This window comes from Sceloporus occidentalis, unplaced genomic scaffold, assembly GCF_023333645.1.
Source record: "Sceloporus occidentalis isolate IW3139 unplaced genomic scaffold, rSceOcc1.0.p SCAF_4, whole genome shotgun sequence".
Lineage (NCBI taxonomy): Eukaryota > Metazoa > Chordata > Lepidosauria > Squamata > Phrynosomatidae > Sceloporus > Sceloporus occidentalis.
This window is the reverse complement of record NW_028316984.1, coordinates 22,185,206-22,328,601: the sequence shown is the minus strand read 5'-3', so window position 1 is coordinate 22,328,601 and position 143,396 is coordinate 22,185,206. Positions and strand designations below refer to the sequence as shown.

Here is a 143,396-nt window from a genome sequence, read left to right as displayed (position 1 = left end):
ATGTTGTGCAGGCCTGATATAGACATCCGATTTGCCACAACTGCACTGATGGGTCTAATGAACTATTACTGCTGATATACCAAATTTTTAATTTTTATAAGCGCAGTCATTCATCGCCAAAAACACATGGATATTAACATCAGTGAAAACTTTTAAAGGACATGTTTATTTACTAATTTTCGTCTTTGTTTACCACCCTTTCTGTTACAGAAACAGACTGGTCTGTTAAAATGGAGTTCCAGTTGTTGTTGTTGTTATTATTATTATTATTAGGGGGGCTTCCCTTACGTGGGGGATCTGTTCCGGACCCCTGAGTAAGAGAAAAAGTGTGTGTGCTGAAGCCCCATTGAAAATAATGGGGCGTGAGCTCACGGTGTGGTGCGGTGCACATGCCATGAGCACGCATGCCATCGCTTTCCCCCACGCGGTGCTGTATAGGCCTATCCCTGGTTTTCCACTCCATCAAATACATCCAAAGGAAAGCCTGGGAAAGCTCATGCTGCCAACTGCTTTCTTTCAGTCAGTCTCAAACGGTGCCACAAGATCTCCATCCATATGACTCACAGGGGTAGTAAATTCAAACAATCCACCAAACAGTGGTGTATGTTCAGGTCCGTTTGCATCACTTATTCACACTAATGATGATGTGGAGCTTTAGAAAAAAACCTCAGAGGGAAACCCAATATTGATTATCTGGATAAAGTGGGGTTTTTGGTAGCCCCAGCCCAACTTAATCTAGTGTGTTCAGGATGCGAGTGAACAATGGAGATTCAACTCAGATTCCTCCTGGATTATTTTCACAGTGTGAATAACCCCCGAGTTTTTTTTTTAAAAAGATCCGCATCATCGGTAATGTGAATAATCTTTTTTTCTAACAGCCTTGTTAACCAGAGGTTGGATGGCCATCAGTCGGGAGTGCTTTGTTCATGTCTTCCTGCATGGCAGGGGGTTGGACTAGATGTAATATTGGCCCTTGCGGTCTCTTCCAGCTCTATGCTTCTATGAGATTTGTTCAGAATAGGTTTGCCATGGCCCTTCCCCGAGGCTGAGAGAGTGTGACTTGTCCAAGGTCACCCATTGAATCCAAGGCCAAGGGGGGAACTGAACCCTGGTCTCCAGAGTCATAGGCCAACACTCAAACCACTCTGGCACTCTAAAAGCATGTAGAGAAAGCAGGGCTGACTTCCCACTCTGCAGGCGTGCTTGCCTTCAACTGGCTGGGACTGGCATCGAAGTATTAGGATGGTGCGGCTCAGCTGCAAGCTTAGGTTTACTTCTCCTGGGAACAGGCACCTGGAGAGTTCAGAAATAGTGGTTTCTACACACATGTCTACCGAAATAATTATTTTATTTATGTGTCACCTTGTTTGTTATTGTTGTCGTGTAGTGATTGGAGAAACCCATGTTTTTCTTCTCGTTCATTGAGAACTTGATGAGATTTTTTTTTAAAAAATATTCGTTCCACAAATCCCCCTTTCAAAAGGTGATTTCTTCTCTCCCTTTCAGCAGCTAGCGAAATATTTTTCACAGATTTCTCGAATGAGGTATAATCCATATGTTGCCCTACAACTGCGTTCGCTGGCTCCCTCCCCGTTTCCGACCCCAGGACTCGGCGTATGTGCATTTGTTTTTGCTTTGTGCCCCAGGACTTGGTTTGTGTTATCGGCCCTGAGGAGCACCGAGGTGGGGCTAAGTGGGTTGGTGTATGTGATTGGATAAGTTTGCGATAGCTTGAGGAATGTCCTTAATACAGGTTCTCCTCCAGCTATTAATTGTGTCACACACTGGTTATGGGATTGGTGGGGAGGTGGGGTGTATTGTGAATTTTGATCGTGTCGACGGAGCTCAAATTGAAGTAGTGTGGGGCAAGGGGAGATATAGCGGTAGGAGGGTGGAATCACAATATAAGGGAAGACAGGATCGATACTTAATACCTATCCTGCCCTCCATCCGCCCTGCTAACCCAATAGAACCGAGGGTCAGTCCAATCGTACCACAGACGCTGTCTCTGCTCCTGTGCAATGCCAGGTCAATCAAGAATAAGATCCACATTATTCACGACCTTTTGGAGGATAGGAACTGTGACCTGGCTTGCATTACTGAGACCTGGCTGGGGGCCGAGAGTACTGCAGTGTGGGCACAGGCTCTCCCAGCCGGGTATGTTGTTAAGGAGCACACCAGGTTATGTGGGCGGGGGTGGGGGTGGAGGTGTTGTCTTCGTCCATAAAAACACTCTTACCCTAACCAGGAACCCTGTCCGGAAGATGGACTTCATCGAGTGTATGGTTCCAAAAAGCCTTAGAGGGGCTTATGGTTGGATCTGACGGCGACTCTGTTGATGCCCTGACTGACATCTGGAATAATGACCTTTCCAGGGCTATATACAGTATCGCTCCTAAGCGTCCTTTCCGGCCCGCTTCTAATAAGAAACCCTGGTACACGGAAGATCTCAGGGAAATGAAGAGGGCTGCGCAACGACTAGAAAGCAGCTGGCGGAGACACCACCGTTTGTCCGATAAGACACTCCATCAGGCTCTTTTGAAGTCTTATGGAGTGGCAATAGGTGCAGCAAAACATTCTTTCTATGCTGCACGTATTGCGTCTGCAGAGTCGCATCCAGCAAAGCTGTTCAGGGTGGTTAGGGAGCTAACTCAGCTCACTCCCGCCCTGAACACTATCTTAGAACCAACTAAGGCCTGCTGTGACAACTTTGACAACTTCTTCGCAGATAAAATCTCTCGGATAAGGGCTGATCTCGACGCTGGCATTTTATCAGAGACAATAGTAGAGGTGTCCAGAACTTCCCCTGATAAGAAACAACTATAGGCCAGTTTCACTATTGCCATTTTTAGGTAAGGTGACCGAGAGAGCGGTTGCCTTCCAACTCCAAGCTGTCTTGGATGAAACCGATTATCTGGACCCATTTCAAACTGGCTTCAGAGAGGGTTATGGAATTGAGACTGCCACGGTCGCTTTAGTCGATGATCTCCGTCTGGGTATCGACAGGGGAAGTGTGACCTTGTTGGTGCTCTTGGACATCTCAGCGGCTTTCGATACAATTGGCCATGGTATCCTTCTGGAATGCCTGAGGGAGTTGGGCATCGAGGGCACCGTGCTCCAGTGGTTCCGATCCTACCTCTCGGGCAGATTGCAGATGGTGCAGTTGGGGGACACTTGCTCCTCTAAGAGGGAACTCACGTTTGGTGTCCCTCAGGGAGCTATTTTGTCCCCCACTTTGTTTAACATTTACACGAAACCGCAATTGAAAATTGGTTGGAAAAATGCTTAGAAGTAATTGAGATGGATACAATGACTATGAAACTAAAAGAAGAAATATCGGAAGAGGAAAATCAAATATGGGTAAGAGTAAGAGAATTATATGAGACGGAAAAGACAAAATAAGAAAAGAATAGAAAAGGAGGAAGGCTGTATCGATACGGATAGATGTACAGTGGAGCCTTGTTATACGATGGGGTTTGGTTCCAAGATCCCCCGTGTATAACAAAATCCGTGTATGCTCAAGTCCCGTTGAATATAATGACATAGCAAAATGGTGTCCCTTATAAAAAATGGAAAATCAAGGTTTGATAATTGAAATTTATACTTTGTTTGAACATTTTCAAACTGTGTATGCTTGAATCCGTGTATAAAAAATCCGTGTATACGAAGGACCGACTGTACATTCTTAGCGTATAAGCCAAAGAGGAATGCAGGAAGGTGAGATAAAGGTGAAGGGAAATATATTTTTGAGGAATGTGGGTCGCATAGCTAAAATAGAAGTAGCACTCAAAAAATAGGTAGAAGAAAGGAAAGGGAGGATGGGGCTGGGTTAAAGAGAGTGGAATATGGAATATATAAAGTATAGAGAATTGTACCCCTTTTTTATTCTGTAAATATTAAATAAAGATTATTAAAAAAAAACATTTACATGAAACCGCTGGGAGAGATAATCTGGAGACACAGGGCACAGTGTTTTCAGTATGCTGATGACACCCAAATATGCTTCTCTGTGCCCCCGACTGATTCAGTGACCAAGGATGGGATCTCTCCTCTGAACACCTGCCTGGAGTCGGTAAAGGGCTGGATGAGGGAAAACAAACTCAGTTTGAATCCAGAGAAAACGGAAGTACTGGTGATAGGTTCCCCAGGCCCAGGGAAGGAAGTTTATCTACCTGTCCTGAATGGGGTCACACTTCCCCTGAAGGACGAAGTTCGCAGTCTAGGAGTCAAACTGCATTCATTTCCACAGTGTAGATACAGCCCACGTTTCCAGTGCAGGTTTAACTTTGGGTGCGTCTGCACTGTAGAAATAATGCAGCTTGACAGTGCCGTGGCTCCATCTGATAGAAATCCTGGGATGTGCAGTAGTTTGCTGTGGCACCATAACTCTCTGAGAGAGAAGGCTAAAATATCATACAAAACTGCAAATCCCAGGATTCCATAGGACGGAGGCTCAGCTGGTATGAAACTGATCTAATAATGGGATGTCGTGTGATGTAGACACAGCGTTAAAGAGTGCTCTGCTTTACAGTCTGGAGGAAGGATGCTTTTGCTAATTCTGCAAATCCCAATAAATGGCAAGGGGCTCCCATCTTGTGGACACAAAGAAAGAGAGTTTAACATGTTCTATGCCTCGGATCAGCCCCTCCTAACCAACAGCCTGACCCAGGAGAAAAGCAGGCTAGAAATACCGTAAACACATAAAAATAAAAATAACTTGGTTTGTTTTGGAGAATCCATGGAGAAGGAGGGGCAACTGATTTTATCAATGCAATAAAACAGATGTTACGGTCTTATCCTATAAGACCAGATATCCACATCGTGGTCATAGTGGCCTCATGCAATTGGACTTTAGGAAAGTTCCTCCTGCCAAATTCACTCTTTCAGTCTCGAAGGTGCTGCGAGACACTGATTTTACAGAGTAACAAGGGCATATATCTTTGAGTCAATCATGACAGCTTAGCAGAACCCTGAGGTCATCTGAACTCACAATGGCTGAAAAGGTTCCAGAATGCATCCACTTGGGCAGATGGGCTTTGAGAAGCCAACACGGCTGGATCCAGTCAGCTTTCTCTCCTGGTTCTGCCGTTGTTCGTCTTCTGCCTGAGAGGTCAAGAAGACCCCACTGTAGAAGAAGAAGACCAGCAGCCAAGCCAGAAGCAAGCCTTCCCTCTTCCACCAACTCCACCAGGGGCACAGAAGGCAGCAGAGGCCAGGCAGCAGCAGGAGGGCATGTCAGGAGTGGGAAGCTTCAAAAGCCACTCCTGCAGCCCTAAAGAAGACCAGCAGCCAAGCCAGAAGCAAGCCTTCCCTTTCCCCCCAACTCCACCAGGGGCACAGAAGGCAGCAGAGGCCAGGCAGCAGCAGAAGGGCAAGGTAGATGAGGGAAGCTTCAACAGCCACTCCTGCAGCCCTCAGGAAGACCAGCACCCAAGCCAGAAAGGAGCCTTCCCTCTTCCCCCAACTCCACCAGGGGCACAGAAGACAGCAGAGGCCAGGCAGAAGCAGGAGGTCATGGCACGAGTGGTAAGCTTTAAAGGCCATTCCTCCAGGCCTCAGGAAGACCAGCAGCCAAGCCAGAAGCAAGCCTTCCCTCTTCCGGCAAACCCACCAGGGGCATAGAAGGCAGCAGTGGCCAGGAAGAAGCTGGAGGGCATGGCAGGAATGGTAAGCTTCAAAAGCCACTCCTGAAGCCCTCAAGAAGACCAGCAGCCAAGCCAGAAGCAAGCCTTCCCTCTACCCTCAATTCCACCAGGGGCACAGAAGGCAGCAGAGGCCAGGCAGCAGCAGGAGTGCGTTGCAGGAGTAGGAAGCATCAAAACTCCTCCATCCCTCAGGAAGACCAGCAGCCAATCGAGAGGCAAGCCTTCAATTTTCCCCAACTTCACCAGGGTCACAGAGGGCAGCAGAAGCCAGGCAGCCTCAGGAGGGTGTGACAAGAGTGGTAAGCTTCAAAAGCCACTCCTCCAGCCCTCAGGAAGACCAGCAGCCAAGCCAGAAGCAAGCCTTCCCTCTTCCCCCAACTCCACCAGGGGCACAGAAGGCAGCAGTCGCCAGGAGCAGGAGGGCATGGCAAGAGTGGTAAGCTTCCAAAGCCACTCCTGCAGCCCTCAGGAAGACCAGCAGCCAAGCCAGAAGCAAGCCTTCCCTCTTCCCCCAACTCCACCAGGGGCAAAGAATGCAGCTGAGGGCAGGCAGCAACAGGAGGGCATGGCAGTAATTGTAAGCGTCAAAAGCCACTCCTTCAGCCCTCAGGAAGACCAGCAGCCAAGCCAGAAGCAAGCCTTCCCTCTTCCCCCAACTCCACCAGGGGCAAAGAATGCAGCAGAGGGCAGGCAGCAACAGGAGGGCATGGCAGTAATTGTAAGCGTCAAAAGCCACTCCTTCAGCCCTCAGGAAGACCAGCAGCCAAGCCAGAAGCAAGCCTTCCCTCTTCCCCCAACTCCACCAGGGGCAAAGAATGCAGCAGAGGGCAGGCAGCAACAGGAGGGCATGGCAGTAATTGTAAGCGTCAAAAGCCACTCCTTCAGCCCTCAGGAAGACCAGCAGCCAAGCCAGGAGCAAGCCTTCCCGCTTCCCCCAACTTCAACAGGGGCACAGAAGGCAGCAGAGGCCAGGCAGCAGCAGGACGCATGGCAGAATTGGTAAGCTTTAAAGGCCACTCCTCCAGCCCTCAGGAAGACCAGCAGCCAAGCCAGAAGCAAGCCTTCCCTCTTCCCCCAACTCCACCAGGGGCAAAGAATGCAGCAGAGGGCAGGCAGCCGCAGGAGGGCGTGGCAGGAGAAGGATGCCATCATGCCTTTCCAAGCTGTGCCACTCGGACGCTGGGTGTGGACATTTCTCCATTTGGGGCAAGACAATCCCACCGGTTCCACCCAGGCTTAAACTCTCCCATCCAGGTCGAGCTGCCTTTGTCGGGTTCAAGGGACCGGATGCAGTTCTGCAGCAATGGGGAAGACGAGGGGAGCACTAGGGTCTGGATTGAACTCTGGGGCTCCAAATCTCAGAGTCCAGCCGGGTGCTTTGAGCGCTGGCTGGATTCAAACCTCGGCTTAACCAAAGAAGGAAGTAACGAAGAGGAGGAAGGGGTGGAAGGAAGGAAGGACGAGAGAACTATATCTCCCAGCAGCTCCTGCCCACTATGCCCTTCCGTCCTGCCACTGCTGGTCAGTTGGCTGGCGCTTAGGAGAGCCCAGCCAACTGACCAGCAGTGGCAGGATGGAAGGGCATGGTGGGCAGGGGCTGCTGGGAGATATAGTTCTCTCTTCTTTCCTTCCTTCCTTCCACCCCTTCCTCCTCTTTCCTCTCCCTCTTTCCTCTCCCTCTTTCCTCTCCCTCCTTCCTCTCCCTCCTTCCTCTCCCTCTTTCCTTTTCCTCTTTCCTCTCCCTCTTTCCTTCCCTTCATCTCCTTCCTCCTCTTTCCTCTATTTTATCTTCTTTTCTCTCCTTCCTCCTCCTTCCTCTTCTTCCTCCTCTTGTTTTCCTTCCTCCTATTTCCTCTTCTCCTTCATCATCTTCTTCCTTCCTTTCTTTTTAAAAAATATATTCGTTATTAAATTTTAAAAAAGAAATAATATATAAAATTTAAAAACGCACATACATTTTCTTTCATAACAAACCACAGAGAAATCTAATTGTATGTCTAAACCATATCAACTCTTCCTTCTTTTTACTTGAGATCTCCTGCCTTCTAGTATTAAATGAGGTCTCCAGACATTATTAACAATGAAACATATTCCTTAACATCTAAAAGTAAACATACTCCATTTTCAAGAAGTATCTACAATCGCATACATGATTGTAAAGTCCATCTATTTGGGGTTGCTTTAAAGTACAGTAACTATTTTACAAATATTTTTATCACTCCAGTCCAAAAGTAAAGTCTTCTCCTCATTCTGTTTTTTAAACATTTATCAAAGGCTCCCATTGCTTTTCAGACGTATTCATCGAATTCTTCTTTAATAAATGTCTTAATTCATCAGTTTTTATAACATCATACAATTTTATCAACCAGTCCTTTCCATTAGGTATTGTCTTCATTTTCCATTTCTGAGTGTAAACCATTCTGCCAGCTGAAATCATATGAAATAGTAGTTTCCCATATTTTTGTTCTAATTTATCATCTGAGATAATATTAAGTAAATACATTTTGGGGTCTTTTTCTATCTTTTCTTCTAATATAATTTGTATTGACTTATGCATTTCAATCCAGTATTTTTTTGTTTCAGCACATTCCCAGGACATATGAAATAGCCTACCGTGTTTTTTTCTCACGTTTCCAACAAATTTTCTTTGTGCTTTTCAACATTTTTGCCTTTTTCAAGGGGCTATACCAACGTAAATATATCTTACAATCATTTTCTTTGTAATTAACACTTAAAGTATACTTTAATCTCTTCACTCCTGTTTTCTCCCACTGATCAAAATCTATATTTGGTCCCAAATTTTGCGCCCATTTCACCATCTGGGTTTTGACTTGTTCGTTCTCTAATTCAATTTTTAATAACATTTTATAAAAAATGTTGATTCTGTCATTATCTTCTTCTTGAACATTTTTTTCCTATTCCATATCTGCTTCGCCAATTGCTAAAGTCTTAACATCCATTATTCCTTCTTTCTTTATTTCCTTCTTCCTTTCTTTTCATTCCCTCCTTCGATTTTTCTTTCTTTCATCCATTCCCTCTGTCCTTCCTTCCTTCTTCCCTCTTTTTTCTTTCCTTCCTTTCCTACATCCCCTTTCCTTCCTTCCTTCCTTCCTTCCTTGCCTCCTTCCCACTTCCCCTCCTTCCTTCACTCCTTCCCCCTTCCCTGCTTTCCTTCCTTTCTTCCCCTTACCCTCCTTCCTTCCGTTCTTCCCCTTCCCCTCTCCCTCCCTCCCTTCCCATGAAAGAGGAGGGCTCCCAATAATCCAGAAGGCAAGAGAGGGCAGGCAGCAGCAGGAGGGCATGGCAGGAGTGGGAAGATTCAAAAGCCACTCCTGCAGCCTTCAGGAAGAACAGCAGCCAAGCCAGAAGCAAGCCTTCCCTCTACCCCCAACTCCACCAAGGGCACAGAAGACAGCAGAGGCCAGGCAACAGCAGGAGGGCATGGCAGGAGAGGGAAGCTTCAAAACTCCTCCATCCCTCAGGAAGACCAGCAGCCAATCGAGAGGCAAGCCTTCAATTTCCCCCCCAACTTCACCAGGGGCACAGAGGGCAGCAGAAGCCAGGCAGCAGCAGGAGGGTGTGGCAGGAGTGGTAAGCTTCAAAACCCACTCCTCCAGCCCTCAGGAAGTCCAGCAGCCAAGCCAGAAGCAAGCCTTCCCAGCTCCCCCAACTCCACCAGGGGCACAGTAGGCAGTAGAGGCCAGGCAGGAGCAAGAGCGCATGGCAGGCGTGGTAAGCTTCAAAAGCCACTCCTGCAGCCCTCAGGAAGACCAGCAGCCAAGCCAGAAGCAAGCCTTCCCTCTTCCCCCAACTCCACCAGGGGCAAAGAAAGCAGCAGAGGGCAGGCAGCAACAGGAGGGCATGGTAGTAATTGTAAGCGTCAAAAGCCACTCCTTCAGCCCTCAGGAAGACCAGCAGCCAAGCCAGGAGCAAGCCTTCCCTCTTCCCCCAACTCCACCAGGGGCAAAGAATGCAGCAGAGGGCAGGCAGCAACAGCAGGGCATGGCAGTAATTGTAAGCGTCAAAAGCCACTCCTTCAGCCCTCAGGAAGACCAGCAGCCAAGCCAGGAGCAAGCCTTCCCGCTTCCCCCAACTTCAACAGGGGCACAGAAGGCAGCAGAGGCCAGGCAGCAGCAGGACGCATGGCAGAATTGGTAAGCTTTAAAGGCCACTCCTCCAGCCCTCAGGAAGACCAGCAGCCAAGCCAGAAGCAAGCCTTCCCTCTTCCCCCAACTCCACCAGGGGCAAAGAATGCAGCAGAGGGCAGGCAGCCGCAGGAGGGCGTGGCAGGAGAAGGATGCCATCATGCCTTTCCAAGCTGTGCCACTCGGACGCTGGGTGTGGACATTTCTCCATTTGGGGCAAGACAATCCCACCGGTTCCACCCAGGCTTAAACTCTCCCATCCAGGTTGAGCTGCCTTTGTCGGGTTCAAGGGACCGGATGCAGTTCTGCAGCAATGGGGAAGACGAGGGGAGCACTAGGGTCTGGATTGAACTCTGGGGCTCCAAATCTCAGAGTCCAGCCGGGTGCTTTGAGCGCTGGCTGGATTCAAACCTCGGCTTAACCAAAGAAGGAAGTAACGAAGAGGAGGAAGCGGTGGAAGGAAGGAAGGACGAGAGAACTATATCTCCCAGCAGCTCCTGCCCACTATGCCCTTCCGTCCTGCCACTGCTGGTCAGTTGGCTGGCGCTTAGGAGAGCCCAGCCAACTGACCAGCAGTGGCAGGATGGAAGGGCATGGTGGGCAGGGGCTGCTGGGAGATATAGTTCTCTCTTCTTTCCTTCCTTCCTTTCACCCCTTCCTCCTCTTTCCTCTCCCTCTTTCCTCTCCCTCTTTCCTCTCCCTCCTTCCTCTCCCTCCTTCCTCTCCCTCTTTCCTTTTCCTCTTTCCTCTCCCTCTTTCCTTCCCTTCATCTCCTTCCTCCTCTTTCCTCTATTTTATCTTCTTTTCTCTCCTTCCTCCTCCTTCCTCTTCTTCCTCCTCTTGTTTTCCTTCCTCCTCTTTCCTCTTCTCCTTCATCATCTTCTTCCTTCCTTTCTTTTTAAAAAATATATTCGTTATTAAATTTTAAAAAAGAAATAATATATAAAATTTAAAAACGCACATACATTTTCTTTCATAACAAACCACAGAGAAATCTAATTGTATGTCTAAACCATATCAACTCTTCCTTCTTTTTACTTGAGATCTCCTGCCTTCTAGTATTAAATGAGGTCTCCAGACATTATTAACAATGAAACATATTCCTTAACATCTAAAAGTAAACATACTCCATTTTCAAGAAGTATCTACAATCGCATACATGATTGTAAAGTCCATCTATTTGGGGTTGCTTTAAAGTACAGTAACTATTTTACAAATATTTTTATCACTCCAGTCCAAAAGTAAAGTCTTCTCCTCATTCTGTTTTTTAAACATTTATCAAAGGCTCCCATTGCTTTTCAGACGTATTCATTGAGTTCTTCTTTAATAAATGTCTTAATTCATCAGTTTCTATAACATCATACAATTTTATCAACCAGTCCTTTCCATTAGGTATTGTCTTCATTTTCCATTTCTGAGTGTAAACCATTCTGCCAGCTGAAATCATATAAAATAGTAGTTTCCCATACTTTTGTTCTAATTTATCATCTGAGATAATATTAAGTAAATACATTTTGGGGTCTTTTTCTATCTTTTCTTCTAATATAATTTGTATTGACTTATGCATTTCAATCCAGTATTTTTTTGTTTCAGCACATTCCCAGAACATATGAAATAGCCTACCGTGTTTTTTTCTCACATTTCCAACAAATTTTCTTTGTGCTTTTCAACATTTTTGCCTTTTTCAAGGGGCTATACCAACGTAAATATATCTTACAATCATTTTCTTTGTAATTAACACTTAAAGTATACTTTAATCTCTGCACTCCTGTTTTCTCCCACTGATCAAAATCTATATTTGGTCCCAAATTTTGTGCCCATTTCACCATCTGGGTTTTGACTTGTTCGTTCTCTAATTCAATTTTTAATAACATTTTATAAAAAATGTTGATTCTGTCATTATCTTCTTCTTGAACATTTTTTTCCTATTCCATATCTGCTTCGCCAATTGCTAAAGTCTTAACATCCATTATTCCTTCTTTCTTTATTTTCTTCTTCCTTTCTTTTCATTCCCTCCTTCGATTTTTCTTTCTTTCATCCATTCCCTCTGTCCTTCCTTCCTTCTTCCCTCTTTTTTCTTTCCTTCCTTTCCTACATCCCTTTTCCTTCCTTCCTTCCTTCCTTGCCTCCTTCCCACTTCCCCTCCTTCCTTCACTCCTTCCCCCTTCCCTGCTTTCCTTCCTTTCTTCCCCTTACCCTCCTTCCTTCCGTTCTTCCCCTTCCCCTCTCCCTCCCTCCCTTGCCATGAAAGAGGAGGGCTCCCAATAATCCAGAAGGCAAGAGAGGGCAGGCAGCAGCAGGAGGGCATGGCAGGAGTGGGAAGATTCAAAAGCCACTCCTGCAGCCTTCAGGAAGAACAGCAGCCAAGCCAGAAGCAAGCCTTCCCTCTACCCCCAACTCCACCAAGGGCACAGAAGACAGCAGAGGCCAGGCAACAGCAGGAGGGCATGGCAGGAGAGGGAAGCTTCAAAACTCCTCCATCCCTCAGGAAGACCAGCAGCCAATCGAGAGGCAAGCCTTTAATTTTCCCCCCAACTTCACCAGGGGCACAGAGGGCAGCAGAAGCCAGGCAGCAGCAGGAGGGTGTGGCAGGAGTGGTAAGCTTCAAAACCCACTCCTCCAGCCCTCAGGAAGACCAGCAGCCAAGCCAGAAGCAAGCCTTCCCAGCTCCCCCAACTCCACCAGGGGCACAGTAGGCAGTAGAGGCCAGGCAGGAGCAAGAGCGCATGGCAGGCGTGGAAAGCTTCAAAAGCCACTCCTGCAGCCCTCAGGAAGACCAGCAGCCAAGCCAGAAGCAAGCCTTCCCTCTTCCCCCAACTCCACCAGGGGCAAAGAATGCAGCAGAGGGCAGGCAGCAACAGGAGGGCATGGCAGTAATTGTAAGCGTCAAAAGCCACTCCTTCAGCCCTCAGGAAGACCAGCAGCCAAGCCAGGAGCAAGCCTTCCCGCTTCCCCCAACTCCACCAGGGGCAAAGAATGCAGCAGAGGGCAGGCAGCAGCAGGACGCATGGCAGAATTGGTAAGCTTTAAAGGCCACTCCTCCAGCCCTCAGGAAGACCAGCAGCCAAGCCAGAAGCAAGCCTTCCCTCTTCCCCCAACTCCACCAGGGGCAAAGAATGCAGCAGAGGGCAGGCAGCCGCAGGAGGGCGTGGCAGGAGAAGGATGCCATCATGCCTTTCCAAGCTGTGCCACTCGGACGCTGGGTGTGGACATTTCTCCATTTGGGGCAAGACAATCCCACCGGTTCCACCCAGGCTTAAACTCTCCCATCCAGGTCGAGCTGCCTTTGTCGGGTTCAAGGGACCGGATGCAGTTCTGCAGCAATGGGGAAGATGACGGGAACACTAGGGCACTAGGGTCTGGATTGAACTCTGGGGCTCCAAATCTCAGAGTCCAGCCGGGTGCTTTGAGCGCTGGCTGGATTCAATCCTCGGCTTAACCAAAGAAGGAAGTAACGAAGAGGAGGAAGGGGTGGAAGGAAGGAAGGACGAGAGAACTATATCTCCCAGCAGCTCCTGCCCACTATGCCCTTCCGTCCTGCCACTGCTGGTCAGTTGGCTGGCGCTTAGGAGAGCCCAGCCAACTGACCAGCAGTGGCAGGATGGAAGGGCATGGTGGGCAGGGGCTGCTGGGAGATATAGTTCTCTCTTCTTTCCTTCCTTCCTTCCACCCCTTCCTCTTCTTTCCTCTCCCTCTTTCCTCTCCCTCTTTCCTCTCCCTCTTTCCTCTCCCTCCTTCCTCTCCCTCTTTCCTCTCCCTCTTTCCTCCACCTCTTTCCTTTTCCTCTTTCCTCTCCCTCTTCCCTTCATCTCCTTCCTCCTCTTTCCTCTATTTTATCTTCTTTTCTCTCCTTCCTCCTCCTTTCTCTTCTTCCTCCTCTTGTTTTCCTTCCTCCTCTTTCCTCTTCTCCTTCATCATCTTCTTCCTTCCTTTCTTTTTTAAAAATATATTCGTTATTAAATTTTAAAAAAGAAATAATATATAAAATTTAAAAACGCACATACATTTTCTTTCATAACAAACCACAGAGAAATCTAATTGTATGTCTAAACCATATCAACTCTTCCTTCTTTTTACTTGAGATCTCCTGCCTTCTAGTATTAAATGAGGTCTCCAGACATTATTAACAATGAAACATATTCCTTAACATCTAAAAGTAAACATACTCCGTTTTCAAGAAGTATCTACAATCGCATACATGATTGTAAAGTCCATCTATTTGGGGTTGCTTTAAAGTACAGTAACTATTTTACAAATATTTTTATCACTCCAATTCAAAAGTAAAGTCTTCTCCTCATTCTGTTTTTTAAACATTTATCAAAGGCTCCCATTGCTTTTCAGACGTATTCATTGAGTTCTTCTTTAATAAATGTCTTAATTCATCAGTTTCTATAACATCATACAATTTTATCAACCAGTCCTTTCCATTAGGTATTGTCTTCATTTTCCATTTCTGAGTGTAAACCATTCTGCCAGCTGAAATCATATGAAATAGTAGTTTCCCATATTTTTGTTCTAATTTATCATCTGAGATAATATTAAGTAAATACATTTTGGGGTCTTTTTCTATCTTTTCTTCTAATATAATTTGTATTGACTTATGCATTTCAATCCAGTATTTTTTTGTTTCAGCACATTCCCAGGACATATGAAATAGCCTACCGTGTTTTTTTCTCACGTTTCCAACAAATTTTCTTTGTGCTTTTCAACATTTTTGCCTTTTTCAAGGGGCTATACCAACGTAAATATATCTTACAATCATTTTCTTTGTAATTAACACTTAAAGTATACTTTAATCTCTGCACTCCTGTTTTCTCCCACTGATCAAAATCTATATTTGGTCCCAAATTTTGCACCCATTTCAACATCTGGGTTTTGACTTGTTCGTTCTCTAATTCAATTTTTAATAACATTTTATAAAAAAATGTTGATTCTATCATTATCTTCTTATTGAACATTTTTTTCCCTATTCCATATCCGCTTCGCCAATTGCTAAAGTCTTAACATTCATTATAAACCTTTCCCTAATCTGTCCATAAGTAAACCAGGTACAGCTAAGACCTTCTGATATCAATTGCTCTGTGACTTTATTTGTATGCCTTTTGCCTTTTTGATCAATCAGATCTTCATACCTTACCCATTTTTCTTGGCTTAGCTGGACCCAGTTACAAAACGCTTCCTTTACGGATGCCCATTTCAGAAGAACTGGGCTATGTTTCGGTTTAATATTCAACCAATACTCTTAATTGCTTCTTAGAATTTAATTTAGTATAAAATAGATATCCATACCATCCAAAAAGAAGTTCTACTCCCTTCCTTCCTTCCTTCTTTGTTTCCTCCCACCCTTTCTTCCTCTCTTCTTTCCTGCCCCTTCCCTTCCCTTTCTTTCTACCTCCTTCCCTCTTTCTTTCTTTTCTTTTTTCTACTTCCTCTCTTTCTGCTCCCTCCTTCTTTCCCTCCCTCACTTCCTTTTGTCCTTCCTTCCTTCCTTCCTTCCTTCCTTGCTTCCTTCCCCTCCTTCCTTCCCTCCTTTCCCCTTCCCCTCCTTCCTTCACTCCTTCCCCCATACCTCCTTCCTTCCCTACTTCCCCTTCCCCTCCTTCCTTCCCTTCTTCCCCTTCCCCTCTCCCTCCTTCCCTTCCCATGAAAGAGGAGGGCTCCCAATAATCCAGAACTAGACTCTGGGAGCCAGGGGCAGAGGATGATGATGGGTCTCTGCTGGTGCCTGAGACTGGCATGGCCCTTCTGCTGCTGCCATCCTCCTCTCTGTCCAGGAGGCAGCTCCAGTCTCAGAGGGAAATCTCCTTTTCCCCTTCCTTCTGCCTGCCATCTGCAGCAGAGAATGGGAGGATGATGATGAACCAGCCCCCTGTTGATGAGCCCAGCAGCAGGCCAAAGAGGCAAAACCAGCAGCAGAGAGTCCAAAAAGGCTGGCGAAAGACAGTTCTAGTATGGTTATTTTATAATAAAAAATGGTTATGTTAAATAGTGATTTGTGTGTTCATGCACTTTGCTGTGTTTTTTCTTCAGACCTTCTGACCTCCCAATTTCTCAGCTGCTTTTAATAATGTGCCAGTTTCTCTTTCCCTTTTCCCCTGCATCCTCAGCTTCCTTCCATTGCAAACTCCCCAATTATCCCAATTAATCCTTTCTCTTCCCACTGTCTTGAATTATCTGTATTCCTGCATGGCCGAAGAGGGTTGGCTTATATCACCCTTAGTAGTAACTTCCAGCTCTAGGATCCTATGTATTCCTGCACGGCCTAAGAGGATCAGCCTATATGCCCCTTAGTAGTAACTTCCAGGTCTAGGATCCTATGTATACCTGCACAGCTGAAGAGGGTCGCCCTATATGGCCCTTAGTAGTAACTTCCAGTTCTCGGACCCTATGTATTCCTACACAGCCAAAGAGGGATGGCCTATATAACCCTCAGTAGTAACTTCCAGCTCTAGGATCCTATGTATTCCTGCACAGCCAAAGAGGGTTGGCCTACATGCCTCTTAGTAGTAACTTCCAGCTCTAGGATCCTATGTATTCCTGCACGGCCAAAGAGGGTTGGCCTACATGCCTCTTAGTAGTAACTTCCAGCTCTAGGATCCTATGTATTCCTGCACGGCCGAAGAGAGTCGGCCTATATGGCCCTTAGTAGTAACTTTCAGCTCTAGGATCCTATGTATTCCTGCACGGCCGAAGAGGGTTGGCCTATATCACCCTTAGTAGTAACTTTCAGCTCTAGGATCCTATGTATTCCTGCACGGCCTAAGAGGATCAGCCTATATGCCCCTTAGTAGTAACTTTCAGGTCTAGGTTCCTATGTATACCTGCACAGCTGAAGAGGGTCGCCCTATATGGCCTTTAGTAGTAACTTCCAGTTCTCGGACCCTATGTATTCCTACACAGCCAAAGAGGGATGGCCTATATAACCCTCAGTAGTAACTTCCAGCTCTCGGATCCTATGTATTCCTGTACGACCGAAGAGGGTTGGTCTATATGACCCTTAGTAGTAACTTCCAGCTCTCAGATCCTATGGATTCCTGCATGGCCAAAAAGGGCCGGCCTATAGGACCCTTAGGGGCCGTATGTTGTGCAGGCCTGATATAGACATCCGATTTGCCACAACTGCACTGATGGGTCTAATGAACTATTACTGCTGATATACCAAATTTTTAATTTTTATAAGCGCAGTCATTCATCACGAAAAACACATGGATATTAACATCAGTGAAAACTTTTAAAGGACATGTGTATTTACTAATTTTCGTCTTTGTTTACCACCCTTTCTGTTACAGAAACAGACTGGTCTGTTAAAATGGAGTTCCCGTTGTTGTTGTTGTTGTTATTATTATTATTAGGGGGGCTTCCCTTACGTGGGGGATCTGTTCCGGACCCCTGAGTAAGAGAAAAAGTGTGTGTGCTGAAGCCCCATTGAAAATAATGGGGCGTGAGCTCACGGTGTGGTGCGGTGCACATGCCATGAGCACGCATGCCATCGCTTTCCCCCACGCGGTGCTGTATAGGCCTATCCCTGGTTTTCCACTCCATCAAATACATCCAAAGGAAAGCCTGGGAAAGCTCATGCTGCCAACTGCTTTCTTTCAGTCAGTCTCAAACGGTGCCACAAGATCTCCATCCATATGACTCACAGGGGTAGTAAATTCAAACAATCCACCAAACAGTGATGTGTGTTCAGGTCCGTTTGCATCACTTATTCACACTAATGATGATGTGGAGCTTTAGAAAAAAACCTCAGAGGGAAACCCAATATTGATTATCTGGATAAAGTGGGGTTTTTGGTAGCCCCAGCCCAACTTAATCTAGTGTGTTCAGGATGCGAGTGAACAATGGAGATTCAACTCAGATTCCTCCTGGATTATTTTCACAGTGTGAATAACCCCCGAGTTTTTTTTTTAAAAAAGATCCGCATCATCGGTAATGTGAATAATCTTTTTTTCTAACAGCCTTGTTAACCAGAGGTTGGATGGCCATCAGTCGGGAGTGCTTTGTTCATGTCTTCCTGCATGGCAGGGGGTTGGACTAGATGTAATATTGGCCCTTGCGGTCTCTTCCAGCTCTATGCTTCTATGAGATTTGTTCAGAATAGGTTTGCCATGGCCCTTCCCCGAGGCTGAGAGAGTGTGACTTGTCCAAGGTCACCCATTGAATCCAAGGCCAAGGGGGGAACTGAACCCTGGTCTCCAGAGTCATAGGCCAACACTCAAACCACTCTGGCACTCTAAAAGCATGTAGAGAAAGCAGGGCTGACTTCCCACTCTGCAGGCGTGCTTGCCTTCAACTGGCTGGGACTGGCATCGAAGTATTAGGATGGTGCGGCTCAGCTGCAAGCTTAGGTTTACTTCTCCTGGGAACAGGCACCTGGAGAGTTCAGAAATAGTGGTTTCTACACACATGTCTACCGAAATAATTATTTTATTTATGTGTCACCTTGTTTGTTATTGTTGTCGTGTAGTGATTGGAGAAACCCATGTTTTTCTTCTCGTTCATTGAGAACTTGATGAGATTTTTTTTAAAAAAATATTCGTTCCACAAATCCCCCTTTCAAAAGGTGATTTCTTCTCTCCCTTTCAGCAGCTAGCGAAATATTTTTCACAGATTTCTCGAATGAGGTATAATCCATATGTTGCCCTACAACTGCGTTCGCTGGCTCCCTCCCCGTTTCCGACCCCAGGACTCGGCGTATGTGCATTTGTTTTTGCTTTGTGCCCCAGGACTTGGTTTGTGTTATCGGCCCTGAGGAGCACCGAGGTGGGGCTAAGTGGGTTGGTGTATGTGATTGGATAAGTTTGCGATAGCTTGAGGAATGTCCTTAATACAGGTTCTCCTCCAGCTATTAATTGTGTCACACACTGGTTATGGGATTGGTGGGGAGGTGGGGTGTATTGTGAATTTTGATCGTGTCGACGGAGCTCAAATTGAAGTAGTGTGGGGCAAGGGGAGATATAGCGGTAGGAGGGTGGAATCACAATATAAGGGAAGACAGGATCGATACTTAATACCTATCCTGCCCTCCATCCGCCCTGCTAACCCAATAGAACCGAGGGTCAGTCCAATCGTACCACAGACGCTGTCTCTGCTCCTGTGCAATGCCAGGTCAATCAAGAATAAGATCCACATTATTCACGACCTTTTGGAGGATAGGAACTGTGACCTGGCTTGCATTACTGAGACCTGGCTGGGGGCCGAGAGTACTGCAGTGTGGGCACAGGCTCTCCCAGCCGGGTATGTTGTTAAGGAGCACACCAGGTTATGTGGGCGGGGGTGGGGGTGGAGGTGTTGTCTTCGTCCATAAAAACACTCTTACCCTAACCAGGAACCCTGTCCGGAAGATGGACTTCATCGAGTGTATGGTTCCAAAAAGCCTTAGAGGGGCTTATGGTTGGATCTGACGGCGACTCTGTTGATGCCCTGACTGACATCTGGAATAATGACCTTTCCAGGGCTATATACAGTATCGCTCCTAAGCGTCCTTTCCGGCCCGCTTCTAATAAGAAACCCTGGTACACGGAAGATCTCAGGGAAATGAAGAGGGCTGCGCAACGACTAGAAAGCAGCTGGCGGAGACACCACCGTTTGTCCGATAAGACACTCCATCAGGCTCTTTTGAAGTCTTATGGAGTGGCAATAGGTGCAGCAAAACATTGTTTCTATGCTGCACGTATTGCGTCTGCAGAGTCGCATCCAGCAAAGCTGTTCAGGGTGGTTAGGGAGCTAACTCAGCTCACTCCCGCCCTGAACACTATCTTAGAACCAACTAAGGCCTGCTGTGACAACTTTGACAACTTCTTCGCAGATAAAATCTCTCGGATAAGGGCTGATCTCGACGCTGGCATTTTATCAGAGACAATAGTAGAGGTGTCCAGAACTTCCCCTGATAAGAAACAACTATAGGCCGGTTTCACTATTGCCATTTTTAGGTAAGGTGATCGAGAGAGCGGTTGCCTTCCAACTCCAAGCTGTCTTGGATGAAACCGATTATCTGGACCCATTTCAAACTGGCTTCAGAGAGGGTTATGGAATTGAGACTGCCACGGTCGCTTTAGTCGATGATCTCCGTCTGGGTATCGACAGGGGAAGTGTGACCTTGTTGGTGCTCTTGGACATCTCAGCGGCTTTCGATACAATTGGCCATGGTATCCTTCTGGAATGCCTGAGGGAGTTGGGCATCGAGGGCACCGTGCTCCAGTGGTTCCGATCCTACCTCTCGGGCAGATTGCAGATGGTGCAGTTGGGGGACACTTGCTCCTCTAAGAGGGAACTCACGTTTGGTGTCCCTCAGGGAGCTATTTTGTCCCCCACTTTGTTTAACATTTACACGAAACCGCAATTGAAAATTGGTTGGAAAAATGCTTAGAAGTAATTGAGATGGATACAATGACTATGAAACTAAAAGAAGAAATATCGGAAGAGGAAAATCAAATATGGGTAAGAGTAAGAGAATTATATGAGACGGAAAAGACAAAATAAGAAAAGAATAGAAAAGGAGGAAGGCTGTATCGATACGGATAGATGTACAGTGGAGCCTTGTTATACGATGGGGTTTGGTTCCAAGATCCCCCGTGTATAACAAAATCCGTGTATGCTCAAGTCCCGTTGAATATAATGACATAGCAAAATGGTGTCCCTTATAAAAAATGGAAAATCAAGGTTTGATAATTGAAATTTATACTTTGTTTGAACATTTTCAAACTGTGTATGCTTGAATCCGTGTATAAAAAATCCGTGTATACGAAGGACCGACTGTACATTCTTAGCGTATAAGCCAAAGAGGAATGCAGGAAGGTGAGATAAAGGTGAAGGGAAATATATTTTTGAGGAATGTGGGTCGCATAGCTAAAATAGAAGTAGCACTCAAAAAATAGGTAGAAGAAAGGAAAGGGAGGATGGGGCTGGGTTAAAGAGAGTGGAATATGGAATATATAAAGTATAGAGAATTGTACCCCTTTTTTATTCTGTAAATATTCAATAAAGATTATTAAAAAAAACATTTACATGAAACCGCTGGGAGAGATAATCTGGAGACACGGGGCACAGTGTTTTCAGTATGCTGATGACACCCAAATATGCTTCTCTGTGCCCCCGACTGATTCAGTGACCAAGGATGGGATCTCTCCTCTGAACACCTGCCTGGAGTCGGTAAAGGGCTGGATGAGGGAAAACAAACTCAGTTTGAATCCAGAGAAAACGGAGGTACTGGTGATAGGTTCCCCAGGCCCAGGGAAGGAAGTTTATCTACCTGTCCTGAATGGGGTCACACTTCCCCTGAAGGACGAAGTTTGCAGTCTAGGAGTCAAACTGCATTCATTTCCACAGTGTAGATACAGCCCACGTTTCCAGTGCAGGTTTAACTTTGGGTGCGTCTGCACTGTAGAAATAATGCAGCTTGACAGTGCCGTGGCTCCATCTGATAGAAATCCTGGGATGTGCAGTAGTTTGCTGTGGCACCATAACTCTCTGAGAGAGAAGGCTAAAATATCATACAAAACTGCAAATCCCAGGATTCCATAGGACGGAGGCTCAGCTGGTATGAAACTGATCTAATAATGGGATGTCGTGTGATGTAGACACAGCGTTAAAGAGTGCTCTGCTTTACAGTCTGGAGGAAGGATGCTTTTGCTAATTCTGCAAATCCCAATAAATGGCAAGGGGCTCCCATCTTGTGGACACAAAGAAAGAGAGTTTAACATGTTCTATGCCTCGGATCAGCCCCTCCTAACCAACAGCCTGACCCAGGAGAAAAGCAGGCTAGAAATACCGTAAACACATAAAAATAAAAATAACTTGGTTTGTTTTGGAGAATCCATGGAGAAGGAGGGGCAACTGATTTTATCAATGCAATAAAACAGATGTTACGGTCTTATCCTATAAGACCAGATATCCACATCGTGGTCATAGTGGCCTCATGCAATTGGACTTTAGGAAAGTTCCTCCTGCCAAATTCACTCTTTCAGTCTCGAAGGTGCTGCGAGACACTGATTTTACAGAGTAACAAGGGCATATATCTTTGAGTCAATCATGACAGCTCAGCAGAACCCTGAGGTCATCTGAACTCACAATGGCTGAAAAGGTTCCAGAATGCATCCACTTGGGCAGATGGGCTTTGAGAAGCCAACACGGCTGGATTCAGTCAGCTTTCTCTCCTGGTTCTGCCGTTGTTCGTCTTCTGCCTGAGAGGTCAAGAAGACCCCACTGTAGAAGAAGAAGACCAGCAGCCAAGCCAGAAGCAAGCCTTCCCTCTTCCACCAACTCCACCAGGGGCACAGAAGGCAGCAGAGGCCAGGCAGCAGCAGGAGGGCATGTCAGGAGTGGGAAGCTTCAAAAGCCACTCCTGCAGCCCTAAAGAAGACCAGCAGCCAAGCCAGAAGCAAGCCTTCCCTTTCCCCCCAACTCCACCAGGGGCACAGAAGGCAGCAGAGGCCAGGCAGCAGCAGAAGGGCAAGGTAGATGAGGGAAGCTTCAACAGCCACTCCTGCAGCCCTCAGGAAGACCAGCAGCCAAGCCAGAAGGGAGCCTTCCCTCTTCCCCCAACTCCACCAGGGGCACAGAAGACAGCAGAGGCCAGGCAGAAGCAGGAGGGCATGGCACGAGTGGTAAGCTTTAAAGGCCATTCCTCCAGGCCTCAGGAAGACCAGCAGCCAAGCCAGAAGCAAGCCTTCCCTCTTCCGGCAAACCCACCAGGGGCATAGAAGGCAGCAGTGGCCAGGAAGAAGCTGGAGGGCATGGCAGGAATGGTAAGCTTCAAAAGCCACTCCTGCAGCCCTCAAGAAGACCAGCAGCCAAGCCAGAAGCAAGCCTTCCCTCTACCCTCAATTCCACCAGGGGCACAGAAGGCAGCAGAGGCCAGGCAGCAGCAGGAGGGCGTTGCAGGAGTAGGAAGCATCAAAACTCCTCCATCCCTCAGGAAGACCAGCAGCCAATCGAGAGGCAAGCCTTCAATTTTCCCCAACTTCACCAGGGTCACAGAGGGCAGCAGAAGCCAGGCAGCCTCAGGAGGGTGTGACAAGAGTGGTAAGCTTCAAAAGCCACTCCTCCAGCCCTCAGGAAGACCAGCAGCCAAGCCAGAAGCAAGCCTTCCCTCTTCCCCCAACTCCACCAGGGGCACAGAAGGCAGCAGTCGCCAGGAGCAGGAGGGCATGGCAAGAGTGGTAAGCTTCCAAAGCCACTCCTGCAGCCCTCAGGAAGACCAGCAGCCAAGCCAGAAGCAAGCCTTCCCTCTTCCCCCAACTCCACCAGGGGCAAAGAATGCAGCTGAGGGCAGGCAGCAACAGGAGGGCATGGCAGTAATTGTAAGCGTCAAAAGCCACTCCTTCAGCCCTCAGGAACACCAGCAGCCAAGCCAGAAGCAAGCCTTCCCTCTTCCCCCAACTCCACCAGGGGCAAAGAATGCAGCTGAGGGCAAGCAGCAACAGGAGGGCATGGCAGTAATTGTAAGCGTCAAAAGCCACTCCTCCAGCCCTCAGGAAGACCAGCAGCCAAGCCAGAAGCAAGTCTTCCCTCTTCCCCCAACTCCACCAGGGGCAAAGAATGCAGCAGAGGGCAGGCAGCAACAGGAGGGCATGGCAGTAATTGTAAGCGTCAAAAGCCACTCCTTCAGCCCTCAGGAAGACCAGCAGCCAAGCCAGGAGCAAGCCTTCCCGCTTCCCCCAACTTCAACAGGGGCACAGAAGGCAGCAGAGGCCAGGCAGCAGCAGGACGCATGGCAGAATTGGTAAGCTTTAAAGGCCACTCCTCCAGCCCTCAGGAAGACCAGCAGCCAAGCCAGAAGCAAGCCTTCCCTCTTCCCCCAACTCCACCAGGGGCAAAGAATGCAGCAGAGGGCAGGCAGCCGCAGGAGGGCGTGGCAGGAGAAGGATGCCATCATGCCTTTCCAAGCTGTGCCACTCGGACGCTGGGTGTGGACATTTCTCCATTTGGGGCAAGACAATCCCACCGGTTCCACCCAGGCTTAAACTCTCCCATCCAGGTCGAGCTGCCTTTGTCGGGTTCAAGGGACCGGATGCAGTTCTGCAGCAATGGGGAAGACGAGGGGAGCACTAGGGTCTGGATTGAACTCTGGGGCTCCAAATCTCAGAGTCCAGCCGGGTGCTTTGAGCGCTGGCTGGATTCAAACCTCGGCTTAACCAAAGAAGGAAGTAACGAAGAGGAGGAAGGGGTGGAAGGAAGGAAGGACGAGAGAACTATATCTCCCAGCAGCTCCTGCCCACTATGCCCTTCCGTCCTGCCACTGCTGGTCAGTTGGCTGGCGCTTAGGAGAGCCCAGCCAACTGACCAGCAGTGGCAGGATGGAAGGGCATGGTGGGCAGGGGCTGCTGGGAGATATAGTTCTCTCTTCTTTCCTTCCTTCCTTCCACCCCTTCCTCCTCTTTCCTCTCCCTCTTTCCTCTCCCTCTTTCCTCTCCCTCCTTCCTCTCCCTCCTTCCTCTCCCTCTTTCCTTTTCCTCTTTCCTCTCCCTCTTTCCTTCCCTTCATCTCCTTCCTCCTCTTTCCTCTATTTTATCTTCTTTTCTCTCCTTCCTCCTCCTTCCTCTTCTTCCTCCTCTTGTTTTCCTTCCTCCTATTTCCTCTTCTCCTTCATCATCTTCTTCCTTCCTTTCTTTTTAAAAAATATATTCGTTATTAAATTTTAAAAAAGAAATAATATATAAAATTTAAAAACGCACATACATTTTCTTTCATAACAAACCACAGAGAAATCTAATTGTATGTCTAAACCATATCAACTCGTCCTTCTTTTTACTTGAGATCTCCTGCCTTCTAGTATTAAATGAGGTCTCCAGACATTATTAACAATGAAACATATTCCTTAACATCTAAAAGTAAACATACTCCATTTTCAAGAAGTATCTACAATCGCATACATGATTGTAAAGTCCATCTATTTGGGGTTGCTTTAAAGTACAGTAACTATTTTACAAATATTTTTATCACTCCAGTCCAAAAGTAAAGTCTTCTCCTCATTCTGTTTTTTAAACATTTATCAAAGGCTCCCATTGCTTTTCAGACGTATTCATCGAATTCTTCTTTAATAAATGTCTTAATTCATCAGTTTTTATAACATCATACAATTTTATCAACCAGTCCTTTCCATTAGGTATTGTCTTCATTTTCCATTTCTGAGTGTAAACCATTCTGCCAGCTGAAATCATATGAAATAGTAGTTTCCCATATTTTTGTTCTAATTTATCATCTGAGATAATATTAAGTAAATACATTTTGGGGTCTTTTTCTATCTTTTCTTCTAATATAATTTGTATTGACTTATGCATTTCAATCCAGTATTTTTTTGTTTCAGCACATTCCCAGGACATATGAAATAGCCTACCGTGTTTTTTTCTCACGTTTCCAACAAATTTTCTTTGTGTTTTTCAACATTTTTGCCTTTTTAAAGGGCTATACCAACGTAAATATATCTTACAATCATTTTCTTTGTAATTAACACTTAAAGTATACTTTAATCTCTGCACTCCTGTTTTCTCCCACTGATCAAAATCTATATTTGGTCCCAAATTTTGCGCCCATTTCACCATCTGGGTTTTGACTTGTTCGTTCTCTAATTCAATTTTTAATAACATTTTATAAAAAATGTTGATTCTGTCATTATCTTCTTCTTGAACATTTTTTTCCTATTCCATATCTGCTTCGCCAATTGCTAAAGTCTTAACATCCATTATTCCTTCTTTCTTTATTTCCTTCTTCCTTTCTTTTCATTCCCTCCTTCGATTTTTCTTTCTTTCATCCATTCCCTCTGTCCTTCCTTCCTTCTTCCCTCTTTTTTCTTTCCTTCCTTTCCTACATCCCTTTTCCTTCCTTCCTTCCTTCCTTGCCTCCTTCCCACTTCCCCTCCTTCCTTCACTCCTTCCCCTTCCCTGCTTTCCTTCCTTTCTTCCCCTTACCCTCCTTCCTTCCGTTCTTCCCCTTCCCCTCTCCCTCCCTCCCTTGCCATGAAAGAGGAGGGCTCCCAATAATCCAGAAGGCAAGAGAGGGCAGGCAGCAGCAGGAGGGCATGGCAGGAGTGGGAAGATTCAAAAGCCACTCCTGCAGCCTTCAGGAAGAACAGCAGCCAAGCCAGAAGCAAGCCTTCCCTCTACCCCCAACTCCACCAAGGGCACAGAAGACAGCAGAGGCCAGGCAACAGCAGGAGGGCATGGCAGGAGAGGGAAGCTTCAAAACTCCTCCATCCCTCAGGAAGACCAGCAGCCAATCGAGAGGCAAGCCTTCAATTTCCCCCCCAACTTCACCAGGGGCACAGAGGGCAGCAGAAGCCAGGCAGCAGCAGGAGGGTGTGGCAGGAGTGGTAAGCTTCAAAACCCACTCCTCCAGCCCTCAGGAAGTCCAGCAGCCAAGCCAGAAGCAAGCCTTCCCAGCTCCCCCAACTCCACCAGGGGCACAGTAGGCAGTAGAGGCCAGGCAGGAGCAAGAGCGCATGGCAGGCGTGGTAAGCTTCAAAAGCCACTCCTGCAGCCCTCAGGAAGACCAGCAGCCAAGCCAGAAGCAAGCCTTCCCTCTTCCCCCAACTCCACCAGGGGCAAAGAAAGCAGCAGAGGGCAGGCAGCAACAGGAGGGCATGGCAGTAATTGTAAGCGTCAAAAGCCACTCCTTCAGCCCTCAGGAAGACCAGCAGCCAAGCCAGGAGCAAGCCTTCCCTCTTCCCCCAACTCCACCAGGGGCAAAGAATGCAGCAGAGGGCAGGCAGCAACAGCAGGGCATGGCAGTAATTGTAAGCGTCAAAAGCCACTCCTTCAGCCCTCAGGAAGACCAGCAGCCAAGCCAGGAGCAAGCCTTCCCGCTTCCCCCAACTTCAACAGGGGCACAGAAGGCAGCAGAGGCCAGGCAGCAGCAGGACGCATGGCAGAATTGGTAAGCTTTAAAGGCCACTCCTCCAGCCCTCAGGAAGACCAGCAGCCAAGCCAGAAGCAAGCCTTCCCTCTTCCCCCAACTCCACCAGGGGCAAAGAATGCAGCAGAGGGCAGGCAGCCGCAGGAGGGCGTGGCAGGAGAAGGATGCCATCATGCCTTTCCAAGCTGTGCCACTCGGACGCTGGGTGTGGACATTTCTCCATTTGGGGCAAGACAATCCCACCGGTTCCACCCAGGCTTAAACTCTCCCATCCAGGTTGAGCTGCCTTTGTCGGGTTCAAGGGACCGGATGCAGTTCTGCAGCAATGGGGAAGACGAGGGGAGCACTAGGGTCTGGATTGAACTCTGGGGCTCCAAATCTCAGAGTCCAGCCGGGTGCTTTGAGCGCTGGCTGGATTCAAACCTCGGCTTAACCAAAGAAGGAAGTAACGAAGAGGAGGAAGCGGTGGAAGGAAGGAAGGACGAGAGAACTATATCTCCCAGCAGCTCCTGCCCACTATGCCCTTCCGTCCTGCCACTGCTGGTCAGTTGGCTGGCGCTTAGGAGAGCCCAGCCAACTGACCAGCAGTGGCAGGATGGAAGGGCATGGTGGGCAGGGGCTGCTGGGAGATATAGTTCTCTCTTCTTTCCTTCCTTCCTTTCACCCCTTCCTCCTCTTTCCTCTCCCTCTTTCCTCTCCCTCTTTCCTCTCCCTCCTTCCTCTCCCTCCTTCCTCTCCCTCTTTCCTTTTCCTCTTTCCTCTCCCTCTTTCCTTCCCTTCATCTCCTTCCTCCTCTTTCCTCTATTTTATCTTCTTTTCTCTCCTTCCTCCTCCTTCCTCTTCTTCCTCCTCTTGTTTTCCTTCCTCCTCTTTCCTCTTCTCCTTCATCATCTTCTTCCTTCCTTTCTTTTTAAAAAGTATATTCGTTATTAAATTTTAAAAAAGAAATAATATATAAAATTTAAAAACGCACATACATTTTCTTTCATAACAAACCACAGAGAAATCTAATTGTATGTCTAAACCATATCAACTCTTCCTTCTTTTTACTTGAGATCTCCTGCCTTCTAGTATTAAATGAGGTCTCCAGACATTATTAACAATGAAACATATTCCTTAACATCTAAAAGTAAACATACTCCGTTTTCAAGAAGTATCTACAATCGCATACATGATTGTAAAGTCCATCTATTTGGGGTTGCTTTAAAGTACAGTAACTATTTTACAAATATTTTTATCACTCCAGTCCAAAAGTAAAGTCTTCTCCTCATTCTGTTTTTTAAACATTTATCAAAGGCTCCCATTGCTTTTCAGACGTATTCATTGAGTTCTTCTTTAATAAATGTCTTAATTCATCAGTTTCTATAACATCATACAATTTTATCAACCAGTCCTTTCCATTAGGTATTGTCTTCATTTTCCATTTCTGAGTGTAAACCATTTTGCCAGCTGAAATCATATGAAATAGTAGTTTCCCATATTTTTGTTCTAATTTATCATCTGAGATAATATTAAGTAAATACATTTTGGGGTCTTTTTCTATCTTTTCTTCTAATATAATTTGTATTGACTTATGCATTTCAATCCAGTATTTTTTTGTTTCAGCACATTCCCAGGACATATGAAATAGCCTACCGTGGTTTTTTCTCACGTTTCCAACAAATTTTCTTTGTGCTTTTCAACATTTTTGCCTTTTTCAAGGGGCTATACCAACGTAAATATATCTTACAATCATTTTCTTTGTAATTAACACTTAAAGTATACTTTAATCTCTTCACTCCTGTTTTCTCCCACTGATCAAAATCTATATTTGGTCCCAAATTTTGCGCCCATTTCAACATCTGGGTTTTGACTTGTTCGTTCTCTAATTCAATTTTTAATAACATTTTATAAAAAAATGTTGATTCTATCATTATCTTCTTATTGAACATTTTTTTCCCTATTCCATATCCGCTTCGCCAATTGCTAAAGTCTTAACATTCATTATAAACCTTTCCCTAATCTGTCCATAAGTAAACCAGGTACAGCTAAGACCTTCTGATATCAATTGCTCTGTGACTTTATTTGTATGCCTTTTGCCTTTTTGATCAATCAGATCTTCATACCTTACCCATTTTTCTTGGCTTAGCTGGACCCAGTTACAAAACGCTTCCTTTACGGATGCCCATTTCGGAAGAACTGGGCTACGTTTCGGTTTAATATTCAACCAATACTCTTAATTGCTTCTTAGAATTTAATTTAGTATAAAATAGATATCCATACCATCCAAAAAGAAGTTCTACTCCCTTCCTTCCTTCCTTCTTTGTTTCCTCCCACCCTTTCTTCCTCTCTTCTTTCCTGCCCCTTCCCTTCCCTTTCTTTCTACCTCCTTCCCTCTTTCTTTCTTTTCTTATTTCTACTTCCTCTCTTTCTGCTCCCTCCTTCTTTCCCTCCCTCACTTCCTTTTGTCCTTCCTTCCTTCCTTCCTTCCTTCCTTGCTTCCTTCCCCTCCTTCCTTCCCTCCTTTCCCCTTCCCCTCCTTCCTTCACTCCTTCCCCCATACCTCCTTCCTTCCCTACTTCCCCTTCCCCTCCTTCCTTCCCTTCTTCCCCTTCCCCTCTCCCTCCTTCCCTTCCCATGAAAGAGGAGGGCTCCCAATAATCCAGAACTAGACTCTGGGAGCCAGGGGCAGAGGATGATGATGGGTCTCTGCTGGTGCCTGAGACTGGCATGGCCCTTCTGCTGCTGCCATCCTCCTCTCTGTCCAGGAGGCAGCTCCAGTCTCAGGGGGAAATCTCCTTTTCCCCTTCCTTCTGCCTGCCATCTGCAGCAGAGAATGGGAGGATGATGATGAACCAGCCCCCTGTTGATGAGCCCAGCAGCAGGCCAAAGAGGCAAAACCAGCAGCAGAGAGTCCAAAAAGGCTGGCGAAAGACAGTTCTAGTATGGTTATTTTATAATAAAAAATGGTTATGTTAAATAGTGATTTGTGTGTTCATGCACTTTGCTGTGTTTTTTCTTCAGACCTTCTGACCTCCCAATTTCTCAGCTGCTTTTAATAATGTGCCAGTTTCTCTTTCCCTTTTCCCCTGCATCCTCAGCTTCCTTCCATTGCAAACTCCCCAATTATCCCAATTAATCCTTTCCCTTCCCACTGTCTTGAATTATCTGTATTCCTGCATGGCCGAAGAGGGTTGGCTTATATCACCCTTAGTAGTAACTTCCAGCTCTAGGATCCTATGTATTCCTGCACGGCCAAAGAGGGTTGGCCTACATGCCTCTTAGTAGTAACTTCCAGCTCTAGGATCCTATGTATTCCTGCTCGGCCGAAGAGAGTCGGCCTATATGGCCCTTAGTAGTAACTTTCAGCTCTAGGATCCTATGTATTCCTGCACGGCCGAAGAGGGTTGGCCTATATCACCCTTAGTAGTAACTTCCAGCTCTAGGATCCTATGTATTCCTGCACGGCCAAAGAGGGTTGGCCTACATGCCTCTTAGTACAGTGGTACCCCGGGTTACGAAATTAATTCGTTCCGCCGCCGCTTTCGTAACCCGGAAACTTTCGCTAGCCGAAAAGCTCATAGGCTTTAATAGCGAAAGCCGCGATTTCGTGCGAAATCGCGCCGAAAAGCACCAAAAAATTTTTCGTAACCCGGAATACCCTTCGTAACCCGGAAACATTTAATTACATTGATTTTTTTCATAACCTGGAAATTTCGTAAGGCGGTGCATTCGTATCCCGGGGTACCACTGTAGTAACTTCCAGCTCTAGGATTAGGCTTGCCATATCCCGCCTGGGGGCGGGACTTTCCCAGTTTGGGGCCGGGCCACACAGTCCCGCCCCGGTTTGGCCCCTCCCCCAGGACCTCCCCCCCCCCCCCCAGCAAGGCCCTGGAGGCAGCTCCATCCCTCCCCATGGCTGTGTGCCACCCTCCCCGCCTCCCTGCCTGGCTTAGCCTAGAGAGCAGGTCTTAAAGACATCTTCCACTCAGAGCTATTGCCAGCCCACTTGGTATATATACCCTGCAAAAGGCATTACTTTCAGGTTACAGTGAGCAAAGAAAAAAAGGCCATCAATCGTTCCTGTTTCCCTGGGAGTCTAAATGCCTCCTCATCTTTTAAATGTCTAGCACTCAGTATTGTTGTAATTCTTTATCACAGGGTCGTTTTTGAGGCCCTAAACACCTTTCCTTGTAATATGCAAATTTCTCTCGAAGCTGACCAATGGGAAAGAAGCAATCAGCCCCCCTCCCCTTGGGTTGGTTTTCAAGGGCTTGGAAGGAAGAGATTTTGCCTCGCAAGTTGCTGGTAAATAATAGAAGGCTTTGGGGTAGCAAAGGCTGCAGAAATAGTTTGACCCCCCCCCTTAAACATCCATGGCTCAGTGCTATGGGATTCTGGGAATTGTAGTTTCTTGTGGCACCAGAGCTCTTTTGACAAAAGGAGACTGAATGGAGGCGTTGCCTGGCTGGGGGCAGAGCCTCTTGCCAGCAGTGAGAAGGCTGCGATGATGAGGAAAAGCAGGGGCTCCTCTGGTGGTCCTGGCCACTTCCCTTGCCTCCCTCCCTCCTCCTCCTCCTCCTTCTCCTCCTCCTCTCAGAGCTCATTCACACTCCCTGGCTTTTCTCTCCCCCCCCCCCCCCTCTGCACTTTGAGACCCCTTTAACTGCCAAAGCTCAATGCTCTGGAATTCTGGGGTCTGTGAGGCATTTGGCCTTCTCTGTCAGAGAGCTCTGGTGCCACAATAAACTACAATTCCCAGGATTCCATAGCACTGAGCCCTGGCAGTCCAAGCAGTGTGTTTTGGACACAGAGATCCTCCAAATGAATCCAGTCCCTAGCTTTTATATCTCTCACACACACTGCAGGAATAATAACCCACTTTGAGACTGCTTTAACTCAGTGCTAGGGAATCCTGGGAATGCGAGTGTTTGGGAGACATTGAGACTTCTCTGTCAGTCATGGCTCTGAGGCCACAATAGACTACAATTCCCAGGATTCCCCAGCACTGAGCAGTCTCAAACTGGACCATTTCCTCAGTGTGGATGCACCTGGGGAGGAATTCTGGGCACTGCAGTTCAACTACGTTTGGAGGGTTATGGGACTCCCTGTCAGAGATAGCTCTGGGGCCACAATGTACTACAATTCCCAGCATTCCCCAGCACTAACCCAGGACAGTTAAGTCACTCTCGAACTGGATTATTTCCTCAATGTGGATGCAGCTTTGGTGAGGACCTCTGGGCATTTCAGTCCAGCATTGTTTTATTTCTGCAGTGTATTTTGGACCAGAGACAAGGTGACCAGGCATCCTCCTCCTTTTCCAGGACATGTTCTCCATTTGGATCATGGCTAAGAAGCATGGATTTATAATTACATGGGTGTTTTTAGCTTTTATTTTTGGCCATGTCCTACATTTTTCTGCTTGGGTGCCCTACATTTTGGGGTGAGGGCATTGGTCACCTTGGTCAGAGAGCTTTCCAGGGGTTAACTGCCATTCTGCTGTGGTGCTGGAACAAACCACCATTCCCAGAATTCCATAGCATTCAGCCAAAACAGTTAATGTGGTCTCAAACCAGATGATTTCTCCAGTGTAGATGCAGCCCAAGCCTTTTGCCTCTCTTATGCCTGAGATTTCAAAGCCCAGCCTTGGCACCACAACAAACTACAAATCCCAGGATTCCATAGGATGGAGTGATGAGAGTGAAAGCAGTGTGGCAGCAGCCTAAGTGTGCTTAATGCAGTTCTTAACATGGTGCACCTCTTGCCTACAGAGTCTCACAAGACTTTTTTGTTGAACAACTTGTACCCATTAACTCCATTTCATGTCTCCTTTATTTAGTGGGGAGGAATACAGACAAAACAAGCCAAAATGAAGAAAAACCAAAGTCCCTTGACCAAAGGGTTTGGTTGTGGAATAAGCCTCTGAAATATGCAAGAGGCAATGTTAAAATAAAGCCATGTTCAATGCTCAAATGTGCTGTTTGGAATGGGGAGAGGGGGGTGGCCAGAAAAGGAAGTCCATTTCCGTGATCTGTCTACGAATAATGTCAAAATGTCCTCCATTTTGATCATGCCTAAGAAACATGGATTTATATTAACATTTCTAAAAAAGCCTCATTTTTTTTTGCGTGTCCTCCATTTTTAAAAAAATGTGTCCTACATTTGAAAATGTTGTCCTGCATTTGTCCTACATTTGTCCCAGTTTGGAGGTCCTCACTTATGGCAACCCTACTCTGGCTCCTCCATTACAGGTTCAGGTCCCAGGGGCTCTAGCTCATCCTCTGAGTCCTCCAAGCCGTCCTCCAGGCTGGGCATGACATTTGGTTTCTTTTCATTTTCTCTCTTTTATACCAGAAAGGGAACCAAGTGGCTCACAGAAAAAACTGTTTTTAAAAATTACAATAAAGACTTTAAAACAATTAAAATAATCTATCATTTTAAAAAAGCTAATAGTGCACACACCCCATACAAAAGCCTCCCTGACATGCTTATATCTTAAAAGCCCACTTGACTAGAGATGTCTTTGCCTGGCTGTGAAAGGGAAGCAGGGAGGGGACCAGCCTGGCCTCCTGTGGAAGGCAGTTCCAGACGCTGGGAGCAGCCCTTCAGAAGGCTCTCTTGTGTCCTCATCAAATGGGCCTGTGATGTTGGCAGGACCAAGAGAAAGGCTTCCTCTATAGCTCTGAAGACTCTTGCAGGCTCATATGGGGAGAGGCAGTCTTAGATAGTCTGGATCTAAGCTGTATATGTCATGACCAGCACTTTGAATGCCCAGAAATGCACCTGTAGCCAGGGGAGCTGTTTCAACAAGGCAGTTAGATACTCCTTATAAGTGGCTCCAGTCAGCATTTTGGCTACTGCACTTTGAACCTGCTGAAGTTTCCAAAAAATTTACAAAATCAGGCCCAGTGTGTTACAGTTGTCCAAAGTAAGGCATGTGTCCCTGTGGCCAGATCTGACATCTCAAGGAACAGATGCAGCTGGCACACTAGTTTCAGCTGTGCAAATTCATTCCTGGCCACTACTGAAACCTGGGCATCCAGGCTCAGAGTTGAGTCCAGGAGAATACCCCAGCTGTGTAACTCCATCCAGCACAGGCAAAGTCCCTATTCCCTGATCTGCCTTATTTTCTTGTCTGGATTAAGTTTCAATTTCTTTGTCTTCATCCAGTCCATTACTGACAGCAGACATTGGTTCAGTACAGAGACAGCTTCCTTGGATTCAGATGGAAAGGAGAGATAGATCTGCATATTCAAGGCACAACATCCCATACTCTGGATGACCTCTCTCAGCAGTCGCATGTAGATGTTAAATAACACGGGGGACAAAACAGAACACTATGGGACTCTCCTGGCCAATGGCCATGAAGTAATTGAACAAAAGCCTCCCAACACCACCATCTGAGTTCACCACTCCAAGAAAGACCAGAACCACAGCATAACAGTGCCCCCGAGTTTCATGTCAGATGGGTGGCCCAGAGGGATAGTATGGTCAATGATATCAAAGCCACCAAGTGGTTCAGCAGGACCAAAAGGGACACAATTCCCTGTCCAGTTCCCTGCAAAAGTGATCTACCAAGGTAACCAGAGCTGGTTCTGACCCACAGCCAGGCTTGAAGCCAGATTGAAATGGCTATGGATCTAGATGGTGTATTGTATGGCTGTATGTTAAAAAGAGGGTAATGATGTTTTTCTGTATGTACAACCATAGTTGTGGTTGGAGAGTTGGACTATGACTCTGGAGATCAAGGACTGAATCCTTCTTGGCCATGGAAACCCACTGGATGACCTTGGTCAAGTCACACACTCTCAGCCCCAGAAAAGTCTGGGATAGGTTTGACTTAGAGTCATTATACATCATAAACAACTTGAAGGCACGCAACAACAACAACCACAACCACAACAACATAAACATTGAAAGAAAGGCACACAATAAGAACCATTGGAGGTCGCTAATATGTTTTTTTTATCTTTTTTTCTTCTGTTCTTAATGTCTGTCGTTTTAATAAAAGCATTTTAAAAAACACTCAAAAAGGGACTTGTCACATGTAAGTTGCACATACACATGTATAAATCAGTATCAGACTGTTGATCCATTTGTCTGTACTGTGCATACATTCAAGCCAGCAGATGTGGACTTCAGATCTAGGAGACCACTTTGTGGAATGGTTGCCAAAGAATGGACTGACTCCTAGAATTAAACATGCAGTCATGATATTGTGCTCAAAACCGCCAAAGTACTTGATAAATTTAACTCATGTTCTCGGTTACATTTCAAGATACTCCATAGTCAACCATGAAGTTAAGAGATTTTCCAAATAAATGGGATCTTTGTGATGTTAATTACTGTCCAGGAAATAAATCGTGTACATTAAAGAAGTAGATGTTGTACAGTTACATAGCAACTGTATGAGTCCAGTGGCAAGACATATTTGCAGTCCTGATCCAGAGTGGAATACAAACAACACAACATTCTCCTTAATAGTTCTCATGGAAAATAAGTATACTCATCCCTCCAAATTTGTGGCTTTGATATTTGCAGATTTGATTATTCACGGATTTGATTAAAATGTTCTCTCTAGGAATCTCTAGGTCTTCCAGTGCAACTCTATGGTCAACTTTAACTAAAAGTTGCACTGAAAGACCTAGAGATTCCTAGAGAGAAGACTGCACCAGGCATTTGTAGCTCCTCCAGCGCAGTTCTTTGGTCAGTGTCTGTCGGACGTTGACCACAGAGTTGCACTGGAGGACCTAGAGATTCCTAGAGAGGTGTCTTCTCAGGTAAAAACATGTTCTTTTTGTTATTTGTGGGTTTCCCATATTCACAGGGGTCTTGTGCCCCTAACCCTAGCGAATATGGAGGGACAAGTGTAAACATATTTTCTGAATTATTGGACTGTCGATAACAAAATTCATCTTTCCTTCTAGGATACATGGTAGACCTTAGGAGCTACCATGATTGTATGAAAGAGCAGGTGGAATTGGAGGCAATGATGCTGAGGTAAAAGAACTATCCAATGAATGTATTGTCATTTTTGCAGGTTGGGTGGGGAAAACATATTAAAATGGCAAGTCTCAATTGTTTGACTTCCACAGGCACCCTGTTACTTAATTTTGCATAATGTCAGCAGAGAAAAAAGACTATGATTGATGAGTGGTTCTTGTATTTCCTATACTCATTGAGTCTGAACTTAAAATGACACAGCTAGAAGAAAGTTTATTTTCGGGAGGTGTTTAAAAACCTTATGTGAAGACCAATGGAGCCTCCCGACTTATCGGCCAGCTCTGTTGCTGCGAGAGAGGGAGCCAAGTTTGGAGCCTCTGCTGCCTGGTGGACCCCAACATGCCTTGCGGGGCTTGGCTGGGCAGCCTTGCGGGGCTTCGGGGGCACGGGGTGGTGCTTCCACTCCCCTGGTGCTGGGACTATATCTCCCAGCATCCCTCAGGGAGCGGAGACACCTCCTGATTGGCTGTGCTGCAATGGGCGACACAGCCAATTGGTTGGGAGCCAAGGGGGGGGAGGTACCTCCTTTCCGCATTGGCTCAGGATTGGATCCCAGCCCTATTTAAGGGCCATGTGGCTCTGTGCTCCGTGCCATTCTTGCTTGGCTCTGAGCAGAGCCAAGCGGAGCCAAGTGGAGCGGGGGACTCTCCTGGGTAGGGTTGCCATAAGGCAAGACCTCCAAACCGGGACAAATGTAGGACAAATGTAGGGCCACATTTTCAAATGTAGGACACGTTTTTTTTTTTTTAAATGGAGGACACATGAAAAAATTGATAATTTTTTTTAAATGTGAATATAAATGCATGTTTCTTAGGCATGCTCAAAATGGAGGACATTTTGGCATTATTCCTAGACAGAAGGCTGAAATGTACTTCTCGTTCTGGCCAAACACCCCCCCCCCCCCCAAATTCTACAAGAACATTTCCCACTTCCAAGCTAGCATTTGCAAGATCACAGGCAGTCCCTTGTGCCACTGAAAACTACATTTCCCACTTCCAAGCCTTCTTAGGAATTCCCCCCTTCCTCCTTTTCCTTGCCCCCTCCAACCCCCCCAAACCCCTCGCCCCCTCTTTTTCCCAGGTATGTCTCAACTTAGGAGGGATTTATGGGACAGATCCAAAGCCTTTTTTCTTTTCTAATGGGGGCAAAGCCTTGAGAAGCCCTGGACCCCTGAGAAGAAGAGGAGGGGGGCTTAGAGAGAGGAAGAAAGAGAAAAAGAAGATGCGGAGGGGGAAGAAAGGAAGAAAAAGGAGAGGAGGAAGAGGAGGGGAAGAGGAGGAGGAGAAAAAAAACGGAGTAACAAGAAGAAGAGAAGGAGGGGAAAGAGAAAGGGGGAAGCAGCTTGCCTGAGTGCAAATTCCTCCCTGCTTGGATGTTGCCCAAATAAGGAAGCAGAGGGCTGGCCAATAGAGGCAGGGCAGTGCAGCAGACCCCGCCCCTGCTGGGTTCAGTCCTCCTGCTGCTGCTCCAGGCATGCTTCACAGGCAGCACTCTATAGAAGGCAGGCAGCAGCCCTGGGAGCCCAGAGTTGGGCAGCCACCCGGGAATGGGGGCGGGGCGGGACTGGGCACGCCCCCAGGGGGCGGGAAAGTCCCGCCCACCACCGTGAAATGGCAACCCTACATGTGTGCAGGAGAGCCAGTTTGGCTGCAGTTTGCGTATAGGCCTAGGACTCTGGAGACCAGGGTTTGAGTCCTAACTTGGCCATAATCCCACTGGGTGACCTTGGGCAAGTCACACTCTCTCAGCCTCAGAGGATGGCCATGGCAAACATCCTCTGAAGAAACCTTGCCAAGAAAACCCCATGATAGGTTGGCCTTAGGGCCACCATAAGTCGGAAAGGAGTTGAAGGCACCCAGCAACAACAAAAGTGAATGAATCCACACACTGTTTTCTGGAAAGACAAACGACGAGGTCACAAAATCTGACACAGTTTTATATTTAATTATTGTCCTACATATTTTGTAATATAAATATTGTGTAGCGATGGAGCTTAATATGTGTATTATGTATTAGTGGAAGTGGGGATACTGAAGACACCATACACTATATGCTACATTATAGGATATGTAAAACCCCAAGAGATAGGTTTCTGAAGAGAAATTTAGATCTTGCAGCTAACCAAAATGACCTGGAGAAAATCACTCTTGCTAATACAGCTAAATCTGTTATGTTTAACACTGCCAGATTTGCTGTGAAAGCAGCTAAACGTAGATTAGACTTTGAGGATAAAAGCCTGCATGGGAACCTGCAATAAACAGAATATACTAATTTGAATGGATTATAGAAATTTATTTAGTATGAAACAATTTTGTAATTCCAGTGTAAACATATTGCTTTATATGTTATAAAGTTAACTGACTGTAACTGTTTTAAAAGGTTTTATTTATGTATGTATGCAATTTGATAACTATAACCTGTAGTTGGTGTGTGTGTGTCTGTTCTATGCAATGATTGTGTTTTAACTATGTTGTAACTCGCCTCAAACCGTGAGGTTAAGAAATAAAATTATTATTACGATTATTATGATTATTTTGGGGGAGTCACCTCTTGCATTGGTTGTAAATGCGGTGGTGGTGATGGGTTTACTTTAATGTTGCTTGTTGGTTGTTTTGTCCTGTTTTTCTTTTTTGGTGTTTTTAAAATGTGTCTTTTTATATTTGCAATAAAGATATTTAAAAATAAAATAAAAACACCCATTAGAATTTGGACTATTTGGGGGGGGGATCACTCTCCCACTTTATTTAGGTCTGTACCAAAACACAACTGTTGCCATTTGAACCACCGCCACCCCTTCGCTGGCGCTGACTGGACTGATCCGCTGATAAAGAAACAGCATGCTGGGCGCGCCCATTTAGGGAAAGAGGGGGGTGAGAATGGCTCGTTCTTGGCATTGGCTCCAATCACGCCTCAGCCACAAAATGGCGGCGCCAGGCGGGGGAGGGAGGGGGAAGAGCGATGCGGATCGGTCCATTTTGGCACTGAAGGGGGGAGGGAAGAGAAGGAGAGAAGAAAAGCAGATTTTACATTTTTAAAAATGGAACCTGGAACCTTCAATGAAATAATAATAATATATGATATGTTAAATTATATATGCTATTATATTTTATATATAATAATATATTATCATTAATATTTATTATTAAAATATCTCTGGAATATCATATAGTATTATATTATATATAATATATTATGATTATTGTGTGTCCTATTTACTCCCGCTCTTTTAGCTCTCTCTCTCTCTCCCCCCCTTCTTCCCTCTAATGGTTTATTCCTAGCGTCGAGGCAGGGCTTTTTCCTTTCTTTTGGAGTGTGTGTTATCGCGAGATTTCCGTCAACGAGGAGAAGAAGAGGAGAGGGAGGAGCCTGGGGACTCTTTTTTTTACGACCGCCTTCTCTCTCTCTTCCTCCTCCTTCCTCCTCCTCCTCGCGCCGCTGGTAAACGCTCGTGCTCTGCTTTGGACGTTCCTTTTTCCTGCCTTAAAAGTCGGTGAGGCGATGGCGCGAGAGGGGTGGTCACGTGACGGCGGGGGGGACGGGGAGGAGGAGGAGGAGGAGGAGGCAAGCTCTCTTTAACGGCCGCGCTGGCAGCAGGCAGCAGCAGGGCCTCACTCCCACGCGGCCAGGCCTAGCAGCGGGTAACAAAGCGGTGACGCCGCTGAGGAGGGGAGCGCAGGGAGGGAGGGAGGGAGGGAGACGGCGGCGGCGGCTGAGGAGGCCGGGAGGGCGGCCAGCGCGGGACTCGGGCCCTAGTCGAGGCGGCGCTCGAGGGAGGCTTCCCCGCTTCCGTCTTTCCTGCCCTTCCTTCCTTCCTCCTCGTCCTCCTCCACCAGGCTCCCTGAAGCGGCCGCCTCCGCCCGGAGGGCACGGTGGGTTGGGGATGGGAGCCCGGTGGTTTCCGCCCTGGACTCTGGAGACCAGGCTTCGAAGGGAGGACAGGCATCCAGCCGTGTTTGAGGCCCTCCTGATTCCCGGAGTGGATGGATAGGCCCTCTCTGGGGATCCATCTCTATGGCCAAGTGTAGAGACCTAGAGGTCCCTAGAGAGAAGGCCATTCCAGGCCTTTGTAGCTCCTCCCTCTCGGCCTCTGTGGCCCTGGCCAGGGCCTGGCAGACCTTGCACGGAGAGACCATCCACCTGGGTTCCCCTCCTCCTCCTCCTCCTCCGGTGCATCTCTATGGCCAACTTTAGAGGCCCAGAGGTCCCTAGAGAGACTCCTGCTCCAGGAGGCCCTTGTGGCTCCTCCAGCGCGGTCCTGTGGTCAGTGTCTGTCGGACGTTGGCCAGAGTTGCCCTGGAGGGCCCAGAGATTCCCAGAGAGCTCAAAAACACCGTGCTTTTGTGATTTGCGCTTTCTCCATATTGCTGGGGGCCCTGTGTCCCTAAGCCCCGCAAATGTGGAGGAGGGACACGTGTGACAATCATAATAACAACCATAACTAATGCAGGAGGGAGGATGGGTGCCAGCCTGAAGGGAAAACAGCCCTCCCCGTTCGTTCCCTGCAGGCTCCTCCTGGCTGAGTCTGCAGTTGTGGCTGCTCCAGGGCAGTTCTGTGGTCAGTCTCTATCGGAGTTTGAGGTTACCATGCCTGGGATGCCTTGAGTGACTCACAATGGCAAATGTACTCCCAATGTAAAGGGTAGATTTGAATTGGAATTTTACTTATCTCAGGAGTTGAAAAGCATAGTGCTGAAATGTGCTGAGAGCCAAGTTTGCTATTTCAGGTCATGTCAAATCCTTGACTTTGGAATGCAATGGCCCTGAATTTGGTTCCTGCTTGAGGTTGTTATCCAAAACAAAAGGATGTGATACAGGACATCCAGGACTGTTCTGTAACAGCCTGAAGAAACCTTGCTGAGAAAACCCCATGTTAGGTTCACCTTAGGCTCAGAAATGGCCCAACAACAAATGTCCCTAGGGAGCCAGGGTGATGCTTTGAGTGTTGGATTGTGACTCTGGAGACCAGGGCTTGAGTTCAGCCATGAAACCCACTTGGGCAAGAAGGCACGCTCTCAGCCTTTCAGGCCCTGAACAGATCTTGCCAAGAACACCCCATGAAAGGTTTGCCTTAGGGTTGCCATAAGTGGAGAATAACTTGAAGGCACACAACAAACCAAACACACACACACACAAATGGGGATGCTGGGCCCAGCCAAAGAGTGATGCAGGAAGAGCCTTCTGTGGGAGGCCTTTCATGTGTCTGTGTTGTGAGTGCTGTTGTTATTTGGGCCTTGCCAAGTGGAAACTCATAGCGGAAACTCCATTTTCCTCCTCCTCCTCCTTCCAGGGGAAGGAAGGAAGGAAGGGGTGGGCCTCCACCTGGAGGACTCCTTGGTTCTTTGGTGCTGAGGGCTTCCCCACAGATGAGGAGGAGCCTGCTGGGAACAGGGTAGTGTGTTTATTTTAAAAACAAGCCCCCCTTTTCCTTCAGGCTGGCTTTAGTCAGTGTATGGTGCCTATCCTTTTCCCTGTATTATTTCGAAACAGATTCATCAGGCCTCTGTTGGCTGCATCTAAGGGAAGCAGAGGCCCAAAACACACTGCAGAAATTATCCAGCTTGAGACTGCTTTAACTGCCCTGGCTTAATGCTAGGGAGTCCTGGGAACTGTCAGAGCTCTGGGGCCACAATAAACTACCATTCCCAGGATTCCCTGATAGCACTGAGCCAGGGCAGTTAAAACAGCATCAAACTGGATTGTTTTTGCTGTGTGTTTTGGACCAGTAAGGAATGTATTTGGGGGGAAGGAGTTGTAAGGATGTTAGAGCAAAGGTGCAGAATCATCCAGTTGAGAGCATCTTTTCTTTTTACTACCTTTTTTCTCCAATGGTTGAATTCAAAGACATAGCCACATGAGTCTGGAAAATCAGTATGAAAAGGGATCTTGTAACACCTTTATTTATTTATTTATTTATATCCCACCTATTCTCCAAAATTGGGACTCAAAGTGGCTTACCATCTAAAAACGGTACAATTAAAAATTTACCAAGTGCACAATTAAAATGGAAGTAAACTATTACAGTATTGAAACAGATCATTTAAAACACAATTACATACAAATAGAATAACATAGAAGTAGAATACAACTAAAAAATATAAAAAGCAGTTAAAAACTATACACTTTAATGTAATACAGTACGTTTGAGCCTAATTGAAAGAAGGAAGCTGGGAGCATGAGCTTCCATAGACTTTGAGCATGGAGGCTCAGGAAAGCTCATGCTGCCACCACCCTTTCATTTCTTTTCCCCAGTGCAACTGAGAGAAAGGTAGACCATGAAATAGCATTGTGCTGAAGCACCCCTCACCTGACTTTTGTGCTCCCATTTACAGGCTGCAAAAGAGGGAGACTTGTTATTTTTGTATTCTCTGCTGCATTACTAGCTGACCTTTTCCGTTCCCAAGAATGCTCTGACCTGAAGTCCATGGTGTAGCAGAAGCCCCAAAGGGCAATTGAGGGGGAGAAATGGCTGCCATTATCCAAGGAGCACAGTTGAGCTTTGCCCCTCTCAGAATCTGTTCTCTGTGGCCAAAAACCTGAAGAGTATGCACTCTCAGTCTCCACCCCCATTAGCTCATAAGGTTTTTTGAACCTAAAATGTCAGATCACACCCTGAGATGTGGAAGCCCTGGTGGGGAGCTATTTTACTCCTTCCTGTGTTTTAGACCATGTACAATTAGTCTTCAGGATATTCATTTCCACAATTTACTTAGTTTTCTCCCCATTGCCATACATTGTGAAAAACTACACGGTAGGAGAAAACCTCAAGGGAGTAGGGTAGGAGCGGGCAAGCCTTCTCACTGGCCTTCCTACAACATGGAAGAATCTCTTTCCCTTAGCCTGAAATCCTTGATGTGGTGGTAATAATAATGAACCAGTTTGTGTATTTATAGAGATTATTAGCTACTCACTTCAGACATCACAAAATTTCTAAACTGAGGCTGGATGGCCATTTGTCAGTATTCCTGCATGGCAGAGAGTTGGACTGGATAGCCCTTGTGGTCCCCTAGCAACTCTATGGTTTTCAAATGGTGGCTATAGATAATTGGTCCACTTAAGCTATTAGAATAATCTGTGGTTAGAATCAGCCAGGAAAGGGAGATAAATATCCTCATGCAAAGGTGGAGGGAGGAGGATAGTATAACTTGTTCTTGATTTTCACATCATGATATGGAAATTGGCTCAGTTCAGATGTCAAAGGGTGTGAAGTGTTTTGACACTTGCTCTGTATAAGCAATAACATTTGCAGCTAAATTATGTGGACTGGTGTTTCTTCCATGCTGTTAATGGCCATCATGAGATTTAAAAATTGACATGTCTAGTCAATCCTGGATAAAGAGGACTGAGAGAACTCCCCAAGGGAGAATGAATTTGGAAGTTACTACTATAACATACTTAGTACAAGTAATGTTATTTGAGTAAAGATCTAAATGCTTCATATTCCCAGTCTTACAATGAAAAAGACAGGCATGCTGACTTTCTCTAGCTTTGCTATAGTGAATCGTTAAATAGGAAGTGAAGCCAATTCTGAAGAATAACTTAAAGGTCTTCACCCCTAGCTTAAAAATACTGTATGTCAAAAGAATACAAATAAATTGGAACTCTGCCTGTTTGTGTTGGATGTTCCATGCAAAATAAACATGTGGCTTCTTTTCCAGCTCAAATACAGAGAAAATCTCCAAATTTCTCTTGTATTCTAACATGAAGTCTTTACTCAACGGATTCTTAGATAATGGCAGTTACTATTTCATGAAGCCTGCCACCACCCTGGTAACTACATATTATATTAATTAATAATTAGATAGTTCCAGGAGTAATGGTTTGTAGTCACAGGCAAGTCTTAATATTTACTGTCCTTGTGAAAGTATGATCGTGTAACATATATGATATTTGTTTTTAATCATATCAGTTTTCATGTCAAAATATGGAAAACACATTTGAATTAGAAACAAAACCCGCAAGCATGTTGTTCTTGTGTTTTAAACAGTGTGATATGTTTGTGTGGTGTTGCCAGTAGCTGGTAGATAATATAACTGAAGTCTTTCCAGACTATTAATGTTTGTCTGCTTAACTGAATTACCTTGAATATTTGTTTCTACAGGGTGTCTTTTATGAATAATCAAAAGCAGCAAAAACCAACGCTATCAGGCCAGCGTTTTAAAACTAGGAAAAGAGGTAATCATAATTATGTTCTTATTTAAATTGTTTTTATCTAGTACAGATGGACACCAGAGAGTGTTTATGAAAATTTGGATAGTGATGTGTATCCTGTTTGCATGTACACACACTTGATGCCAGATGAGGAAAGCTTCATTTGCTCGACTCAGGCTTGCATCCTTCCGAGGTCGCTAAAATGAGTACCCAGACTGTTGGGGCAAATTAGCTTACTTGCTGTTCACCGCTATGATCTTTGGAATAGCGGTATATAAATAAAACAAATTATTATTATTATTTTGTCAAGAGAATTACAATAACAAAAGTTAATAGAAACAATTTTTGAGGAAGTGACTCTCAGACCCCCCCCTCCACTCCTTTAAATCCTTCCTCTTCAGTGACTTAGCTTTTAGAAGAGAGAATTTGGCTATGGACTTCCCATCTTAAATAAACTGGCAAAACTGAAAGAAGGAAAGGCCAGTATTTGCTATTATTTTGGCATTGTTTAATAAATGGTAGTGAAGCTCACTGGATTTTTCTCCAGGACAAAACACCATCAACTGGGGTGAAGACATCCAGTTAGATATGAAAGTAGAGTGGAATTTGAACACTGGAAGATTGGGGCCAGCTATAGAGAAACCCAAATTATACAGAATTTACAGGACATAGAAGTAATCTCATTATATCTTATATCAGCAGCCATTGATATAAATTTGATGGGGCATCAACAGTTGACAAAGGAATTTAGGTACCAGAAATTTATTTTTTTAAAAAAGTGGGTACCATTTTGGCATTCATTCCTCTTTGCCAAACTGTCCAACTGTTAGCTTTCATACATGGGAAATAAAGGCAAGGATTTGCAGCCTATATTAAAGACAAACAAACAAAAAACAAACAGCTTCATTTATATACCACTTCATACTGAACTAACAGTGTCAAATCAGTTTACAACTGTAAGCTAATTGCCCTCAACAATCTGGGTACTCATTTTAGCAACCTTGGAAGGATGCAAGCCAGAGTCAAGCTTGAGCCCTTTTGCTGGTATTGAACTCGCAATCTTATAGCTCTGAGTGAGTGGCTGCAGTACAGGCATTGAACCACTGCACCACCAGGGCTCTATCTTAATATAGATTTCACCATGGTATATAATTTTTTGCTTTTATGATCTAGAAATCGTCATGCCAACTGGCTGCGTGGTGTGCTGAAATGTTTGGGAACATAAATTTGTAGGTAGTGACTATGTTCAATGTTTTGGCAGTTCTAGCATCATGTTTGAATTCTGGCTTACTGAGAAGCAAGCAAGCCTCCTGGCTAATGCTACTAATAGCTGCTTCTTGGCTCCTCCAGGCAGAAGTGGAAGGCATGTGTTCCGGCTTGTCCCTCAAACAAGCCAGAATCTCCAGTTCAGACATCATGACAAGCAAACAGATGATGAAGTCTTTTTGATCTTCCTGCCTGAATTTGAATCTTAAGTCAGATGAAAGGGTAGATTTTAAGTGCTGTCATGTTGCTTTAAAGCTCGGTGAGCATTTTGAGTGCACACATCATAATGCAGTGTTATTGCAGGGAGTGCTTTGTGTATTCCTCCATGGCAGGGGTTTGGATTGGGAGGCCCTTGTATCTTCTAGCTCTATGATTCGGTGAGTTCTTTTAGTCCCTGGATAAGAAATACTTCTCTTTATGGGACAAAGGACAGTTTATACCAGAATTTTAAAAAATATATATTTAGAAGCAAGTCTTGATTCATTTCAGTAGATTTTACTTTCACATAATGTGTTCAGAACTGCAGTAGCAAAGGACTGTAAACTTCCTAGTAATTCCTGTGAGTATTGTTTAAAATGTGATTGTAAATAACTTTTCAGTAGTTCTGATCATTCAGAAAGAGAGATCTCACCTTAACTAACATCCCAACAATTGTTGCCAGTTGTTCTTTGCCTATGGCCTCAAGTGATAGAATCAGCACATATTCTGTCAGTGATGACTATGCTAGCCCTAAAATCCAATCTCACATTGGCAGAGCACAAGTCTTTGCTGGCTTACTTAGAGGAAGTAGCCAACACTGCTGCCTCTGCCCAGTTGCTTCCCCGGTTTGCAGCAACAGTTTGCGGGGGCTGCCACGTGCATCTCTATCTCGGTCACTGATAGGCTGTATGGGTGCATGTAGGCTTGTTCTGGCTTCTTTTGAGCATGGAAGGAAGAAGTGCAGCTTCCACTCCCAGTGGAAGGCTGCTCCTTCTTCCCTTGGTCCTTAAGAGGAACTGGAAGATGCCAGGGCAAACCAGTCAGTGGCTGGAGAGATGGAGATGTACCAGCACAGTCCCTCCCAGCTGTTATTGTGCCAGGATAGGGGGGATATTTGTAAAAAGAGCCACTGAATACCTCTTTCTGCAAGGTCTGAAAAGGTACGCGGTGCAGGCAGAATCCCTAGTTACTCCTGCATATTTGACCAACTTGGTGCTGCCTGTGTCCCTAACTATTTTCTCTAAGTTTGTGCCTGTTTTGTCCTATTTGGGCTGAAAGTTTTATGTTCTGGTAGAGCATGAAAGTGATCTGTTTGAATTTCAAACGCAGGTTGTTCAAAGCTCTTCTGGGAGAATGAACACAGTGTTTGAGAGTGCAGGTGAAGTTAGTGAGGTGTCTTCCTTACTTATGGGTTGAAAGATAAAAAAAGTCTGTGGCATCCTTGTGTTTTTGAGTGGTAATTAGAATATAACTCAAAAAAATTGAGAAAAATCTGGAACATCTAGTGAAAGCTGGCTAAGTGATTAAACTGCTGGTATAAGAATTTTTGCTTGAACTGAAAAGAAAGGGAGGAAGAATCTGTCAGCATATTAAAAGACTAATTTATATTTTAGTAGGTTTAATTATGCTTGAAAATCTGTGGCTTTCATATAACTCCATCAGTCTATGTGAGGAAGTCAGATTCATATCCTTGAAGGCACAAGCTAAAATATAAATTAGTCATGAATGTGCTGCGAGATTCAGTTTTTCCCCCTCCCCCCCTTATAGTACAACAGGAATACAGTTCCAGCAAACATAAGAATCTAAATACCTGAAATGTACTAGATCCTATCTGATCTTGGAAGATAAGTTGGGTTGGTACTTGGATGGGAGACTGCCAATGAGTATGAGGTGCTCTAGGGATTGTTGCAGAAGAAGAAACTGGTAAAACCACTTTTGGGGATTCCTTGTCTAAGAAAATCCTATAAAATTAATGGGGCCCTTTTTAGTCAATAGGCAGCTAAAAGGCACATACACATAACAAATATAGCTATTTAAAAACAATGGTTCAATATTTGTGAGCTGCAGAGTTCACGAATGATGTTTCAAAGGAAACAAAGACTTCTTATCTGGACCTTCTGGTCATCTTACCCTTCATTTTGTCATTTCTTCATTACTGAGTAGCTAGGCTGCATGATTTTCTATTCAAAAACCATTTATATTGCTTCTTATTTATTACAGATGAAAAAGAGAGGTTTGACCCCACTCAGTTTCAGGACTGTATTATTCAAGGCTTAAATGAAACTGGCAGTGACTTGGAAGCAGTAGCAAAATTTCTTGATGCTTCTGGAGCAAAACTTGATTATCGCCGCTATGCAGAGACACTCTTTGACATTCTGGTGGCTGGTGGAATGCTGGGTAAGTGTCCTTAGCTTGATTCTTCAGTTTAAAGCCAACCCTTAGATGTTACAGATCAGTGACAGAGCATGTGCTTTGCATACAGAAGGTCCCAGGCATCATCATATGTGGTTGGGAGAGATTCCTGTCTGAAATCTTGGGGAGCAGCTACCGGTTAACACAAACAACAGTCAGGCAGAGGGAGCAGTGGTCTGACATTATTTAAGGGAGCTTCCTGCTTTTTTGGTAATCTTAACTACTCCCAACCTATTGGCATTTTCATCTCAATTGCTACTGCTTATACAATCTTTAGACTCCAAAGATAATACCATGTTTTTTAAAAGTGCAAGCAATATTTGGAAGAAATTGTGACATGCCAGTAAAATAAAAATCACAAAGTGGCTACCCTGCTCTGAATAGAGGGGTGCAGAGAGTAGCTAGACCATTGCTTGGATACACCCCTGTAGTTGATCACCTTCTTCACAACCCTAAAAACATACCATTGTTATAGTAGAGGGTTATGCCAGTGTAAGCCAGCCCAATTTGTGCTGTAGCTTGAGGAGCTGTTAACAGTTATGCACAGATTTGACCTAAGCAAAGCAGCCAGTTGACATTTATTGTTCCTCTGAAGGACTGGCCAAATTAATTTTCATTTTTGTACGTTTTTAATTTTACTGTGTTTTTAGACACTAAGCCACTTTGAGTCCCAATTTTACGGGGAAAGTCGGGTAATAATGATAATAATAGCCTACCTCAACAAGAACAGTGGGAAGATTTTTATCTTGGTTAACAGCAGTCTAAAAAAAAGAAAAGAACTGAGTCTTGGGTGACAGCTTGACTGACAAATCTAAATGTCAATTTCTTAATAGCCCCAGGTGGTACATTGGCAGATGACATGATGCACACAGATGTCTGTGTGTTTGCTGCACAAGAAGACCTAGAAACAATGCAAGCATTTGCGCAGGTTAGTTTTTCTTAATTGCCTTTCTTGAGTCACCCTCTGCCCCTGATGGTTATGAAGAGTTGTTCTGGCTTGTATTTTATGTTGCCTATTTGGTTTGCAGGTCTTTAACAAGCTGATCAGGCGTTACAAGTACCTGGAAAAAGGCTTTGAGGATGAAGTTAAAAAGGTATTGAATATTAAAACTAGATTTTTGCACTGTAGTTTGGTAAATGTTTCTGCAGTTACTAGTAATGGAAAACACTTATTAGTCTCCCTTCCTACATGTTGCCTGCTAGTCCTTTATGACCTAAAAAAAATAGAAAAGGATTCTTGTGCAGTTTTTAAAAGCTTTCCTTTCATGTTATCTGGAAAGAGAATGTTACTGACAGGCATTCATGTGAATGATTACTTACAAAGTTGGTATAATACTCTTAGCTTGAAAAACTGTAACTGCTTACCTAGGAGTAAGCCCTATTAGATTCTCTGGACCTTGTTTCTGAGCAGACATGTAGGATTGCACTGTAAATCATCTTAATGAATCTCCAAATCATTCGATAGCATTAACAAAAGGTTTCACTGACTTCCTTATATGACCATGTGAGTTAAACTGTTTTTCTTCTTGCAGTTGCTGCTATTCTTGAAAGGTTTTTCAGAGTCTGAGCGGAACAAACTGGCCATGCTGACGGGTATTCTTCTGGCCAATGGGACACTTAATGCGTCAATTCTCAACAGCCTATATAATGAGAATCTAGTTAAAGAAGGTATTTGCAGTAGTTTGGAATGGGTAGGGGGTAGTACTGTGAACAAGCTCCTCTGGTATCATTCTTGAGCTCTGTGACCTACGTTGTCATAGAATGCACAGGAACTCTATAATCTCATTGTAAATTATAAATGCAAGTTAAACTTCAGATTGCTCTTGAAAAAAAAGGTTTTTTAAAAAGAGAATTGGAGAAGAAACAAGGGGGAACATAGGGTCTGTGAAACTGAACAAAGCATTAAATGGATTTTGGAGCCAAAGCAATGCTAGGGAAAGAGTACTGTCCACTGTTTTAGTTTTTTCTTCCGCACCAGTGGAAGTTCATTTCCATGTCCCACTAATAAGTGTATTCCTCATAGCATAGTGAAGGAAAAATGTCCCATTGTATTGTCCAAGGCAGTCTTCAGAGCCTTATGTAATCTTGAATGGCATCCTGAATCGTCTGTCATAAATCTCTTTAGTGATTGTGCAGGGGAAAGACATTCATTAGCAAAATCCAACAGTTTAGGAAGCATGTAGAAGAACCATGACTTGTTAAACATGGGCCAAAAAGGACGCCCTCATCACGTGTGAGGGGCAGCGCTTCTAGACGCCCTTTGCACATGATGAGGGTATACTCGCTGTGCGGCACCGGATAGACGGTGCAGCAGCAACGTGTTCATGACACCAGCTGTTTGTGGCGGCTCAAAAAGGAGCTGCTTTTTAGCACTCCTTTTTTTCCATTTGATTGCTACAGCGCAGCTATGTGGAAAAGAGAAGCAGCTCCCGGCTGCCTCTTTCTGGCGGTCTGTACCCTGCCAAAGTCAGTCTTATCTGAATTTGCAAACTAGCCTTGGTTAGTACTTGGATAAGAGATCATCGTGATCTTCACATAGGGCTTGGACAAAATCTTGCCTAAGCCTCCTGATAGTGAGAATCAACAGTACTGAACCAGCGGTATTACCAGAGGGAGGAAGATTCCTGTATTGCAAAGTTTTTTTTATAAGTATAGTCGTCCCTTGACATTTGCGGCTTTGATAATCAAGGTTTTGATTATTCACAAGGTCAAGGCCTCTGCAAATGCACTCCTCCTCATTTCTCCCATGGGGAAGGAGAAGCCAGGAAGGGTGCCTGTGCCAATCCTGCCCCTTTTCAGGACGAAGAACTGCCTCTTTCCCCAAGCAACTCTGCCTTGGGAAGGGGTTTGGGGAAAATACAGTTGCCCCTTCGTTTTCATGGGGGATCCATTCTGGACCTCCTCCCCCCCCCCCCATGAAAATCTGTCCATATTCAAGCCCCATTGGCTTGAATGGCAGCACAGCCCCATGGCCGTGGGCGCATGCCCCATTTTAAGACCCTCCGTTTGCTCCTTGAGATTAAGCGAGGAACGCAGATCCGAAACCCACACAAATGGAGGGATGACTGTAATCGCCAACTCTTTTCCAGGACAGGGAGCTACCTGGGGAAAAACAGCTCTCTTGCCTTGGGAAGGGGTTTGTGGAAAACAAACGTGCCTTCCGTCCTGAAGTTGAAAGGCTTCAGAGAGTTCCCTGAAGCCTTGGAAGGGAAGGGAGGAGCCACGAATGTGTGATCCCCTGCCCTTCTAGTGCCTCAGAGAGCTTGCTAGAGCTGTTCGATGCTTTGGAAGGGAGATGGGGGCTCTCATGCATGCATTGATCTTGCCGCCCCTCCGCCCCCCCCCCTGCTTCATTTGCAAATTTTGACTTTGTGGGGAGGACTTGTGCCTCTAACCCCTGTGAATGACAAGGGTTGACTGTAACATAGACAGCAAATTAACAATATTGGAAGTGTATATAGGATACATAGATATTGGAAATACATTTACATATACACAAAAAATTATTATAAACAATTATGATGTACATAATTTAGAAATAAAATTTATAAAATTTAAGAAATTACAAATGGTAGCTTATAATTTACTTTTACGATTTGTAATTATAACAATGATGTACAAAGTGTACACTCTCAGGTCAAGCTGAAGAGTTCTTCAGAGTTTTTCATGATATTGTGGAGATTATAATATTTAGCTGAGTTTGCATAATTGATAACATTGTGCAGTATGTCATAAAAATGGTGCATGTTAGATTGGTTTTTTTTCAAGTGCTGTATATACTTGTCTATTAGTCAACCTCACGTATAAGTTGAGAGCTGTTTTGGTGCCTAAATTATGGGTTTTGCTGTGACCCATGAATATGTTAATGGTAAAATGTAGGGGCATGTAACAAACAAATTTTTTAACCCTTTTAAAAATTGATAAGAGTACTTGAAACTAAGAAGAGAGGCTCTGCAATCTGCTTCTGTTAGGGACCCAGCACAGAGGAAGCAACAGGAGACAGAGGCAAGAAACCCCTCTTGTTGTGGAAGCAGCGCTCCTATCCCATTACAACTTGCTTGTCTCAAACGCAAAAAGAAAGGCAGCCCTCCCTACTTCCCTACTCTTTTGGCCTGAGGAGCGCTCAGTAGCAAGATGGGGGAGCCTGAAGAAGGACTGTGGTGATCATTTTTAGGGGCTTAATGTATATGGCTCTCTGCAGAGAGGCTGTAGCAGCCATTTTTAATACGGGTTTATAGAAGAGTATATGCTGAAGTCATAGTAATTTTGCTAGATGTATGCTGAAACACAGAATTGCTTCACTGTATTACATCCCTAAGAGTCAGTGTGGTGTAGTGGTTTGACTGTTGGGACTAGGGCCACTAAGAAACGAGGCTTCAAATTCCCTCTCCATGGAAACCCACTCAGAAATGACTTGAACGCACAGAACAACAATAAAAACAATTGCATTCTCATTGCGTAAAGAAAAAGACATCTTTTCATTGCAATCCTTCCACTGTTTTGGATTAATTTTGTTTCTGTAGCTTACCTCTTCATTTGAATACTATACTTCTGAGTTACTGTTTACATGTTGTTACATGTAATTTCTAGTATCCTTCAAGATTCCTACTGTCTGTATTGTTAAAGTTTTGGTAGTTGTGATAATTTTGCCAGAAAAATTGGTGTAGTTTGTTCAAGCTTTTGTGTTGCTATTGTTAGATATTCGAAACTAGATTTATTGTTTCTTTTAGGGATTCAGCCTGTGCTGGGTTACACTCCCCCTGAAATCCCAGGTTTGCAGCTTGGGCATACTCCTGAATGCCCAGGGTTTGGTAGTGGTCAGGAGTGTGTTTGCATAGTTAAAATTAGTGTGCTAGCTGCACCCATTCCTTGAGAGGTTAGATTCTGCTATGGTGACACTTGATTACATTCTGTTTGGATACTGTAATGCACTGTACATGGGGTTGCCTTTTGAAATTGTTTGGAAACTTCGATGAGTCCAAAATGCTGCAGCCAGGCTGTTACCTGGGGCTAGTTACAGGGATCATGTGACTCCCCCTTTAAAACAACTTCACCGATAGCCAGTTGGTTTCTGGCCACAATTCAAAGTGCTGGTTTTGACCTTTTAAACCTAAATAGCTTGGGTCTAGACTATCTGAAAGACCACATCTCCCAGCATGCATGTTATGATCTGAAGGTGAGGGCTTTCCCTTTGCCCCACCTTCTTTGCAGGTGCGTTTATTGAGGACTTGGTGTGGGGAGCTTCTCCTGGGCTCTGAAACATGCTTTCATAGAAAATCCAGTGTCTGCCTCCCAACACATGCGCACACACACTTTGTTTCCACTGGCAAGTGAAGTCATTTTTGTTTAGACAAACTTTTGAGATGTGAATTTTGTTGGTTGTAATATCTGTGAAGTGGTGTGCTGTGCTTTAGAATTTTTATTATAATATTGTTTTAGATTTTTGTAAACTGCCTTGGATTCCATCTTGAATGAAAGGCAGATTATAATTACAGTTGCCCCTCCCAACTCACGGGGATCCATTCTGGACCCACCCACCCCACCCCCCATGAAAATGGCGACTCGCACATATGCAAGTCCCATAGAGAATAGTGGTGCTTGCGTGGGGGGGGGGGGGGCACAGAGGTGCGTGTACACATTTTAAAGATAGCAGTTCATCCCTCCTACTGAGAGCAAGACTGCAGACTCCCAAGTAAATAATTTTCTCTACTGCAATTTCCATAGAATCCAGGATTTTCTGCTTTGTCATTGTGCACTGTGTTGAATAGTTCTTTAATAGTTGCCCTAATATCTTGGGAATGCTTAGCCCACCTTGTTTGTTATTTCTGTATTAGACAGTTAGTTATTAAGCCTTGCTTTTTGCCTTTCATTTATGAATACTTCAAATAAAGATAACTGATTTTATCTGAAATAGTTGTCAGTAGAACTTGAAATAAAGAAATACAACTCCCATTTTTATGGACAAGTACTATGGTGATTATCACATGGAGGCTTACTGTGGCTAAAACATGGCTAAATCATACCCAAAGCACACAGGTATGATAGCCAATCGCCTCCTGTGAATTAATTGCCATTGAGTTGCCCTGCTCCTCTCCTATCATCAAAGCGTTCGTGGAGCAGCCATTTTTCAACAATGGGAACTTTGTTATCAGAGAAATGGCTATTTCGTGAACGCTTTGATGACAGGAGAGGAGTGGGATGCCTCAATGATGATTAAATCACCGGAGGCAAGTGCAATTTCTATCACACCTGTGCACTTTGGGAACGTTTTAGCCACGGTAAGCTTCCGTGTGATAATAGCCTTTGCCTGAGCTTGACTATTTTAATTTGGTCTAGGGTCTGAGTTTGGAATGTATGTATTTAGATAGTGGGATATAATTTATACTTCATATTATTAAAATAACCACACATCTTTTTGTGCAGGTGTTTCAGCAGCCTTTGCAGTTAAACTGTTCAAATCATGGATAAATGAAAAAGATATCAATGCAGTTGCTGCTAGCCTTCGTAAAGTCAACATGGACAACAGGCTGATGGTAAGTAAATAAAATGACTTGCCTCAGTTGCTTGAAATAGGATAATTTCAGATGTCCAATCTCTTAATTGCAGTGTGCAAATAACCCTTATATTTATATTTTTATTTATTTCAGGAACTCTTTCCAGCCAACAAGCAAAGCCTTGAACACTTCACAAAGTACTTCACTGATGCGGGATTGAAGGAACTTTCTGAATATGTCCGGAACCAGCAGTGCATAGGGGCTCGTAAAGAACTGCAGAAAGAACTTCAAGAGCAGATGTCACGTGGGGATCCATTTAAAGATGTGAGTATGCTAGCCTGTTAGATCTACATGAATACATTTGGCCTTTCTTAGATCTTACTAAGATTTAATTATTTATTTCAGGGCAGAAATCTTATATTGTAAGTTTGAATATTGTTTGAATATTACTTAAGTGAGGGGATTGATATTACAGCATTTAGTACTTATGTAGAACAAAGCTGATGTCTAAGATAAGTTAAATTTGAAAGGTTTGTACACATGACAGAGGATCTTACGTAAAACTCAGTGAATTCTTTGTTTCTAGATCATCTTGTATGTTAAGGAAGAAATGAAGAAAAACAACATATCAGAACAGACTGTGATTGGCATCATCTGGTCTAGTGTAATGAGCACTGTGGAATGGAACAAAAAAGAGGAGCTAGTAGCAGAACAAGCCATCAAGCACTTGAAGGTATTTATGCATTAGTTTGCACAGATTACCCTTTAAGCTAACATGTTCAGCAAGTATATTGTAAAATATGTGTGTGAAGGACAGGAATGTTAATCTGTATGTCCACACATTAAGTTGTAGCAAAATGATTCAGTATTTCATAACATGATATAGAGTCTACATTTGCAGTCTATCATGTTCTGATTTAATAAAAAGCTTATATTTATTCAGCGTTTTACTTAGTTGAAATTACTCTGGATAGTAGCGTTTACCATATACCCTGATACTGAGAAGGAACCAAAATGTCTGAAATAACCAAAAGCAGTAGCATGAACTGGGGAGGAGTCTGTGGGTTGCCTACTTAAAATAGAATTCTTATGCTCACATGACTCCTCCTGGCCTTGGCAATAATGGGGGTTAATGATTTGTAGATGACTCCTTCCTGCTTCCTTGGACAGTTGGTTTTGACCTCCTTTTTTCCTTTATAAATGATTCTTTTTGGGTGGTGAGTTTTTTGTTTTGTTTTGTTATTTGGGCAGCCAAGTGTGAAAGATGATTTTGAGCAAGCTAGATGTTGACTTCTGATAAACCTAATTTTAAACCAGATGATTGTGTAGTTTTGTTAATACAGATTGAGTCTCCCTTACCCAACATTCTGAAATCCAAAATACTCCAAGCCCTCCCCCCCCAAAAAAAAAATTCATTGGTGGATGAGATAATGACACCTTTGGTTTCTGAAGATTCAGTATACACAAACATTCTTTCATGCACAAAATTATTAAAAGTGGGGTATAAAATTAGCTTTAGGCTGTGTGTATAAGGTATATGTGAAACATCTGTGAATTTTGTGTATAGACCTGGGACCCATCTCCAAGATAACACATTATGTATGTATATGCAAATACAGGTATTCCAAAATCCAAAACACTTTTGGTCCCAAGCATTTTGGATAAGGGAGATTCAATGTTAAGTAATAGGAAGTAGTAAATACTTGTTTTGGTTAGGGGTTGGATATAAACAGTTAATCAGGTGTCTTCCAGTCAGCAAACTTGCAACATGAGCAAGGAGCTCAATGAATAGTTATGTGGCTTTACAGCTGACAGGTTTTGTACAGACTATTTTATATAAAACTAATGAATGACAACAGGTGTGAGGAAGTTTTTTATGTGGCTAGTTTCAGAAATGGGGTGTATGTATTTCTCTCACTATTATATAATTCAGAGCTTGTCTTTCCCTTCACAAAGGAAGCCCTGGTAGTGCAGTGGTTAAATTCTGGTACTGCAGCCACGCAGTTGTGAGTTGGATCCTAGGCAGGGCTCCAAGTTCCACTCAGCCTGCTATCCTTTCATAGGGTGGTAAAATGAGCTCCCAGCTTGTTTGGGGGCAGTTGGCTTGCACATTGTAAACCGCTTAGGGAGTGGTAGTTTAATTATAAGCAGTATAAAAATGTACTTCCTTTTGCTATTGCTAAAATAGCAATCATTCAGTTACATAGTGGAAAATACACAGGGAAGACTGCTGGTGTGATGGTTAAACTGTCTCCCTTTACATTGACACCAGTTTCAAAGAGTTTTACTGAATGGTGGTGCTTAAAATGAAAAACAATATAAATGTCCAGCAAAAGACATTCATTTGTATGAGGCATCCAGGAAGGCTAAAAGATGCCTTCTTGGATGCTCATACAAATGAATGGCTTTTGCTGGTCTGATAATGTAGTAAAGCTTTCAATTTCTAACCAAACTTTCTGCTTAGATGAAACTTAAGGGGGTTGGGTGTGTGTGAGGGAAGTTGTTTGCTGCTCTACTTTGAAGTGGAAGATTATTTGTATGATTTCTTATGAAGTTCATAATGAGGATTAAATTTTGCTGTATCTATGTGACTGTTCTTATCATCTTTGTAGCAATACAGCCCTCTTCTTGCTGCCTTTACAACTCAAGGTCAGTCCGAACTGACTCTGTTGCTCAAGATTCAGGAGTACTGTTATGACAACATCCACTTCATGAAAGCCTTCCAGAAAATAGTGGTGCTCTTCTACAAAGGTAATTTTAATTAATAATTTAAAACCTTATCTAGAAGCGCTAAATGAAGCCTTTAGCCTGTGGATGTGTAGCAGCAAGCAGAAAACTTCAGTTGAAACCCACTTTTCCAATAACACTCTTGAAGTTGGAACAGCCCCACAATTTAAGTAGCTTGTATTTCATAATCTGGTACAATAGCTTTTCTGTTTAAAATAATTTGTTAGTCATTCCATAGACCAGTTTACACGTTAGTTGCACTCTCCCTAACTACCAGCTGCAGTCAGACTAATCTTGCACTCTGGCTGATTTGTGTTGTGTTAGGTGACACTGCATGAAACACATATTCTTGTTGTATCTAGGCAGTCTCCTGATAAATGATTTCAACACCGTCCCGCAGTTTAAATATATGAAGAATTTTCTTCTTGTTGACACCTTCTTTGTGGTCACAACATATTCCCTTGTTGGCAACAGTGTAAGTGTGACTGGGGTTTACACCCCTATAGAGTGCATACTTTTTTGGACCTTATAGAAGGCGATATCCTTCTCTTGCAACCCAGCATGCTAACATCAATCAGTGTTTTGCTGGATGCAGCTCCCTCTTCCATTGGCAATAGTGTTGAACTCAGACATTGTCTGGGTGCTTTCACACACTAAAGGAGGAAGGAGCAACCTTGCTCTGGGGGCAGAGGCTGCTCTTTTTTCTCCCTTTGTGATCAGGGGGATCTGGAATGAGTGTGGTCACAGCCTTATTGCCAGTCTTTGGCCAGAAAGATGGAGAGCATCTGCCAGCCTCTGGCTGTTGGGCACCTCCTGTAAGTTATCTACTGAGTTGCTACAACTTTGTCCATTGCTACTCCCAGCTAGAATAGACCCACTGAATGTTAACAGTTGTTTAGCAATTGACTGAGTAGGTGTACCCTGTTCAGAATACCACTTGGATGTACACAACATTTCCTGTGATAAGTAGGTACAGATGCTGAAAGGAAGGGAAAGGATAGCTTCTTCCCATTCCTCCTGCTGCTTCCCCTTGAAAGTTGTACCAAAGAATTGGAAGATTCTAGAAACAAGAGTCAGAGGATGGGAGAAAACCAGAAAAAAATTTACTCCCCTTCTTCCTGCAGAATCTTTACAAAGAGCCTTTCCTCCTATGAGCAGCAGGGATATTTCTGGCTTCAGCCCCCTCTATATGATTCTAGGATGGAAGCCAAGCTGCTGTGAAATCTGAAGTATCTGCCCTATAAAGCTTTGCATTGACTTTTCAAAAGTTGCACTTTTTATTGAAATAACAGAGTAAGGAAGAGCAGGGAGGAAAGGCAACTCCACATTTTCAGGGCTCCTTCAAGTTTTCCTAGCCTTGAATAAGATTTGCAGATTATAAAAATACTGCATAGGCCATTGGAAATATCTTAATAAATTGATAATAGCATCAGAACATTAAATAGCACTTCACATAGTTCAGTGTGTTTCACCTTTTTCTCAGCTGTGATTGCTACAGCAGTTTGTTAGGTCAATCAGCACTCATTCATACTAACTGTTTGGGAGTGGAAGGTTCTGAGGCCAGAATTAACTTGCCTAGCCCAGCTAGTGAGGCAATAGTGAAAGTGAAGTTCAAACTAAGGACTACCTGGTTTGATCGCTGAGACCAAGATTCTGTGTGAAATTTGTGGAGCATAAAGTTTTGGCAGTATACTTAAGTAGCAGTCCAGCAGGTCAAAAGTGGTTTGTTTGGCAGTGGCATAAGGAGGCCTTTGCAGTGCATTTCCAAGATGAACTGTGGCTGGTTGGGTCCAGATGAGGAAATGCGCTTGGGTGCTATCGAACAGTAGTTTTGCAGCATGGCAGAAACCATTTCAAAAGGAGATACTAGGTACCTAATTACAGAACATGGATAAAAGAAATTATGCTAACCTAAAGGCCATTGGGTTTCTGGCCTAAGTCTCCTAATCACTACTTTATGCCAGAGTGAAGAGAATCTCAAAGATTACTATATGAGATTGCAGCTTTCTGACGTTTTGGCACACTTTTAGGCTGGAGGATCTATCAAGGAGAGGAGAGTATACAGAAATCTGTTTCAGCTAGCCCATTATACATTCCTACATCTGGACAAAATCTGGTGTGTTAAAAAAATGAGCATCAGATTACTGCCAAATTAACAAATCATTTGTCTTGACCATACTAGTATACAAACAAGTTTCATGTTTCATTGCTTCAGATTCAAGTTGTCTATTAGCAGCAATGTCTTCATTTGAGTTGAAGAATTACAGTTTTTACGTATGTAACAGCTAAGTGATTTTCCTAAGAGAACATATGGTCAATCTCTTGATTAAAATATTTTGTGTGCCCAAAAGAGGCTTCAGCTGTATACGTAGCCCATTGTGCAATGTATGAAAATACCCTGCCTGAATTAGTCGTGACATGAGAAGATGCAGCCTTGGTTTCATAGTATTTGCAATCTAAAATTTTTACATTAGCCAATACATGAATTGGCTTGGAATCAGTTTTCCAGATTGTATTATGTGAAGGGGTAGATAAACAATATGACCCAATTCTTTTCAACAGCTGAGGTGCTAAGTGAAGAACCCATTCTGAAATGGTATAAAGATGCACATCTTGCCAAAGGAAAGAGCGTCTTTCTGGAACAAATGAAGAAGTTTGTAGAATGGCTCAAGAATGCCGAGGAAGGTAACTAAATATAGAATACATTAACCATTGTTGTGGAAAGCAAAGATTTTAAGAAAACATTCTCTTGATGAAAAACTTTTTCTTTATTTCAGAGTCTGAGTCTGAAACTGAAGAAGGTGACTAAGTTGTCAAACTGTCAACAGTAAAGCAAACAGGAGCTGTACATAAAATGTCATGTCTTGTGTCCTTCTGATTCTTACATCCTACCTCCCTATATCAAGCATGATATAAGGGCTGTCATAGCAAATTTGTGTTTGTGTTTTCTATGGTCATTAGAGAACACTGGAATTAGGTTTCTAAAACCATGTATTAGTAGCTTACAGGAGCTATAGATTTGATTCTAACATTGCATTAGTCCTTTCCGTTACATTCTACCTCCTGTATTTTCTACTGTAACATTTAAGGCCTTCCACAACTTAAAATTCATTTTATCCCTGGGTTTTCTATAAAAGTTGTAGACATGATTTGGAAAATAAAATTTGTTACAAAATTCTGTTTGCAAATTAAACTGTACAAGTATCCAAAGTCAAGATGCCATAGTTGTGTAATTTTGTGTAGAAGATAACTAGATCCAGGCAAGAGTGATGGATTCTTAAGTGATTTTTCAGCTCCTTTTCCTTCAGCTTCCTGGTTCTGGTATTCTTACACAGTCATGGACAGGGCCTACAACTGTAGTATCTCTCAGTGTTCTCCTCTGAAAAGTTAGTTTACAGAGTAGCAATTTCCTCTTTCTTGTAGTTGAAACATAGTTTATGATATTATTCCTCTGAGTAATCAGATACAAAAAGGGTTTGCTGTGACCAGTCTTATGTGGTTCTACAGGGCATTAAAAATGAATTTAACTAAAATGATGGCCTGAAAGAAAAGGTTTTATAGTGCGCCCATGTCATATGTGGCTTCCAGCATATGCTGGAAGCCGTACTGGAAAGACTTCTCCCACGCCCCGGAAGAAGCAATGGGGTGCACGCCCATGGCATGTGTGCTGGGTGTGCTTTACATGGGGCTTGACTTTACACGTTTTTTCCCTTACGCAGCAGGGTCCAAAATGGATCCCCGCGTAAGGGAAGGGCCAACTGTACTTCTAGGAAACTATAGGAAACTGTTGTCACAATTCTGGAAATAATATTGCTGGTGTTTGAATTGTAAGTGTTAAGTTACAAGATTCTGTACAGCAAAAGCTCTTGATATTAATTTACATTGAGCTTATGTGCTATTAGGTGTCGTAGAATCGTAGAGTTGGAAGAGACTACAAGGGCCATCCAGTCCAACCTCCTTCTGCCATGCAGGAAATCACAATCAAAGCATCCCCGACAGATGGCCATCCAGCCTCTGCATAAAGACCTCCAAAGGAGACTCCACTACACTCCAAGGGAGTGTGTTCCGCTGTCGAACAGCCCTCACTGTCAGGAAGTTCCTCCTAATGTTGAGATGGAATCTCTTTTCCTGGAGCTTGGCATTCATTGCTCCGGGTCCTAGTCTCTGGAGCAGCAGAAAACAAGCTTGCTCCCTCCTTGATATGACATCCCTTCAAATATTTAAACAGGGCTATCATATCACCTCTTAACTTTTTTTCCCCAGGCTAAACATCCCCAGCTTCCTAAGTCGTTCCTCATAGGGCATGGTTTCCAGACCTTTCACCATTTTAGTCACCCTCCTTTGGACACGCTCCACTTTCTCAACATCCTTTTTAAATTGTGGTGCCCAGAACTGGACACAATGTTCCAGGTGGGGTCTGACCAAAGCAGAAAATAATGGCACTATTACTTCCCTTGATCTAGACACTATACTTCTATTGATGCAGCCTAAAATCGCATTGCCTTGTTAGCTGCCGCATCGCACTGTTGACTCATATTCAACTTATGGTCTACTTGGACTCCTAGATCCCTTTCACACGTAGTTTCATTCAGCCAGGTGTCCTCCATCCTATATCTGCATTTCATTTTTCCGCCCTAAGTGCAGTGCCTTACATTTCTCCGTGTTGAATTTCATTTTGTTAGCTTTGGCCCAGCTTTCTAGTTTATTCAGGTCATCTTGAATTTTGATCCTGTCCTCTGGAATATTAGCTGCTACTCCTAATTTGGTGTCATCTGCAAATTTGATAAGTATGCCCCCAATTTTGTCCTCCCAAGTCATTAATAAAGATGTTGAATAGCACTGGGCACAGGACAGAGCCCACTGGTCACTTCTCTCCAGGCTGAAAAAGAGCCATTGTTGAGCACCCTTTGGGTTCGGCCAGTCAACCAATTACAAATCCATGTAACAATTTCCTTGTCTAACCCACATTTTACAAACTTGTTTGCAAGAATGTCATGGGGAACCTTGTCAAAGGCCTTACTGAAATCAAGAAGGCCAGAGGAGCAGCCAGTGAGGAAGAGTGGAGATCTCCATTGAGTCGGGCTGCATTCAAACAAATATAGATCTAACCCAAAGTGCATGATTCCTTTTTGATGCCTTTTCAAGCTTTGGAAAAAAGTACCCTGAAATAGCAGCACTGTAACTCATCCAAATATGCTACACAACAGCTTGAACTTGGTGGCAAGGTTTCACACAAATCCTGGGAATTGTAGTTTATCGTGGCACCAGAACTGGGACAGAGAAGGCTAAATGTCTTAAAAACTACAGTTCCCAGAATTCTCTAGCATTGAGCCAGGTCAGTTAAAGCAGTCTCGAATTATTTCTGCAGTGTGTTTTGAACCTATGACTGCTTCAAACCAAGAATGTATCATTGCTTGCAGTCATCTCTGCAGGGCAGGCAAGTGAGTTACGTGCCTCCTGCTCAGATTCATCTAACCTAGTATTACACTGCAAAATGGTGCTTTGTGTAGATATTTTGGTTTTAGCTAAGATGGTTTCACATGCCACAGAGGGGTCCTGCCTATCTTAGAACCCCTCTTCTTTGTTTTATTACTATACTACTAAGATGTTAGGACACTTTTCTATTTGGACTGGGCTGCCACATTTGACAGGTCTCCCAGGCTCATTGTTAATTGTAGTGGTCCTGAACAGGTAGTCCTGGTCCTTAATCAGCAGTTATTCAAGTGGGTGATACTGGCATGGCTACATATGAAGAATCCTATTGTGTTGTTATGAATGCGTAAGAAGAGACTTCATGTGCTTTTTAAGGCTCGACTCCTCCTCGGTTGTATAGTTTTACAAGTATATCTTCTACCTTGGTATAAACCAGGGAACAGCAGGCTGAAATGGCATGGAGGAGGGGGAGAGTCTGTAGCTTAGACATCACATTTGTGGGAATGCTGAAATAATAAAAATAATCACAATCACAGTCCTCTGTATCCATAAATTCAACAGTCTCTGGTGTGAAAACATCCCTTCCAGAAAAAACATCCAAAAGGTTAACCTTGATTTTTGCTGTTTTATATAAAGGACGCCATTTTACTACACCACTTTATATAATGGTAATTGAGTAGCTGCACCTCCTCTGCCTACAAAACCAAGGGAGCCTGCTTTGTGTGGTACGTTGTCAGGTAACAAAATACAGAACCTTGGGAGCTGTTGCTACTTATGAGTAGTTACCTGCATATGGCCATGGGTGGTAAGCATGCCAACTCCCAACTATTGGCTGTCAGGTTTGGAAGTAAGGGCTAGGAAATCACACCTACCCATGAGGACTAGTTGTGAGCAGGCTATCTTGTGACCAACTCATGAGCAGGGAGGTACGGTAGCTACTGTTACTCATGAGGTGTGTACAGGCCCCCATTTCACCCTTAAAGGCGTTGTTTCGGTGCAGTCCTCCAGTGGGTGCCATCTGAAAAGAGTGGCTGAGTTCCGTGTGATCCAACATGGGGGCTATGGGTGCTTATGCTGCTTCCACAGTTCATAGAATCCTAGAGTTGGAAGAGACCACAAGGGCCATCCAGTCCAACCACATTCTACCATGCAGGAAATAATCAAAGCATCCCCAGTGACAGATGGCCATCCAGGCTCTGTTTAAATACCTCTAAGGAAGGAGACTCCACTACACTCCGAGGGAGTTTGTTACTTTCGGGAAGTTCCTCCTAATGTTGAGGTGGACTCTCTTTTCTTGTAGCTTGAATCCATTGCTCTGGGTCCTAGTCTCTGGAGCAGCAGAAAACAAGCTTGCTCCCTCCTCAATATGACATCCCTTCAGGTATTTAAACAGGGCTGTAATATCACCTCTTAACCTCTTCTCCAGGCTAAACATCCCCATCTCCCTAAGTCGTTCCTCATAGGGCATAGTTTCCAGACCCTTCACCATTTTGGTCTCCCTCCTTTGGACATGCTCGTTTATCAACATCCTTTTTAAATTGTGGTGCCCAGAACTGGACATAATACTCCCAAGTGGGACCTGACCAGAGCAGAAGAGTGGCACTATTAATTCCCTTGATCTAGACACTAGACTTTTATTGATGCAGCCTAAAATCGCATTGGTCTTGTTAGCTGTCACATTGCACTGTTGACTCATGTTCCACTTGTGGTCCACTTGGACTCCTAGATCCCTTTCACACGTAGTTTCATTCAGCCAGGTGCCACCCATCCTATATCTGCATTTCATTTTTCCTTGCTAAGTGCAGTACCTTATATTTCTCTGTATTGAAATTCATTTTGTTAGCTTTGGCCCAACTTTGTAATTAAGATCATTTTGAATTTTGATCCTGCCCTCTGGGGTATTAGCTTCTCTTAATTTGGTGTCATCTGCAATTTGATAGGTATGCCCCCAATTCTGTCATCCAGGTCATTGATAAAGATGTTGAATAAGAGTGGCCCCAGGACAGAGCGCTGTGCAACCCCACTGGTCACTTCTCTCCAGGATGAAAAGGAGCCATTTTTGAGCACCCTTTGGATTCAGCCGGTCAACCAATTACAAATCCATGTAACAGTTTCCTTGTCTAACCCACATTTTACAAACTTGATTGCAAGAATGTCATGGGGAACCTTGTCAAAGGCCTTACTAAAATCAAGATATACTATATCCACAGCATTCACTTCATCTACCAAGCTGATTTTATCAAAGAGAGACAAGATTTGTCTGGCATGACTTGTTTCTCTGAAACCCATGTTGACTGTGATTATTGAATTGCCTTCTAGATGTTCACATACTCTCTGTTTAATCATCTGCTCTAGAATCTTTCCTGGAATTGATGTCAGGCTAACTGGACGATAATTGTTGGGATCCTCTTTTTGAAGATGAGGACATTTGCCCTCCTCCAATCTGCTGGGACTTCTGTTCTCCAGGAGTTTGCAAAGATTATTGCCAATGGCTCCAATATTACATTTGCCAGTTCTTTTAATACCCTTAGATGTAGTTCATCTGGTCCTGGAGACTTAAATTTATTTAGATTAACAAGATATTCCTGTACTATTTCTTTATTATTCTGTGCTGAAATTACCCTATTCTGTCCTCTGCTCCATTACCTTCAGATTGAGCACACTTTGCCTTTTCTGAGAAGACTGAAGCAATGAAGGTGTTGAGTAATTCTGCCTTTTCTGTCCTGTTAGCAAATAGGTACTATTTGTTTGAATTTCCCTTTGGTGATGTCCCCATTTTCCCATGTCTTATATATGTTCCATTTAAACCTTAACTCAGTTGAAATTTCCTTAAGTCATCCATCCTGGTTTCTTCAGACACCTCCCATTTTTCTTTCTCATTGGAACTGTTTGAAATTGTGCCTTCAGTATCTTCCTTTTGAGAAGTTCCCATCTGTCTTCAACTCCCTTCTCTTTTAGTCTTCCTGATCATGGAATCACCCCCAACATTTCTCTAAGTTTACTAAAATCAGCTTTCCTAAAGTCTAGAATGTGTGTCTGACTATGCCTGGCTTCTCCTTTCCATTGTATAACAAAGTCCAGGAGAACATGATCATTCCCACCCAAGGGTCCCACCACTTGCACTCCATTAACTAGGTCATCCCTGTTGGTTAGGATCAGATCCAAAATAGCTGATCAATAGCTTCAAATAGTTGAAGCATGGCCTGAACCCACTGCCTTGGACAAAAGGGACTTTAGACCCACAACATGCCTGGCTGCTTTCCTCCCTTAGAGTCTCCACTGCATTGGCTGCTGCCATCTTTATCCTCAGCCTCATCCCTGGCCTCCCAAGAGGCTGAGCACTGGCAGTGCAGAGGTAGCAGAAGAGGGATTTTCCCTCACCTGCCAGCCCTCAATGGAATCACTTATTGGCTCTTGTCTGAGAAAGGAAAAGTCCAAGCCATGCCTGCACTAGCTTTAGTCCCCAAGTGGGTAAAATGCCTCTCCACATGGGAGGAATTGCCCACTTGGGGGGGTCTCACTGAAGAAAATAAGAAAGGAGGAGTGCCTTCTTGTTGCCAATGTTGCTATTGTAAAAATCTTTGTGAAGCAGAGGAGCAAGAGAAAAGCACAACCTACAGGGCATGAGGCAGGAATAAAGCTGGCCTTGCCAGCAGCCTATCATTTCTGCCTGTGGGGCTGAAGGAGAGGAGCAACTCTGGATGTTCAACCTTTCTCTGCTGGGAAATTTTATTTCAGCTGGAGCATCTTTCAATCCCCATTCCTTTTCTATGTTTGGGGGGGGGGGGGGCGCTGGAGGAAGAGAGCCAGCCTCGAAAAAGAGCCCTCCCTCCAGTCTATCTGCCTTGGTCCAGGCCTCAGAGGGAGAAAAGAATGCTGGAATTAATTACAACTATGTAATACAAAGGGACTGAACAATTCAAAAAGCAGTGGAGGCTGAATGACTGTTGGCCAGGGCATCTGGCATCTGAAGTCCAAAGGAAATGGAAGACGAAAAGTTGGGAACCAGTGCTTTAGAACTGTAATTTTCAGTGAAAATACATTCCTTTGCTAATACAGGCCCTATACAGACTGCCAAAATAAAGCTGCTTTGGTTCACTTTGGAGGTATGCTGTTTCATTGATGCATGCGTCCTAAGAGTCCGGAAGCTATGCCAAAGGTGCACTCCAGTCCTTGGACTGGATCGTGACTTTGGTGTGGTTTCCGGACTCTTAGGCTGTTTAAATGATGCATGCATCCTATCTCCAAAGTGACCCAAAGAAGCTTTATTTTGGCCTGTCTGTATGAGGCCACAGTTTAAAGATATTTCACAATTACAGAGGCCAATAGTTACAAAGGTTTTAAAAACTCAGTATTACCAACCAGAATACTAGAAAGAAAATGTCACCAAAAAAACAAGGTATTAAAAAAACCTTTTTTTTTTATTTTGGGAGCTAGGTCAATGAACTGGAAACAACAGTATGAAAGTATATTTACAAAGCTAATTACAAAATAAATATTTAAAAATTTGAATTGCTTATTTTTGACTGACACAGTCTTTAATAACCTACACAACTGTAGTTATTTATCTCTTTTCCTTTAGTGAGGAAAAAAAAGGATGCTCCAAAGCTTCTGTAAGGGTAATTCGTTTGGCAGGATCATATTCCAACATTTTATGAATGAGATCAAACAGATTTTCATGGTCAGCATCATGGCACTGCATGAATTCCTAGGAATAAAAAAAAAATCCAAACATTAGCAGCACAGGACACTACCACGTAAACATGTACAATTACACAGTAATATTCTCTTACCTTCAGTGGCTTACAACGTCTTGAAACATATCTGCCAGCAGAACTTTGCTCATCCCAATCCAATTGGTCATGGTGGAAGTACTTGCGTTTTCTAGCAAAATACAAAATTAGATTAAATTACTTGAGAGCAGGTTTACTCATGATAAACTATTCACATGAAGAAATTCTAGTAATCTACCTTATTAACTTCAACAGTAGTGCAAAAAATGTTATTTACAAGATGAGAAACATGACCCATGTAGAAACTATGAGTACCTCCTAGTTCACATTAAATGGAATATTACTGGATTATAATAACAGGACAGTAATATAGAAAAGGCAGTGAGACATGTACCACATACACTTAACTATCAACCAGGAAAGAAGCAAGGGTAAATGGGAAAACACAATTCAATAGTAGTGCTGGCATTCATGACTAGAGAAGATGTAATATGCAAGTTTCATTTCCTTTTAAAAGTGAGCAGCAAACTGGTCCAAGAAATTAGAGCATTCTCAGGTACATTGCTCTTTGTAAAGACCACAAGACTTCTTCATTGTAGATGTAAATTTAATCTATTTCAACTCTAATGATTTTCATTTAGGGCAAAGGATTTCTCCATAGTACTAATGTGTATACACACCCAATTCCATGATGGTATGATTATTGCTACTACTGTAAGCTAACCCAGAGGCATCTAGTTCCACATAATATACCCAAAACAAACACATATTGATTTAAAATGCTGTTCTAAACTAAAATTTTAGGACATAACTAATCACAAGGGGAAATGCATACAGGTGTTGAAAGCAGCATGCTATGCAAAAGGGTAAACCTTTTTAAAAGTGCTTACTTGGTTTTCTGGACCATGTGAATTGGTAGTGGCCCCAGTATTTTTTCCATCATTGCCAGGTGTTCTTTACTGTCATGTGTCTAAAGAAAAAGATAAATGTTCACAATTTGTCTCGAGTACTCGCAGGAAAAGGAACATCAAATCTCTTTATTACACGAAGCCTCTGTTGGTATCTAGTTTCTCTGACCAGAGTGCTGCTGAGGCACATATTATTATTATTATTATTATTATTATTATTATTATTATTATGCTTTATTTATGTAGCACTCTAGATTTATACTAGGCAGCATTTTAAACAATGGATGAAGGCCAGCATCCTGCTTATACCATACTGTTGTACTTTTTCAGTCTCTGAACCCACTCAATTTGTGGTTATACAATTGGACACCTACCAAGCAGTTAATATTCTGTAAGCCACTGCAGACTGAAGAATAAAAAAATTATCTCATTGCAGCCTGTTTCCTCTTGGACAGGAGTGTATACTAGCATAATTTCAGACAGCTGAACACATGCACAACATGTGACCCCTCTATGGGACAGCACAGAAAGAACACCTTCTTGTAATTTATGCAATGCCACTGCAATGCAGATCTCAGCTATGATCGGCTGCCTCCACACAATATTTTTCCAATGCCTAATTTTCTTTACACAATGTGCCTATGGTTCTTCTCTTGCTATCACTTCAACATAGTTATTCTGGCATAACAGACTAACAAGATTCCCATCTCTAGCAGCTATGCACCTTTAAGGAAAATAAGGTCATTTTTGCCAGGCTAGAACTTCACATGCTGTTAGCCAAACAAGACAATTACCAACATTTGCAACAACATAGCGAGGTTCAAAGAATGTGAACCAAGCAACAACATACAGTTACTGCACACATCAGAAATAGGAAAAATGTATCAATCATGGCAGTGAAACCAAAGGTGCATAAATAAACCCATGTGAACAAGCAAGGCTTTTAAATTTCTGCTATTAGGAGCAGTTTGTTCCTCAGAATGGTAGAACAAGATTGACCTCTCTAGACATCACACCTGACTCTATAAACTATGTTTTTGTAGTCACCTACCGGAAATACTGTGAATCCAAGGTAATATTCGATAAGAATGCATCCAATACTCCACACATCACATGGTTGTGACCACCCCAAGGCTGTGGAGGAAAAAAGTTATTTAACATTTTGAAAATAGGAACCAATAAGATTTGTAACATTGTAAGTCATCTTGATCCACCAGGCTTGGAGAAAGGAGGAGGCATAATCATAAACTCCCCAATCCACAAAACTTTGTATTACTGATCTGAGGTTAAAGTGCTTCAAAGGTTCTCTAAAATGTATCTGAGGGCTGACTCCCTCTAAAACGAGGAAAAGCAAAGTAGGTTTTGCCTAAAGTCACAGAACTAGAAATAGTGTTTCTGTTGCCAACGTGACTGCCACAATTCACAGAAAGCTTTTTAGCAATTCTAGGACTGCAATCTTAAGCACACTTCCCTAAAAACATGTATTAAAAATAACAAACAAAACTACTTCAAATGCTCACCCAAAATAACTTCAGGAGCTCTGTAATGTCTTGTAGACACAAGAGTACTGTGATGTTCGTGGTCATACGTTGCACTTCCAAAATCTACAACTTTAATATCTGGACTTTTCAGTGTACGTTCGTCACGTTTCTGAAATACACCATACATTAATAAGCCTACTCTTTTTTGCTTGTAAGTAGTGGAAAAAAGCTCTAAAGTATGATATTAGATTTACCAGTTTGGAATTGTATTTCTCTGTGTACTCAGATTTCACAAACAGTATGTTTTCCGGCTTCAGATCTGTATGAGTTAGTTTGTTTGAATGCAAAACTGTGAAAAAAGAAGTCAGCAAATTATTTCTATAATTAGTTAATTTACCTCAACTGTGCTATAGATTCATCAGAGATGGAAGCGAAAGCATTGAACTGTATTATTAATGTTTACTTGTTAATCACTTTTTGGCCCAAAATTCAACAAGACTATCTTCTGTGCTTTCCCCTCAGTAAAAATGGTATATAAAATATGCTGCACTGTATGTTCTCTTTTAAACTCAGTTTACTGCCTTGAGCCTTAAAACGAGACAGCTTAGAAATTGCAATCAAGCATGCTATGTATACTTACAGTTGACAGATTTGCAGATCTGGTATGCCATTTTTCTGATGTGATCCAGACTAAAAGGCAGAAAGCTGTTTTCTTTAATGAAGTCATAAGTACTAAGTCCCAGTAGTTCAAATACAATGCAAACATGGCCATGGTGTTCAAACCATTCCAACATTTGGACACAGCGACTGTTAACACAATAAAGTCATCAAGAAGATGTCACAAAACAGAGAGTCTGATTATAAGCACAGGAAAATTTATAAGCCTAACTCCAAGGCAAGATGTCAAAGGATAACATAGGACCGTGATGGCGAACGTATGGCACGTCATTTCTCCCTGGCACAGGCCAGGGAGGAGGAACAGGCACATGTGTGTCCGTTCCTCCTCCTGCCCTTCCCCTGGCCTCCAGTTGTCTCTGAGAGACAGCTAGGGGTCGAGAAAGATCTGTGGGGAGGAGGAGTGGACATGCAGTCCTCCTCTTCCCAGACCTTTCCTGATCCCTAGCTGTTTTTCTGAGCACATGCCCACTCCTCCTCCTCCCCACAGACCTTTCTTGGCCCCCAGCAGTCTCTGAGACAGCTGGAGGCAGGGGAAGGGCAGGAGGAGGAGCAACAAGTAAGTGCCTATTGCCCACCTCTCCAGACCTTCCCCGGCTTCTAGATGTCTCAGAGGGCCTGCCCCGGCACACAGCCCCTCCCCCAGGATGCAGTCCCAAAAAGGTTCACCATCATTGACATAGGACCTATCAGTGAATACATATACAGTTGTCCCTCCACATTCACAGGGGTTAGGGGCAAAGGACCCCTGCAAATGTGGAAAAAATGCAAATAACACCCCCCACACACACACACACACAGTTAAAGGACGGGGGGGGGGGGGGTTAGAAGCTAAGTTTGCACTTGCCCCTTTTCCTTCTCCCTCCAGCTCTGTAACTGGATCAGCTGGGCCAGTTACAGGGCAGCAGGGAGTAGTTGAAGAGAAGTGAGAAGCACACGCCTGCTCAGCAGAAGGGAGGCAAGGGATTCTGGCGTTGCTGGTCTCATCCCTCCTCTGATGCCTCAGAGAGCTCAAGCAAGTTCTCTGAGGCATTGGAGAAGTGGGGAGAAAAGTGCACATGCGAGCCCCCTGCCTTCCTTCTGATGCCTCAGACAGCTTGCCTGTGTTGAAGCATTGCGAAAGGCAGGAGAATCACGTGTGCTTCTCTCACCCCTCCTCTGATGCCTCAGAGAGCTTGCCTGAGGTCTCTAAGGCACCAAGGAGGGGGAGAGCAACACATGTACACCCTTCCTAGCTGATCCCTCCCTCCTGGGCTTCCCCACACCCTAAGGAGGAAAGCCCGGGAGGGAGGAGGAGTGCGCACACACATAGCATGACACTCACAAATAATCAAATTTGCAAGTGTCAAAGCCACGAATGTGGAGGGATGACTGTAATGCCCCCAACACTGGTTTTAAATGATTAATTTTTCTCAAAGGTTTTGTAGCAGCTTTGAGACTAACTAAAGAAAGAAGTTGGCAGCATGAGCTTTCGTAGACTTAAGTCTACTTCCTCAGATGCATCTACAAAAGCTCATGCTGCCAACTTTTCTTTAGTTAGTCTCAAAGGTGCTACAAGATCTCTCTACATACTGATTCTAGAGACTAACATGGCTACATCTTTGAATTCTTTTTCTCAAAGGGGAATTATAAAAAAAACATGCAAGAACCCATAAGTCCTCCGTATTATTGCTGTATACTTACAATGTGCTATTAGGATCTGTTGCATTTAAGTGCTCCAACACTTGTACTTCTGAACGAGCTGCTTCAGAGTATCTATCAACATTTTTTACTATTTTTACTGCCACATGTCTATCTCCCCTAGAAACAGAAGTTATGAAGAGTTAGTAAGGTAGAAGTGCAGTTCCTTCATTACATGAATAATGGAAGTTTACATGTTTCCTCTGCTTTAATGTGAAAAACCAGTGTGCATCTAGCATATAAGATTAATATTTCTGAAACTAGTCTGTTTAGTATTCACTTTAACAATTTTAGCACATGATTTTGAAGAAAAAATTACCTTTCCTGAAGCCTATATAGGGTATAAACCCTACTATAAATCCTAAGAAAATGACAAACAATGCTCTTAGGGAGAAAACACTGGCATATACTAATAATAAGCTCATATTCTTCCAGCGCTGGTACTAATGTAATCAAAACCTCAATATCCTCACTCATGTAAACTATAGGAAAATCTAAGATTTTGGCTTTCTCCAATTTTCATTCCTGTAGCATCCTTGTTCTCTACAGAGAAAGAGCTCTTACCCAGTGGAAGGGAAATGGGGATGAACACGTGAAAACAGTTACATATGTGTTTGTTTCTTTAAACATTTAGAGAAAGTCAACTTACGCTTTGCGATCAATGCACTCCACTACTTTCCCAAATGCACCTTCGCCCAGAGTAGAGACAATTTCATCTAGAAATAGGAGGGGAAATCAGTTATGCAAGCAATGATGTATTTTTATTATAAACACCATGCTATCTTCTAGGTTGTGCCGCTATGTAAAAAGTGTAACTAGTTATCTTTAAATCTTTTAATTGGACAACTCTTCAAGACAATTATGCCTAACTCATTCTAAATTAGCTTTGTTTACTACTCAGAAAATTTCAAGTAAAATTTAAGTTATGTAAAATACCCCCCAAAGGAAAAACAAAAACACAGAACAAAAACCCAAGAAATAAAAGGACTTCCAAGACTCCTGACTTCTTATCTAAAAGAAATTATTCTATCTGAAAAGTGAATAAGTTTTGAAAAATATTCTATACATCTTGCACTTAGTACGTCTCCACTCTGACAGATCAGGTGACCCTCCTCATCATCCTCTACACTCCTCGATCTTTTCCTTCGGTGACTCCTCTGGTAACGGCAAGTGGCGGCACCGAGATCATCCAGCCAATCAATAAACCCGAGTGAATTCAGGGCAGAATACGAAATTCATTCAGCAGGGAGATATTCAGGCATTCAGATACGCGCCAGGCCACAAACGGTTGGCAGGAACAATTTCAAATTCCCCAGAATTTCACAGGGCAGATAGTTTAGGTTACAGGAGAAAAACATGGCAAGGAACAGATTTTCAGATAAGGTACTTCAAGTGGCAAGGCATTAACACACAATATATGCTTTTAAAAAAATATGGTTCACTAGGAAAAAATATATTTTGCAAAGAAAATCTCTTCAGTTTAATGATGTTATATAGTAAATGCTGGAATTTACTGCCCTACAGAATAAACTTCCTGGTAAAGGAATCTCAACAAGTGTGTAACTACTATGAATTCATAAAGTCAGCTTAACTACACAGTCCTGTAAATTTAAAAGCTGTGCAATATACATCACACTCAAATCATATACACTCAGTTCTATACTTGTAGACAAATCTCCCTCACTGAACAGATGGTTAGCACAATCAGTGCTGACAGTGGTAATCATCTGTCAGACAGTGGGGTAAAGGAACAGAAATGTGGACCAAGTCCACTCCGATGATTCAGCACAACTAGGCATGCAAATCCCATCCCTGAGCAGCAATTCATTAGGCTGGTAAGTGGATCTGGGCACATGAAACACGTTTCCATGCAGAGCCACACTTAAGTTTGGAGTGATTTATGTCCAACCTTTCTATAAAATCTTTTCAGAAACTCTAACCACATAAATAAATATATTGATAATCTAATACTCAATATATTTATTGCACTTCATCTTTACATTGTCAGTAAGACCTATTTAGTCTCACAAAAGTAACCCAAATATTCAGAATGTAATCTGTAACCACTAATTCTGTTAAATTTGCCTTACAGAAACACATCATGGTGCATCTTACCTGCTTTTTCAACAGATAGCCAATTCAGACTTTACACAGTAGAATACTGTGTAATGAACAAATAATAATAACCACTCTAAAACCATTTGTGTTACTACCATTGTTTCCTTGTGCTTCTGGAAGACAAGATCTATCAGTAATAACTGTATGACTTCTGTTACAATGTACTTCCCACTTACTTAAATGTGTTTTGTTATCCACCTGAACAGGTATTCATAATAATGTTCAAAGTGCTTTAAAGTATACATACCGCATGTGAGTGATGTGATTTACTATGATGAGTCTTGTGTTTTCTTTTGTAACTGCTTCTGCCACTATGTCCTGATGACTTGCTACTGTGGTTGTGATGATTTTCATTGTCTCTGCAATGGTGCCTGGTTTCAGAGAGTTGACTATAGTTGTTTCTGTATTCAACATAGCGACGTTCATGATGATCTCTTTCATGGAAGGAACTGGCATCTGAATAAAGGCTTGAGGGGGGAACACAAATACATTCTCATATTTTTCACATATGACTTACATCCAATTCAAAATGGAAATAAAAAAGGGAAAATGTAATCTATTAGGCATTTTGCATGGCCTCAGAGGCCATGGTGGACTGGGAGGTGATATATAAATATGTTAAATAAATAAATAATAAACATGAAGCTAATTAAATGATTCTATGAAATGAGAACCAACCTTTTAAATATAAACTTACAATAAAGGGGGAAAAGTAACCTACCTATCATACACCTCGGTATCATTATACTTGCAGCGCTTACTCTCATGAGCACTACTATATGACTTTCTTTTTCTCTTATGATGGCTGCTGCCTTTTTTGGGATCCGAATACTGTTTTTCATCCCATTCAGAATAATCTGTCCGTTTGGAATACCGCATCTGCAAGTAAATATTTTAACACAAAAAAGTACAGTTAGAATTACAGGAAATGCTACAAGATTGGCTAATGCACATGGACAAAATGTTTTCAGAGCAATTTCCACACACCTTGCATACTGCCTCCGTAGGCAAAGTGCTTATTTTCACAATTTTGTTAGGCAAAATATAGCCTTCATGGTGAGAAAAAGATGCAACTCTATGAACATTTCACTGAGGTCCTAGACCTTGAAACACCTATTTTTAACAGTCGCACAGAGAACAAATATTTGACCAGTATTCAAAGGCCATTGTCTGTGATTTTAAGAAAGCCAGATCTGGCTATGGCCAGTGACAAAACAGGACTACAAATGTGGCCAAGTTTTATGTTTTGGAGTGTGTGAGAGGCTGTGTTCCTATGCTACAGCAAAAACAAGCATCTTGCGGAAATTTAAAGCTCAGTAAATTTGACCTCAGCTTGGAAGGGCAAATGCCAAGAGGCTGAGGCCATCATTTCATTTGATCAGCTGATTTACATGTATTAAATGGCTTTTAAAGATGTGGCTGTTTCAAACCATTTTCAATTTGCTTAAATATGCTGGAATCCTGAATGGGAGAGATGTTTGCCTAAACACTGCAATTCCAGTGCTACACATGGCCAACCCCCTCCCCTTGGCCAGCAGCATCTGCTATGATTGATGGGGGTTGTTTTTCCATCCAGATCTCACATCACTGGGGAAATGACTGACCACATGCTCTGTCCCAAGTGCGCCTGGGAAGGGTGTGTGTGAAAGGTCAGCCAGATGCTGACTGGGCAACAGGGGAACTAGGCCCTGTGGATGCCAGGAGTTGCTGCCTGCAAAGCAGTGATGGGGCTTGGGCTTTCACAAACTGTGTGGCCCCAAAACCAGACTCCACATAGGGATTGACAACACCTGAGTCACAAGGGCGTGTGTGGTAAGCATCACTGAGGATTCTAGCCATACGTCTGATGTTGTTGTAGATAATTCACATGCTCAATTAACTATTGTGTTTCATTGGCTTAAATATTTATTCTGCAATCCACTTTGAGGGACCTTTGTCTGAAAAACAGTATAAAAAAGTTTTAGATGAACACATCTCTTCTCTTGGGAGTTTTCTTGCTTCCTGTTTTCACTGCCCATGAACCTGATCCTGTTGGTGCTATGAAATACCACATCCGGCATGCCTATATGCAGAAGCAGGCTGCTAACCAAAGACCCATTTTTATCCTGCTGTTACAGTAGTAAATACACAAAGCATCTCTTAACTTGTCAAGAAGAAAATGAAGAAGTGCCACTCCTAAGACCAGCTCTGTCTTTTGTGTCTGTGCAGCGTGTGCCTTCATGTTGTTTCTGACTTAGGGCAACCCTAAGGCAACCCTATCCCCTGAGGAGGCTGAGAGCGTGTGCCTTCCAGCCCAGAGTCACCCAGTGAGTGCCCATGGCTCACCCAGGATTCAGACCCTGGCCTCCAGAGTCAAGGTCCAACACTCAAACCACGACGCCCGCCACACTGGCTATCAGCTCTCTCCAGAGACACAGCTATGGATGGATGCGTGCGTCTGCGCACACACACACGCACACACATATATCTACATACACACACACATATATGAGCATATATACACACATGTGTGTATAAACCTATATATGCGTCTACACACATACATACATATATGCCTGCACATGCCTGTGTGTGCATATATATATATATCTATATCTGTATACCTATAGCCACAAGTACAGCATTCCCCCGCCTGCCTGCCTGCCTGCCAAGGCCACTCCTGGAGGGCGACTGGCCAGCCGCCGCCATTTCGTCTCCTTCGGGGAAGAGGCGAGGGAGAGGGAGAACATGGCGGCCAAGAGGGAGGGCTCTGTCGTGGAGCCAAGGAGGTCCCCAAGGGCCTCTGCGTCCCCGCCTGCCTCTAGTAATGGGGATCGGGGAGTGAGAAGGAGGAAGGAAGCCTATCCCTGGCAGGCAGAGGAGGGAGGCCCGCTCTCCTCCTTCCCTCCCTCCCTGCCAGAGCGAAGCCTTTACCCGAGGCGCTCCGGCCACAGCCTGCTCCTCCTCCTGCTCCCCAGGGGAAACTCACCGCTCCTTTCGGCGTCGAGGCCTCTCCGCTGGGGTTCAGTTTGCTGTCTGTCTCTCGCTGCTACTGCCGCCACTGCTTCGCCGAGACAAAATGGCGCCGGCGACGAGTCTTCTGGAAGAAGGGGAGGGAGTCACAAGGGAACGCGCATGCGCAGACGGAGCCTCGCCCCTGGAGAGAGGGAGTCTTGTGACGTCATAGGAAGGCGGGGCTCACCCGGAGGACGGTTGGCAGTGGTGGCGGAACGTTCGCCACAAAATGGCGGCGGAGGCAAAAGAAGGCAATAGAGTGGAACAGGCATCTGCCTGATACGTTGGAAAGGACAAAAGCACAGCTAGGACTAGGCCCTCTGTTACAACCCAATAATACAATAATAAAGGGATAGCCGGCTTGGCCGTAAAATACATACTTTTATTACAGCAGCTAAGGTCCAAGACACACTGCACAAATAATCCAGTTTGAGGCCGCTTTAACTGCCCTTGCTCACTGCTAGGGAATCCTGGGAGCTGTAGTTCTGTCAGACATTCAGGCCTTCTCTGCCAGCTCTGGGGCCACAATAAGCTACCATTCCCAGGATTCCCTGATAGCACTGAGCCAGGGCAGTTCATAGAATCATGGAAGAGACTGCAAGGGCCCTGATCCAGTCCATCCCTATCTTGCCATGCAGGAACTCTCAATCAAAGCATCCCCTGTGAGTCAGATGGCCATCCAGCCTCTGTTTAAAGACCTCCAAGGAAGGAGACTCCACTACACTCCCAGGGAGTTTGTTACTGTCAGGAGAGAGCAAGCTTGTTTTCTGCTGATCCAAAGAACAAGACCCAATGGAGCAATGGATGCAAGCTCCAGGAAAAGAGATTCCACCTCAACTTTAGGAGGAGCTTCCTGACAGTAAGGGCTGTTCGACAGTGGAACAAACTCCCCCGGAGTGTAGTGGAGTCTCCTTCCCTGGAGGTCTTCAAACAGAGGCAGGTTGGTGTGTTTTAATTCTGTGTTCCTGCATGGCAGAAGCGGGTTGGACTGGATGGCCCTTGAGGTCTCTTCCATCTCTATGATTCTATGTCTACATAGGAATTTTTGCTTGGAAGTCCAAACCACCCATAGACAGTATTTCACTCATTAGCAAACATGTAGACTAAAACAAAGTCTAATTTTAAAAGGAAGAAATGCAACAAAAAGATCATTTCCCCTTTCTCACTTGTAAGGTACAAACAGGAGACCTCTTGGAGGGGGGGCAAAAACAGGAAACAGACAAAATTATCACCGCCACCTCCCTCAGTGCTACTGTCCTTATAATCCTTATAATCCTCTTGGATTTTTTAATAAAAGAGCTAGAGTTGCATTTTTATGATAGCAGGTAGCATAAGCCCAAGAGAGGCTTACAACCGCACTGGCCAGTAAGGAAAATGCACTTCCTGAAAAATTTAAAATCCAAGGCAGGGCATTCAGAATTCAGTTAGGTAATAGGATCAAATAAAATGTCACAGGGAGCCAGTGTAGTGGAGGCAGGGTTCAAATTGGTCATGGAAAACCACAGAGTAATCCTGGGCGAGAGGCACTCCCTCAGTTTCAGAGGACGGCAAAGGCCTTCTGAACAAACCTTGTTAAGAAAATCCTGTGATAGGTTCATCTAAGAGTTACCATAAGTTGGAAAAAATGTAATGGTACACAACACCAAAATTCCACAACAGGTTGTGCATGATTGAGTTTCTAGAACTCATCAAGGTAGGTGATGCAAAATGGAGAATAGAGGAAGAAACACACAAGTCAAAACATTACTTTTTTTTGTGGGTTTTTCGGGCTATGTGGCCATATTCTAGAAAATTTTCTTCCTGACGTTTCGCCAGCATCTGTGGCATCTGGCATCTTCAGAGAATACCCATGCAAATCACTGCTGCATTCCCAGGCTCACACAGTATATATATACCCAACTTTTTCCAGGCAAAGCATTCTCTGAAGATGCCAGCCACATAGCCCGAAAAACCCACAAAAAACCATGGATGCCAGCCATGAAAGCCTTCCACTTCACATTCAAAACATTAGGTCACATACTGTATATGTAGGGATGCCATATCCCAGTGGCCCCCGGGACAAATCCGCTTTTGGGGGCCCCTTCCTGGTCCCGGTCCGGTTTGGCCCCCAGCCCCCAGTTTGGGGCCCACGCGGCACCAACCCACCTTCCCCCACCACCCCGCACGGCCGTGCCACCCACCTCCTCCTCCATTCCAGGCCACGTGGCTGTGTGGAGGAAGCGAAGGAGGCGGTGTGCTTTCTGCGTGCGGGCTGAAACGGAGGCGGGGGAGGGTGGCAGGGAGGAGGGCGCGGGTGCACGCAGGAGGCGCATCTCCTCCTCCTCCATTCCAGGCCACGCCAAGCGGAGGCAGAGGTGCCTGCCTGGCTTGGTGCTCCCTGCCCACGCGCGCGCCAAGGCAGCAGGCAGGCAGCCACCCACCGCCTCGCGCGCCTCCGCGCTGGGCACTTCCTTGGGCCCGGGAGGCTGAGGTGGAGGTGGGTGGCTGCCTGCCTGTTGCCTTGGCACGCGGGCGGGCGGGGAGCGCCAAGCCAGGCAGGCACCTCTGCCTCCTCCTCTGCCTCCGCCTGCTGGGCCCAAGGCAAGCACCTAGGGCGGTCGCACGGAGGCACGCGAGGCGGAGGTGAGTGGCTGCTTGCCTGCTGCCTTGGCGCGCGGGTGGCGGGGGAGCGCGCCAAGGCAGCCACCCACCTCCTCCTCTGCTTGGGCCTGGGAGGCAGGGGAGGAAGGAGGGAGGAAGGACAAGAAGGAAGAAGAGAAGGAGGAGGAAGAGGATAGTGATGATGACGATGAAATGAGCCAGCTTCTGAGGCACAACCAATGTAAGTTGCTCTGATTTTTACAAACTCATGCGCAGTGGAAAAAACCCAAAGTCCCTTGACCAAGTACACACTTCTGAGAAGTACAGTTGAATCCGAGGGCAAACCCACTTCTTGTTAAACCACCTTGACATATTCAGTATGCATAGCATGTTCAGTTTGAAACCCAAAGAGTTTGGTTATCGAATAAGCCTCTGAAATATGCAAGGGGCCATGTTAAAATAAAGCCATGTTCAATACCCAAATGTGCTATTTGGAATGGGGGGGGAGGGGAGGTTGGCCAAAAAGGAAAGTACATTTCTGTCATCTGTCTAGGAATAATGCCCAAATGTCCTCCATTTTGATCATGCCCAAGAAACATGAATTTATATTAACATTTTTTTAAAACCATCAATTTTTTCTGCGTATCCTCCATTTTTAAAATATGTACCCTACATTTGAAACTTTTGTCCTACATTTTTCCCGGTTTGGAGGTCCAGACTTATGGCAACCCTATGTATATGCAAGATCTGCTATTTGAATTCAGACTCAAGAAAGAGCTTGAAGACTGCACTGGTCACTGATAGGTACTGGTAGTATCAGATGACAGCAGGTGATCTCAGCCAAAGGAGGCATTAACTGACACACTCTGTTGCTACTATATCACTCCAGATTGCAGTGAAAGTTGCTATATAAATTGTGCTCTACATTTTGTGCTGCCTAAACACATCACCTGTTCCCATTCTAGCTCTAGACAGAAAAATAGCCATAAAGCAACCCAGGGACCCTGCTTCTGTCCTGTTGGAGAAGCAAGCCAGAATGATGACACCTGCTGTTTTCATACAATATGTTTAAACATTTCTGTTTAGTTGCTTCCACTGCACGCAGGCACAAACAGCATATACTAGCATTTTCCTACTTGTTAAACCAGGACTGCTCCCTTTTCCAAGTCTTAATGACATGACAGAACATGTAAATGTATTTCAGAAGAACAAAGATGTCTATCAAGATGTAACTAGTAGAATGAACAAGAAAAATACAACTTGTTAAAAAAATTAAATTTAAGTTTACCCTATGCTTTTTTGCAGCTTTATTAACCATAAAAATTTAACACATCAAAATTGGCTTTTCTGTTCTGTGGCAATTAGAAAAATCTTGTAAAGTCTTTAGTTTCAAGAGGGAATGTAGGAATCTTTCTGTTTTCACTGGGCCACTCACAACCTTTCAAAAACCTAATGCAGGAACATTGCAGTCATTGAGCAAAGGGGTTGGCATGAATTGTAACATCTTTAACGTGGACATCATTAAGGGGGCGGAAGGTCTTTTCATTTACTGGCAGTTTCTCCAACTCATCTAGAGTATCCAAACCATCAATGACCCTAGGAAAGAAAATGGAAAAATAGTTATAACCACTTCCTTGGACAGAAAGGAACACATTTTAGATACTGTTTTAGCTTTCTAAAAAGAGTAAAACAGATCTTGGAGGCAGGGGTAGACCAATATCCTCCAGATGATGTTTGATTAGAGCTCCCATTAGCTAAATTGGATGAGATGAGGGGCAAAAATTTTCCATCCCTGCTTGCTGTAATCAGCTCACAATAAAGTAAGTCTGGAGTCCTAAACAAACTAATTAGGGTGTAAGTAGAGCTAGCTGCAGGCAGGGGGGAAACACAAGATTGTGCTTCTGAAACTCTAGTTACCAGATATTTTGGACTTCAACTTCCAGAAACCTCAGCTGCAGTCAACACAATTGAAGAACAAAAGGTTGTCAAACACTGCCACAGATGAGCATGAGGCGATATTTATTTCTAGATTTAAAAATCAAATCCAGGATTCAAAACCACCATTTTCCTTGCTAATGAATTTTCTTGTTACATTTTGACAGTGTCATGGTCCAGCTGGTATATATTTGGCAATTTTTAATTACTTGTTAATTACATTAATACCACTTCAAAATTTATAAAATTATTTAATATTCAAATCACCTGTGTCTCCTAGTAATATTATCTTTTTGTTTTGGCATGAATTGACTCCCATTCTGATTGAGGTGAACACTCCCAGCTCCTGTGGAAGTTCCAGTTTTGGATTATCTTGTTTTGAACACAAAAAGAACTGGCTGTCTCCCAATTCTGTGGCATACCATCTTCCTCTTACAGGTATTCCCATCATCAGGCTCAACCATAAATTACTTACTTGCCAAACACAGTATACTTCATGTCCAGATGTGGCTGTTTGCCATAGGTGATGAAGAATTGAGATCCATTTGTATTTGGGCCATTATTTGCCATAGAGACAACTCCACGAACACTGTGCTAAAAATAGTTATAAAACAGAAAAAGCATTATTAATTTTCTATGTTATTTTTCAGCAGTTTCAAATCATTGAAATTCTAGTACTATTCCTTGCCACGGGCAGGGTGACATGATAGCCATGTTTAATCATTTTTGAAGGGATGTCACATTGAGGACACAGCAAGCTTGTTTTCTAGGACCCGGAACAATGGATTCAAGGTGAAAAGAGATTCCTTGTAAATAGTAGGAAGAACTTCCTGACGGCAAAAATTGTTTGACAGTGGAATATGCTGTCATGGAGAGTGGTGGAGTCTCCTCTTTTGAAGGTTTTTAAGCAAAGCCTGGAGGGATATCTGTTGGTACTGCTTTGATTGTGTAATACAGCATAGCAAAGGGCTGGACTAGGTGGCCCTTGTGGTCTCTGCCAACTCTTTGATTTTATGAAAAACAAACATTTCTTAAGACTTTTATATATTGATTTTGTGAAGCTAAAAGCCAATTTTTGGTTTCCAATCAAGACCAGATTATGCAAAATCCACACCCACTCCCAATATACCTACTTACACCTTTAGGCCTTTTCTGAGTTTTTTCTGCATAATGAAGCATGGCAAGTGGTTGGAGACTGACACACTCCATATTCTATGGGAACTACCCTTTAGCATTTTCAGTCCAAACCAATCCAGAGCAGAGGCTTCTCTTCTGGTCAGCTACTCCCAAACCCCTGAAGGCTGCTACCATGCCAGAGTGCGGTCACAGATGATAGCTGGGGGAGGTGGGGAATGAACAAATTGCCCAGTCTTCCTCAACTCCACAATTTCTATTGCATTACTGATGTTCCAGGCATGGAGGTAGTGACAGCCTGAAATGAAATCCTGCCCAAGAGAACATACCCCAACCTGGGGCAGAACAGTGAGTTCCTGCAAGGAAGGCACAGCTAAGAAGTATGTCTTGCGATCAGTTTCCTATTATATGAGAAAGAAACCTGGACAGTGTAAATTAGCAGAAAAGCAGCCTGGGCCTTTCCATTAACCTTGCTCAAAGTTTTCCTTTTCCCCTACATTCACCTCAGGTTAAGTGAATGCACAGGGTCTGAAAACAGAATGACTCTGCTGGTTAGGCTATAATAGGACAATGTAACCATATGCAACCAAAACTCTACCCTGGTACACACTAGTGGACAATGCTTTATAACAGGGAGAAAAAAGAGAAGTGAACAATCTGATCTGCAATGATTATACCACTGCCTTAAGGCAACTACTTCTTCAAGAGAATATGTGACAATAATAGAAAACACTAATGGAAAAAAAAGGAGAGGGATCCCATACCTTTAAGTATTCACTGTATTCATCTTCAAATTTTCTGCCCCAAATGCTATTTCCTCCTTTCCCAGATCCTGAAAGGGAGAGGAAGATTAATAGGGTCCACCACAAGTCCAGGTACTTGGTCTTGAGGGATGACAACACTTTCACCTGTTTAGCACGAACATTTAGACAATTTTGAGGATTCAGCAAAATAGAAAAGTCTTCTTTCATTTTATCTGGGTTTTTAAAGTTAAGAAATAACAAGAAGTCTTTTCAGAGCACTACCATAGACTCCTGTAATTTTCTCTCTCTTCAGTCTCAGTGCATATCAATAATTTGTGAGAGGGATCAAAGATAAGGAAACTATCAGCCAAGAACATCAGCCAGCTCTTAAACCCAATTAACTTGTAGACTCCTGTAGATCAGATATTTATGGAACAGAGTATTTAGGTAGCATTGTGTCATATGTGCATAGATTATCTTGCAGCAGTTCTCTTAAATCTTTCATTTACTTACGGTATTTACATAATGATTCTGTCAACTGGCAAACAGACCTCCCACAATCTTAAAGGGCAGTCAGCTAATAAACTGGTCCTTCTTTTTATATGATGCATTAAATTAGTTTTTTGCCCAAGAACACATATATCTTCATGACAAGAAGCTGAAAAAGTGTGCAGAAAAGCGAGCTGAAAATTCACAGACTCTTGTGTGACATGATGGAAACATGCTATTCAGGGAATAGGTGATCAAATGATTGGGGGATTATTCAAGGCACTATTTATTAATCTAATACTAGCCTTTCATCAGAAGATTCAAAAAAGATTTCAGGTGGTTTCTCATGAAGACTTTTTTAAGGTTCAGCAGTGTTCCTGCATCATATGTACCGTCAGATGAAGCCCTAGCATAAAAATCTCATAAATATTAACACTGAGCCTTATGGTATGCCTTAAGAACTGGCAATTTTTGTTTTGCATTAGCACTGCACAAGCTTTCATGCAGGCCACTTCATCAGATGCATACCTCTGATTAAGTGAGTTACAATCCCCTAAAGCATATGCCAAATAAAATTTAAAGTACGACAAGACTCTTATTTGTATCTGTTGCAACAGATAAATATATCTGCCCACTGCTAGAAATTGTAAGAAAATAAGTCAACTGTAATAAAAGGAATTACCAGTTGGATCTCCTGTCTGCACCATAAATCCTTTGATATTCCGATGAAATATACAACCATTGTAGTAGTTACTAGCAGAGAGAGCCAGAAAATTCTACAGAAAGAAAAAAATGCTAGTGAAGAAATAATATAATAACATGAAATACACCACAAATGCATTCCTGTGTGGACATTATGTTTGTTTTCATAAATCACAATAAAAAATGGTCCAGTAAGTTGTGAATGAGCTCAAACTCCTTCTCAGCTCTGTCACACATATACATACCTTTTTCATGCAGCTAAAAGGAGGTATTCAGAAACTTTTGGCTCATATTTTAGTTAACTATGGGCCTGAACAGACAGGCCAAAATAAAGCTCCTTCAGGTCACTTAGAAGGTATGCTGTTTAAAAGATGCATGCATCCTAAGAGTCCAGAAGCCACTCCAAAGCCATGCTCCAGTCCTAAGAATTGGAGCACAGCTTTGGCGCAGCTTCCAGCCTCTTAAGATAGGTGTGGCAATAAGACTACTAAGCTATCCAGGTTTGTAACCTAAAAGCTACTATTCCAGATATGGTCTACATCATTCACTTGTGTATTATACAATTTTCCTTATGTATCCATCGATTCCTTATCCATTGGTTCCACCATTCACAACTTTTTTAAAAAAAATTAAATAAATAAATTGCAAAAAGCAAACCATGATTTTGCCATTAAGGGACACAGTTTTACTACACCATTGTACTTAATGGATGAGCATCCATGAATTTTGATATCCATGGTGGTGGTGGTGTTTTCCTGAAACCAAACCCCAGCAAATACCAAGGGCCCACTGCATCTGTTCTCTGACCAAAAAGAACCCGCGAAAAGTGGGTTCTTCTTGCGATGCCATTACAACGTCACGGTGCGCCAATGGTGCACTCGCGACATCGTAATGGCACCGTGACGTGCAGATGCTATGCGTCTGGCACATCATAATGGCAACGGCAGTCTGTACAGGGCGCTGCTATTTTGACACCCTTGTTACGTGTGAGGGGCGAGGAGCGTCTAGAAGTGCTGCCCCAAGGCACCCCTCACATGTGACGAGGGCATCCTTTTTGGCCCATCTGGATTGGGCCACTGATATATATAGAATGTTTTTGTGGGGGGACTGGGGGATAGGTGTAATTCACATGAAGCCCATAGGCCATGCATTTCCCATCATTCAAAAAAGTACAGTAGGACCTCATATCCATGGACTTGCCATCCATTAATTTCAACATCTGCAGATGGCAAGCCCCTGTTGTGCTCAATAATGGCATGTGCATATGGCTGTGTCACCATTAGGGACAGCCCCCACTGCCCCAGTGGCAGCACATGCTGTGTGTACATGCCACCATTGGGGACAACGGGACTTTAGGTCCTGTAGATTTTGATATCCATGGAGGGGGGGCCAGAATGGATCCCCAAGGGATACCAAGGTGTCACTTTACTCATCAATACAAGTTATTTTGACTGGCCTATTGGAATTGTAACTTTTCTATTTATTTAAATTCTGAATAGTTTTAAAATGGATTATTAACCAGTTGGTGTGAAATGTTCATGTTTTATTATTACCTGACTATTGTTATTATATTCTGATGTTATTTTGAGACTCTTTGGGTGCTGTGGGAAAGTGACATGTAAATTAGGAGACGTAGTAATCCATTCACAGTAATCCTGCTGCTAATAGTACCTTAATGATGCACACCCAACTAATTTGCAAGTAAAAATTACAAATAAAAATACATGGAAAATAATACTGAATACAGAACTGCAATAAATCAGAATGAGCAAGAGAAAAAGTTACATTTTCCAGTAAATCTTTCTGAGAAGAGAATGGTTTAATGGAAATTAGATTAGCAAATACAAAGGGAATTGGATAGTAACTCTGGGACCGAACAGACGGGCCAAAAAAGCAAGCTTACACATGTCTTGAGGGGCATGGTGATTAGATGCCCCCAAGATGCACAGAAGAAACACCAAAGCTGCACCTAGGCCGTGAAAACCTGGCCCAAAAAGGAGTGGTTTCTGCTGCGGTCCTGAGGTGTCTTGGCCAGGGGTGGCATGCCGGTTTGTTTTCCCCCCTGTCAATTAAACCCATTAGGAGAAAAACACACTTAATCTAACAGGCTTCCAAGCACAATTTACTAAAGCCTCAGGAGAGATGGACAGTCATATTATGTGGCAACAATTCTGTAGTTTCATTACTTACTTCACAAGCCTTAGGTGTTCGTTCACAGAACAGCTCTATCTTAATATCTCCCACATCAGTGTGCAATGTCACAGCCTGGGTAGGGGTGGGACAATAAACAAAATTATTTATTCAAACAATTTAAACAAATAAACGATTTACTCCAAAAGTCAAAAAGCATCCAAATCAACTTAATAGTTATGCAAGATATTTCTAATAATAGGAGAAATAAAAGTACAACACACAAAAGTAATCCATCTTAATTGTTTATAGAGAGCAATAAAGGTCTAAATGTATTTGGCAGTGATTTTGTTGGTAGTGGATTTCCAGATTTAGTTGGTCCATGCTTCAAATTTCCAGCTTAGAATACATGCACATATTAGGATTCATACAGTACTAAGGAGTGAACAAACTTTTACCTAATCTGACAAATAGGCACGGAATTACAAAGCCAAGACCCACTCTGCTTAAACAGTAGGGACAACCTCAGATAAAAACAATCTAACTACAGAAATTAAGGTTGATATGGCTAAATAAAAAAGCCTAGAGCAGCACTGGTTTTGTGAAAAAGTAGAGAGATATGTACTATTTACAACAGGGTGGACAATTGTGCAGAGGTTGGGGGCCCTTTTTCTACCCTGTGCCCACCCAGCAGGCCACAATGGTGGGTTGTGATGTGTTTGAAGTGATGCAACATCACTTCCAGCCACTATTGAGGCTGATTTTGGGTCAACTTTTAACATTTTTGTTTTGCATTCTGGAGATGTTTGGGAGTGGGGATTTGGAGGGTTAGCAGAAGAAAACCCCTATGGTTTTGGCACATGTTGGAAGAGCATTTTGGGGGGAGCAGAATTCCCAGTTTTTAACATTTTAGTCTGGGGACATTGAGAGGGCTTCAGCTGCCACATTTAGGTGTTTAAAGGACCACACACAGCTGTCAGGCTGCATTTTCCCTCTCCCTAATTGAAAAGGTATGTGGTGCTTTGTGAAATACCCTTGGTGAAGCAAGCTTTGTGCAATAAGGAGAGAGGGACAAAACAGCATCTGAAATGCACCCTTCAAGAAGCATCTCTTCCATTCTCAGTGTAGAGAGAGTGTCACCTGCCCACCTCACTATAATGCATATTTGATGAGGAAACACAAACACTAAGCCATAATGTGCATTGAAGCGGAATATTTTTTAATAGACCTGTTTTTCAAGAAATTCCTTGCAAGCAGTTAGGAAGAAGATATTGAAACAATCATCCTCACCATCTACGCAGACTGGGACCTCCAAGCAGAGCCCTCTGGAAAGTCCCTGCAAAGCACACGGTTACAGTCAGTGGCAATGTGGTCTCACATGCTAAAGTCCCCAGAGTACTGCAGGGACAGAGATAGGGATGTGAATGCATGCTTTTCAGTCATGCTCAAAATGGAAGACATTCAAGACAACATAGAAGGCATTCCTCAAGAGAAGCTTGGAACACTTATGGGGATGTAAAATGCCTGCTTCCCAGTCATGGCTCAAAATGGGGGACAAGTACGTGGCCCCTCCGCCCTGGGCAGGAAAAAGAGGGCGCTGGCACTCACCTCGTCCCCGCCATGGGCCTCCCTCCAAGAAAGGGAAGCCCTCTGCCTGCTTTTCCCCGCCCTATCCTCCTCGCCCGCCTTTTTGGAAGGCCGCCTCCTTCTCCTCCTCCTCCTCCTCCTCCTCCCCTATCCTCAGCCCCGGGGAAGGAGAAGAAGGAGAGGCCGAGGCATCCAGAGAGGCCTCGGCGGAGGTCGAAGAGGAGGAGAAGGTGCTGAGGGGGATATGAAAAGCCTCAAGACAGCAAAGCCCAGCGGAGGGAGGGAGCGAGGAAGGAGGAGAGGCTGCTTTCATGGAGGGCCAGACTTCCAGGACTCTGTCCTCCATTTTTCAACCTCCTCCTGTCCAGGAGGAATGCCAAAACCTCCTCCATTTTGAGCAGGACTGAGAAGCAGGCCTTGACTTCCCAAGGAGGGTTTCGAGCTTTTATTTTTTAACGTGGCAAATCTCTTCCATTTTGTGGTGCCTGCTCCTTGGTGGTTATGAGTAGGACCTCTGGTCAACCCACTTGTCCTCCTTTTCCAGGACCTGTCCTCCATTTCAACCTCCTCCTCCTTCTTCTGGCCAGGAGAAATCCCAACCATGCCCTCCATTTGGAGCATCACTAAGGAGCATGGGTTTTACATCCCTATGGAGTGTTATGGGGGAGGGGGGGTTCCTCCATTTTGTCTTGGAAGCCCGCCCTCCTGAGAGTGACCAAGAAGCATGGATTAAGTTAGGAGATTTCCACAATACCCTCTTAAGGAGTTTATCACATGGGAGGAAATTAACAGTTGCAACAGTAATTAACCCATGGAAAATGGTGCAATTGACATCAAAATGCGATTCAAATGAGATTAAGGCAAGAGCCATTATAGCCGGGGAATAACCAGGCAATAAACAGCACAAGGTCATTCAGAGGGAAATCCCACGTTTCATCTTGACCTCGTCTGAAAACCATTTGCACAATTGTGGGATAATCACAGGGTCATCACCATTTATACTTCCAGTTGTCCCCTGTGTATGATAAACTCCTTATTCCACTTTTACTGTTCTGGCTTTCTCCTGTTGCATTCTGGGGTTTGTAGTTCAGTGCCCCCCTTTTTTGTCTTGGATGTCCTCCGTTTTGTGGCACTTGGTGCCTCCTTTGTGGTTATTAGGATACATCAGGTAAACCTGGGATGAGGAGGAGGACCAGATGTCCTGACTGCAAAGGAGGACAAGGAGGGGGACCAAACACATCCTCCTTTTTCCAAGGACACATCCTCCATTTCAGTCTTATGCTCAGGAGGAATTCCAAAACATCCTCTATAAAGCAGGATTAAGAAGCATGGCTTTGTCTTACATATTGTTAGCTTTGTTTTTGGTCACGTCCTCCATTTTTCTTCAATTTTACAGTGCCTTGTCCTCCTTTGTGATTATGACATCTGGTCACCCTGAGGACAAGGCACTGTGAAACGCAGGACATTCAAGAAAAATGGATGAAAGGACCAACTAAAGCTAAAAACACTGCTATAAATATAAACCCATGCTCCTGGGTCACTCTCGAAATGGAGAAAAAAATGGAGGACAGGACCAAATCAAACCTTGAACACTTACTATAAATGTAAATCGATCCTTCTTAGTCGTGCTCAAAATGGAGGACATGTTGGAATTCCTCCTGCACAGAAGGTTGGAATGTAGGACATGTCCTGGAAAAGGAGGACGTCTAGTCAACCTGGAAGTAGGAAAGCTGCCTGCAGAGAAAGAAGGGGTCCAACCTAGCTGTTCAGTGTGTGCAGATTCAGAAGTCCATAAAATATCAGTATGCAGAAGGATCTTGTTGCACCTTTCAGACTAACTCAGGTGGTTGGTTTGTTGTTGTTTTAAACCTAAGTGGCAATACAGTCGGCCCTTCTTATACACGGATTTTTTATACACGGATTCCAGCATACACGGTTTGAAAATGTTCCAAAAAAGTATAAATTTACCTTGATGTTCCATTTTTTATTAGGGACACCATTTTGCTATGTCATTATATTTAATGGGACTTGAGCATACACGGATTTTGTTATACACGGGGGATCTTGGAACCAAACCCCAGCGTATAACAAGGGTCCACTGTAATAAGTGTTGAGAGTAATGAATGTTTTGGAAGCTAAGCAGAGTCAGCTCTGGTAGAAGTCAGAGACATAGCTGTATTAGTCTGTAGAATCAGAGATGTAGAGAGATCTTGTAGCACCTTTGAGACTCACCGAAAGAAAAAAATAGGCAGCGTGGGCTTTCCTAGGCTTGTGTCTACTTCCTCAGATGTATTTGGATATAATAATAATAATAATAGATCTTGTAGCACCTTTGAGACTCACTGAAAAGAAAAGATGTTGGCAGCATAAGCTTTCCTAGACTTAAGCCTACTTCCTCAGATACATCGGGTGGAAGGTGCACGTCTGTTGCCTACTTCTTTCTTTCAGTGAGTCTCAGTCTCTCTCCAGGGTCAGTCCTGGTTAGTACTTGGGTGGGAGACTGCTAACAAATACCAGGTGTGTTGTGTGGCTTCAAGTCGTTTCTGATTTATAGTGACCCTAAGACGACCCCTATCATGGGTTGTTGTTTTTTGGCAAATTTCTTAAGTATGTGCCTTTCCTTGAGGCTGAGAGAGTGTGACTTGCCCAAGGTCACCCAGCAGGTTTAATGGCTTTGCTGAGATACATACATATCCACTGGTGGGCAAACACCAGTGGTGTGGTGGAAGCATGGCCCAAAAGGTTAAGGGTGTTTGTTTTTCTGAATTGGCAGGGAAGATGATATCACCTACCCTCCACTTTCCTGTTCCATCTGAATTTAGCTGTAGTCCTCAAACGCTGCATCCGCACTACAGAAATAATCCAGGTTGACACTATGTTAACTGCTGTGGCTCAATGATATGGAATTGTAGTTTGTTGTGACATCAGAGCTCTCTGACAGAGAAGGCTAAATCTCACAAAACTATAATTCCCAGAATTCCATAGCACTGAGCTATGGCAGTTAAAGTGGTGTCAACCTGCATTGGATGCAACCAAAGTCGCTAGAAGAAAATTTTATTTTCCAAGCAATAGTATATTTTAAGTTATCCCTGTTGTTAATACAAAAATTTTGGTGTTTGTCAGGTCTTGAATGGACAGTGAAGATCCATTAGGTTTATAAAAGACCTTCTGTTGGAGCTGAAAAATCATAGAACTGGTTCTTTGATTGGGATCAACATAGTCTTGTGGCACCTTAAAGACCAACACATGCATTACAGCATAAACATTTGTGTTCCTAGTCCACTTATTATTAACCTTTATTTATAAAGCGCTGTAAATTTACACAGTACTGTACATAAAATCTTTTAGTTAGATGGTTCCCTGCCCTCAAGGCTTACAATCTAAGAAATTATTAGATGCAGTGATATGGCGTGCATGTGTACAAATTTGGGGACTCTCCTTGGGTCTGTTGGTTCAGGTACAACTGCAAGAACCTCTGGATTTTATGGATTTGTTTATGCATCTGTAATGTATTTGCTGTTCCTTAAGACTCTTTAGAAAAGCAAATGTAACAATGTTAGTCAAAACAGCTCCAAAAGAAAACACTAACATCCACATTAGCTTTAAATATTAGGCCAACTCAAAAGTCACCAGAAGCTGTGTAGGCTTTTCAGTACTCTTGAACAGGCTTAGGAAAAAACATGCTTAAACCATGCAGTCAGCATCTGGGTACAGTCTTTCCATCTTAAGATCATGTATTCTGAGATCTGTGCATCTGAAGAAGTGGACTGATTAATCATAAAAGTGCATGTTAAATTCAGTCTCAAAGGTGCTACTGGATTTTCCACACACCCTTTTTTTTCTTAAGGGGTTATTTTGACTGCCACTGCGTATTCTTGGGAAGTATGTATTTGTGTAATGGTGAAATCTTTTTCTGTTGTACTATTTATCTTAATATTTCTAATTATATTATTGCCTTCTGGGATCAGAAATCTGCATGCAGCTATCGTGCCTGAAGCAAATTTCACGACACTTCCTGAGTGTCCAGTCCTGGGTCCGTTTGCCTTTGAGAGCCTTCATGGATTTAAAGGTTCTGGTTTCTTCCCTAAATGAATATGCTCTGCTGTCGCTGGCTGAGAGTTGGGACAATGTTGGACTCTTGGTTGAACCAAGCCCTCCGCATACTGTCAGCACCCTCTTTTTGACAAACGACCTAACAGAGGAAGTGATGGAGGAAGCACTCCAGAAGAAAGCTGACCTCATTCTTTCTTACCATCCACCTATTTTCCAGCCTCTCAAACGCATAACATGGAAAACATGGAAAGAGCGTCTTGTTATCCGAGCCCTGGAAAACAGAGTTGGCATTTATTCTCCACATACAGCCTATGATGCTGTACCCCATGGAGTCAATAATTGGCTTGCCAAAGGACTTGGTGAGACATTCTTTTTCTGATATTTAGACATGTGAATAATTTCAAGAATTATGGATCGGTACAAGGCAGAATTAGCAATAATGAAAATCCTTTACACTTGCAATCTTACTTTTAATGGTGCTTGTCTCTGTCAAGTGAAGGAGGTTTTCTGTGTTGGAGGGAGCTGAAAGTGGCAAACAGTCACCCCTCCTTTTTCACGGGGGATCTATTCTGGACCCCCTCACAAAAACAGAGTTTTGCATATATTCTAGCCCCATTGGGTTGAATATAGGCTCAGGCACGCGCCTCATTCTTTCCCCCTCTGTTCGTCCCTCGTGCATAAGCAAGGGATGCAAGTCTGAAGACCACAAGAACAGAGGGAGGACTGTATTTCAAACAGTGACCAAATAGTGGAATCTAAATAGTGGATCCATAAGCTTGCATTCTGTTTGTCACCAGCTGGATCTGGGTAGTATTATCTTAACAAATTTCTATAAATCTGACACAGTTTCTCTCAATTTCTGGCTTGCTTAATTAAATTTAATGCCTGTAATGGTCAGGTCAGGAGGCACTGAGTCTACAGTGCCAATTGTATTATTGGGAAGTAAAGATCTGCCATGTGTGTTGTAGAACAATCACGTAACAATTTGCTTTCTTTTTTCTAAGGTTCCTGCACCTCTGTTCCTCTGCAACAAGCTGTGGCATTAGATTACCCCACAGATGGGTCTTACCGGGTTGAGTTTAATGCTTCCTCTTCTGAAAATTTAGAAGCAGTTTTGTCCAGTGTGCGTGTGGTGCCAGGGGTAGCGTTCATCACAACTCTTCCTGTCAGGTATTATGGGAAGTATTCAAAAGCTGTTAGTTCTTGTTGAAAAATTTCAGTTGTTAAAATAATCAAGGTGGTGTAAGGAAGCATCCTTAGTGTTAGGTTGAGTAGGAAAGATGATCGGTAGTAATAACATAGGCATAAAGAGGAGGAAAAAATACTTAATTTGGTAATTGTGATTTACCCCTGACTTTGGCCTTTCCTCATGTATTCTAGCCCAGCAACTGTCACATTGATTGGGCAGAAAGGGTATGTGTTAGAACCCTTATTGGGATTCACATTTAACCAATCTGATCCAGCAGCTGGAAGTGTGCAAGGTAGATAGATGAGCAAATGACAATCTGGGATAAGCATGTGGTTGCAAAGCACAAGATGTTCTTTCCAGATTCTTCTTAGCTGCTTGGATGCATCCCTACAACACACACTTCTCTATTTCTGTTATTTCTATTCTTCTTTCTCAAAAAATATGATCACAATGGCTCACAATGGCTCACAGATATTTAAACGACAACAAACCATCCAATACAATCCAGTTAAAATTAATTAAAACACAAAACTAAGAGTAAAATCCTTAAAAGCAGTATTGTGGAAACAATGTACGCTGAAATAAAATCAACTGTAATGCTCTGCTATAGATATTCAGCAGTATAAAAGATGAGCAGGATCATCTGTGCCAGGGATAGGAAATGTGTGGTCCTTCAGATATTGTTAGGTTGCAGTTTCCATCAGTACTACCCATGGGCTGTGCTGACTAGGGCTGATGAGATGGATGCATATTCTCCACCCCTCCTGTAGGCCAAAGGCAGTGGAGTACCATACTAGCAACAATCTTTGGGAACACCTCTCAAAGAGAGCACTGGGACTCACATTTAAAAGTTATCCTAAGTGTAATAGATAGAACAGAACAGAAATGCTTTTTTTTAAAAGCAACCCCTTGTTTTTCTAAGGGCTGAAGATGAAGAGCAGACACGAGTCAGCTTGAACTGTACCCAGCAGGCATTGGGGCAAGTGATAGCCTTGCTTTCCCAGAACAGCCTTCTTTATCGTAAAACTGAAGTCATATCATTACAGAAGGTAAGCCACAGGTTGACATCTTCACAACAAGTTTTGTTTTAGAGAGTGGTCTGACTAAGAGCTGCAAAAAGTAAGAGGCTGAAGACAGTGGTGTAATAAAGGAGAACATATCTCAGGACCAGGAAGGTGGAATGAGTGAGCCAAACAGGAAAATATGTGCTGTAATTATTTCCCATTGAAATTAGTGACTCTTGCTGATAAGTAAATATATAAGGGATTGGCACCCTGATTGAATAGTTCTTAGCACTTTGGGTACATGGATTGTAAAGTACAGAGGGAGAGAGATAACAATAGTTTGAAACTGAGAGCTGAACCTCCTGCATTTGTTGAAGTAAATGAGATATTAGTGTAAGTACTTCCAAATGATATCTTTAAAACTGTTTCTTCTTAGCCCTTGCTTGAAGATACAGGAATGGGACGCTTATGCATGCTGAAGGAGCCAGTCTCAATATCTGTCTTGATTGAGCGACTGAAAAGCCATTTGAGATTGTCTCATGTTCGTCTGGCTCTTGGAACAGGAAAATCATTGGGTATAGTATTGTATTTTCCATGGTGTGGGATAGAGATATTAGGTATGGACTTACACTATATCTTAAAAGCAGTTCTTAGGTCCAAGAGAGCTATCTAATTATGATTTACTGTAATATCTTTTATAGCAATGTTACTAGAGAATTCAGTTGTGAGCATATATTTTTCTCTATAGTTCTAAGATGTAATTTCCATTGAGTTCAGTATTATTCATTCCTTAGTTTAGGACTAGAGTTGAAAACCAGCATGAAATTGTTTGATCTGCCCTAGAGTGAAATGGATTAAAGTAGCTGAGACTGGCTGAAATGACTGGACTGGCTTTAAAATGGTTTCAGTCAGTAGCCAAACTCTTGCTTGAATATATTTAACATTTAAAAGGAGGAGTTAATCCAAACAAATGGATTCTGATTATAACAGGATTTTTTTGTTAAGCAAAAACCTCACTCCACCTCCCAGTTAGAGTTTCTTCTCATAATGGCAAATATATCTTAGTGGATTATAGCCTAGGTTCACAAATACTTGTGACTTGAAGGCACATATACACAAACACATACATAGACTCTAATTGATAACCCATCTTCCCACCATCTCATTGGCTGTCACTTGATCCTCAAACACTGATCAGTTCACCTCCAGAGAGAGAAGGTGCTCCACCTGAATCAAATGGTTGGGATTGAAATGGGGTGAAAGTGTGTAGCACAGTGTTCGCTTTGTGAGGCTTGCACAGTGTGTGTGAATGCTTTCACTTCTCTTCTTTTTATAAGCCTGGCAAGTGCCCCCATTCACTCTGCAGTGTGTGTAAATGCTCTTGTTTTCCCTTTCTAATATTACTCCTCATTTTAGTAAACTTTGCACTCAGAAACAAGTACATGCAGCACACCTAGTATAAAGAATGTATTGAGTTGGGTACTGAATTTATTGAAATAAACCAGTTCTAATTTGAACTGTGTTAATACATTATAAAATGTTCAAGTATGAATATACATAAATGTGCACATAAAAATATGCACCATAAACAAAATATTTTTATTCATATACTACACTGAGCGGGGGAGCGTGACATCTTCATGTAGATGTAAAGGGGGGCTTCAGGGGGGAGTTTGAGAACCATTGAATTATAGCATTTAACTCTGCTGGTTACTGTTTTGTAGAGTCCCAGGTGAAGGTGGTTGCTCTGTGTGCTGGTTCAGGAAATAGTGTTCTGCGAGGTACAGAAAGTGATCTCTATCTCACAGGTAAGAATTGTTCAATAGTGTAAAAAAACACTGATATAAAAGTGAACTACTTAGGGAGCTGGAGATGTTTAGCCTGGAGAAATGAAGATTACTTCCTGACAGTAATGGCTGTCCAACAGTGGAACACGCTCCCTCGGAGTGTGGTGGAGTCTCCTTCCTTAGAGGTCTTTAAGCAGAGGCTGGATGGCCATCTGTTGGGGATGCTTTGATTTGGATTTCCTGCACAGCAGGGGGTTGGACTGGATGGCCCTTGTGGTCTCTTCCAACTCTACAATTCTATGACCTATAGAAGGATGTCAGGCTGAGTCAACCCTGAGCCCCTGGCTGGGATTGAACTCACAATCTTGTGATTTGTGAGAGAGTGGCTGCAGTACAAACATTTAACCACTCTACCACCAGGGCTCTTACTAAACATCCAACCCACCACCACCACCCCACAATAATCTAGCCATAAAGGTTTCCACTGACTGTTCTCAAGATCAATTACTGTTCTTTACTTGAATGTACTATGCACAGTCCCTCTAATAACAGACTTCCTCTTGCTTGCCTCGATAGGAGAGATGTCCCACCATGATGTATTAGATGCTGTTTCCAAAGGAATAACTGTGATTTTGTGTGAGCACAGTAACACTGAACGAGGCTTTCTGTTGGAGTTGCAACAAACGCTAGCTGTGCACCTTGAGGACAAGATCCATATCATAGTTTCTGAGAGAGACAGAGACCCCCTTCAAGTGGCATAGAAGAAAACAAGGTCACAATGCGCAGTCTGGAACTTCTGGATTTTAAAATAAGAACACACACAATGGCAAGGAGGAGAGGTTAGAGGGATATTGTCGATTTTTTGACGTGTTGACTATCAACCTGTCTGGAAATGAATAAATGGCCAGTTGACAAATCTGTTTGCAAAATTTGACTTTCTTTATCACAGCTTAGAAAGCTGTGCTGGAATGTTTGAGAGGGTTTTTGTTATATGGCAGCATATTGAAATTTATATCAGATTTATGTTTTTAAACATACATCATGTGGTTTTATCTGAATATTGACCTGCCAGGCCTTCGAGGAATGGAAGATGGGTGGGCAGAGAGAACCACAAACACAACACCCTCTGGAGGATGGGTGGGATAAAATACTAACATCACCCTCTTGTGTGCCTGACTGCCATTAATACTTAATGATAATGAAGGAGTGAATGGGAGACACACTGCCTCAATATGTTTGATACCACAAAAGTCAGCTTGAGACTCAGTCCTAGATAAGACATTGGTTGGAATGCATGTATTGATGGATTCCAGAGTGCAGGGGCATTTGCTGGCAAAGGGAAGGCAGATCTTGAAAAAACACTCAAAATACCAAAAATTCTTGAGCTGGGGCAGGAGTGGAATCTGCATTGCTAAAGGAAGAACCAGACATTAATATTATCTTTTTTCTCCCACATTTTCTGTAGGAAATGTCAGTGACTTAATGTACCACCTGCTCTAGGCAAAGAAAAGAGTAGATTCTTAATGTCATGCTGGGGGAATGCTTGATGAAAAATATTCAACATGGAAACTATCAAGCAAGAATCCTGTTAACACATCATGCCAACACAGGTGGCAGGAGGAAAAAAGCAGCTGAGAAACAGCTTGGAGGAAGATTTGTCTGTCTACCCTTGCCACTGCTAGATGACCCTGGAAAAAGTGCAACTGTTAGCATAGTACACCAACAGGATTCCAGTCTCAGGCCATAATATGGAGATGTTTAGATGAGAACCTGAGAATATCAAGTGATGTTGCCAGGGACTAGAAACAAAGTCAGAGATAAGGTTGAGTGGTAAGATGTATGTTGGATAGAAGATTTGCCAAATCTAAATACTGTCCTTATTCTACTAGCCTGCAATAGCAAAAAGGTAATGTACACTACTACTTAGTATGTGTAGACTCCCCAATCATGATAAGGATATGAGTGCAGAGGATGGTGAACACCTCTTTGAGAAAAAGATGGATGATCTTTATGATTACTAACTTTAAAATGAATAAGACCATATATAATCCAGAGAAACTAAATATTCCAATTAACATGAAATTGTGAAGTTAGAACAGTAGGTCAGATGCGATTCCTGTGGCATGTCTTAGAACAGTGGTCCCCCAGCTGTGCTCTTTAAGGGATTTTAGACTTCAGATCCCAGAAGCCTCAGCCATGTTGGCCAACAGTCTGGGAGTTTGGGAGCTGAAGCCCAAAATCCCCTAATGAGCATAGTTTGGGGACCACTGTCTTAGAAGATATTATCCTAGTGATGAAGTAATGTCATTTGGAGTACTTCAGTGCTTATTTTGGGATTCAAAGCTACAGTTCCCTTCTTAACTGGAGACTCTGGTCATTGTGGCTTGATGGGCTATATATAAGCCACCTTTCCCCCAAGAATATGATAATGTAGGGGGAGTTTTCTGGTGAAGGAGATGTGTGATCCTGGATATTGTAAGAATTCAAAGATAGTCTGGAAAATCAGTATGTACAGGAATCTTGGAGCACAGAGGCCCCCTTTAAGGGATTTTGGACTTTGGCTAAGATCAAGTGTAGTGTGTAGTAGTGTTGGATCAAATTATCTAGTCTTCCTGCAACAGTGTTTTGAAAAGAGAAGTGGATACCAACTTCAGGGTCTTTCAAAAAACAAAACAAAACCACACACATACAAAACACAACAGTGATAACAGCAAAGCCACCACCCATTGTCCAACTAGTGTGATAGAGATCTTATAGGGGCTTATCAACTCTTATCAAACCATGTTCTTCTACCTTTTATATGACTAAGGATAGAAAACCTCATTTTGAAAGATAGTCACAATATCCATATATGTCTACAAGGCATCGTCTATCCTAGTGCTAGTAGTTAAAACATTAAATCCATTTAAAATCCATACATCCTTAAAACTACTGCTAATAATATCTTCCGTTTTAGGATCCCAATTAATACACTTCAATCTCCCATATCTATGTGCTGTTAAATTGCTCCCAGAAGGTGGGAAAACTGGCTCAGATAGAACAGGGGAGACATATAAAGGCAAATGGTCACTATCAGTCCTGTGACAAATATCAAAATCGACAATTAAACTCAACAAATCAGGACTGATTATCACATAATCGATAGTACGTCTCCATTGGATGAGTTATATGTAAAACCATCAGTTTTTGGGAACCCTTCAAAGCCATTTAGTATTAAAAAGGTGTAACTAATACAAAGATTAATCAAGAATGACCCATTATTATTGACTTTTAAATCCTTTCCAACATGAGGCAGATTTAAGGGAAAGGGTGGCAAACTTGGATCAAGTGCTCACAAAGAAAATCATTAGAGAGCCCAATTGTTGCATTAAAATCACCCATTAAAATGCACCTTGAAGAAACAAACCTATTGGTGATATCTTCAACATAGCTAAACAGTTGGTCCCAATAAGTGACTAAATTAGGCTCATTTGAGGTAGAGAATATAGATATTGAACAAAAATATCTTGACATTTCTTAATTGCAAGTAACTTGTGCTGTTGATGCACATGGTGCCAGTACTGTTTACTTAAGACCACCTGAAAGTTTTAGAAGTATGTCCAGTCCCCACTTATATCTAGCACACAAAAGGATACAAATCCTGGCAGTAGAATATCATATGGGCACCAGGTTTCTCGTAAACATACAATGTCAAATTTACCAGTATAGTCAATGAAATCGTAATCTGAGTTTTCATTCAGCCAGCCAGCTATATTCCTGAATATAGTCACTGAACCTGATCTGATGAAATTGCAGAAAAGAGTACTTCCTCAGTTTGGACACAACCGTTCGTGCTCGAGCAGGCAGGGCCTTTAACCGATGAAGAGGTAGATAGATCAATTTTCAGCTGGGATTGGATTATTCTCCGGAATTTGGATGTTGTATCCTCCAGCTCTGCAGTTACCATTATTTGATTGGCAACTGAAAGATCCTGAAACCTCTGCAAAGTCTGCTCCTCCACAAACTTAAACTCAGGATCAGCATCAGTGACCTGCAAAGCATACATTATTGGTGTCTCATCTTGCAGGGTGTCAGTAATATGTGGATACACAGAGGTTAATTCTCCTAATTCCCTAGCCCAGGATTTTCCTTGTACTTGCTCAACAGACTCTTGGTCAGGGGTTCCAGATCTTACATCCAGCTCAAAATCAAGTAAAAGGGGAATCCTCAGCAACACATTTTACCTTAGAAACTTAGGCGGGATACAGACAGGCAGGGGAAGATGTCTTGGAGGTGTATTCTGCTGAATACGGAGCCTCCAGACCGCCCGCCCCGGGGGCGTGGCTCAGGTTTATGGGGCTTCCACATGGGGGGTAGTGAAGACGCCTCACCTGGGGCCGTTTCTGACCTGCAGTTTCCAAACCGCCGCCTCGGAGGACGCTGCAAAGTGAGAGGCAGCTTCTGCACCGGCGGCCAAAAACGGGGCTTTTTTTTCTTTTGCCGGCTGGCGGATGCGCAGCTGCGCAGCTGCAGCGCTCAGCAGCAGCGGCAGAAAGCTTATGTGCACATTTAAAGCGCCCAAGCCCCTTTAAAACTTTTTCCCCCGCTCTGCCCAAGAACAATAGTGGTCTCCTGCCAGCTGGTGATCAGCTGGTGTTGGCATCCTTGTCCGCTTGCACGTTGCCAATGTCACCAGCATCATGGATGCCTCCTCTCCTTTGGTCCCCGCGCTCTTGCTGAATCTGCAATGCACAGCCACAGCTGTCTCCGCTGCCACCGCTGTCCCCCTGCCATCCCCCATCACCTCCCTTGTACATATGTAAATATTTAAAGTTTTAGGGGTTTTTATTGTTAGGTGAAAATGGCACAGGAATGTGTGTAGGGGTTCACTTTAAATTCCAAACTTTCCCCGATTCTAGCAGCGCATGCGTACATGTTGCTCTAGGGTTAGGGTTAGGGTTAGGGTTAGGAATCTTAAAATGCGCTGCAGCTGTGCTGCAGCTTCCACACCTGCATGGCAGCTGACGCTGCAATTAAAGCCTGACTGCAAACTGCGCATGTTCCAGGACCCCGACTCATTATGTGATGCAGCAGACACGGAGCATTTAAATGGGCAACTTAAATTAGCAGCGTAACAATTCTGGCGTACCAGTGCAGCAGCTTACAGACGGAGCTGCGCAGCTGCGCATCATACAGAAAAGAAGCGGGGAAAAGCAGCACCTTTTTAATGCCGCTTCTTCCCACTTGGGGCGTGCGGGCGGCGTGTTCATGGCGGCATTCAGGTAAGGGCCGTCTGAAGGCTCTACCTTCATGACGTCACGAACACACCCCTTTTTGCCTGTCTGTATCCCACCATAATAAGCACTAGAGGGCAAATGTGCTGTACTGGTGCCAGGTGTACTGGCACAGATCCTTTATGGGGCAGAGATCTGGGACATACCTAAGGTTTCAGGTTTAGAGGTATCTCAGAATTATTTCCTAAGGGCCTTACTAGGACTTCCTAAGGATACCACAGCTTCTATGATCCGCCTCAAAACTTCTGTACCAAGATTAGAAAGCCAAATAGACAAAACGATTCTGTGTTACTGGTTTAAGATCCAAGACTTTCTGAATTGCCAAAAAAAGTCTCCTGGAACTCAATAATGGACTACCTGTTAATAATTGGATCCATGGGGTAGCTCAATTAATGATCAAATATGGGCTTTTTATTGATGAACTGAAAGAGCTAGACTATCCTGCAAGGAAGGGAAAAAAATAAACAACTCAAGTTACTACACTTGTAGGTTTACATGCTGTCTGCGCTTCCTTGTGTGCCCCCTTATATTATAGCCTCAGGCAATTTTGTGATCACCCAGATTATTTTGACAATCTAATTTTTGTTCAGTTGTGTTGAGCTTTCACAGAATTCAGACTTAATGTGTTCGATTCAGCTGAAAGAGATGGGAGGCTTAAGAAAGTTCTGAAAAATGAATGAAGATGTATAGCTGGCTGCCCTCATTCAGAGGATCTGGAACATTATTTAATTTGGTGTCCATTATATAAAGATCCTATGGAGTGCTTTATTTTATCTTTAATTGGAAATAGGTTATTTTTGACCTCCCAAGAAAAGGTACTTTATCTCCTAATGGACACAAAAAAATATGTGACTTGGCGTGTAGCCCTATTTGCTCTTGCTGCCAAAAAGATTAGAAAGAAATACTTAGCAGAGATAGCTGTTCCTTGTAATGGAGATAATTTTAGTTAAAAGGGTTTAGATGTCAATTTTAATATGTCCGTGATATACATGTTATATTCAACCACATATGTTGAATTTTTGCTATTTGGTAAAATTTATTGTATATTGGTTTTATGGAAATTTTATGTGTATTGTTTTGGTTTTTGCAACGGTCATTGGCCAAAAGCAATAAATAGCGATGATTGACTGCTCAGGTGGAATGTCTTTTCATGTGTTTATAGAGTTTATCTCCTGATGTTCCAGTTTGTGAAGTAGGGGAGAGTAAACTTGCTGGATTGTCAAAAGTATATCTCTTAAAATATGTGAAACCATTTCCATGAGAGGGTGTGGATTTATAGGAAGTCCTACATTTGTAGGATGTGTCCTACATTTTCAGGTTGCCACATATTTATAGTGCACATGCTTCGTTTTTACACTGGTAGAGCAGAGTTGAAATATCCCATCACACCAGAAGGAATTTAAATTTGAAACACACCCAAAAGAAGCCAAAAATTTTAAACTATCAGCCCAAGACCTATATCTTAGTGAAATCAATTGTCTTCGACGGTGCTGGTGTTTCTGTTTTTGGAGGTCTTTCAACAGAGGTGGGATGGACAATCTTCAGGAGTCATTTAGGTGGATATATTTCTCCATGGAAGGATGTTCCTAATTGCTAGAAACCAGATACAAAGAACACACAAGATACATTATTTGTCCCATGCTAAGGTAAGGGGAGAGGAAGCATCCTCTTCATGTGACCTTTGCAACAGAGAATTACATGCAGCAGTTGCTATAAACTTTGTCCTGGCTTGTGTACCATTTCCAAATGGAGGTATTTAAGCCTTAATTGATATTAATTTTGTCTGTGTTGTTTAAATGCAAAGGAATATTTCTAAACTTCACTTTGGAATTTTAGACAGTGCAAGGAAAAAACCACTAAGAAAATGACATTTGAACGTGTAAGACTTTATGTCATACACAATAATGTATACTTAATTAATATAGTATACATAATTATATACTGTCAAGACATACATATCTCAAGACCTGCACAAGAAGCCTCAGAGACTGGGGCTAATCATGAATTCTATCAGGATGATCTGGCAAGCTATGGCACTTAAATACTAGAACCAGGCAGATCTAATTTAGGCTTTAATCCTATACACTCTCACACACAAGTCCCAAAGAACTTATTGGGACATAACTGCTATATAAAATTCTACGGGCTTGAGCTAGACTAGGAACTAGGTAAGTCACCTGTGCCCAAAACCATCATGCAATTTTGCGTCAATTAATGCTCTCATGCTTGTCCCCCTCCCTACAAGTCTTCCCTAGAAGTGTCAAACTTTATTGGTTATTAATATGATATGATACACAAAAAGCCCCACAAAACTACATATTTTATTCAGGAGATTGTTTAAAAAAAGTATTACAACATTACTTCTCCATTCATAATAAATCTGATGTTACAAAATTAGTAGGTTTGTGGTTTACTGACGGAGACATTTTCCGCTTTACATTTAAATTTTAAAATGGCTTATATTTGGGGGCAAAGTCTCCCTGATCCCAATTAAGCCCTCTCCCAATTAACAAATTTATCTACAGTATCCTGGATCTCTGGCATTCATATTTGGGTTGATAAAGTTCAGACAGTTCTCTCCCCCAATCTTTCCACTTCACACAGCACATATTAGAAAATAATATAATCTGTATATATGATGTACTGGAAGACATTCGTCCATTTCCGTAAGTAAAAAACATCAAGGTGCTGGTAGTTAACCAAATATATTTTCAAGTACATGTTACTCCCGGCAAGTTCTGATTTCCAGAGGATTGTCAGCAGAAGGCACATTACTAATAATGGGTGATGTTTTCTTCATCTGTGGTGGAACAAACAGGAAGAAGGCATCATACAAACAAGGAAACCTGAGCAGATCTAGACAGTTCTAAAAGTTGGTTTTGCTTACATAACTTTGTACTCCATTATGACAAGTAATGAAGAATCCTGAGATCTCAAAATTAGCAATCCTTCAGGAAGTATTCCAGCAGCTGTTAAGAGCAATTGCCAACGGACTTTTGAAAGCTTTCAAACTTCATTATCTTTCTGCAGAAAGTCAGTCAATGTTCCCATATCTACAGGAATTAATAAATATTCAACGCCATCAGCACCCTGAAAAGAAGAACACAGTATTGATTGTTCAGAGGTGTAAGAATAAAAATGTTATTCAACAGAATTCCAGTCTAACTGTAGTTCTGCACTACACAAAGCCAACCAGAAACTTCTAGAGCTGAACTAAGCATTCTGGTAAGAACCCTACATACTCTGTATGATGGATGTCAGAGCATAGCTTTAGTTCAGTTCCCAATACTCTAAAGTGCTTAGAATACCAGAAAAGGCAAGAAAACAGTGACACCTGCATAGGAAAGGAAGGTGGATTGTGTGTGATCACACATGACCACACAAGAAATGTACTTAGAACTAAGCAACCTGTTCTTCATAGCCTCTGTAACTTACACATAAGAGTGATTCCCAGGTTGACCTAACTAGAAATAGGGCAACTGGCATTGGCATATCAACCAACACTACTGTTACAGTATGCAGAAATCTTATCCTGTGAAATTCCAGAAAAGGCTGAATCCAGCAAAAAAGCAGGGAACACATTTCTAACAACTCCTTGAATCAAAGCCAGTCTTGATTATCAGCAACCTCAGACTGCAAGGGGTCAGCCCACGAGCTCAGAAAAGACCAACAAGAGATTCCATATAAACACTATTTGGCCAACATTCTGGATGCAAATTTTTAAACTTTTTGAAAAAGATTTCACCAAGAGATGAGTAGACCAAGAGAACCCAGATGGCAGTTTGGAGTGAGCTACAATAGCAAGGTAAAACTTGAGATGAGACTCCAGTTCTTTGTGCAGAAATGGGCCAGAAGTTCTAGAACAACTTTAACCAGCATGCTAGCAACAGGAATAGGTTTAGCTTGTAAAAGTGCAAGAAGTTTCTTCCACTTCATAAGGTACGATTTATGAACAGAGAATTTGGGCCTGCAGTCACTTCTATCTGCGTTAGATTGCGGCTGCAGCAACTGCACGCCGTGGCCCTGATCTCTCCTTTCTGGGGTGCAAAAAGGAGCCACAAAAAGCAGGTCCTTTTTGCATCCCAGAAAGGGCACCATAGCCGCCAGCACGCAGCTCTTCCACGCTCCTTTGGTGTTGTGTCATTTAGACAAGCGCCAGAGGTGCGCCATGATGCTGTGCACCATATGGAACAGTGCATGGCATCACACCAGCCTGGGGGTGGAGTTGGGGCATGTGTCATGAGGCCAGTCTGTCAACCCCCTTTGTGTCCCACTGTAATGACCTCTCAGCTGTTCAAGTTTAAAACAAGCTGATAAAACCTTATAGAAATTAACAAGTTGGAGCTCTAAAAGCAGCCTCTTCCAGACGCCCCTAACTCTAGCACAGACTGAATCCGTAACAAACGGCGGCGGCTGTTCCACACGGCCGCTGCCATTTTGACGTAATGGACGCTCTGCGTCCGCACGTCGCGCGGCGGAAGTGACGCCGTGAGTGCGTGACTAGCACCGTCTCTTCCGGGCTACAAGAAGGAGCGCAATTTTCGCGCTCCTTCTTTGCTGCGTCTGGGAACCGCGCCGTTGGGCTGCTGCGGTTCCCGGACGCAGCAACCGCAGGCGGCAGCAGACCACCGCATTTCGGCGGTCTGTAACCCACCTAAGGGTTTTCATTTAAGACAGGAGAATCAGCTGGGGCAGTTAAGTCAAGTCAGTGTTGAGTTAGTCCATTGGGGACTGTGATTTAGTTAGTCTGGTTGGCATTCCTACTGAGAGTGAGACAGGAGGGTACAGGGTATTTATAAGCCTGCCCATTAATTGTTATGTAACCACACTGAGCTTGATGTTACCCACATAAAATACTTTATATCTTACGGTTATTCAATGAATGTTACTGCTTATTTTTACAGTGGAGGTCTGTGTTCGAAGTGATTTCTATAAGCTATAAACAAAAGCAAGCACACTACCTAAAACATTAAACCAGTTTATGGAGACGCATGGGACCCCAGCCCTTAAACACTTAAAACAGTGTTAATAGGTTAAAAGCAGGGCAAGTGTCAGCGACAGGGGGCCTTCTGAGGTTGGAAGGTACAAGCAACCTCAGGCTTGAAAGAAAGTCCTGTCACACAGCACTTTGAACTTTCAGAAGATAAAGCAGTGCACTTTTCAGCTTCCGTCTGCAGGATGAAAGCTTTCTCATGTATGGAGATCAGGTAAGACCCTGACAAACTGAATCTTTTATGATAGCTGAGTGTGATGATCTGGGGGCCGAGCAGCCAAACAGCAACCCTGTTCTTGGCCTTTAGCCCCTGGCAGATCATTGATTTCCCCGGTCTCTCAGGTCACCTTTCCCCACCCTTCCTGATGCTATGAAAATAAAGGGTGTGATCTCACAAGGGCAGCAAAGTAGACCACTGTGCACTGGAGAGCAGTTACACAGGTGCCAGTAAGGACAATCTACAGGACTACAAGAAAAAACCCTGGAAAGAGAAGACAGGGGCAACGGATTCCTTCAACAGATGCCTAGCTCTAACACACTTCAGGTGAGACTATTTACTATATATATATTCATATCACATAAAAGGTATAAGACTGGTCCTGAAAATGTCCTTGGTGTGAAGTATCAAGGACTTCTTTGAAGAATGAAGGAACAAATTACATCGTTGAAAAGAATATTGAATTGTTAAATTAAAAATTTGTAAGCTGCTCTGAGAGTGTTTGTGACGGAGGGTTTATACCCTGGCTTATACCTATTTATACCTTAATGTATAAATACTCTAAATAAATAAATGAATGAGATGTAGTACTTTTTTAACTCTTTCCAGGATTGGCTCAACCAATGCCAAGTAATCCCTGGAGGCATAAAAGCCTGTCTTGTTGGAATCTGAGCCAAAACGGATACTAGTCATAGTGCTGGAGGGGATGTAGTATTAATCTGAAAGGACAACCAGGGTGTTTTTTTTTGGGGGGGGTATCAACACTGTGGTGCTCCTTACCTCTTTTCTTCTTCATCTTGTTAGAACCCGTCTTTGCATTTGGTAGGGCTATCTCCATCTAGGAAACTTCCTTTAGAAGTGTTGATGGTGACATCAAAACCACTGGTGCTGAAGTACAGTGGTCCCTTGATATTCACTGGTGTTTGTTTGGTTCCAGGACCCCCCAGGGATATAAAAATCTGTTGATGTTTTAGCTGGGGGGGGAGGGGGCTTAGAACTGATGGCATGTGACCCCTTTCAACTATGATTCTATGTAATATCAGTTAAAAAAGCATACAAAACCAATACAACTTAAAAACAGTAATTTCATATTTAGAGCATATATTCTACAGTATATATTTTTGCTATCAAAATACATATCTTATTAATATCAGTAGTTCACTGCCATTTACCATCTAATCAATCTTCCAGAAGTACTGACATAGTTAAGTAAACAGTTGCATAGTTAAGCAAACAGCTATACTAACACATTTAACATAAAACAGCACTTCACTCACCCTCTTGGTCCGAATAATTTTATGATCCCTGAATTCTGTGAGCTGAGCTCTAAGAGTGAGGTCACTATTGACCAGGAAGGCCTCCCGACAGTGTTGGTACAACTCTTGAAAGGAAAGCCCTAATTAGGAGTGCAAAAACAGCATATATTAAAAGCGCTAACATTATTCTTGTACAAATCAGTGGCGTGTTTTCGAATTATCAATGCGTAAGTAATGCAGTTATTAGCAATAGACGTCCTCCTCCATCTCTTACTTTGCTCTTGATCCTTACTATCTGACTGTGCCTTCTGCTACGTATTCTGTGTGAATGTTATTTAGCTCTAGTCCTTGGTTTGCTCTCTGACCATGCTTTCTATTCTACCCGCAGCAATTCTCTGCCCAGCAGTAGTTAGCCACAAATAGATCACAAAACAACAGATTCAAGTCTGCCTACCGGATTATGCTACACTGTCCATTAGCACAGAAAACAAACACAGTGCAGAGCAAGAGTATATTCAGCAGGAACAGATTTGTGAATCCAATGCTTACACCAACATCCGCTGGAACATCCTGTCCAAACAGCAGATATTATCTGGCCTCAAGATTATTTCAAGTTTGTTTCAGAAAGGTGTTGCTAGATCCAAGTGCTTCTCACATCCCCATATCAATTGATTCCTCCCATGTTTTAAACACAGATGAGGAAAATGTTACCTGTGGACCACATAAGGATCTTAAGGCCATTTTGCCTTGTACTAGCACCCATTACAAAGAATAAAAAAATGCCCCACCCATTCCAGGGGTTTTGCTATGCCCCAACCCCGGCTAATTTTAGGTCCAGGAGAAGTGTGCCCCCCCATAGGAAATGACTTAGAAATTGACCTTCCAATTACATTCTGTGGGAGGGCAAGGCTTCTCCTGGGCCTAAAATCACAACACAGTGAAGTTTTCTCTCAAGTCTCCTAGTAGAGAACTGAAAGGCATAATAATAATAATAATAATAATAGGAGGTAATTGTTTTCAGGGGATATGAGGTCTGTTGCGGGAAGCATATAGTCCTTTAAATTCCAATATTTGCCCCACACTGTTTTTAAATGTTATGGTGAAGTATATCCTTAATTCCCCCAAACGGACACTGAACAAACTGTTTGCAAACAAAATGTTGTGCACTAATTTCATATTCAGAAAGAATTAACAAAAATTCATAACAACAATAGCAAGTAAATTTCTATACAGTTTATCACTGAACTAGCACTCTCTGAACAGTGTACAATCTGTAAGCCAATTGCCCTCAACAAGCTGGATACTTATTTTTCCAACCTATGAAAGGATGGAAGGCTGAGTGGAGTGGACCTCGGAGCCCTGCTTGGGATCGAACTCACAACCATGTGGCAGCAGTACTGCCATTTAACCACTGCACCACCAATAATAATTGGTAATTTACCTACCTGGCCAGGAAGGGTTATCCTTATTCTCTAGCTGACATTCTGCCAAAAGCCTGAAAATCCCCCTGAGGAGAAAGGGAACCAAATGTATTTAAAGAAGACCAGAAAGTTATTTATTTTCGTGAAACAACAAAATGTGAATTCAAAAAGTATGAAGGAGTATCGTAAAGTAATAATTATCATCCATAAATTGCTATGGAATATTAATGAAATTTTGTCATAATTGATTCCTAATTGCATGATGTTGAGAAAATCAGCTCGTTTATTTTTGTGCCAGAAGCGACTAAAGTGTAAGATGGAGATGATTGAGGCTCGCAGCATGATAAATAGTGACCAGCAAATTCATGATGAGATTATGGTGGTATATGGAAATCATTGCCCATCTTATGACACTATTTTGAGGTGGAAAAGGAATTTCCAAACTGGTCACATGTCTCTCACAGATGAGCCAAGACTGGAAGATCATCATTGACGGACAATGCAGCCAAAGTGAAGAAAATTGAGTGTTTAATCCTGGAAGACAAACAAGCAGCCATCCAAATGATCATGACTGAAATTGGTCTCAGTTATAGTGGTATGTGGGAAATTATTCATAATGAACTGCACGTCTAAAGTGTCTGTACACTGGGTTCCACGTTTGCTAACCCCTTTCCAGAAACTAAACACGGCATGACCTTTCAAGTCAGATGTTGATGCTGTTGGTACAGGATGAACAGGATTTTTTTGGTCATCTGGTAACCAAGGATGAATCTTGGATCCATCAGTATGATCCAGAGACCAAAATCATGGGCATGGAGTGGAAGCAAGTTGATTCCCCTCCCTCCAAAATGGCAAAGGTGCAAAGATCAGCAGGGAATTTCATGCTCTCAATTTTTTGGGAATGTCATGGAGTCATGCTCACAGATTACATTGCAAAGGGACAAACCATCACTGGCACATACTACAGCAATCTTCTGGACAAGCTGCAAGATGTTCTGAAAAAGAAATGTCACGGTATGCTCTCCAGAGGCATTCGTCTCCTACCCAACAGTGCACCAGCTCACTTATCTCAAGTCCGAGTTAATAAAGCAAGGGCATGTGTCTTTGAGATTTTACAGCATCCACCTTACTCTCCCGACCTCACACCAAGTGACTTTTTCTTGTTCCCAGAAATGAAAAATCTGTTGCGGGGTCACCAATTTGACAACACAAATCATATCATTCATGAAGTGGAAGAGTGGTTTAAGGCACAATCTGCCTTAAAATAACGGTATTCGGAGGGTCAAAAAACGCTGTGAAAAATGTGTAAATCTGGTTGGTGACTATGTAGAGAAAAATTAACAACTACAAATCAAAAGTAACTTTGTCAATTTTTTTTAAAAGTGATAAGTAAAACTTTATGATACTCTCTCATAGAGGGCTTGAAATTGATTCATGACACAAAGAAATCTCTGTCCTTTATCCAGTATCATCTTTTCTAAAAAAAAATCCACTTCTCTGTAGAAACCATTATTTTCATATAGCTATGCTAAATTAGGCCTAAAAACATTAAAGGTACCAGATATCATCTGATCTTGGAAGCTAAGCAAGGGCAGCTTTGGTTAGTACTTGGATGGAAAAGTGACAATGAATACCAGTTGCTGTAGGCTGTATTTGGGAGGCAGAAACTGGCAAGACTATCCCTGAGGATTCCTTGAAAGTCATGGGGTCACCATAAATCAACAGGTGACTTGAAGGTTCATATACACACATGCAAATTAACTAACATGTGGGCATACACATCCTGGAAAATATTGCATATGTTTAAACAACTCCTTGCAGAGAAAAGAAAGGAAATGACAATATAATCAGCAAAGAAGTATATTACACATGATTCATAGCATTTTGAAACAATCTGGTATTTTCAGGTGTTTTTGTTTCCATAAGTCCCAACCAGTATGTCCAAAGGTCAGGAATGCTGGGAGCTGTAGTCCATAATGTATGGAGGACACCATGTTGGGGAAGGCTGATGTATATTATAGAGAAAATCTGTCACAGATGTGTTATGGCAAATATTAAATCATATTAATTTTGAGGCACTAGGGAAACAGCACATTCAGGCATCCCATATGAAATGCAGAAAAACATTCTGTTTACAGTATAAATGCTCCACTGTAAAGCAATTTTATCTAGTATCTAAACATTAAAATCATGGTCACAGATTTCAAGCTCCTCTTCTTCACAGACAATTTCTTACCTTGCATTAGGAGTGAGGCTATGCAAAACATGTGTGAGAGAGCTCAAAACCAAAGACCCAGACTGTTTTATCAACAGGGAGTTCTCAAATGATGTTTCTTCTATGTAAGGGCTGTAAGTAGTTGTTTCATACCACAACCAGTTATACATGCTTTGTTTCGCCTGATCCCACACTATATCAACAAAAGACAAATAAAAGTAAAGAAAGAACAAAAAGTACTAAAATTTTGGAAGCAGGGAGAATACTTTCCACAAACTGATTTATCAGATACTATTTTAAAGAGTTGAATTTATCATTGTTTTCTGTAGTAAAAGCAAAAAAAAAAGACAAAAACAAAACAAAAAACCTTCATACATACAAAAGGGTGATCCAAAAAGAATGGTGCAAAACTGACTAAAGAACAGCTTTATTTTTTCACCATTCATTTTGAAAGAATTTCTTTACATGACACCTGTGTTATTCTTTTAACTGGACCTATGATATAAATTCAACAATAGTAACTTGTCTACACTATGTTAAAGTGAGCAATGAACAGCTATTTCTAGTGTTTTAATATGTTTATTTAATAATCGATATTCCGTCCAACCAGAAATTGTGTTCTGTAATTTACTAGATCAGGCCTAGAATCATTTATACCCTAAATTGGACTACAAGAGCTTTGTAAATTTGCTCATGCCTTAAAGTACAAGAGGTTTTTTTTTTAAAAAAAGATAAAACCTATTTCCAACTTGATGGTGTAACTATGATCCTAAATGTGGTTTCCCTGTTGTTTGAATTCAAGATGTAACAGGAAAACAGTTTTAGCACAAACTGTGTTTTTAAAACATCTTTAAACTAGTTTCAGATGCTAGTTTGTTCACCCAAAGACAGCCATGGTTTGTGAATAATTTCCATTTCTTGCATTTTACTGCATGTTCAAGGATTCCAACTGTGGTCTCATTTAGAAAATTATGTAATAAAATCAGTATTTGACCTAATTCAGATGCAATGCAAAACCAGGGTTAAGCAATGCACTGGAATGCAGCCATACTGTGCATTACACTTAGACAGGATATTCTAGACAGGTTAGCTTTTAAGACACCTTTTATACAAGGACACACAGTTCTGAAAGATCCGAATACTCACTGAGTGGTGCATTAATATGATCAATAGAGGCGATGAAGTAGACATTGGGAAGAGATGACAACTGTGCTAAGATTTGTTGGCTTTTATCTCCTCTCAGCATTTGGCTGTCCAGGTTATGAATAAGCAGATATAGCTCCAAAGAAGGATCTGGGAAAAGAGAAGTGCCAACAGACCACCCACCCCCCCAAAAAAAGTGTCAAGAAAAATTCTTGGAAATGCTGACAAGCTCTCTGTGGCTCCCCTCTGGAGAATAAAGTAACAGTTGTTTTACTGTTGTCTAGGATATAAATGTTACAAAATCATTTTTTTCATTCTGAAAGGTGTTTTTTTTTAACAGCTTAAATCTCATGCTTTTGTGCACATACACTGTTTTGGATTCTTCAAGGTTTAGCCTAGCATTGGGATAGTTTTTAAGTACTTTTGTATGGAAAACTGTGCATATTCTAAATCAATGGTTCTAAAACTCTGGTTCTCCAGATGTTTGGGACTTCATGTCCCAGAATTGCTGAGCATTGGTCATCATTGCTGTTAATTGCTGTCAAGTTGACTTCAATTCATGGCAACCCTATATATGAGACACTTCCAAGTCACCCAAGTCAGGTCTTACAGACTCCCAGGGCTGTGGCTCCTTTGGTTAAGTCTATCCATCTGCAGTGTGGTCTTCCTCTTTTCCTACTGCTTTCTACCTTACCAAGCATTATTGCCTTTTCTAGTTAATCATGTCTTCTCATTAAATGTCTAAAGTATGATAGTCTCAGTTTACTCATGTTGGTTGCTAGGGAGAGTTCAAGTTTGATTGGCTCTGGGACCCATTTATTTGTCTTTTTAGCAGTCCAAGTAATCCATAAGAATTTTTCTCCAGCACACATTTCAAATGAATTCCTATCAGCTTTCTTTAATGTCCAGGTTTCACAACCATATACAGAAATGGGTTATCTGATGGCATGGACAATTCTAACTTTAAAATTCAATGTTATATCTTTACACTTCAGGATCTTGTTTGATTCCTTCACAGCTGCTCTTCTGAGTCCAAATCTTCTGATTTCTTAGCTGCATTCTTCATTCTGGCTAATGACGGAGACAAGGTATAGAAAATCGCTAACTATTTCAATGTCTTTATTGTCTAAAGTTGTGTAAATCATCTGTGGGAGTCATTTTTTTTTTCTTCTCCACATTCAACTGTAAACCTGTCTTTGCACTTTCTTCCTTGACTTTCTTCAATAACTTTTCCAAGTCACTGCTATTTTCTGCCTGAAGTATGGTATCATCTGCAAATCCGAAACTGTTGATGTTCCTTACTCCTATTTTGACACCTGATTCCTCAGAATCTAATCTTGAGCACTGGTCATACTGGTTACGATTTCTAGCTGAATCCTGAAGTTCAAAACATTTGGAAGACCAGAATTTGAAAACTACTGCTCTAAAGTACAGGACTTCATAGCTTCTGATTGGTTAACTGGATACATCTGGTTGCCATGGGTAATTGCTCACCTCCAAACAGCTTTATAGCTTCATTCTTTTATGTGGCCAATATGTGCTTTTGTTCCTGAGGTCATTCTTATATGGATTAACCTTATTCTGGTGAGGTCATTCTTACATGGATTAACCTTAGCTAATACCTTTTTGCTGTTATTTTGTACTGTTTCATCAATCCCAAAGAACAATAAAGATACAGTTATTCTCTTTCTTCAACCTTTGCAAATCATCTGATTCATACCCTGTATCCATTTGTATGTTGTCCGTGAACTGCTTTGGTATTACGTCCACTGTTATGATTTCATTTTTCTAGCCTAAAACTCTGGACCAGAAGGGCATTTAGAATTTTAGAATATTCGGTTCAAGTATGCATTCCCTTAGACCCAGCCAGAGTTAGACTGTATAACGTAGTGAATTGTCTACTTTGCAGGGTAATTGTTAAATCCAGAATTACCTATTTGCTCCATCACGGTCCTGTTCATAGCTGAGCCAGGTCATAACAATCCATTTAAGTGTCCCAGAACCCAGGATCTACAACTGTTTAGCAAAAACTACATGTACTCTGATAATTAAAAATACAGTATTAACCTATATAAAAAAGTTTTAATCTATACTGTAAAATATCTTGCATCAGAAGCAATCCAAAGGCCCACTCATTTCTTTCAAAACTTATTTCTTTACTTGCACAGAAACTGTAAATAAAACAGCAAATGAGTTTCTAAATTTAATTGTTCTTGGTTGCATATCCAACTATATCCATCAGTGGAACTGATTTTCTCATCCCCTGGACACATCCTAATTTTTCTCTGTATTAATAAGAGAGTCTTCAGAGAGTTGATGTGGTGGCATGGCAGAAGTGAAGGCATGTGGCATGACTACAAGCCCATACACGCACTATTTCTTTTCTCCCAGTTTGGGACATAAGGCAGCATTGTCAATGCTCAGCTTAAATAAAACACGTATACTTGTTCTGGAGCAGAAAAATTGGTACTGAATAAGTAGTCAATTCATTAATATCCAGCTTTTCTCCCTTATGAACCCAAAACTACTGGAAATGGATGCTTGGCTACCAAACCTAGCTCTAATTTGTAGATCGCTCAATACCTCAAAGGCGCAGATCCTATCTGATCTTAGAAAATAAGCAGGGTCAACTCTCATTAGTCCTTGGAAGGGAGACCATCAATTAGTACCAGATGCTGCAGGCTATATTTTCAGAAGGAACTGGTGAAACCGCCTCTAAATATTCCTAGCCTAAGAAAACCCTGGGAGCCAGTGTGGCATAGTGGTTCAAGAATTGGACTACAACTCTGGAGGCCAGGGTTAAATCCCCAGCTCCACCATGAAAATCACTGGGTGACTTTGGGCAAGTTACACTCTCTCAGTCTTAGAGGATGGCAATGGCAAAGAAGAAACGTGCCAAGAAAATCCCAAAGTTCACTATAAATTAAAAATGACTTCAAGGCACACAACAACAACAAGAAAATCCTATGAAATTCATGAGGTTGCCATAGGTCAACAGCTGACCTAAAAGCACATACGCCAATATGTCAAAGTCTATTGTAGCAGGTTCCATGAATCATAATGTTCTATTGCCTCAAAGCTGAATTACATGTGAGCAACATCAATGCATTTGAATTTGCAGCTAAACATAAAGCAGCCGATCATTTGATTTAACCAAGTTTTTAAAAATACACACCAGAATTAAAATTTCTAGGATGCTTATCTATTTTCATTACCTTCTTTAAATCTTTTCATGATTAAATCCAACTGATCCTGAGGGCTGAGAAAAGAACCCATGTAATCCAGGACCTCCTCTGTAATGGAATTCAAAATCTAGCACAGAAAAATAACAGATCAACATCTTTTTTAGGACTTTTAAAAATATATATATATCACAGATCTTTGATAAAAACTAAGGCTAGGTTAAAAACAAAACTAACTATTTTGGCTGTTTTGAACACATTATGAAAGTCCTGCACTAAAAACAACATGAAAAGAAAATAATCCATACATACAATGCCAGAAGTGCTTTCCAGATACAAATTATGTTAAAATGGGAAACAGTCCTTATGTTCTGCTTCTTTCATAGTATAGCTATACTTCATCCTGTTTAATTAAACTTCCCTCTCCTAAAACTTGGGCGGTATGGCTATGCTTGCTACAAACAGTCTCCCACTCAATTAAAACAACCTGCCACTAGGAATAACAAACCATGTAACATGATACAAACCTAGTGAAAAGAACCAACTACAAACTCAAATGCCAACTCTCTCCTCACATTTGCAGCAGCAAAATCACTACCCCTAACAATGTCACGCAAAACAGCAAAGATTTCCTTATCTTTTAATGTGATATATGATATACGGAAGCTTCTAATGAAATATGGGTCAACAGTGCTCATGTGCATTCAACAAAGGATACAAAGGAGAAACTTTTGACCTCAGAAATTGCAAGATTTGAAATAAACACACACAGAGTTCCAGAACATTTCAGTCTTCCAGTGCCTTAGTGACGACTTCAAAGTGGCTATCATGAAGCAAAGAATTTTCAGAGATTATAGAGAGTAATGGAGTGCCAACAAGTTCTAGTCTATCATTAAAGTTTTAAATCAGGATACTGATTGCTTATGATTACCTGAATTAACTATCTAACCTGCCAGAATGTGTGTGCTATCAGTAAAAATTCTGGTATGACCAATGTTCATTAAACCTTTAAGATGTCAGAAGACTCTTTGTGGTGTTTTCTACAATGGAAACAGCCAACATGGTGTGGTGGCTTGAGCGCTGAGACAATAACTCTGGAGATCATGATTCCAATCCCTACTCAGCCATGAAAACCCACTAGGTGGCCTTAAGCAAGTCACTTTTAGCCTCACAAGGACACAAAGCCAAACCTCCTTCTGAACAAATCATAACAAGAAAATCCTGTCATAGGTTGCCTTGGGATCACCACAAATCAAAAACAACTTGAAGGCACACAACAGCAAAAAAATGGGGCAATTATTTTGGCAACAGGACTGTTTGTTGCTTTATAACATCAAGAAACTTCAAAGGGAGATAAGAATGAGAAAATGCTGTGTTCTGAGTAACAGATGCTTGTCACATCACATGGGTTAACTGTCTTGCCTACTGCTAGGACTCCAAAATGCATACTGCAGGATGTTTGTGTTTTCTGAATGGCTACTTTTAATAATGCAATTGTCACTGCCAGTATTTCTTCCATCTAAACTCACTCTGATCTTACTATCAACATCCTGTTCAAAATAATGCACTGTATATATCCCTCAACCTCTAGATTGTGATCCAGGCATGTGAGAAAGTGAGTTGCATTCCATAAAAACCCATGCCACTATTATTATTTATTATTATTAGCATTTATTTATGTACTGTACTGCAGTCTGGAGTCTAGTGCACTTTTATCTACCATTTCTGTGCCTTTGATTTTAGTGTTTTCTATTTTATATGCTGTTACCCGCCTTGATCCAACACAGGGAGAGGTGGGTTATAAATAAATACTATTATTATTATTATTATTATTATTATTATTAATCTGTACTGCAACATTCTCAAATTTCTCTGAAAGTATGAATGAATTCTCATTTTTCTTTTTGCTTACCGATTTTACAGTAATGCTGGGAAAGAATCCATTCACAACAATATGAACAGAGTTCTGAAGAAGAGCGATGCGGAAATTCTCTAAAAGATCTTTCTTTGAGCCTAATCCATATAGCACAATATTGAATCCCAAGCTGTAAGAAAAAGAAAAAACTGAGGCTTGCATATCACCACATGCAGATATTTATGCAACACTGAAAGGATGTTGAAATGAGCCCACCTTCTATGCCAATTATTTGCTCGTTTTTCCTTATTTATTTGTTTGTTTTTCCTTATGTCAAAAGCAGTGTATTGAATGCAAGAGAAACACACACTACAATATTCTGAATATAATCCAACTTTGTCTTCAATACATTTTAACTGGGAAAAGAACACAACAGTTTGCTTATGGATCTGGACAATCTAGGATCTATTTCATACTGTGTGCTTTTCTGCTGAAGAGAAACACTGAACTATAGAGCAGAACCTCAAGAAATCCTTTGTATGTGATAACACAGGAAATATTTTTATGCTTACTTACAAAAGGGTTACCTACTTATGCAAACCTCATTTCCTGAAAATGCATTAACTATATACTATGAAGAAAAGGGGGGGGGGGGGCCGGGCGGCGGCAATGAAAACAAGCCTACCTATGAAATAATTATTTAATTTAAATTGTTCTATCAGAACAAATATTACAACATCCTACAGAAACATATGGGATACCTACTGCAATTGCAACATCCACTTATAAAAGAATGTTTCATGTTGCTTAGTTAATACTTCACGTTCAGGAGCAAAATCGACAGGTACTTTGTTTAAGAGGTTTCGCAGGGACTCCTGGATAAGGAAAGGGAAAATAGCCTTTTGATTTATGCTCATGAAATACTTAATTACAAATGATTAATACTGTTCTTGCTTTTAATCCAGTTGAAGCTTCTTCTTACCAAAGGGAGAGGGAGAAATCTTCCAACAGTCCCTCTTCCTTTCTGTATCCAGTTAAATTTATGCAGATATGCTACCTGTCTGAAAATATCTACCCATCTGAAAATATCAGTAAAATTAATATGAAAGATACGCTCTTACAAGGCCCAAATAAATTAAAATACAGACCTTCACACAGTGCCTAAGACATAAAACTAGGTGGTAGGCAAGTTTCCCCAAGAAGGCATTCCAAAAGAACACTGGGGGGAAATCCTATGAAATACCTCTCTTTTGGAACCTTCAGGTCAAGGTTTTTAAGACAGAACATATGAAGATTTTAACATACAAGTAAGACATTTCACAGCATTTTTGTATATTGTAGATGTGTAAAATACTCAAAAGGAAAAGACATTTTTGCCCCAGTGGTTATTAAGAGTAGCAATACAAGACCTGTTGTGTTGCTCTTTGTCTTCTTTTGGTGATCTCTGGTGTAATTTGAAGATTTTAGCAGCAGGTATCCTACATCTGCTCTCCTTCTGACCTGAAACTCTATTGTGCTTAACCTTTTCACCTCTCCCTTCAGAGGACTGACACAGACAGCCTGATACAAAACTAAGAGATATCTGTACTTTTGAGGCCACAATCTCATGTGATTGCTGACAAAAAATTCCACTAAACAGATTAAGTCTTCCTTCTAATATGCATAGAGCTGTTATATACATTTCAGAAATATGCCAGTAGAATATTTTTGTATACTAAATTATAAATGAAAAGTTCTGCCTTGTAAAAGGAGTAAAATGAGTTTGGATTCAGTGAGGAAGTACTGCATATATTGCAATTAATTTCCCCCTTTTAATAAACTGCAAAAATACATAGGTTTTCTCCTCACAGAAAGATTAAAACCAGTTAACTGGACCAAGAGTTGAAATTGACAAAATACATTACACAACCTGATCTCAGTTTAGTAATCCAGACACATTATACTGAACTACCGCAGCTTCCAAAGAATCTCCAAAAGCAACCCCAAGTACAATGCTTGGTAGTCCCAATGGATTGCTACCAAGGCAAAGGTCACAGATACCTTCCTGAGATCGACCTGCATTTAGCACATCAGCCTAAGGAGCTGGAAGGCAGTACATCTCATAGAAGCTACAAGCCCCCAAACTGTGCAACTAGCACCCAATTCCAATCCTAGCACCAATACCCAAATCAGACAACTCCACACTAACTGTAGTTCTATAATGCTAAGACTGAGCTTCCATTTCATAATCATGCCAATGAAATGGGAAAGAAATTAGTGTGTCTAGCATTCTATGGCCTAAATCTGGTTGCTATTCCCAAAAAGAGCAAGATAATGAGATCAATGGAAATTTTTTATATATTGATTTACAAATTCCCATTGATTCAATGAATCTACTGCAGCTGTTAATTAGATTTCAGCATGGGGGAGTGGGTTTGAGTATTGGACTACAACTTTGGAAATGAGAGTTAAATTCCCCACTCAGCCATGCAAACCCACTGGCAAGTCACACACTCTCAGCCCCAGAAAACACCATGACAGGGTCACCTTAGGTTCACCATAAATTGGAAACAACTTGAAGGGACACAACAACAAAGCTGTAAATTGTTTTTAACCACCTTCATAACTATTTAAAGTAATACTACCTTACACTTAAATTACTGCGTTTCCTCATTCAAAATATTTTAACAGGATGCTGGACAACATGAAACAACAGTACAGTGGAACCTCGCCTTACACGGGGGATCTGTTCCGGACCATCCCCCCCCCCCGCGTTAGGCGAATTCTGCCTATGCTGGAGCCTCATTCATTTGAACGGGGCTCGTGCACGCGGGGCGCCACACGTACACCCCACGTGCCGCCCCTTGCGCCCCAAATCATGTATAATGCAGGCACACTCTACTCCATTCTCCCTAAAACCAGTTTTTCTCCTGATCACATCTTATAACTGAAACTACACCCTTAGTAGCCTTTTTCTTCATCTGTTTTTAATGCCAGCACTTGCAAACTCAAACTGCGTCAGTACCATTAAACGTGGCCCTGACAACAAGCCTAGTGAAAACTGCAAACATGCTATGTGAGGCAGACAGCAATAATACACACATATTGTTTCGTGGCACATACTACACCTGATCCAGTTTTTTCTTCTCCAGCTTCTGAAGTGTTCGATCAGAGGTTAAAACTTTGGAACTGCTGTGTGCTTCAAAATATTCTTCTACCGAATTGCTCTGATAAGAAACACATATACAAGAACTATCATGTATTCTCCACCAATAACATTAAACAGTGAGCAAATTGGTGGCTTAGTTTCCTTAATGTAGACTAGTGACTAATTGCAGAACTAGTTTGGCAAGGGCATAATAAATGATAATATGATAGAAAAAGAGATGAAAAGAAAATATTTTACAGGCACCAGGTATAATTAAAACATGTACTATCAATATTTTGAATAGTGCCTTTGCATCTCTTGCACAATGTGATTAAGCATGCCTGTCTTCATGTTGCCTTTGAATGAACACAGATTTTTGTTTTTCACTTTGGCTGAATTTCAGTGTAAGGAATGCAATTGTAAATACGTGTTCGTTAAAGTCACACTTAGGGAAGCTATGACAGAATCCAGTAACCCTTGCACTACTGTTACTTTGATGTGAAAAACAGTAAAAAATATACACTTTTAAAACAATTTTTTAAAAAGGCAAGCCTTCTTATATGCTGAAATCATATCTGGAAATAAATGGCATTGTACATAGTGGAACTTGCTTTTGATCACAATATACATTTTACTGTGTAAATCTGATATTGTATCAAATGTTTAGGCAAGCCAATGGAAATACAACAGAAAAAGTATTCCCAATGTAACCTTTTCAACAAGTGCATGATAAATTTGTCTTCAGAGTTAAACCTAGAATGTCAAAACATTTAAAGTAAGTTCCCACAATACTTTCTATTCTAAACATTTTCTATCAGAGACTGAACTGTATTTTTTAAAAGTTTCAGTGTCAATAGCATTAACAACGTTGATTTTAAAGGGCAAAATCCAAAATACACATCACTGTTATATCTTTATGAAACCAACCAAAAGGCTCAAATCTATTACACTAGCTTTACAAACTGGCTGGCTTTTTCAAGCAAAGTTGTTAAAAATCATACAGGAGAATATAGTGATGGGATCAGTATCACAGGCATACACTTTGGTGGGGTACACACCACCAAAAAATACGTATTCCATACGTATTAGTTAGGAAGGGGCGGTGCTTCCGCACCCCCCTAACCCTAGTACGTATGGAATACGTACAATATGGCAGCGCCCCTTCCACATGGGGGCTGCCATATTGACGTAACGGACGCTCTGCGTCCGCATGTGGCGCACCGGAAGTGACGCCGCGAGTGCGCCCTTTGGCACTTGCAGCACCTCTTCCGGGACCCGAGAAGGAGCGCGATTTCTGCGCTCCTTCTCTGCAGCGTCCGGGAGTCGCGCCGTTTAAAGGCTGCATCTCCCGGACGCTGCAAGCGGCGGCGGAGCCAGACCGCCGCTTTTCGGCGGTCTATAACCCGCCTTTGACACCTTTAGGGTTTAGATCTCAAGGGAGTAATTTGTTGCTAATGGCAACAACAATTTTATTACCTGCCTTTTACTGCCTTTGTCTCCAGTCCTTACACAGTCAAGAAGGGATAGGGCTTCCATCTCCATCAACCCTCCTTTGAGATCACCTGAAATATCAACTTAAGCAAACACCTCAAACAAGATGCAACATTGTGAGTCTGATATTTGTCACTTTTCCTCTTCTGTATGACTTTTAACATCTTTGACTGATAAGTGAACTTTGAAAGCTAACATAATGCATTTTGTACCTTTTGGTTGACCTCATAAAGGTATCACAGCAATATGTATTTTGGACTGAATCACATTTTTCTGCATGGCCAACATGCCTATCCTGAAACATATATTTTTACAAGGCATGACTTCTTATTAATTTTCCTGTGGCAATAAATTGAACTCCATCCACACTCACAGGAATGTTTTGCTTCAGTTTCTTAGCTGGTGTTTCTTCATTAGGGAGAGCAGAAGTTGTTTGAGGTGTAGCTGGACAAAAAGCTGCATCACCAGCTTTGCTACAGCTATCTTCCTCCTCTTCATCAGAACATGAAGCAGAATAATCACTTTCACTATCAGAGCACATGTTCAACCCTGAAAAGGAAAGGATTGTGAAGATACAGTATAGTAAAGAATATCAGTTGCTGCTATTTCAATGGCCTGCTTAAGCAGTTGTCACAGAGCATTTGGTCATACTCTGTGGAAAACAGGATGCTGGATTAGATATGCCTTCAATGTAATCCACAGTTCCTATGTTTTTAAAAAAAATTCTCATAAAAAAACTTCCTGTTCAATATAATGTATCCTCCACAACAGAGATCACACACACACACACACACACACACACACACAGAGAGAGAGAGAGAGAGCTTAGACTGGATATATTAGATAAGAAAATGCCCTTTAGCTAAACAGCTTCTGAAGAATACTACTGTTCTGCTTACTGAAACTGGAGGGATAGATGTAGTTGCAGGCAATAATGTCTATCTGAATTTAGTAAACTACTACAGTCTTTGCCCATATCGGTGTAGAAAAGGAACTAAACAGATAAAGAATATTATGTAATAAATCAATACTCAATCATAACAGAAGTAGTTTCAGTCTTAAAATAAAATAAGTGGGCAAATATTTTAGAATTAATTAAAGACAACAAATTAAAGGAAATCATTCAGAGACAATGGGATCTTGTAGCACCTTTAAGACCGTGCAGAAGAAGTTGTAGCAGTTAGTCTCAAAGGTGTTACAAAATCCCTTTGCATGAAAGAAGTTCTGATTGCACCTGTCAAAGCAAACAGTGAAATAAACTGATATATCCTGGTTAACATCTTCCTGGATGGACTCCACAACTTCAACCTAATCAGTTGGATGGAATGCCCACATCCTATTTTTGATGTTCCCAATTCAACACAATTGCAAACCACATAATACCCAATTATACTCACTGGCAGTCTGCACAACTGAGTAAGATTTGGTAACTATTAATCAGCAATAAGTAGTATGAAACCTGACACAACATAGTAGCATCGTGAAAGATGCCCCATACATTGGGTTTACAATTAAAACGCCATTCTGAACTCTCCCTCATGGAAACACTCTAAGACTAAATATGAGAATGAATTCTCATAATGTCACCAAACTATATTAACTAGAAATTATTGTAAATGCTATCCCTTACCTGTAATTCTCTTCCTGAGTCTGTAAGGTGTTTTTGATACACACTTGTTCTTTCTGCTCTGCTAACAAAAACAGGAATATTAGTCATGTTGTCAAACAAAGTCTCTTTTGTTTAAATGTTGTGCTTTCTAATCATGTAGCTGTCGAAACAACAAAATGAATTTATTTGGCAATATCTAGTTGTGAAATCTCACACTGTGTGATCTACACAGTAATAAAGGCCACTTAGGAACCCAATTTGTTTGTATCTTGAAAGATACATTTTTGCCATTGTGCACGTTAGCTGATACCAGACTTAGAGGTGTCATATACCATTTTCAGATTTGTATAAGATGGAACTTATATTTAAATGTATACCAAAGACTAGATGATACTGGAAATCAGTAAATGATGTACACTGTTGTAGTGTCCTGTTACACCAGTGTTTGTACTTATGTGGTCATCATGGAAGAAATATCCAGGACAGTAACTGTAAAACTGCAGCAGGATAGTATCCAGGAACCTCTGTTTTCTGATTGGGCATGGGGATCATCTTTAACAGCTCAAATTGAGATTGCACTAGCAGCAAAAGGGTAGCCCCAGCAAAATTGAACAGAATCTTAACCATTTTTCCTGAGAAAAAAATTGGCAGTTTTCATAGTTCTGTGCAGCTACTGCTATTCTGGAATACATAAAGTACACTTAAAGATTGCAGCTAAAATCCAGCAGCCATACATCAGCCTGTGCTTTATGGATCGCAGTAAAGACTTTGACTGTGTAGATCATCAAAAAGTAAGACTTGCTCTTAAAGAAATGGGTGCGCCACAACATTCCACTGTCCTAATGTGTAACGTGTACTCAGGGCAAGAGGCTACCTCTGGACAGAATAAAGAGAAATAGAATGGTTTCCAATTGGCAAGGGGATTAGGCAAGGCATTTTATCATACTATTTAACTTGTATGCTGAACATATCATATGTAAAGCAGAATTAATCTTGGAGGAAGGAGGTGTAAAATTGCAGGAAGGAGCATCAGCAATTTAAGACATGCAGTTGACACCATACTATTAGCAGAAAATAGCAAAGATTTGGAAAGACAAGAAAGAAAGTGCAAAGGCAGATTGACAGTTGAACATGAAGAAAACAAAAGTAATGACGACAGATAATTTACATAATTTTAAAGTAGGCAATGATGACACTGAAACAATTTTTCAATATCTTGGCTCATTCCAAGTAGAATGGAGACTGCAGTCAAGAAATCAGAAGAAAACTAGAACTTTGAAGGTAAGTTGTGTAGAAACTAGACAAGATCCTGAAGTGTAAAGACAGATTATTGAATACTAAAGTTAGGATGGACTATGGTTTCTATATATGATTATGGAAGCTGGACAGTAAAGAAAACTCATTTGAATTCTGAAGCTGAAGGAGAGTTCTATGGATACCATGGACTGTTGCAAATAAAAATAAATGGGACCTAGAACAAATCAAGTCTAAACTCTCCCTAGACACCAAAATAACTAAGGTGAGGCTGTTGTATTTTGTCCATATCATGAGAACACATGACTCACTAGAAAAGACAATAATGCATGTTATACAATTATAGAAAAGTAGAAAGCAGTTATACAACTATAGAAAAGTAGAAAGCAGTAGAAAAAGAGGAAGACCATATCAGAGTCGGATAGATTTGATCAAGAAAGATACAGCCCTGATTCTGTAAGAGCTAAGTAGAGCAGTTAATGATAGGGTGACTTAGAGGTCTCATATTCATAGGGAGACTGCTAGCCTGACTGCAGTTAACAACAGTAGCCATATAATCAGTAAAACCTCTCCTTAAAAGAGCAAAATTAATGAGAAAGTGTCTGCCTGAATAAAAATAAACACTGAACTAAAGAAAGAATAGAAAGAATTTGTCAGATATGTTCAGAAAAAAGGTTACAGAGTTCAGGTTTCACCAGCCAAGGCAGCTCTGTCCTTGGTACCCTCCAGACAGTAGTTGAAGAACAGCCAGAGGAGAGCTACTGATTTTAAGGCTTGGAGAAATCATATAACAGTTCTGGATCATGATAAATCCAAATTGATAGCTGGTTCTAATTTAACATTTTCTTTAAAATCTGTGACATCAATTTTATTAAGTTATAGCTAAACTAAGGGCCAAAAAGGCAGCTCTGAAGGGGCAGCTTGACACCACCCCTTTGATCGCTGGATTGGGGCCTCAGTAACCACAGGCCGTGGCCCCTATCTTTCTTTTTCCAGCCCAAAAAGAAGCGACAGAAAGCCATTCCTTTTTGAGCTGGCAAAATGCTGACTTTTCTGCCACCACTGCAGCTTTGTAGTGCTCCTGCAGTGTGCGGCGTATAAACGCTATGCCACTAGAGTGCCACACTGCTGCCCTCTGTGTGGTCAGTTTCATGGTGGCTTCCTACTGGCTTGGGGGCATGCGTCCTCTAAACACACCCCCAACCACCAGAAAGCTACCGCAAGAGCAACTGAAAGCATTTGAAACTGGCTGGAAATAAAAGCATTTTACTGAATATCAGAACCAATATAAAAGTTCAGAGCACATCTGACAGGCCTATTTAAGGCTATTAGCAAATGTGCCTGGCATCATATGAGATGCAGTAGCCCTTCCTCTGATACACCTAAGCCTCGAAGCAAAGTTATATAACTATACAGTGCGCCCTTGCCTTACGCAGGGAATCCTTTCTGGACCCCCCCCCCACATAAGGCAAATAGTGTGTGCGCTTGAGCCCCACTGAAAATAATATGGCTCGTACACGTTGCACACTGTGGCACACACGCGCACCATTGTTATTTCCATCACACAGCTTTCACACATTATGCTCACATTACCTTGAATGAAACTATGGCTACTGGGAAGCCTAAGCATGGCCTCCAGCCCCATGAGTAAGGTTTGCCCAATCGATTACGATGACAGAGGATCCTACACAGTAGAGGGGAAGTGAGGGCTTTATAAATCTGCCCCTTAGTATAGTCCCCCAAGGTTTTAAACTGTTTGAACTGGAAACCTATGCATTGATAAGAAAAGTGACCAAAGATGATACTCCAGGTTTCAAACAAATAATGAATGATTTTTTTTAAAAAACTAAAGAGCCCAATAATAATTATATCTTAATTCTATAATAAATCAGAAGGAAAAATGTTCTCTTCTCATTCTGAATGCAACAAGAGTCAATCTTTTGATCAACCCAAAATTATTACTCACCTCTTCCTGGTCCTTGCCTGACGCAAAACATTCTGAAAATTAAACAAAAAATATGTCACAAATGGATGACACCTACAAACATTAGCTTTTGTTTATTAATTCCTAAACTATTATCACATAGCTATTGCACACCTTGGAGGACATTCAAATTAGTTGAACCAATGATGATTTGTTCACTTTCTGTACATGTGACAAAATCTTCATTGTACCTTTTTGTAAAATAATTCTGAAGGCAGTTATACTGACTATTTTGTATGACTATAACTCCATGCCTAACTCTTTGAGCCTGTGTCTTTAAAGTGCATTTCTGCCTGAATTTTACTTTTCTAAATTATTTGTTGCATACTATTTCAGAATTAGCAGCAATGATTATTATAATGATGCCATAGTCTTTCATGAATAAACATCTACTTTCCTTCAAATGCTTTTGAATCTTATCTGTATTGTCCAAGATTATCTCAGTTAAATGTGATCTCCTAGACAAAATAGGTAAAGGTAAAAGTTTCCCTTTTGACAAGGTTTTCAAGTTGTGTCCAACTGAACGGGGCAGTGCTCATCCCCATTACTAAGCCAAAGAACCAGCATTGTCAAAGACAAGTCTGTAGTCATATGGCCAGCATGACTGCATAGAACACTGTTACCGTCCCACGAAAATGATAACTATTTATCTACTTGCACTTTTACATGCTTTTGAACTGCTAGGTGAGCAGAAACTGGGACTAGTGATGGGAGCAAACTTCATCATGTGGTGATTGGGCCTTGAACTGCTGAACTGCCAATCTTGCAGTCGTCATAGTCAGCAACTTAACCGCTGAGTCACCGCATCCTTTTTGTAACTCCTCAGCAGAAAGAGCAAATCTATAGAATCAGGCTATAATTTTGTTTAAATAACTGGAAAGCAATTCCCTAATCTGAGTCATTCACTAAAAATATTCAGCAATTTATTTACTTTTTAAAATATCTTATTTCAGTATAACTTACTCTTGCTGCTTGCTTCCTTCTCAGGCTTCATCCAACTGTCATTTATTACATTTCTTCCAGGCTGATGAGCTAGCTCAGAGGCTTTTGCGGCAAAAGATACACAGACACACACACACGTTAATGCAATATAAAGAACAGGTCAGTCCCTGTAACACATAAAATCATGCTATACATTGGTAAGTTGCAACTGATCAGTAACCTTGACCAATTATAGTGGTAACAGTGAAACCTGAACAGAATTACCAACACAATGTTAGCAAAAAGAACCAAGGCAACCACAATGATACAGCCACCAAAAACTTTAAATCCAATAAGTAAACAGCTTGCATATACAAAATAGAGCTTTTGTCATTTAAACTGTAACATCCATCATTCTGCAACACTAATGCCTTTCAAAAGTCTCCTAGATTTTGGAAGCAGTTTGCCACCCCAAAAGAAAAGCTGCTGTTCTTTAGAAATCAAAACTCTCACTAACTCAAAAAGATTAGTGCTGGAATTTTCAAAACAACTTAAATCATGCTCATGTCCCAGAATTTGGTCATTCAACCCCACCAGTAGGCTTTGTGCATACAGTATCACAGGAGACTTAGGTCCAAAACACAGTGCAGAAATAATCCGACTTGAATCCATTTAACTGCCCTGGCTAGGGAATCCTGGAAATTGTAGTTTACTGTGGCACCAAAGCTCTCTGTCAAAGAAGACTAAAAGTCTCACAAGTTCCCAGAATTCCCTAGCACTGAGCCAGTTAAAGAAGTCTAAAACTGAATTATTTCTGCTGTGTGTTTTGGACCTTAGTTTCTTTTTAGTCTGTAGTGGTGCTCATATAATATGGTTTATATTATGTGAAATGCACATTTGACTAAAAGATTAAAACACTAAAACAGAACAAAGGCCTTTCTTTCTATCCTATGGTGGGAACATGGGAGAAGGGCTTCTTTGTGGCTGCTCCCAGGCTCTAGAACTCCCTTCCTAGACTGACCTCCTCCATGGTGTCCTTCCAGAGAGAAGCAACTACTTTTTTGTTTCAGTAGGCCTTTGGGAATTAAGTGTTCATGGGGAAAGGAGGAATTTAAGAATGCACTGTATTGTCTGTATTTATTTTTAATGGTTATGTTTGAACTTGCTTTAAAATTCTATTTATAGTTTAATTTTATTTTAACTTTTGTATGTTTATAGATATTGGTTTTTTTCTTTACCTATTTCAGCTTTATATGCAGTCTTGGATCTGGGAAAAGGCAGAATATGAATAAAACAAAAACAACAACAACAACAACAAGAGAGTAGATACCTGTCTCTGCCATCTTATTAGAGCGTTTTGGAGTTTGGAACGGAAAGACATCACTACCACCTGCACTGGAGCCATTTTTCAAAGATCCTAAAATAAGTACAGAAACAAAACACAGAAGTAAGCTTTTTGGGAAAGTGGTTCATTATAAAAAATCTATGCTGAAGAACAAAGAGTTTATTAAATGCAGACTGTATTATGGCTGTGGCAATGATGAGTTTCTTCAAAATGATATCTCTGTTCAGTACCTTGAACATCTACCCCTAGGGCAGACACATAATCCTGCTCTTCAAAAGTATCTTGAGTTTCATCTTCTGAAATGTTCTCTGTTTTTTTCACCCATTTTTTTATATCAAGTGCTGGCAGAGCTTTGTTCTTCCGAACCTTAAGACCTGGAAGTACAATAAGGTTTAAAGTAAAGAAAAGGAAGGAAAAGAAGCAAAAACAAAAACAAAGGTAAACCATTCTTTCAGTTCTACTGAAAAATATGCCCCGCCCCCCTTTGTTTATGTATATATGTCTACAGCACACTACAGAAAAGGAAGAAGACCTCTTCCACAAGATCCAAGAAATTAAAAGGAAAATTTAAAGCAAAGCCCCTGACTGTATAGATCAACAATTCCCAAACTCTGGCCTTCCAGGTTTTTGGACTTCAGCTCCCAGAATTCCTGACTCTTGGCCAAGCTTGCTGGGGCTTCTGGAAGCTGAGGTCCAAAGCACCTTGAGGACCAAAGCTTGGAAATCACTGGTATAGATCATGAAAAAGTATGGATCAGTCTTAAAGAAATAGGTATGCCATAACATTTGACTGTCCTGTTGTGTAATCTATACTCAGAACAAGAGGCTACTGTTACACCAAATTGTGAAGATACAGAATAGCTTCCAAGTGACAAGGGTGGTCAAGGCAAAACTGCACTTTATCACCCTATCTGTTTAATTTGTATACTGAATATACCATACATAAAGCAGGATTAGACTCAGAAGAAGAGTGAGTGAAAACAAGAGAAAGGAATGTCAACAATTCAAGATATGCAGATGACACCATACTACTAACAGAAAATAGCGAAGACATGGAAAAATAGACAAAACTCAGTCAAGACAAGAAGAAAATGTAAAAACAGATTGACAAATGAACATTAAGAAAACAAAAATAATGATCACAGATGATTTACAAAACTTTAAAGTAGACAATGAAATACGCAGTTCCAAGATATGAAGTTGAAGGCTTTCATGGCCGGCATCCATAGTTTTTTTGTGGGTTTTTTGGGCTATGTGGCCATGTTCTAGAAGAATTTATTCCTGACATTTCGCCAGCATCTGTGTCTGGCATCTTCAGAGTTCCAAGATAGTTGGACATTGATACAGTTCGATACTTTGGCTCAGTCATTAATCAAAATGGAGACTGTAGTTAAGAAATCAGAATACTAAGACTTGGAAAGGCAACTATAAACTATAAGCTAAACAAGATTCTGAAGTGTAAAAAAGTGTATCTGAATAATAAAGTCAGGATAGTCCATGCCATTGTATTTCCCATTTCTATATATGGCTGTGAAAGCTGGACAGCAAAAAAGCTGATAGAAAGAAAATAAACTAATTTGAAATGTGGTGCTGGAGAAGAGTTCTAAAGATATCATGGACAGCTGAAAGGACAAATAAATGGGTCCTAGAGCAAATCAGGCCTGTACTCTCTCTAGAAGCCAAGATGACTAAACTGAGGATGTCATACTTTGGCCATATCAAGAGAAAACATGACTAACTAGAAAAGACAATAATTAGTGGTAAGGTAGAAGGCAGTAGGAAAAGAGGATGACTTCATTCTTGATGATCAGACTCAATCAAGGAAACTACAGCCCTGAGTCTGCAAGACCTAAGCAAGGCTGTTGATGACATGATGACTTGAAGGTCTCTCGTTTATGGGGTAGCCATAAGTTGAAGTTGATTTGATAGCAGTTAACAATAACAAACAGTTGATTATTGAGAAGTAAACCCTACTCAGTCCCCTTTCACATTCTGATGTTGATTCAAGGAATTAAAAGAGCACACACATATATATATATACACTAAGGGAGACATACAGTCTAGCAACTAAATCTCTACATCCATTTTTACTGAGAACAAGCAAACAGAATCTATTACTCTACGGAGTGACAGTCTTAGCTGCCTCAAAGTAAGACAGCAGTGCTAAAAGAAGACAGCCTTCAAAGAAATGTTCATCCAATCTGAATGGATATTCACAGAAAACATTCTGCATTAGTGTTGTTAATATATAATGCAGTTTGCATCAGTGTTCATTTGCTATCCTAAAATTCCTTAATGCTACAAGAATACTGTCATGACTTGACAGTTTATCAACATCATCAGGAGCCCTAGTGGCACAATGGTTAAATGCCTGTACTGCAGCCACTCACTCACAAACCCTGAAGTTGTGAGTTCAATCCCAGCCAGGGCTCAGCCTTGACTCAGCCTGGCATCCTTCTGAGGTCCCTAAAATGAGTACCCAGCCTGTTGGGGGCAATTAGCTTACAGTTGTAAACTACTCAGGTGGTATGAAGCGGTATATAAATGAAGCTGCTATTACTATCATCAGCCAAAACAATACAGAATGCAGTCAATTCCTTCAAGAAACAGATGAAATATTGAGTCCTAATTGTGGGGTGCAATTTTAGTTTCCCAGAGTGTTAACCTTTTTAAAGGTAAAGTAAAATATGCAGGTAAGAAAATTAAATTTATTAGAATTCAGCTTTCATCTGCAGAGCAGCAAAACTGTGGGTCAGACTATATTTTAATATGCTTTCCAAAAGTATAAAGACTAACTCAAAAAACAAGAAATATGAAGTTTGTGGTTTAAAAAACAAACAATAATGGCTTTAATAAATATATACATAACAAACTAAAACCTAATCTAACTGGAGATAATATGGCAGGAAGAAAGCTGTTAACCTCACTCAGAGGAGGAATGTTACTCACTACATACTGCAGCTACTACTGACTGCATATAATGTTCAGAAAGTCAGTTAAACTGCCACTTATGATTGACAGCTAGAATGATAGAGAGGGAAGGTGTGAAGCCCCTATCTAAATAAAGAGAAACAGGAGAATGCAATCATAAATTTTCCAACACTAATCCATTTCAAAACCATCTCAAAGATCGAGATGGCAAACATAACACATCTTCTGATAGTAACAGGAAAAGTATCAGCCATTGTCATTTTCAAAACTAGGTACCTTAAAGGCATCTATGGACATTCAAATTTATTAGTCACTGTTTTTGAAAATCTCCAAGTGTCAAAATCTGGTACACGATTTTAATATTAAAATAAAGTGGCCTTCTATAGCCCAGCAAACAATACCTGTATCCTCAGAAATGTGCTTCAGAACATCTTCATCTGCTACAAACTTGACTTCGCAGACTTTATTCCGCTTTATCTTTGGATTACTCATAGCAAGCTGAGCAAAACAAGAATAAAGTAGCTTGTCACTTCTAGTAAGGCACAGGTACCACTGCCAACATGAACTGAAACCAACCCTGAAATGCACAGTGTATGAAAAAGCCTACAATGCACCAGTGACAGAAAACAATATTCATTTCTACTTGCACATAAAGCCTTAAAATTATCTTATTTGTCTTCACAATCATTGAAGTGGCTAAGTATCAGAACTAACTTTAATCACATACATTCATACAATGTATGAGACTATCTCTATAATACTTTGGGGCTAGGACGTTAGAAAGATTGCAGTGGTTCCGGTCCTTCCTCTCGGGCAGGTCCCAGAGGGTGCTGCTTGGGGACAGCTGCTCCAGTAAAAGGGAGCTCACCTGTGGGGTTCCACAGGGTGCTATACTGTCCCCGATGTTATTTAACATCTATATGAAGCCGCTGGGTGAGATTATTCGGAGTTATGGAGCTGGGTGTTATCAGTACGCTGATGACACCCAGATCTATTTCTCCATGTCTCATTCGTCGGCCTCGAATTCTGATGGCATCTCTTCTCTCAATGAATGTCTTCGGGCAGTAATGGGCTGGATGAGGAAAAACAGATTGAAACTGAATGCGGACAAGACGGAGGTGCTCACGGTAGCAGCCCCGAAACCAAGAATTGGGTTGCAATCCCCAGTCCTGGATGGGGTCACACTCTCCTCCAGTGACTGTGTTCACAGTCTGGGGGTGCTCCCTGACTCATCGCTCCTGATGACAAATCAGGTAAATGCGACAGTCAAGAGCGCCTGTTATCAGCTTCAGCTGATACGCCAACTGCGCCCTTTTCTGGAAGTAAGGGATCTCGAGACTATTGTACACGTGCTGGTAACCTCACATCTAGATTTCTGTAATGCACTCTACATGGGGCTACCCTTGTGCTTGATTCGGAAACTGCAATTAGTGCAGAATATGGCGGCCAGAGTAGTGTCAGGAACATCGAGGAGGGGCCATATTACTCTGGTATTAAAGTCCCTCCACTGGCTGCCTATTAGCTTCCGGGCCCAGTACAAGGTGTTGGTTATCACCTTTAAAGCCCTAAATGGCTTGGGTCCAAACTATCTCAGGGACCGCCTCCTCCCATATAATCCTCCCTGCACACTCCGGTCCTCTGGGAGGAATTTGCTGCAGCCTCAAAGAGCTAGACTTTTGGCTACCTCCCAGAGGGCTTTTTCTGTTGTCGTCCCCAGATTATGGAACGACTTGCCGGATGAGATCCGTCAACTGACATCTTTAGACAGATTTAAAAAGGGTGTCAAGACGGATCTCTTCCGGCAGGCCTTTCCTGGATAGATAATCCCACCCTCAGGAACCCTCTTCTCATGAGAGTCTCTAAGGTCCTCTCTGGAAATTTGAGTGGATTGCTGCCACAGTTTGCTGTTTTGTTTTTGTCTGTTTTGTAATGGTGTGTATGTGTTATGTTGTTTTAATTTGTTGGTTTTAATTATAATTGATTTTATAACTTTTTAAGGGGGGGAGGGAAGTAGATTTTGATATATATTGTATTGTATTGTATTATTGTTAGACGCCCCGATTGACCTCAAAGGGGCGGGATATAAATAAAAAAAATTATTATTATTATTAAGATGCCTCCTTCTTATAAGCTTATAAGCCTACAATCTGAGAGCTTCAGTAGACCCCACTGCAGCTCTTACCCCTCCAAGAAGCTAAGCTGGTGAGTATATGAGACAACGCTTTCTCTATAGGACACCTGGGTTATGGAATTTCCCTCTACTGAGGTTCAAGAGGGCATCCAACAGTACACTGCACCATCTAATCTTTCAAGTAAAGGAAAATTCAGAATTAGGATCTGAAACATTGATTTTTAGTATTTTCTTTATATCCTGGCTTTCCTTTATGTCCTGCTATAACCTGCACCCAGAAAGAGGGGAAAGAACTCGAGGTATGTAGTATTTAACACTACTGTACCCTTTTGTGTAATTAACAATAGATGAAGAAGAGTGTGTGTGTGAATAAAGGGAAATAAAGATCATCATCAAGCAAATAGCAAATAATTAAATAATATTTCACACACAAAAAGAAAACTAATGGCAAAGACTCTGCATACAAGTTCCCGCTGTTGCTACGATACAGTTTGACATTAAATTTGACATTGCCAGGGAGGCAGAAAAATACTAAGGAAACACGTACTACACCATAGCTGCCATGTTACCTTGCACACGAAGTGTCACTGATAGAGAACACATCCTTATGCAGACATTCTTCACAGCAAGTGTTTTGAGCTGTTGTTCTTAATAAGAAAGGATAGCACTGAGCTACCACAAACTTGCCAATACCATCCTAGACATGCCTCCTCAGAACCAAACCCCATTAAGTTAAAGAGGATTTAACCATAGATGTGTGCATGGCATTGTGAACTACTCAGACTTACTTAAGATGGCAGGATTTGTTTCCACGTAAACATGTTTACAACTCCTTTGTTGCTGTTGTTAACTGCCCTCGAGTTGGCCCAGACTGGTGACCCTGTGGATGAGACAATAACTTACTTACAAATCAGGTTTCTTAAAAGAATTAAAACACATTTCAGGAGTCAGGACTACCGTGATGTAGTGGTTTGAGTGTTGGACTAGGACTCTGGAGAGCAGGGTTCGAATCCCCACTCATAGAAACCCACTGGGTGACCTTGGGCAAATCACACTCTCTTGGCCTCAGAGGATGGCAATGGCAAATCCCCTCTGAAGAAACCTTGCCAAGAAACCCCTGTGATAGGTTTGCCTTAGGGTTACCATAAGTCAGAAATGACTTGAAGGCACGCAACAACAAAACATGCTTCAGGATTTGGTTAAAACTCCAACTCTAAAGAGATTATTAGGAACTAAACAAATCTTCCTAATCCCTATTAGGAGCCAACATGGCATAGTAGTTTGAGTGTTGGACTACAACTATGGAGACTAGGATTTGAGTCCCTGCTCGGCTATGAAACCCACTGGGTGACCTTGGGTGAGTCACACTCTCTCAGCCTCTGGGATGGCAAAGGCAAAGCCCCTCTGAACAAATCCTGTGAAGAAAACCCCATGATAAATTCACCTTAGGGTCGCCATAAGTGGGAAATGACTTGAATGCACACAACACAAAAACAAATCGCCAATAGTCATTTAAAACACCAGAGACTTATCATATTCCTAAACTCTGCTGCTAGAAATGAAATTATTTGATAAAACTATATATATATATATATATATATATATATATTACACAAAAACAAACTACTAAGTATTGTTCTAATACTGCATTAAGCATAAAAAACAGGTTTAGAACAAGGATGAAAACCTTCCCTGTGACTGCTGAGTGTGTGGAAATGGAAAGTTTGGGCGCTTTCCCTCTCTGAATGCCTTACATCATGCCCCTACAAGCATTTCCATGGCCATTTAGGCTGTAAAACAACCCCCATTTTGTGTCACACACTCAGAGGAAAAAGGAAGACGCTCCCAGATTAGCTCCTCACACATAAAATCTAGTAAACTAAGGCTTCCCAAATTTTGGTCTTCCAGATGTTTGAGACTTCAGCTCCCAGAATTCCAAACTTTGGGAACCACTGAGCTATGTCATCATCATCACCATTATTATGAGAGTCAGGGGACAACAAGTCTCCCTAATGAGAGAAAATAATAATAATAATAATAATAATAATAATAATAAACTTCATAATAATAATAGTGCTTCTTCTCTTCTTCCTGCCCCGACCCCAATTATTATTGATATTATTATTGGGATCAGGGACCAGGAAGTCTCCCTAATGACAGAAAGTGTTATTATCATTATCATCATCATTATTATTATTGGGGTTAGGGTCCAAGAAGTTTCCCTAATGAGAGAAAATAATAATAATAATAATAATAATAATAATAACAATAGAGCTTCTTCTCTCATTAGGGAGTCCTCCTGCCCCCTGACCTCAATTATTATTATTGTTTTTATTATTATTGGGATTAGAGGCCAGGAAGTCTCCCTAATGAGAGAAAAGGCTCTATTATTATTATTATTATTATTATCATCATCATCATTATTATTAGGGTCAGGGTCCAGAGGTTTTCCTAATGAGAAATAATAACAACAACAACAACAACAACAGAGCTTCTTCTCTTCTTAGGGAAACTTCCTGCCCCCTGACCCCAATTATTATTATTATTATTATTATTATTGGGGCCAGGAAGTCTACCTCATGAGAGAAAAAGCTCTATTACTATTACTATTATTATTATTATTACTATTATTGGGGTCAGGGCCAGGAAGTCTCCCTCATGAGAGCCCCAGAATCCCACATCCTGGAGGAGCACTGGGACTTAAAGCCGGGTCAGACTGGATCATTTCTCCAGTGCGGTTGCAGCTTAGGCACCCAGTTCCCCCGGGGTTTCCCTGGCGCCCCCTCCAACTGCCTAACCGCCGCGCTGCCCGACGCTCACCCGGAAGCTCCTCCTCCTTCTCCCAGGAGAACGCAAGGAGGAAAAACACAAGCAGCTGCTGCCCTCAGCCCCGCACCGGAAGGAACGTTGGAATCCCGCGCCTGCCGCTTACACTGCTGCAGCCTCCATCCGTTCCAAAAATGGGCGGGGCTATCCCTCCATTTCCGTGCGTGATTGGTCCTTTTTTCAACCAATGGCGGCGACGCTTACCTCAGGCGCTAGTTTCCAGACAGAGCCACAACTGTGAAATAATCCCCCCCCCCAACACACACACACAACAGAAAAGGCTGCCCTCAGGGCAGGATGGGCCTCCTCAATGCAGAAATAATGCAGTCTGACACCGCTTTAACTGCCCTGGCTCAGTCATGTTAGGCAATCCTGGAACTTCTCTTTTGCTATGGCACCAGAGCGCGCTCTCTCTCTGACAGAGAAGGCTTGAATGTCTCACAAAACTACAATTCCCAGAATACCATAGCATGGAACCATGCCAACATAGAGGTCCAAAACACACTGCGGAAATAGCCCCATCTGAGACTCCTCTAACTGCCCTGGCTCAATGCTAGGGAATCTTGGGAACTGTAGTTTTGTGAGACATTTAGCAATAGCAAGGTCACCTCTATACCATTTATCAGTGCACTTAAGCACTCCATAAGCAACTTACAATGTGTAATCTAATTGCCCCCAACATGCTGGGTAGTAGTAGTAGTAATAATAATAATAATAATAATAATAATTTATAGCCCGCCCAATCACAAGGAATCCAGGCGGGTTACAACAATAAAATATATATTCATTTAGCTTTCTCCTGTCAAGAGAGCTCTGGGCCACAAGAAACTATAGTTCCCACAATGCCCTAGCATTGAGCCAGGACAGTTAAAGCAGTCTCAAACTGGATTGTTTCTGCAGTGTATTTTGGACTGCAGAAATAATATGGCTTGGCACCACTTTTTGCTACAGGTCAGTGCTATGAGATTCTGGGAACTGTAGTTCATTATGGCGCCAGAGCTCTCTCTGACACAGAAGGCTGTTTCACAAAACTACAATTCCCAGAATTCCATAGCATTGAGCCAGGGCAGTTAAAACGGTGCCAAACTGGATTGTTTTTGCAGTGCGGAGGCAGCCTCGCTGCAGAAATGATCCATTCTGACACCACTCTTAACTGCCACGGCTCAATGCTATCTGGGAATTGTAGTTTGTTAGAAGGTACTAGAACTGTGCTCTAGAACAATACCTCCCCCCACACAAAACAAACTACAAGCTACAGAGCTATGCTCTGGTACTCCTAACAAAGTGCAAGTCCCAGAATTCCCTAGCATGGAGGGAGGTTAAAGGGGTGTCAAATTGGATTATTTCTACAGTGAGGATGCAGCCTCAGAGGCAGGAGCAGTGAAGCTAAGATACTGTAACCTGGGGAATTTATATATATGTGTGTGTTTGTGTGAATCTATCTATACACACACACACACACACACACACACAGAAGGCTTTTTGGTGGTATCTCTGTCCACCCCCTTTCTTATCCCATACCTCAGTTCCCATGGGTGCTGTGTACAAGCCTCCCAAAGAGGGCTAAAGAGACAGGACACACACACCAAGAGGGGAGGATGGACAGGGTTGTGGGAGTTTACAGATGCCCACTGGAAGAACCACACTTACAGGTATGCAACCTGTCTTTCTTCATCATGGTCTCTGTGACTCGCACAATTGGGAGACTACCAGCCCACTCACACAATGAGGCAGGAGTGCCATGCCAATAGCGTAAGCAGTTTAACAGTTCAACCGTGAAAATGTATTAAACCTGAAGCAATGATGTCCTTACTCAGGGAGCAATCACGATACTAACTTTACTTCAAACTAAAATATACTGGTTAGGGTTCTGGTCCCATCCTTTCTGTCCTTTGGCCTGGCCTCCCCTCCCTGAGAACGTATCTCCAATTGAATATGGCCTTTTATGAGATTAACAAGCTCCCCCATCTGACTGATGAAAAATTGTGTACGTAGTATGAAAAATGACAGCACGACATTTTTCCAGAAACAGCACAATATTTATTTAAACATCTTTATATATTTATATATATATTTTTCTGCATTGCAGATTTGTTTCAATTTTATACACCTGTATTTACAACGATTTAAAATATTTTCTATCTCTGGCAGATATTTACAAAGTCAACAGCTAACTACATTTCACATTTCAACAACAGTCAACAGCATTAACCAGATTCAGTAAGACAGTTAAGATAATAATGGCTTACATGCACCAATATAATGATCTTCAAACATGTCATCTGAGTTCTGTTAATACACGTTTTTTCACAGGTCCCAGGTTAGGGTCCCGACATTGTGAAGACTGTGTTTATTACACACCCATTTCAACCAGCATTTCACCAGCACCGGGTTCTGAATGTTTCAGGTTCATACCAGCATGCATATTCATGCTGGTGAAATATTAACGTAATTCAAGTCTTTCAGCCAATTAGATTTTGCTTACAGCAGGTGGGTTATTTGCTGCTTGTGTTCCTTTTGTGAACGAGGTAACATAGGTTTACATAATGCCAGAAGAGTAAAAATCCTTCAAAAATCTTTAGTCCAGAAGTAAACCTTTGTAGGACAGACAACGGGGCTAGTGGGACGGGAGGGAGAGCTTTGAACACTACATTATATAGTTGCTTGTCAAACTGACTGCAACTCCTCCAGGATACAATAAAAATCAAAAGACCAATTGTAGAGCAGGGGTTCATATTACAAACATTAAAAAATTAAGGGGACTTCTCCATTCACAACCTAGAAGAAATAATGGATTGTAAAGAACAACTGTGCCATTTTAAAACAACTGAATTAAATAATTGATAACTGAATAACCCTGTTTTTCAGACTGTTATATGGGGAAGGGGAATCTTTCCAAAAAGAGTCTGGTTTACATTTTATACAAACTATTTCCCAAAGAATGATGAGAAGAATTACTAACAGCCTTCCCACAATTTTACACTAATGTTGCAATATTGTAGAAAGTTGTTTTAAAAGGAATGATTTGCACACACACAGACACACACACAGGCATATCCATAGTCAAAAAACCATGAATATATTTCAAAAACATGCTTATTCAGATGATCTGTAAATCAAAATATTACAGCCTAGAAGCTATATAAACTCTTATACATCATAAATACAGTTTCAACTCAATGAGAAATGAAAGTTGGATAAACTTGGGGGAATTCAATATGCTGTTTCCCCCCTGTACTGATTTAAAGTCCTATCATATGTATAATAAAGACTTGGTTCACGGGGACACTAAATGAGCTATTATTTGCTGGAATTCATAGTTAGTGCTAGAAAGGAAGGAATCTTGGTTTCATCTGAATTAAAGCACCAACTGCTTTTACTACTGCTTTTCTGGTACTAACATATATTCCATTGCAAACAGATTTTGTAGCACCTTTGAGACTAAACAAGCAAAAGAAACTGTAGCATAAGCTTTCGTAGACTTGGTCTGCTTCCTCAGATATAAAGGCCATGCTTCTGAGGAAGTAGACCAAACCTATGAAAGCTTATGCTACAACTTCTTTCACTCAGTCTCAAAGGCACTTCAAGATCCCTTTGCATAGTGATAATCCAGACTAACATGGCAACGGCCCCATACAGACAGGCCAAAATAAAGCTGCTTCGGGTCACTTTGGAGGTATGCTGTTTAAATGATGCATGCATCCTAAGAGTCTGGAATCTGCGCTAAAGTTGTGCTCCAGTCCATAGGACTGGATTACAGCTTTGGCATGGCTTCCGGACTCTTAGGACGCATGCATCATTTAAACAGCATACCTCCAAAGTGGCCGAAGCAGCTTTATTTTGGCCTGTCTGTATGGGGCTTATGTCTCTGAATATATTCCACTGTGTCTGTATTTAAATTCTTCAACATCTAGTCCAAGAACCATTTTTGAGTCAGCTGTTAAAAGAAACAACAGTCACTAAAGTCTTTGCAAATTAAAGATACAAAATAAAATAGCTCTTTTATGCAGCTTTACTTATTACGAAAATGATAGTCTATTAAAATTGTCTAGCAATATTTCTGGAAAAGGGCAATAAACTCATTCTCAGAACTTTGCTTTAAAGCAGAGATGGGAGACACGTGGCCCTCCAGATGTTTCTGGATTACAACTTCCTAACCAGAACAGCTAAGGGAGCCACACGTTCTCCATCCCTGGCTTAAAGGTTCCTGATGTCTACTGAAGACTAGATGTACTTTTAACAAATATATTGAAGGACTTTTAAAAGGCTACATTGCAATCCTACACCTATCCTAGATGTTATAGGTTTTTAAAGTCTTACACGTTCAAAACAAACTGTGATTTATGCAATGTCTTGATAATCTCTAAACACATAGATATGGATATTAAAAGGTAACTTAAATGACTACATCTACCTATTATGCTCTTACAATTGCTGGAATTAGCTTTGTGTTTTTATTTGATAAAAATGGCTATGAACATATACAAATATCTGATTTTTAAAATATGACTTCATTTGCCTGTTGAGATTAAATTTTATGAATAAATTCTACTCCATTAAACCCAGTCAATTATTCACATATTTGGGGACCAGTTAGTGACAGAATCATAGAGCTGGAAGAGACCCCAACGCCATCCAGTCCAACCCCTTGTCATGCAGGAACTCACAATCAAAGCACGCCTGATAGACAGACATCCAGCTTCTGTTTAAAAACCTCCAAAGGAGAAGAATCCACCACTCTCCGAGGGAGTGTATCCCAACGTTGAACAGCTCATATTGCTTACTGCACAAATGGATATCGTATGAACTCTAACCCCAGCCCTAAACACATAAAATATCTCCATAAATCCAAGTGGAATGACAGATAAATTTTAATCCAACCAATCACCCCTCAAACCGCTTTAAAACTGGAAACATTTAAAAAGTAGTTTGCAGGATGCTGCTGGGCTGGTGGTAGTGCCCACTGTTGAGCATAAATAATTTCTGGAGGCCAACCAATAACAAGGCAACCTATTAAAAAGTGACATTTCACAAGAATATGGATAATGAATAGAGTGGCACAAGCAGCAGAAATTTAGACATCAGTGATATACACTGCTATCAATGGGAATCAAAGTACTCTCACTTCCAGCTTCTTCATAAAGTAATTTGTCAATGAAACAAAGAGCACAGAGAAAATATGCCTAGCTATAGATGACACATTCACTTCCAAGAGGCTCCCAAAGGTCTAATTCTCCTCTAAAACAAGATGTACATTCCCTGCATGCCTTGTTTTAGTGGGATGGTGGGGAGTTCACAGCTGCACTGCCTTTGGCAGTGACTGAATTTTGTCACTTCAACTCTAAGGTTTATCTAGCTCATACGCTGAGTACTAATACTAATTTATGATGGCAGTGTTTTGCATCTTCCTATGTAGAGCAATGTATGTTTGTCAACTCACCCTTCTGAAACTAATTTTACCCATATTGTGTTTTGTATGAGCTGACTCTCCATAGTATGTTCTGCTAATATATTATTAGTCCATTTAATGCATAAAACAATTCTTAAATAAAGCCACCAATTTAATTCCCTTAACTGTTATTTTTATAAATTATATTGCAACTTGTCATTTCCAGTAGAAAAATAATCTTAGTATAAACCTTGGTTTTAGAGTAGCACTTCCTGTGCCAAAAGTATTCCTTCAGAACATTACTATAACAAATCTATGGAAATATTTTTCCTTCCAGGCAAATACTGATTAACTGAAAATAAGAATGATGCAGTAGCTTTCTAACTATTTAGGAGTAAGTCTCGCCATATGACTTTATTGATTATACTTACATATAGCTTACCAATAACTGATTGATTGTCAACACAAATGTATGTAGTTGTTCACACTCACACCAATTATAAAATGAACCCCCCCCCATTCTACTGTTCACTTAATAGTGCAAATAAAATGGTTTGCAAACATTGTGATTTTCCCCCTCAATTACTAATATATTAATTAGCTTATTTTCAGTGTAGAAAGAAGCACAAAATATTGGACACACACAAATTATATATCAGACACAAGTATAAATTTGGATATGGTAAAAGTATATCTTAACTGATAAATACTATGATATGAATGTATCCTACCCACCAGGAACTAGATGTGGTTTCACAACAAAAGTTTTCAAAGAAATGAACCAAAAAGGTGGCCATTACTTGCTGCTTTTTACACAATTAACGTTCAA

The 143,396-nt window shown here is 42.2% G+C and overlaps 5 protein-coding genes across 13 annotated transcripts; 2 read left to right on the top strand and 3 right to left on the bottom strand.

Moving 5' to 3' along the window:
- Positions 1-39,003: 39,003 nt before the first annotated feature.
- Positions 39,004-59,864, top strand: BZW1 (basic leucine zipper and W2 domains 1). Of its 6 annotated transcripts, none has more exons than XM_089519445.1 (12): positions 39,004-39,113; positions 43,722-43,795; positions 47,237-47,413; positions 48,262-48,356; positions 48,457-48,522; positions 48,961-49,096; positions 53,852-53,961; positions 54,076-54,246; positions 54,509-54,655; positions 56,535-56,673; positions 59,212-59,334; positions 59,427-59,864. In XM_089519445.1, the coding sequence occupies exons 2-12, from the start codon at positions 43,732-43,734 to the stop codon at positions 59,456-59,458; spliced, it is 1,260 nt and encodes a 419-aa protein (XP_089375571.1). In that variant the 5' UTR covers positions 39,004-39,113; positions 43,722-43,731; the 3' UTR covers positions 59,459-59,864. The 6 variants fall into 6 exon arrangements, with proteins under 6 accessions (XP_089375571.1, XP_089375567.1, XP_089375570.1 ...); XM_089519441.1 differs by having other exon boundaries at positions 39,023-39,109; XM_089519444.1 differs by lacking the exon at positions 39,004-39,113 and adding an exon at positions 39,184-39,261.
- A 6,620-nt stretch (positions 59,865-66,484) lies between these two features.
- CLK1 (CDC like kinase 1) lies at positions 66,485-76,755 on the bottom strand. Its single transcript, XM_089519439.1, has 13 exons — positions 76,646-76,755; positions 74,399-74,556; positions 73,925-74,144; positions 72,626-72,716; positions 72,209-72,275; positions 71,563-71,679; positions 69,845-70,011; positions 69,459-69,553; positions 69,244-69,373; positions 68,775-68,857; positions 67,706-67,785; positions 66,876-66,966; positions 66,485-66,790 (listed from the first exon to the last, which is right to left on the bottom strand). The coding sequence occupies exons 2-13, from the start codon at positions 74,554-74,556 to the stop codon at positions 66,647-66,649; spliced, it is 1,443 nt and encodes a 480-aa protein (XP_089375565.1). The 5' UTR covers positions 76,646-76,755; the 3' UTR covers positions 66,485-66,646.
- Positions 76,756-80,528: 3,773 nt separating this feature from the next.
- Positions 80,529-88,081, bottom strand: PPIL3 (peptidylprolyl isomerase like 3). Its single transcript, XM_089519438.1, has 6 exons — positions 87,993-88,081; positions 86,445-86,519; positions 84,235-84,328; positions 83,085-83,152; positions 81,662-81,780; positions 80,529-80,847 (listed from the first exon to the last, which is right to left on the bottom strand). Exons 3-6 carry the CDS (start codon positions 84,257-84,259, stop codon positions 80,721-80,723), a joined length of 339 nt encoding a protein of 112 aa, XP_089375564.1. The 5' UTR covers positions 84,260-84,328; positions 86,445-86,519; positions 87,993-88,081; the 3' UTR covers positions 80,529-80,720.
- A 38-nt stretch (positions 88,082-88,119) lies between these two features.
- On the top strand, positions 88,120-100,480 carry NIF3L1 (NGG1 interacting factor 3 like 1). Of its 2 annotated transcripts, XR_016280845.1 has the most exons (8): positions 88,120-88,201; positions 91,940-92,383; positions 93,029-93,194; positions 94,136-94,262; positions 94,654-94,792; positions 95,942-96,025; positions 96,581-96,843; positions 97,470-100,480. XR_016280845.1 is itself a non-coding variant. In XM_089519437.1 (7 exons), the coding sequence occupies exons 2-7, from the start codon at positions 91,948-91,950 to the stop codon at positions 96,763-96,765; spliced, it is 1,137 nt and encodes a 378-aa protein (XP_089375563.1). In that variant the 5' UTR covers positions 88,120-88,201; positions 91,940-91,947; the 3' UTR covers positions 96,766-96,905. The 2 variants fall into 2 exon arrangements, 1 of the variants encoding a protein (XP_089375563.1); XM_089519437.1 differs by lacking the exon at positions 97,470-100,480 and having other exon boundaries at positions 96,581-96,905.
- Positions 100,481-103,242: 2,762 nt separating this feature from the next.
- On the bottom strand, positions 103,243-137,282 carry ORC2 (origin recognition complex subunit 2). 3 transcript variants are annotated; one of them, XM_089519435.1, is made up of 18 exons: positions 137,173-137,282; positions 135,141-135,232; positions 132,623-132,719; positions 129,521-129,664; positions 129,276-129,362; positions 127,988-128,068; positions 127,007-127,038; positions 123,808-123,868; positions 122,551-122,726; positions 120,667-120,765; positions 118,325-118,434; positions 117,617-117,749; positions 115,738-115,834; positions 112,526-112,672; positions 111,401-111,572; positions 109,189-109,250; positions 107,765-107,883; positions 103,243-104,367 (listed from the first exon to the last, which is right to left on the bottom strand). In XM_089519435.1, the coding sequence occupies exons 3-18, from the start codon at positions 132,711-132,713 to the stop codon at positions 104,284-104,286; spliced, it is 1,695 nt and encodes a 564-aa protein (XP_089375561.1). In that variant the 5' UTR covers positions 132,714-132,719; positions 135,141-135,232; positions 137,173-137,282; the 3' UTR covers positions 103,243-104,283. The 3 variants fall into 3 exon arrangements, with proteins under 3 accessions (XP_089375561.1, XP_089375560.1, XP_089375562.1); XM_089519434.1 differs by lacking the exon at positions 137,173-137,282 and adding an exon at positions 136,978-137,142; XM_089519436.1 differs by lacking the exon at positions 137,173-137,282 and adding an exon at positions 136,978-137,142 and having other exon boundaries at positions 103,244-104,367; positions 123,808-123,865.
- Positions 137,283-143,396: the final 6,114 nt, after the last annotated feature.

Excerpts from the sequence above, each read along its gene's own strand:
- BZW1 (XM_089519445.1), top strand. The coding sequence starts at position 43,732 with ATGAATAATCAAAAGCAGCAAAAACCAACGCTATCAGGCCAGCGTTTT. Across the intron at positions 47,414-48,261 it reads GGTGGCTGGTGGAATGCTGG|CCCCAGGTGGTACATTGGCA; the intron begins GTAAGTGTCCTT and ends ATTTCTTAATAG. Across the intron at positions 48,523-48,960 it reads TTGAGGATGAAGTTAAAAAG|TTGCTGCTATTCTTGAAAGG; the intron begins GTATTGAATATT and ends TTCTTCTTGCAG.
- PPIL3 (XM_089519438.1), bottom strand. The coding sequence starts at position 84,259 with ATGGTGCAGACAGGAGATCCAACTG. Across the intron at positions 83,153-84,234 it reads GCAGACAGGAGATCCAACTG|GATCTGGGAAAGGAGGAAAT; the intron begins GTAATTCCTTTT and ends TCTCCCTTTCAG. Across the intron at positions 80,848-81,661 it reads AAGTATACTGTGTTTGGCAA|GGTCATTGATGGTTTGGATA; the intron begins GTAAGTAATTTA and ends TTTCTTTCCTAG.
- NIF3L1 (XM_089519437.1), top strand. The coding sequence starts at position 91,948 with ATGCAGCTATCGTGCCTGAAGCAAATTTCACGACACTTCCTGAGTGTC. Across the intron at positions 93,195-94,135 it reads ATCACAACTCTTCCTGTCAG|GGCTGAAGATGAAGAGCAGA; the intron begins GTATTATGGGAA and ends TGTTTTTCTAAG. Across the intron at positions 94,793-95,941 it reads TGGAACAGGAAAATCATTGG|AGTCCCAGGTGAAGGTGGTT; the intron begins GTATAGTATTGT and ends ACTGTTTTGTAG.
- CLK1 (XM_089519439.1), bottom strand. The coding sequence starts at position 74,556 with ATGCGGTATTCCAAACGGACAGATTATTCTGAATGGGATGAAAAACAG. Across the intron at positions 72,717-73,924 it reads AATCACATCACTCACATGCG|AGGAGTCACCGAAGGAAAAG; the intron begins GTATGTATACTT and ends TGCCGTTACCAG. Across the intron at positions 68,858-69,243 it reads AGCTCCTGAAGTTATTTTGG|CCTTGGGGTGGTCACAACCA; the intron begins GTGAGCATTTGA and ends TTTCCTCCACAG.
- ORC2 (XM_089519435.1), bottom strand. The coding sequence starts at position 132,713 with ATGAGTAATCCAAAGATAAAGCGGAATAAAGTCTGCGAAGTCAAGTTT. Across the intron at positions 112,673-115,737 it reads CATGAAAAGATTTAAAGAAG|ATCCTTCTTTGGAGCTATAT; the intron begins GTAATGAAAATA and ends CTCTTTTCCCAG. Across the intron at positions 111,573-112,525 it reads TCATATTAATGCACCACTCA|TGTGGGATCAGGCGAAACAA; the intron begins GTGAGTATTCGG and ends TTGTTGATATAG.